The sequence below is a fragment of the Rattus norvegicus genome, chromosome 3 (assembly GCF_036323735.1).
Source record: "Rattus norvegicus strain BN/NHsdMcwi chromosome 3, GRCr8, whole genome shotgun sequence".
NCBI lineage: Eukaryota > Metazoa > Chordata > Mammalia > Rodentia > Muridae > Rattus > Rattus norvegicus.
Window position 1 is genome coordinate 173,680,078 of NC_086021.1, and position 116,519 is coordinate 173,796,596.

General features: G+C 47.8%; 7 protein-coding genes and 3 pseudogenes across 20 annotated transcripts; 3 read left to right on the forward strand and 7 right to left on the reverse strand.

The window, feature by feature from the left end:
• Positions 1-11,703: 11,703 nt before the first annotated feature.
• Positions 11,704-12,059, reverse strand: Bola2-ps4 (bolA family member 2, pseudogene 4; annotated as a pseudogene).
• Positions 12,060-26,013: 13,954 nt separating this feature from the next.
• Positions 26,014-54,978, forward strand: Wfdc2 (WAP four-disulfide core domain 2). Of its 12 annotated transcripts, none has more exons than XR_001837032.3 (9): positions 26,056-26,512; positions 27,006-27,149; positions 27,718-27,855; positions 29,429-29,575; positions 43,747-43,784; positions 47,492-47,915; positions 48,093-48,199; positions 52,381-52,516; positions 52,934-54,978. XR_001837032.3 is itself a non-coding variant. In NM_173109.2 (5 exons), the coding sequence occupies exons 1-4, from the start codon at positions 26,434-26,436 to the stop codon at positions 29,572-29,574; spliced, it is 507 nt and encodes a 168-aa protein (NP_775132.1). In that variant the 5' UTR covers positions 26,398-26,433; the 3' UTR covers position 29,575; positions 31,910-32,076. The 12 variants fall into 12 exon arrangements, 3 of the variants coding, with proteins under 3 accessions (XP_038960329.1, NP_775132.1, XP_063139248.1); XR_005501792.2 differs by having other exon boundaries at positions 47,855-47,915; positions 48,039-48,199; XR_005501791.2 differs by having other exon boundaries at positions 47,855-47,915.
• Spint3 (serine peptidase inhibitor, Kunitz type, 3) lies at positions 33,237-35,985 on the reverse strand. Its single transcript, NM_001399567.1, has 2 exons — positions 35,770-35,985; positions 33,237-33,571 (listed from the first exon to the last, which is right to left on the reverse strand). The coding sequence occupies exons 1-2, from the start codon at positions 35,843-35,845 to the stop codon at positions 33,384-33,386; spliced, it is 264 nt and encodes an 87-aa protein (NP_001386496.1). The 5' UTR covers positions 35,846-35,985; the 3' UTR covers positions 33,237-33,383.
• Positions 44,604-48,412, reverse strand: Wfdc6a (WAP four-disulfide core domain 6A). The gene is made up of 4 exons (NM_001246283.2): positions 48,292-48,412; positions 47,001-47,132; positions 45,377-45,544; positions 44,604-44,931 (listed from the first exon to the last, which is right to left on the reverse strand). Exons 1-4 carry the CDS (start codon positions 48,410-48,412, stop codon positions 44,912-44,914), a joined length of 441 nt encoding a protein of 146 aa, NP_001233212.2. The 3' UTR covers positions 44,604-44,911.
• Eppin (epididymal peptidase inhibitor) lies at positions 51,662-58,574 on the reverse strand. The gene is made up of 4 exons (NM_001109457.1): positions 58,425-58,574; positions 56,676-56,807; positions 52,920-53,087; positions 51,662-51,942 (listed from the first exon to the last, which is right to left on the reverse strand). Exons 1-4 carry the CDS (start codon positions 58,513-58,515, stop codon positions 51,929-51,931), a joined length of 405 nt encoding a protein of 134 aa, NP_001102927.1. The 5' UTR covers positions 58,516-58,574; the 3' UTR covers positions 51,662-51,928.
• A 4,192-nt stretch (positions 58,575-62,766) lies between these two features.
• On the reverse strand, positions 62,767-79,111 carry Wfdc8 (WAP four-disulfide core domain 8). Of its 2 annotated transcripts, NM_001305428.2 has the most exons (9): positions 78,867-79,111; positions 78,585-78,747; positions 74,627-74,942; positions 74,421-74,529; positions 71,815-71,955; positions 69,360-69,527; positions 66,459-66,599; positions 65,593-65,735; positions 62,767-64,148 (listed from the first exon to the last, which is right to left on the reverse strand). In NM_001305428.2, the coding sequence occupies exons 3-8, from the start codon at positions 74,729-74,731 to the stop codon at positions 65,596-65,598; spliced, it is 804 nt and encodes a 267-aa protein (NP_001292357.2). In that variant the 5' UTR covers positions 74,732-74,942; positions 78,585-78,747; positions 78,867-79,111; the 3' UTR covers positions 62,767-64,148; positions 65,593-65,595. The 2 variants fall into 2 exon arrangements, with proteins under 2 accessions (NP_001292357.2, NP_001400645.1); NM_001413716.1 differs by lacking the exon at positions 65,593-65,735.
• On the forward strand, positions 78,240-86,720 carry Wfdc6b (WAP four-disulfide core domain 6B). 2 transcript variants are annotated; one of them, XM_063284322.1, is made up of 4 exons: positions 78,240-78,492; positions 79,551-79,682; positions 85,149-85,319; positions 86,240-86,720. In XM_063284322.1, the coding sequence occupies exons 1-4, from the start codon at positions 78,372-78,374 to the stop codon at positions 86,392-86,394; spliced, it is 579 nt and encodes a 192-aa protein (XP_063140392.1). In that variant the 5' UTR covers positions 78,240-78,371; the 3' UTR covers positions 86,395-86,720. The 2 variants fall into 2 exon arrangements, with proteins under 2 accessions (XP_063140392.1, NP_001399945.1); NM_001413016.1 differs by lacking the exon at positions 86,240-86,720 and adding an exon at positions 85,875-86,202 and having other exon boundaries at positions 78,313-78,492.
• Positions 86,721-87,348: 628 nt separating this feature from the next.
• Positions 87,349-88,064, reverse strand: Cmpk1-ps1 (cytidine/uridine monophosphate kinase 1, pseudogene 1; annotated as a pseudogene).
• Positions 88,065-95,109: 7,045 nt separating this feature from the next.
• On the forward strand, positions 95,110-95,226 carry LOC120102050 (small nucleolar RNA SNORA17; annotated as a pseudogene).
• Positions 95,227-106,170: 10,944 nt separating this feature from the next.
• Wfdc16 (WAP four-disulfide core domain 16) lies at positions 106,171-109,341 on the reverse strand. The gene is made up of 3 exons (NM_001253678.2): positions 109,185-109,341; positions 106,676-106,825; positions 106,171-106,289 (listed from the first exon to the last, which is right to left on the reverse strand). Exons 1-3 carry the CDS (start codon positions 109,312-109,314, stop codon positions 106,234-106,236), a joined length of 336 nt encoding a protein of 111 aa, NP_001240607.1. The 5' UTR covers positions 109,315-109,341; the 3' UTR covers positions 106,171-106,233.
• Between the last annotated feature and the right edge of the window lie 7,178 nt (positions 109,342-116,519).

The following is a 116,519-nucleotide window of genomic DNA, read 5'->3' on the forward strand; positions in this document are numbered from 1 at the left end:
TTTTATTCAAATAGCTTTAAATTTTCTTGGAGTTCTGTGCACACTTTGAATTTATAGTAGAAAGTTCTGTATGATATGACATAAGAGCACTTGAGAGGTGAAGGCAGGGGGATCAGAGGTTCGAGTTCATCTACATAACAAATTCTGGGCCAGCCTGGGCTACATAAGATCGCACCTTAACACCAAGCCAAACATGAGAGGGAAACAATAGGAAAATTAATGAATAAAAATTAAAAAGAGAAAAAGAAAAAAGACAGACTGACAGAATACAAAGGTTAGCTCTAAGAAAGAGTGATTCTCTCTGTTCTTACTTTCCTATCCTCCAAACAAGTATTACCTGGGCCCAGCTCTAGGATGTGTGGGATAAAGACTTAGTTTTCTCTTTCTCCTGTGTGCATATGTGTCTGTCTGTCTGTGTGTGTGTCTGTACAGGTTTGTGCAGGCATGCTCACCTGTGAGTGCTCCAAGAAGACTAGAAGAGAACATGGATTGTTTGGTTACGACACTCTCTGTCTATTCCCATGAGACAAGGTCGCTCACTGAACCTGGAGTCATTCTGGTGGCCAGGAATCCTGGGGATGCTCCAGTCTCTGATCCACTCCTCTAGTGCAGAGCTTATGGGAATGCACAGTGTACCTGGCTTGCATTTATTTATTTGCTTATCTATCTATCTATCTATCTATCTATCTATCTATCTATCTATCTATTATATAATAGTAATAAGCCAGTAACTTAGCCATTCATAGTCAATATCAAGTAAATGTAGTATATAAAATTGCACGTGGTATACTTTTTCGATTACTGTTATTTTGTGTGTATGGTATTTTGCCTGCTTATATTTCTATATACCATGTGCATGCCTGATTCCTGAGTGGGTCAGAAGAAGGCATTGGATCCCCTGTAACTGGAGTTACAGATGGTTGTAAGCTAATATGTGGGTGCTAGGGATTGAACCCAAGTCTTCTGGAAGAGCAGCCAGTACTCTTAACTGTTGAGCCATCTCTCCAGCCCAGCCACGTAACTTTGGCTGGCTTGGAACCAGAGTCCTTTTCACTGCAGCAAGGGCTATTACCCACAAAGCTGTCTCTCCAGCCCTGCCTCCTACTTTCCGAATCCTGTCTATAGCTCTGGACTGGTGGTCATCCGATCAATGGTCAGTGTTTGACCTGAGCCTCCTCTTCCTCCACTTGTCCCTCACCTGCTAAGACGGTGGCATATGGCCTCCGTCAGCACTTAGCATCTTCTGGAGCTATGGCTCCTCCCTCTGAGGAAGATGCTTATTACCTAGTGCAGTAGCTAGAAGCACAGGTTGAGCAGAAGCAGCAGAGTAGTCCTTGGCCTTGTAGGAAGCTGTGAGATTCCAGGAAGCTGCTTTCTCTCGACCACCTTGGCTTTGTGGTCACATGAGTTCTGTGTAAGCCCTGCCACAGGGGAACTAGCTGATTAAAACCGTCTCTTTTTTCATTCTGATCCCATCTTGCCTGACAATTAACTTTTACTGGCAAGTGCTGAGTCAGCACGGGCTCCTTCTACCCGACCCCTATGCCACAGAAGGAAAACGAGCTATCAGCGTGTTCCAGTAACTTCTTAAAGTCACACAGAGAGAAGATCGGGGGCGGGATTCCTAGGAGGGCTTGCTTATCCATTTTGGGAGTTTGAGCAAGAGCAACTTAAGGTCTTAGCTATCTAGTTATATGGCCTAGAGATCTTTGCGCTGGAATGGGAGTGGCCTCATGGGCAGGATTTCTTAGGGCACACAAGGCAGAGACTCGGCATCCAGGATCTGGGAGCGTCCGTTCCTTATGCCTCTGAACTCATAGGCATATCTGGGAAGCCTTGGCTGAAGTGTTCATTTGGTTTAAAGATATCCTGGGTGAGCTGGGTGTCTAGAAAGAGAAGAAACCAGCTTTGGAGGAATTCACCATTTAGGTCAAGAATCCCCACAGGCAAAGCTGGAAGGAGCCTGAGTTCACTGTGAAAAATACTAACCAGAAAGGAAGCAAGGCATGCTCACGGAGAGTCAGGAGCGGCAGAGAGGGAGAAAAGGCCCCAAATAGGTCAGGTTTTAGAAATGTCAGAGAAGCCAGAAGAATAAGAGCATTGCATTGAATATTATTCAGGGATAAACATCCATGTGGTTAAACTGTGAAGGAAAGCAGTATCCTAGTAAGCCATAAACATGGTTATTGGCTCTCAGGGGAGGGAAAGGAAAGGTGTGAGAGGCAAAGGAGGCTCTGAGATCCTCCCGGCAAGCAACAGTACAATCTACGGCCGGTGGGGCTTCACAAGGCTGGCTGTGCTGTTAGTCTCTGTATTCTCAATGTATCTCATTAATGGTATTGTACTGTCTGCTACTTCATTAAAAAACGGTAACAATGTAGCCTGGGGCTGGTTCCTTCCTTCTGGTTTGTTTGCATAAGTGAGACTGCCTCTCTCCAGCCCTGAAGCTTCTACTGGGTAAATATTGGCACAGTCTTTCTCCTCCTCCCTCCCCTCCTCCCTCCCCTCCCCCTTCCTCCTTCTCCTCTTTCTCGTCTTCTTTTGTTGGGAGCCATGTTGTATCTCCTGGGATAGGTGCTTAAATGTTCTGGGAAGGACCTCTCATGTGGCAAGAACCAGTAGGAACTATATCCAGAATGACTTTGTCGACCCTAAGGAGATGAAACCATGATTTCTGTTTGTTTAAAAGGTTAACAGTGTCAACTAACCTGGACGCCTGGAAGCTCCCAGAGACTAAGCCACCAACCAAAGAAGGGTCTGAGGCCCCCAACACATAAGTAGCAGAGGGCTGCCTTGTCTGTGCACCTAATCCTGGAGAGATTTGATGCCCCAGGGAAGGGAGATGCCTGGGGTGATGGTGGGGGAAGCACCCTCTCAGAGGCAAAGGGGAGGGGGTGAAGAACTCTGGGAGGGGGCAACTCGGGGGGGTGATATTTGGGGATATAAATAAATAAAATAATTACTAAAAAATGATCAAGGGGTTGGGGATTTAGCTCAGTGGTAGAGCGCTTGCCTAGCAAGCGCAAGGCCCTGGGTTCAGTCCCCAGCTCCGAAAAAAAGAAAAAAGAAAAAGAAAAAAAAAAAAAGATCAAGTAAAGACATGATTGATCAAGACCTTTACAAAAGATTCCTTAGTGGATGGTCTCAAAAAATTGATAGGAGCATATGAGGGAAAAGGAGGGAAGCTTGGAAACACCAGCTGCTTCTTCTGAGACCCTAAGCATGCCAATATGTTATAGTAAGGGGAAGTTCAAATCTACAAGGAGAAAATAGGGCCTAAAGGTCAACAGTGAAGAGTCCATTCTCAGAACAAGTTAGTTCATTCTTACAATAAGTTAGTAAGTAAAATGTATTATGCTCTTAAAAGTACAAGTTGAAAAGATTCATCCTTGCCTTAGATAAGGGGTTACCTAAAAGAAAGAAATGGCATGTTGATAGAAAATGTAAGTTATAAATTTCTGCTCTTTATGGGAAACTGTATAGAGCAGGACCATACTATAAAACTAAGACAGACAATAGCATGGAGACAACTTAAAACATACTGTGAGCACATTGACTCAGATGGTGATAAAATGCCAAGGTTATATTCCTGCTAAAAGTTTATGCATGGATTTGAATTGCCTTTTACTTTGACTGCACATCTGCTGCTGGCCCACGTATGCCTCAAACTGGCTGTGCCTGACTAGATGTACTCTCTGGCTTGCAGTACAACATTTAAGTCATTTGGGTTGCAGTATCCAGGTGTGTTAGATATGACATCATCATTTGGATTGTAATTCTAGACTGCTTAGATATGGGTAAAGGTTAATCACTGGCCGCAAAGAAATAAGGGAACTTAGAGCGAATTTTAATAAGTATGTGTGGATTTTCTTGGATAATGATTAAAGGGAAACTTGAGAAGACGCATGTCTGAATGCTCTGAAATTCTGTATAAATAAAGACGGCTGGAGATATTCCTGACCACTTGCTTGAACCTCAACAGGTGGTCAGAGTCCTTCTTTTTGCTGCTCTGTCCTGAGTCACTGAACTCAGGGATATGGACTCTAGCATCTTCCTCCTCCTCCTCCTCTTCCTCCTCCTCCTTCTTCTTTGTCCTCCTCTTCCTCCTCCTCTACCTCCCCTCCCCCTCTCCTCCCCTTCCTTCTTCCTTTTCTTCCCCCCTCCCTCTCCTTTTTCTTCCAAGCTAGGTGGAGAATATTTTCCCTCCCTCCATGTCTCTCAGTATCTCTTCATGTTCCCCAGTTCAGATGCTATTTCCTCTGTGTGTTCACTCCATTCCCAGGGCAGGTGGAATAGTCTCATTCATTCTCCATCGCTCTCCTGCCCTCAGATTCCCAAAAGACCCTTCAAACCAACCTCTTCCATCAAGTCTCAGGTGCAAGGCTTATTTATGTCTTAATTGTGGCTCTGTCCCTAACACCCGGTCCTTGGTAAGATTCATGTCTGCCCAGCGACTCAAAAACCCACTTCGCTCTCCGGAACCCTGGAGGTAGGCATGCTGGTTTCCCCCTTCTTAAGATTTCAGGCTTCAGAACCTTGAGGCTTCTTTATTAGCCCTAGGTGTTCACCCGCTCTCTAATAGCTGTAGCCCCTAGCTGAGCCTTGGCCCTACGCGCGGGAGGAGGAATGGTTTTCAGAACCAACCAAAAGGTCACTTGTTCTTCAGCATCTCAAATTTAGCCACCCAGTCCAGTATGATTGGCACATGCTAGTAATCCCAGCACTCAGCACACTGAGGCAGGAGGATCACTAGAATAAGTCCAACTTGGGGCTATAAAATGAGACTGTGGGGGGAGGGGTCTCAAAAAGCAAATAAGGACAACTAAAAAGAGCAAACAAACAATTGCATGTAGCGCATGTCCCTAGCATCCAGTTCCGTCATTCCTTTCTCTATCCCATGACCACTGCCTCAGCAGCTCCTGTCCCATCAGTACAGCAGCCCCTCCGAGCTCCTCTGATTCTACCTTAGGTGTGCATTGGAACCAAGCCCCTTCATCACCCACCTTCCCCACCCACCCACTCACCCCTGATCCACCCTCCCTCTCCCTCCCCCACCCAGTAACACCCCTCCCCCCAGCCCTGGCCCCCTCTCTCCTTCCAGGCTCTTTTCTGCTTCATCTCGAAGTGTCAGAAAGCCCTCTGAGCTCCAAGTGTTTCCAGTTCTCCGATCGGCTAGGATAAGTCCCAGCTCAGCTCTCCCTGAAAGCCCTGCCTGACTCTCTGATGAGTGCTTCAGTTCAGTGCCTTTGGTCCCTTCCCCTGCAAGGAGCACAGAACTTCATTTACTCCGTGTTTGTCTCCACACAAGGTGGCAAACTCCAGCACACAGAGGGCACACACACCAGCGTGGGTCAGGCAAATGCCAGCAGGAGTCCCTAGGCTTGGGAGCCACAGCAAAAGGTGAACTCACTACCTCAAGCCCTGTTCTTAGAGAGCAGCGCTCAGGCCATCAGAGAAACCAGCCATCTATAATAATTGCTGGTCCTGTGATGAGTGAGGCTGCTTGGCAAGCCATTTGGCAAGAGACAGAGACTGAGACAAGCACTCACGTTACCTGTTGGAGCAAGACTGGACCTGAGGGCTTCATGTCTCCTTCAATTCATCCAAAAGACTTGAGGACTGTTGCCAGGAGAGGAAGCCAGGAGTTGGGCCAACCCTGGAGCTTCCAGAGAATCTGCGGAAATGATTTGAGCTGAGAACTCACAGCAGTGGTTTTCTATTACGACTTGAATGGTAGTTCCCCATCCCTGGCTTTCATCTTGAACTTCAGGAGCTCAGAATGAGAGCTGATCCAGAGAGAAGATGTTTATGGGGGTAGTCAGGTGAAAGTGTAGTTCCAGAGTGAGCTCTAGTCCAATGTGAATGGAGCCCTTATGCACTGGCTGGTTTTGTGTGTCAACTTGACACAAGCTGAAGTTGTCACAGAGAAAGGAGCCTCAGTGGAGGAAATGCCTCCGTGAGATCCAGCTGTTAGGCATTTTCTCAATTAGTGATCAAGGGTAGGAGGGCCCATTGTGAGTGGTGCCTGGGCTGGTGGTCTTGGGTTCTATAAGAGAGCAAGCTGAGCAAGCCAGGGAAAGCAAGTCAGTAGCATCCCTCCATGGCCTCTGCATCAGCTCCTGCTTCCTGACCTGCTTGAGTTCCAGTCCTGACTCCCTTTGGTGATGAATAGCAATGTAGAAGTATAAGCGAATGAATAAACCCTTTCCTCCCCAACTTGCTTCTTGGTCATGATGTTTTGTGCAGGAATAGAAACCCTGACTAAGACACTGCATCCAGAGAGGGCAGCGGTGAGGATGCAGCCAGAGATGGGGGCTGGGGAGTGCTGATGGACCTACACATCCAGAGATATCAATGTTTGTCAGCAAACGTCCAGGAAATAGGTGGTGGGAGGAAAAGACAAGAAACAAACTTTTCCTCACAGGCCTCTGAAGTAACCATCCCTGCCAGTATCTTGGTCTTGAACCTCCAACCAGGAAAAGTGAAGGAGAGGAAGTTTCTGTTGTTTAAATGACCCTGTTTATGGGAGTTTGTTTCCACAGCCTTGGGGAACTGCTAACTCCCTCTCTCTGACTTGGGAAAACATTGACCCAGGCTGATCATAGATTAAATCAATAAAGGGTCTAATTGTCTTGTGTACGAAGCAGCCTGGCGTGTGTGGTCCACGTTTGGTGTTTTTCTTACTAGGACTGGGTGATTTCTAGCTCACACAGATTCTGTGTTCATGCTCGTCACCTACGGTTGGTCACACGACAGCTGGTCTCCACACATTCTGCCTCTGTATTCAATAGAATGGAGGTGTTTTAAAACTTCCTTTCTGTGAATTTTCCCATCTTTATTTGCAGGTGGCATCCTCAGTAGGACATATGGCCTGTGTGCCGTGGACACCTCAGCTTCAGGAGAGGCTGGATGATCCCCAACTTTTCTGCAGGGTACTTGTTGCTGCTGCCCAAAATGAGGTTTTGTTTTGTGGGGTGTGTGTGTGTGTGTGTGTGTGTGTGTGTGTGTGTGTGTGTGTGAATGTCTTAGTTTACACTGAGAGTGCGGAGTTTATAAAGAGAGAACGTTGCCTTGGCTCACATTCTGGATCATAGAAAACCTGAGATCAGACAGCTGCGTGAGGGTGTTCAGCTCATGGTAGGAAATGGAAGGGAGCAAGTCCAGGGAAAGGGGCGACCACAGCAAACATCCTGGCTTCACATAGCCCAAATTAGCCCAGTCCTGCACGAGGAATGCTCCCCCTAGGAGAACAGCACTGGTTGTCTTAGTGACTCCCTGTTGCAGGACGTCTGATCACACCACGAACCCCAAGACTGTGTTATTTACTGAAAAGAAAAGGCTGTTCTTCTGGTTGTGATGTAGCTCAACCTCAGCACACACCTTTAATCCCTCTGACTGGAATACAGACATGCCCTTAGTACACACCTCTAATCCCAAACAACAGAGGTGAAGTTAGTTTGTAGAAGGGAGCATGTTTGAAAGTGATGTCTGATTGAGTGGCAAAGTGATGAATCAGAGAAAGACTTGACGGAACGGAATGGGCCCAACTGAGAGAGGAAAGGGAAGCTACTTAAGAGGATAGTCAGAAAGAAGAGGCAGGCCGTTTTACTGGAACAGTCATACAGGAGACAAGTTGCAGAATGAGAGCAATTGAGGCACAGGTAAAGATAGATCGAGCCAGAGAATGAGAAGGAGCCAGTAGATTAGAACAGATCGCCAAGTTAGAAAGAGGCCAAGCAGAGCAATTTGGTCAGGAACTAAGAGAAGCCAGACTGCATCCGTCAGCTTGGAGAAGAGTTTGAGCCGGAATGGATGAGTTGACCAGCCAGCCGAAGATTAGAAAGGTCTAGGAAGGGGCGACTTTCAGCAGCAAGGAGGACGTTACTTTTACAACTTAGTCATCTTAAGAAGTAGTTATTCCCGTTACTGCATGTGTGTGGTTTGCGCCACAGTGTGTGGGAGGCAGGGCAGTCTTGTGAAGTTGGTCCTCTCCTGCCTTTACATGGGTTCTGAGGATGAAGCTCAGGTCTCTACTTTTGTGGAGCAAGCTCCTTTCCCAGCCGAGCCATCTCGCTGGCCCAATCTCATGTCTGTTACAGCTCGAATTCTTCTCATTGCTAATGCATTGTGACTGAAGTTTTCTGGACTTTGGAGGGAAAAATTCAAGTCATAGCATCGAGGAATATGATGTTAAGAAGAGTGCCGGTTTGGTAGATGCCCTGGGCTATTTATTACATTCAGCTGCCGTGGAGACAAACCCAGAAATCAACACACACACACACACACACACACACACACACACACACACACACAAATATGGCCTTGGTGGGGTATGAGTGAACTAGCCTCTTAGGGCTAGGCCTGAGGTACCTGAATTGCAGGCAGATGACAGCTTGGAGGAAGTTGGATAAAAAGGAACAGGGAAGATACAAACCATTTGATTTGTAAATTGTAAATTTAAAAATTATGTTTATTATTTATGTGTGTGTGTGTGTGTGTGTGTGTGTGTGTGTGTGTGTGTGTGTGTGTGTGTTTAGTCATGCCCCCTCAGGTAGAGATCAGAGGACAACTTTTGGGTGTTAGTACTCCCCTTTACTGAGGGGGGGAACTCAGGCTGTGAGACTTGATGGTGGCAAATCCCTCTTCACCTGAAGACCCGTCTCACCAGCCCCTACAGGGCCTTTTGACAAAAGCTACCAATCAAGTGTCAGGCACCATCTGACTGCTTGGCAAAACGAAGCAAAACAAACCTCAGTATTTACTGACTTTATGAAGAAGACGAAACAGAGGCCCAGAGAGCTAAAACAACAGGCCAAGGGTCATAGAGCTGACCTGAAGACCCTGAGACCCAAACTTCAGTCTCCTACCTATTTTCATGGGCTGTCATCCCAAAGCCAGCATCACACAGCACTTTGTTTATCCTGCTAATGAGTGGGTGAGCATTTGGGGAAGGCACAAGTGGGTATGGCTTATCTCCTCTGCCTGGGAGACTCTGACAGCTCTGAGGGTTCCCAGGGCTCCAGGCTTCGTGGCTAGGCCTGGAATCATTTAGCATCTTCTGCATGCATCTGCCTGGCACCAAAGCTGGGGTGACTGGAAGCCTGGGGCTGTCTTTAGACTAATTCCATGTAGCCGCAGATTCCAGGAGCTGGTGCTCTGGTGGAAAGAGTGGAAACCGCCCTTTATGAGCTTTTCTGAGATACTTCAGTCACTTATGGGTCACTTACACTAAGCTGTTCGTTGAAGCAGTCACAAACCTCCTTGAGCCAAGCAAAGAAGAAACATTATTTCCTCTTCTGTCTCCCTCCCTCCCTTCTTCCCTCCCTTCCTCCTTCTGTCCCTCCCTCTCTCTTTTCCTTCCTCCCTTCTTTTCTACCCTTTGTGCCTCTCCCCTCCCTCCCTTTGTCCCTCTCTCCTTTCTTTCCGCCCTCTGTCCTCCCTCCCTCTCTTTCCCTCCTTCCCTCTCTTTCTTTCTCTGGCAGTGTCTCAAATATTCCTGGTTGGCCTCCAACTCTCTCAGTAACTAAGGACGACCTTGAAGTTCATGTCCTCCTACCAAGCCTGCAGGTGAGGGTTACCACACCTGGTTCCTGTGGTACTGGGGTTGAAACCCAAGGCCTCCTGCATGCTAAGCAAGCAGTCTGCAAGCCGCACCCCCTGTAGTCCTCAGCCCTCATTTCTGAAATCCCTGTGTTTGCATTTAAAAACTCCCACCTTACTCTTGGGAATGGGAGATCTGTCCTGTCCCCAGCATGCTTCCTTTTATGAGGGCTGTGGCTTTTTCTCAGTTATGCATGTCCCTAGCCTCTCCGTCACAGCAGAGGCCAGCAGGATAAGTTGGCACACTGGTAATACACACATAAGTAACCCGTGTAACTCCACCTCAGGGTGGCGGTCCAAGTCAGATCTGTCTTCTAGATGTAACAGAATCACTAGTACCAAATGCTTCCTGTTCCTGTGACAATAGAAGGGGTCATTAGCACCAATCCTTGGCTGAGACAAATCCACCTCCCCCCCAAAAAAAACCCACAAAACAAAACACAAAAAACAAAACAAGACAAAAAAAAAAAAACCCTACAATTCTTCTTCTGTTTCTACAGCTTCTCTCTTGCAATTCATTCTTTAGAGCAACCATACAATTTTCAAAAGTTACAAACTGGATAATTTTGTAACCTACTTCCCTATTAAAACTACCCATTGCATATAAAAGGTGTCCTATATGGTTCAATACAGCCCCCAGGGCCCTATACACCTCTCTCTCTCTCTCTCTCTCTCTCTCTCTCTCTCTCTCTCTCTCTTTCTTGATTTCAACGCCATAGTCCCAGCCATGCTAGTTTTCTGACTGCCTCTGCACTCAGGACCCGTTCTGCCTTGGAGGTGTTTGGACTCGTTTTAACCTTTTTTCTATAACTCACAGCCCCTCCCTAGATGTCTGTGTGATTACTCGGAGCTCAGATCAAATGTCACCCTCTCAGAGATCCTTTCCCGGATTTCTCACCCTCAACTTAACACTTGCATGACTCAGATTGGTTTTCTTTTTTGGCATTCATCGGCGATGCCGGCTCTCGATGTGATTTATTTGCTGATCTCTACAGGCGTGTGGTCCACAGGGGCCTTACGTGGTTCATCTCTATGGTATTTAGGGCTGTACGATGAGCCACCCCAGAGCATGGCGATAAACGACAGCTTCTTAAAAGGATGTCCAACTGAATTAGCCTCTTCTGACTCTTTAGGTCCTATCTTCCAGGGTTGACTATTTCTGTTGAGGGTTATGTAGCGTCTAAGGCTGCAGGTCATATTTGGCACAGCCTCTGGCTTTCCTGAGGCTCAGAATTAAAGCCTTGGTTATTACCTTTGCTATCCCTGCCTCAGAAGCAGATTTCACCATGGAAGTCTCATTGTTCCTACCACTCACCCACCAGTTTCCCAATTCTCAGGACGCTATGGGCTGGATTTAGTTAGATAAGAGACATTCTTTCAGAGAGTTTATTCATTTACTTTGCTCAATTTACTTCAATTTCATTGAGTTACTTAACATGTGTATGATGTACATGTATGTGTATTAATGTTTAATGTGTGAACGAGTCTCTGTGTATGTGCAGGCGCATGTGTATTTGGAGCAGGGGGGCGGGGGGGATGTGTTCATTTCCAGTGTCTGCCTTGATTGCTGTCCACCTTGAATATCGAAGCAAGGTCTCTTGCTTGAGCCCAGAGCTTGCCAATTTGGCTAGTTTAGCTGGCCAGCTTGCCCTGGGGCCCTCTGTCTCCATCTCTAGAGACTAGAGATAGGCTGCCACATAGGCCAAGCCTTCACAGGGATGTAGAGAATCAGAACTCTGGTCCTCACGGCCTCTACCCACTGAGCCATCATCCCATCCCGTCAAATGACTTTAAATATGTTTTATTTCTACAAGTTACCTTCTTTTTTTTTTTTTTTTTAAAGAACAGAACTTCCATCTATTTTTTGGTTCTTTTTTCCGGAGCTGGGGGCCAAACCCAGGGCCTTGTGCTTCCTAGGCAAGCGCTCTACCACTGAGCTAAATCCCCAGCCCCGAACTTCCATCTATTTAAGTTGGGACCTAGAGGGTTCAGGAAAGAAATTCATCCAAATTTGCCAAAACAATGGCTGGAGGAGAGTCAGGGAAAAGCCACTTCCTTGACTCAGCCTCAGAGTCTTCAAACAGCACACTGAAACCAGCTGGGCCAGGTTTAAAATTTAATGCTTGTTCAGGCCTGGGTCCCTCATTCCTGCCGCTGTTGGGTCCACTGCTCTGGGGTCAGAGTTTTCTGCTCAAAGGCATGGATGTGCGGGAGCTCTTCGGCTAAGCACTCGTTCACCAGCCGGTGTCTCTGGAGCAGTGGCTTTCCCTCGAACTTAGCCAACACCACCAGGACTCAGAAGCTGGTCGCGCAACGGTTCAGAGTCGTGTCCTCCACCTCCACATGCTCTGCCTCCAGGTCCTGCCGCAGCTTCTCGCGGAGGTTGTCCGCGCTGAGTTCCATGACCACAGCCCGCGGGGCCACAGCCCAGCGTGAACAGAACCTCCTCTCTGGTCCCGCCACCTCGCCTTCCGCCCTCACTGCTACAAGTTACCTTCTTAAAACCAATGTCTCTGTCCCCAAACCCAAATAAATCAGCGACAATAAAGGAGACGCTCGGGATGGCATGGGTCCCAGTTGTCTTAAGTCCTGGTGGATGACAAGCAGCTGCCAGTAGAGAAAACAGATGGCAGAGCCAAGGCAATCGCTGAACCCGCCTCCCACTTCCATTCATAAACCGCCCTCATGAGACTCAGACCTGGAGCCATGCCACCCTTACAGCCATCAGTAGCGTATCCGCGCCTCCCGGTAACTGTTGACATGAGCACAGCTTTGCTCTTTCTTCTTCTGGCTTCTCTCCTTCCAATTTGGTCTGATAGATTTCCTGTCAGGCTGGCTGTATTTCCCAAGGACTCCTTTGGTGAAGTTATCTGCGAGCAATGGTTTTCATGATTTCCCTGCGCGTGGGGAGGCATGAGCTCAGCACTCCATCAGCATGGCTCTGTACTTCTACCCTTGGAGCTTTGACTAGAGAGAGTTCCACCAACAAGCCACTCCCCTGCGGTAGGCCCTGCCCAGCTGATTATCCCCATTTCCAGGTTCTCCATGCTGCTGGTCTCTTGCTTCTCTTGTGGTTTTTCAAGACAGGGTTTCTCTGTGTAGCCCTGGTTGTCCCGGAACTTGCTCCATAGACCAGGCTGGCCTCAAATTTTGCCTGCCTCTGCTTCCCAAGTGCTGGCATCAAAGCTGTGCTATATCATGCCTGGTCGGTTTCTTGCTTCTTTAAATAAGAGGACATAGATGCTGATGAGATGGTGACTCTAACGTGTGGTCACATCAGAGAACTAGGTATCGCTAATTGCCAGCCACCAAGTCTCGAATACTTAATGAATTAGATTTTGGGTATTTTTTTCCAATGTCAAGGCTCACACATGTGGTCTTGAATAAGCTAGGTAAGTGATCTACTGATGAACTATACCTCCAGACCTACTGCTCTATTCTCTGAGTCGAAACAGTTGGAAGATCCATCAGGATTCAAGTGAATGGAGAAGTCACTTTCACTGATCAATCAAACAAGCAAACACTTTCTCTTTAAAAAGTTTTTAAAGTTACCTAGGAAGCGCAAGGCCCTGGGTTCGGTCCCCAGCTCCGAAAAAAAAGAACCAAAAAAAAAGTTTTTTAAGTTATTCGCGTGTGTGTGTGTGTGTGTGTGTGTGTGTGTGTGTGTGTGTGTACACGCCATCAAGATGCATGTGGCAGTCAGAGGGCAACTTGCAAGAGTTTCACCACGTGAGTCCCAGGAATCGAACTCAGGTCTTCATGGTTCACAGCAAGCACCTTTACCCACTGAGTCATCTCAGTGGCCCCAGTTGTACTGATAAAGGGTGAATAGCTTGGTCATACTGTGGAAGAACTATGGGATGGGAGACATTGTTACCATAGTCTTTAGAAAACAGTCTTGCACTTTGCAGTTTCAACATCCTTTCTTGTATCAGAGGTGTTCCGGATACAACAAATATTTGCTTAATGAGTGAATTAAATGGGGAGGGAAAACTCACCCAGAAGAAAATACTTAGCACATAGGTTTGAAGCATGTTTACTTTGTTTTTTCTTCCTATTTTCTATAGAAACCTTTTCATAACGTATTTGCTGTTATTAATCTTTGGTATACGATGAAGCTTTAGCTAAATGAAGGGTGTCAGTGGTGAAAATTTTACCCAATGAACAAATAATAAATATTTGCAATCTTTGGCAAAAAGCAATTATAGTCTCTCAATTCTGATCTTCAGGGTTAGAGAGTAAAAAAAAAAAATGGAAAGAACTTCACAGTTGCATATAACATACACTCTGTATCTAGGGATGATCTGACTGTAACTATGTAACAGCCTCTGGGGCCCTTGGCAAAAGAAGACTCTGGTGTCAGCTGTATTAAGGGACTTCCATAGGACCTGAGCCTCTGGGGGGAGGTCTCTGCCTCACAGAGTGAAGGCTGTGACTAGGACTAAAGCTAGGGTGACACAAGCCATTAGACTGATGACTGGAGAGGTACCTCAGGGATTAAAAGCACTGGCTGTTCTTCTAGAGGGCCTGGTTTGATTCCTACCCTTCGCCTCTAAAGCTAATAGCTCACAACTACCATTAACTCTAGTCCCAGGGGATCTGACATTCTTCGCTGGCCTCTTTAGGCACCCCCGACATGCACTCATTGCACAGACATACATTCGGGTAAAACACTCATACACATCTAACGTTTAAACACATTTAAAGTACAAATGAAATCACACTAACGAGGCCAATGTTTTCCTTATGGCAACAGGGGGTCAGCAAAGTTTATAGACAGGGAATTCACACGGCGAAACCTGTTCAAGGATGGCTTCTTGCTTTGGACTTGGAACCAGTACAAGAAGGCTGTTTTCTGATGGATAACAGACCTAGGTTTTATCCTAAGTGTCACCATCTGGGTCCTGGGAAATGGATGTAACCTCTCTGTTTCTCTGAATCTCACAGAGAAATCAAGAATAATCACCTGGAAGAATTGACCTAAAGGTTAAGAGACGTGATCTGTACTGCGCGGTAGCCAGGGCAGGAACTAGGTACACTGAGAGTTATTTTTAGAATCAGTTATTCCATTCATCCATTCAACAAATATTGCTCAAGTGGTTATGACCAGAATGCACCTGACAAGGGTTTAAGGCAGTGCCAGAGAACCCAAAGCATTCCTGGTGACCTACAAGGGAGAGGTGACTCACAGTGAGTCTGTAAACACTCAGTGTGGCCACTGGTGGGGATCGCCATGGAGGGCTGGAAAGCTGAGTGGGGAGAGCGGGTGCTGTTTTCCATGCAGCCATCTGCCAAGGCTTCTAGAGGAAACCTTACTGGCTGAGCCCAGAACGTAGGGAAGATGTAAGCTAGTGGCTTTCTGGTGAGAAGGAACTGCAGGCAGAGGAAGTGACAGGCGCAGAGATCCTGAGGGAGGAAAGCCTGCAGGGGTGAGAACAGTGTGGAGGGCATGGGGAGAAAGCTGGGAAACCCAGGCTCAGGAGGAGACAGGAATCAAGTGAGGCAGAGTCTGGAAGCTCACTTTAGCATTTTGGACTTTATAGTACAGGCGATGGGCAGCCACTGGGAAGTTTAAGCAGCAAAGCGACATAACATGGTAAGAGCCCCCAGCTGCCCTGTGGAGAGTGGACCTTCAGGATGGAGGGCACTGTAGCATCTTATGGGAGGCCATGTCTCAATATTTCCAGTTACTAAGTCCAACTCCATGCTCTTTGCTGTCTCCTGTCCTGTCCTGTCCTGTCTTGTCCTGTCCTCTTCCTCTCCTCCCCATCCCTCCCCTCTCCTCTCCTGCCCTGCCCTGTCCTCTCCAGTCCTGTCTTCTTCCCCCCTCCCTTTCCTTTCCTTTCCTTTCCTTTCCTTTCCTTTCCTTTCCTTTCCTCTCCTCTCCTCTCCTCTCCTCTCCTCTCCTCTCCTCTCCTCTCCTCTCCTCTCCTCCCCTCCATGCTGTTTGCTGTCTCCTATCCTGTCCTGTCCTGTCCTCTTGCTCTCCTCTCCTCCCCTTCCCTTTCCTCTCCTGCTCTCTCCTGTCCTCTCCAGTCCTGTCTTCTTCCCCCCTCCCTCTCCTCTCCTCTCCTCTCCTCTCCTCTCCTCTCCTCTCCTCTCCTCTCCCCTCCTCTCCTCTCCTCCCCTCCATGCTGTTTGCTGTCTCCTATCCTGTCCTGTCCTGTCCTCTTGCTCTCCTCTCCTCCCCTTCCCTTTCCTCTCCTGCTCTGTCCTGTCCTCTCAAGTCCTGTCTTCTTCCCTCCCCTCCCCTCTCCTCCCCTTTGACCATTCCATTTCCTTTCTTTGAGACAGGGTCTCCTGTACCTTCACCTCCCCAGGATGGCCTCTCTAGGCAGCCGAGGATGATCTTGAATTCCTAATCTTCCAGTTTCTACCTCCCACAAGCTGAGATGACAGGCGTGTAACCCCGTGACTGATTTTTGCAGTGCTGGGGATGGACAGAGGACTGACTGTGTGCTAGACAAGCACTGAACCAATTGAGCTACCTCTCCAGCCCCACGCTCCCCCTCCCCCTCTCTCCACCCCCAGCTCAGAACTTAGGGTATGGCTGTCAACAAAACAAGGAAACCCGTGGTTTCCTAGACCTTATGTTGCATACTGATATACAGTCAGATAAACAAGCATGCACGGCCCTTGTGTCTCCTCCCCTGGTAAGAGCAGCCGAGGGTGAGAACCATGGGTGTATAGACATTAGAGCAGGGGAAGCTGTAATTTTAAATCGAACCATCAAAAAGCGTTTCATTGAAGATACTGAACAAGTGTTGACAGCTTCTGAGGTGGGGGGAGGGGCTGAAGCGTTGGGCAGAAGGGAACCGAGAAGTCCAGAGCACTGAGGCAGGAGTGAGCTGGCAGGCTTCAGGAAGATCAGTTCATCCAGCCCTGCTAGATGGTGCTGGAAGGAGAAGAGGCAGGAGGTGAGACTGGAAGCTGGTGGGAGGGGCCTTCTGGTAGCTGCTGGGCCTGGGAGCTGAGGAGCGCTGGTCTGGAGTGCATTTGAAAGAGTTCCTCTGGCTGTGTACAGAGAGAGGGCAGCATAGATGGAAGGTGGGCACCTTAGATACTTTCTTGTTGCTGTGATAAAATATGCTCACAAAAGCAGCTTATGCTTTGGGTTTACAGTGCCAGAGGGATAGAGGTAACGCCTCCGTTAAGAGAAACTTGTCCAAAGAACTGCTCCTGAGGTCCGTGTGGCAGTTCGCTGCTTCTGTGGCCTCACCTCAGGCTGGTTGGAGAGCCTGTCGGTTTCCTCAGGAGTGAACTACAGCTGTCTGGTGTCTGTCTGCTGAAAGGACTGGACTGAGGCTGCTGGTTCGTGTGTGGTGTCTGCCTGCCCTAGAGGACTGGGCTGCAGCCGCTGGCTCACATGCTCTGGGACTGCACTGCTGCTCCCCAAGGAGAGGGAGCTCACCCCCAAAGAGCTACTGCTGAACAGGTCCACTCCCCCCACATCCTATTAACTTTTCTCTTCCACTGCCTCTGCTGGGTGGTGGGCTAGAGGCGAGGTTGAACCCTTATCCAAAGAAGGTTGCAAAAAAAATTCTGCCTATATTTCTTTTTTAAAGATCTATTTTTTTATTTTATTTTATTTTTTTTTTTTGAAGCTGGGGACCGAACCCAGGGCCTTGCGCTTGCTAGGCAAGCGCTCTACCACTGAGCTAAATCCCCAACCCTATTTCTTAATGCCTTTATATTAAGGGCAGAATGCTTGTTTCTGACCACTCTCTACCACCTTCCCGAGATGGGAGGGATGATCCGTCTACCATCTAAACTGCAAGATGAATGCAAATGAGCCCACTATGCATGTGCAGATCACCGTGCCTAGTGCAGTCCCAAGAGCTAAAAGCAAGCTACCCCATACCCTATCTGTCAGACTATAGGAGATTCACTCGTATAATCTGAATTAGAACTGCCCTGTCCCCAGACCCTGTTCTCTGTGCCCAAGCATGGGCCCTAGAAAGGCTTGTTCAACTGGCGTTCCTTCTTCCTTCACCATTTCTCTCTTGAGTTCTGCAGAAGAACCTGAGCTGATGGGGTAACAGCTGAGGATGCCCACCAGGCCTTTGGCCTGAGTACCTGGGAGACAAGATAGGCAGGTTAAAGTGGTGAGAACCAAGAGCGTGGCTTAGGGACCTGGGAGATGGCTCAGTGGTTATAGCACCTGCCCTGCCAATGTAAGCATCAGACTTTGGATTCCCCAGAAGCTGTGTATATGCCAGGTGGGCAGGGTTATCTGCCTGTAACCCCAGCCTACAAGGGTGGACATGAGAGATCCTCAGAGCAAGCTGGCTAGTAGGACTAGCTGTATTTGTGATCCAATAGAGAGACCCACTTCATTGAATCAGGTAAAAGAGAAACTAAAGATCACACACACACACACACACACACACACACACACACACACACAGAGAGAGAGAGAGAGAGAGAGAGAGAGAGAGAGCACATACCTATATAAAAATGAAAAAAGACATAAAGACATTTTGGATGTGTATCTGGGATGCACAGAGGGCATGCAATGGCATGGCATTGAGAGGGATACAGGGGCAGGTTGTCATCTAAACTTTGGGTTGGCTCAAAAGGGCCTGGGTGGCACAGGAGGTAACAGGAACAAGAAGAGTGTCATGGAAGGGGTTTAGAAGGAAGAGTGGGTTTGGTGAGGTGGACAAGGAGGAAAAGGGAGACTGGACAGTGTTAGAGAGATCTCGGCTGCCTCAACTGGAGGTGTTGGTCTGAGGCTGCTCCTCAGCTTTCTGGAACTGAGACAAGACACCCGAGAGAGACAATGTAGAACAGGAGTACTGAGGCTCATGGTTTCAGGGACTGTGGTGGGAAGGTGAGGGAAATCAAAGCTGCTCACCCCAGTCAGCCAGGAAGCAAAGAGAGGGGCAGGGTGTTCAGGAACAAGATATACCCTTCTGGTGCATGTCCCTTGTGACATCTTCCTCCTGGAGGCCTGCTTGTTTCATCCAGTAAACCATCCATTGATAACACCATGATCCTGTCACCTCTCCATTAATGTCACCTACAGGAGGTCAAGCTTTCAATACATGAGGCTTTGAGCAATAGACAGCAACTTGTGGAGAGAGAGAGAGACCAAGAGTGAGTTCCACAGTCTATGAGAAGGGATGGGGATGTTAAGCTGTAGAGATCATGGAGTTCACCATGCTGTGCCTCACAGGTATGGTCACAAGCAACTCTTTAAAGATGACTCCGGGGGCTTGAGAGATGGTGCAGTGGTTGAGAGCACTGCCTGCTCTTCCAGAGGACCCAGGTTTGATTCGCAGCAACCACACGGCGACTCACAGCCATCCATAACGCCGATCACAGGGGATCTGGTGCTGTCTTCGGGCCTCCTTGGGCACCAGGCACACATGTAGTAGACAGACCCATATGCAGGTAAAGCAAACAAGCAAAAAGGGGCCACCAGGGAGGGTGTTATAGTTTTATTTACATGTGAGGTAACAGAGCCCGAGACCATAAGACGATTCCTGGATGTCACCAATGACAAATAGTAGCAGAGTAATCTCCCTGTCCCCAGGCAATGGTGAAGGCCACCGAGCCAAAGGGAATCTTCAAGATGGACATAAGGACAAAGACCCACTGCCACTTATTGGGTCTGTATTTTCTGCCAAACTCCAAAAGTCTGAAGAGTTTGGTCCCCATTCGAGAGTCAAGAGAGGCAGAGTTGGTTGGGTGAATAACTTTTCCAGGGAGACATAGGCAATGGTGGTGGAGCTGGTGTCTATGGTGGTCAATACTGAGGGCTAGCTTGAGAGTCTGTCAGATCACCATGGGAACAAACCTCTTGGTGAGTGTGAGGGAGTTTCTAGACTGGGTCAGTTCAAGTAGGAAGATTCATCCTAAATGTGGGTGGGAGCCATTTCATGGGCTGAGGTCCTGGATTGAGGATGAAGGAGAAAGCAAGTTGAACGGCATTGGCCACCTCACTCTGCTTCCAGACGTGGAGGCTGAGTATCCAGAGGCTCCACCACCATGCCTTCCCTCCCATGATGGGCTGTAACCCCAAACCTTGAGCCCAATCAACCCTCCCTTCCTTAAATTGCTTTGGTTGGGTATTCTGTCAGAGCAATAGGAGAAGTAAACCGATACAGGATTCAACCTCAAGACCGTGATTCAGACCCTGTCCTGTGAAGAAAAGGCTTTCTTTTTTTGTTGTTGTTGTTTTTTTCTTTTTGTTTTATTTGTTTTGTTGTTGCCTTTCTGAGACAGAGTCTTGATGTATAGTCCTGGCTATCCCGAAACTTCTTAGACCAGGCTGGTCTTAAGCTCACAGAGATCTGCCTGTCTCTGCCTCCCCAAGTGATGCTTAAAAGGAGATCCAGTCAGAGAGGTCAAGAGACTTCAGAACAGATGTGTTGTTTTGTGTGGTTATTCGCACTGAAACTATGGGGGGAAATTGACTTTTTTTTTAAAAAGATTTATTATTTATTATATGTAAGTACACTGTTGCTGTCTTCAGACACACCAGAAGAGGGCATCAGATCCCATTACAGATGGTTGTGAGCCACCATGTGGTTGCTGGGATTTGAACTCAGGACCTCAGGAAGAACAGTCAGAGAGAGCTCCTAACCACTGAGCCATCTCTCCAGCCCCGAAAAAGGATTTGTCCTGAGCATTATTGTAATTAGTGTATTTATGCCTCGAGGGCACTGTCAGTGAGCCCAAAAGGAGGGAGACTGAGAAAAAGCCGGCAGATGTAGAAACAAATTAGGGGCTTGGTGTCTACCCTGGTACAGGGTGTCAGGTGTCATTGGTTGCTAGGCAATGTAAAGCAAGCCCAGCCATCATGGGCAGAGAGGGTGGGAAATTAAAGCAGAAAATGTCTGAAAGCAGCGTGGGGAGTGCAGTCCACATGGGCTATAAGGTCGTTTGGAACAGGACTGTAGAAAGAATGTCTTAGGTATTGTACAGATGCGTCACCTGTCAGTTAAGAAGCCTCTGGCCGGGGATTGGGGATTTAGCTCAGTGGTAGAGCGCTTGCCTAGCAAGCGCTTCGGTCCCCAGCTCCGGAAAAAAAGAAAAAAAGTAAAAAAAAAAAAAAAAAAAAAGCCTCTGGCTGGGTGGGAGAGGTGGCTCAGAGGTTAAGAGCACTGACTGCTCTTCCAGAGGTCCTGAGTTCAATTCCCAGCAACCACATGGTGACTCACAACCATCTGTAATGAAATCTGATGCCCTCTTCTGGTGTGCCTGAAGACAGCGACAGTGTACTCATACACATAATAAATAAATCTTTTTTTTCTTAAAAAAAAAAAAAAGCCTATAGCTTAGGCTTAGACAGAAAATAGAAGGTGGGACGTCCAGGAGGAGAAAGAATCCTGGGATACAGGTAGGTGCAGGGAGATCGGCTCCGGGAAGATGTGAAGAGACATCCTGAGCACAGGTAACCAGCCACATGGCAGAATGTAGGTTAAAATAAGTGGGTTCATCTTAAGTTATGGTTCTAGTCAGAGAAGAGCGTAGCTGGTGGCCAGGATATTCTTAAATATATTTTGAGCCTGAGTCTCATTTGTGGGAGTGTGGGGCCGGGAGGCAGAACCCGGCATAAGTTCAACACAGGAACCACGCACTTTTCAAACAGCCACAGAGGACTGAGAACACGGGTCACCTCCCTTTGCCTGGTGGCATACAGGCTCCGTGAGTAGTCTAGCCCAGGAGCTCCTCAGAATATGCACCAAGACATGGCCGGACCCTTACCTTTCAGTCAGAGTTGACTGAGTTTGCACACTGTTTACTCTGTCTTTTGGGTGACGTGGTCCTTGTCATCATCCGAACTCTCTAAATTTCCCTACGAAGGAACCTCTGCACCTTTGCTCTTCTTGCCCAGTCAGCCATCCTCCTCTCCCATTTTCCTTAAACAGCATCTCAGAGGTCTCTGAACCCACATTTCCTGATCCACAATTCCCAAGACCCCAGGAAAATCTTATTCTTGCAAAGGCTGAGTTGGGCGTCAACCAGGAAAGTTATGAAAACGGTGTAAACATGTAGCAGGTCCTTCTCCCTTCCTGATAAAACCCAGGGATAGGTTCCACTGTTGGCAACTAAAATATTACTGGCTTGTCTTGGTTCACAGAACGGAAGGAAAGGTTAAAAGGCTTGTAAGCCTTGTAAGGGTGGTGATGCAGGAAGAACGGAGGCCTTCCCAGGACACTGTGAAGGAGCTGGAGGCTCTGGCTGTCCTTTGGTCAAGACTAATATCCCCAGGACAGCATCTGATTGGTTACTCTTTGCCAGGAAGAGAAGGACACTCTGAAGGACACTCCCGCCAGCTATTCTGCTCTAGGAAGAACATTCACTACCCAATCCAGATGCATCAAATCAGGGTGCTAAATCAGGGTGCTTCATCAGAAAGGGATAGATGCAAGGTAGGTAACAAAACAAAATGACTAGTATGTTCAGAAAGAGAGATTCTCACGAAATGAAAGGAAGTTTAGTAGGGTCCATCAGTTCAGGAGGAGAGGCCCCACTGTGTGGTCCAGACATCCTGGCTGCTCTTGGAGCTTCTCAAACCCTCAGGCGAACTTGTTCATAGTATTTTAGAGTGCGCATGACTGCAGGTGACTCACAACTCTCTCGTAAATCTTTCCCTCTCTCATGCCCTTTCTATTTCCTTCTCTTATAAATATTCCTCCACACTCATAGAATCGTGTTCAGAGTTTGGACTATTTTGTGTGTGTATGTGTGTGTGTGTGTGTGTGTGTGTGTGTGTACGTGTGTGCACGTGTCATGGCTAGAGGTCAGAGGACAACTTTGTGGAGCTGCTTTTCTCTCCATCCTGTGCTCTCTGGGGCTGACAACTCAGGTTGTCAGTAGGGCAAGCAATTTCAAGTTTGTTTAACCCTCTGAGCCACCTCAGAAACCCAGTACATTAACTCTTATTTTCTAATTTTTATTTATTTATTTATGAAACAGGTAGCCCTGGCTTGCCTGGAACTATGTAGATCGGGCTGACTTCAAACTCGACAGAGATCTGCCTGCCTCTTCTTCTTAAATTCTGGCATTAAAGGTATGCCCCACAATAACATGCAATTAAAAAAAACTCGAGTATGTGTGGGATGGGGTGGGTGGGTTTAATATTGAAGTAACAGAAGCCACAGGAACAGAAGGTACTGGCAAGTGTCTTTTGATTGATGGGCTGGGTTCCCGCCAGCAAGTCACACTGCCTTACCAAACCACAGGTTTTTTTTTTTTTTTTTTTCATCTGCAGGATGAGAATGATGTTTCTGAACCCATTGGGTTGCTAAGTAACTGCAAGCCACTTTGCAGTGAACTCCAGGACATGTCTACCCCACAGAGCACGGATTTAAATGCACTTGGACAGGTGGTTACTAGGAAACAATGGGGCAGTAGAGCACACAGGACAAGGAATGATGGTTTCTCTCAAAAAGAGAGAGCTCTACGTCACGGCGTCCCAAATGTGGCTGCTTCAAACTCGCGGTGTAGTCAAGGATGAGTCTGAATGTCGGATGCTCCGGCCTCCAGGTGTGTACCACCATCCCCACTTTATGCAGCTCCGGAGACGGAACTCAGAGTTTCCTATATGATTGGCAAGCGGTCTAGCAACCGAGCTATAACCCTAGTTCACCATAAGCTACATCCCAACAAGCCGTCCAGGTGACTGAGAGCTGTGCTCTGGCTGATGATGCTTTATGAGTCTGAGGACTTGCTGCCCGACCCTGTACTACTTCTGAGAGAATTGAGAAGGTTATTTTCTTTATGTGAAATCCTCCATTTTTAAACATTGGCAACTAGTTCAAAATTTAGAAATGAACTGTGTGGGCTAATAATATACCGGCTCCAGCTGGATCTGCCACCGCCCCCCTGTTTTCTGCTCTGCTCTTGAATTCTCTGCAATGATGCTCACTTCGTGGAGGACACTGTAGATCCTGAAGGTGAAGCACTGCTCTGAGCCACTCGCCAGAAGCCACTCACTCCTTGCTTGCACGCGGGTGACCCTGCTCTTCTTGTGTATGCAGAAGAGAAACTGTATGCCCGCCTAGCTCAGAATCTGGCACTAAAATAAACCTGACCTTAAGAACTTTCATTCCCATCTTCTACCTGCCTTCCCCCTCCCCCTCCCCCCTCACACTAATCCACATTCCAGTAAGAGAGTGCCAACCAGCAAGGGAGCCCATGAGAGTCTGGGAGGGGTTGGACCTGGTGATATCCCGACCAAGGAAGCTGGCTAAGTTCTGGAAGGAAGTCGTGTGCAGCCTCACGCAGGAATAAATGTTCGGTAGCCATTTGGTCCACAGGCTAAACCTGTTGTTCACCAAAGCGTCTGTCCTCTGTGTGCCCTGGGTTTCAGTAGCCTGCCCAGGACTGTGACCCCACCTAGCTCTTACCCTTCTTGCTGTTGACTTTCTCTGAGCTCAGAGTAAATAGCCCCAGCCCCTCCCAACAATGGCATGTCTCCAATCCCCAGGCTGGGCCTGCAAAACTGGAGGAGACTTTTCAGCCACTTTACCAATGTCCTTCTTGGGCTCAGCCATTGGATGCATTCATATGAGCAAAGCCTACCCATCTGACATGGAGACAGAAGCTGCTTGCAGGTACTTCATCGCTTTGGCATCTGCATGGCCAAGTCCCCTGTATGAAGCAGAGTGTCGCCCCCCCCCCCCATATCCTGATGTTTCCTCCTGGCAATATTCATTTTACTTTTTCTACTAATTTTTAAAAGAAATAATACAACTGAATAATACAACTGTGTCACATTCTTTCCCTTCCCCAACTTCTTGAAGGTCTATGCCATCTTCCTACCCACCCAACTTTATGTTCTTTCTCTCCCACTTCCCAATCCCTTGCCCAAAAAAACAAAAAAGAAAAAGTGAAAATGAAAATCAAATCGACAAAAAAACAAAACAAAACAAAAACAAAACCCAGGAAGAGATACACCAATGCAAAACAAAAAAGGACACAAAAAAAAAGAGTTCATTTTGTGTTGGCCCGCTGCCCCCTGGCATGGGACCTGCCCCAGAGTGTGGTTGATATAGAGACACAGCATTGCAGAACACTGATTTTCCCTCTCTCAGCAGGCATCAGTTGCAAATAGCTTCTTGGTTAGGGGTGGGACATGATGCTTGCTTCCTTTCTCGGTACAGGAATTTTGTCTGGTTTGAACTGCTATGAGTCTTACAGTCTCTGTGAGTTTATATGTGTATCGTATGATACTCATGTTATATCTGGGAGATTCTGTCCACTTGGAGTCATCTGCCACCTCTGGCAGTGGAAGAAGTGGGACCTAGTCCCTGTCATTCCAGGACCAGTGCTGGACAGCCCCCCCCCCCTTTGATTATGGTAACCGGATCCAGTGGTTCACATCATGGTTGGTGCAAAGCTAAAATAAACCTAGCCAAAAAAGATATAAAAGATAGGAGTGCGGGGCTGGGGATTTAGCTCAGTGGTAGAGCGCTTGCCTAGCAAGCACAAGGCCCTGGGTTCGATCCCCAGCTCTGAAAAAAAGAAAAAAAAAGATAGGAGTGCATCACTTCTTAGCTTCAGAGTCCAGGAGAGCAGGACAGCAAACTCCACAAGGATACTCCTAGCAACAAAGGAGGGCTAGGAAGGGTGAGGAATTATTGTGGAAGTCTACACAAATTCAAATGGGGAGGCTCTTAGAGAAAAGTCTGTTCCTGCACATGCCCAGTGTGGTGGTTTGAATATGCTTGGCCCAGGGACTGGCACTATTTGAAGGTGTGGCCTTGCTGGAGTAGGTGTGTCACTGTGGGTCTGGGCTTTAAGACTCCCATCCTAGCTGCCTGGAAGCCAGTCTTCTCCTAGCAGCCTTCAGATGAAGATGTAGAACTCTCAGCTCCTCCTGCACCATGCCTGCCTGGATGCTGCCATGCTCCCACCTTGATGATAATGGACTGAACCTCTGAACCTGTAAGCCAGCCCCAATTAAATGTCCTTCTGAGAGTTGCTTTGGTCATGGTGTCTGTTCACAGCAGCAAAACCCTAACTGAGACACCCAGTTGGCACTGCTAAGTTTTACTTGATAATACAGGGAAAATAAAGTATAATAATGCCTGCTTTGCATAGTCAGATCCTAGAGGAAGAGATGTAGATTCAAAATCTTGTCTGAACAGGAACCCCGGAATTTAGGTTGGGGACCAGCCTCTGAGTCCAGCCTGCCTTTCATATATAGGTGACTGAAATCACTCTCTAGTCCTAGTACTGGGCTACCCCATCCTGCCCTGATGGACTGAGGTGGGACAAGGATAAAGATATGCCTGAGAGGGCTGGAAATTGCACGGGGTTGCTCCTTCCTGGACAAGCTCCTTGTCAGATGGGTTCTTTTGTTAACAGTGTTATTTCTGTAACCTCCACTACACCAGCCTCTACTAATCCCTGACCAGGGCTCTGCATGCTGAGCTGTCCATCCCAGCCCAAGTCTTGGCCACTTAATCCACAGCATCTTGCCTCCCTGCAGCCTTGCCATTTCCGCCTTAATCCTGGACTCTAGTCATTCCCGGGAGGACAACGGACTCATTTAAAAATGAGCCCAGGGACCCTGTATCTGGGCCTTCCACTCCAGCTGCCCTGCCTTGCCCTCAGGCCCTAGAAAGGTAGGAAGAGAGGGAGGGGTGGACAAGTGTCCGGCTGCAGCTGGCTTGGAAGCTGTCTCGGTTCCTGGTTCCCACCTGAGCCAAGAGTGACACCTGATCCCGGGGGATTGTGAAATGGCTTGAGGTGGCAGGGCGCCCGCACTGCCCGCTGTGCTTCCTACCCGCCTCCTGCACCCCTCACTCGGCCCCGCCCCCCGGCGCGAGTGGTTAAATCCCCCCCATTCAGGCTGCAGGTTACACCTGCACCATGCCTGCTTGTCGCCTCTGCTTGCTGGCCACAGGCCTCCTACTCGGGCTGCTGCTGTTCACCCCCCTCTCAGCCACAGGTGAGTGCAGCCAGGAGTTCAGTCTCAGAAGTGGGGGTTCTGGGACAAAAGTGGGAGGCCAGCGAAAATTTAAATTTTGGATCTCTGGGGCCTACGGCTAGTGATCCTTGAAGCTTAGGGTCTGGGGTCCAGTGTACTGGAGGTGGCGAGACCAATGAAGGCTTAAAAAGTTGGAGGGGCGGAGGCGCTCTCAGCGCTGAAAGCAGAGACCGGATGAAGAGGAGCGGGAAGCTCCTTGGATGGCTGAAGTTTCCAGGCAGAAGCTCAAGTCCCCAGAGGACTGGGGACTCTGAAGCCAAGCATTAGGGATCTCTCTAGTGTCCGAGACCCCTGGCCCAGAGATGGGGCCCTCTGGGGTGTTATGGGGGCCCTTGGGCCCGATAATCTAAAATCCTTGGGGTTGAAATTTGGGTATCTTGGAGAGGGGAGTGAGTATGCCGGTGGGACTGGGTCCCGTTCTCCCTGAAAATTCTCTGCTGCCACCCATTCCAAGGCACCAGAGCAGAGAAACCCGGTGTGTGCCCCCAGCTCGAACCAATTACTGACTGTGTGAAGGCGTGCATCTTGGACAACGACTGCCAGGACAACTACAAGTGCTGCCAGGCCGGCTGCGGCTCTGTCTGCTCCAAGCCTAATGGTAGCCCCACCGCAACCTAGCGGGGACAGGGCGGGGCTGCGAGAGGCGGGAGTGCCCGGGTTTGACGAAGATGGGTATCCCAGACCCAGGGACCCCCGAGAAGCGGTGGAAACCTGATCCACATGTGCCCTCCTTTGTCTGCCCTGGGGTAGATGCGAAGGACAAAGGCGTCACAGAGGCGCGGCCCAGGAGGAGGAGGTCCCCCTCGTTCCTGGCTGGACTCGATTCTCTGGTGCATGACGGGCTTCCGGGCATGCACAGTGAGACTTTGTTCCGGGACCTGCGAGCAGTGGCTTCCTAGGCTGGAATCCAGAGGGCAAACCCTGGGTGGCATCAGGGCTAAGGACTTCTTGCTTATGGGAGTCCCTCTCGCAGGGTCTTCCACGGCCTGGCAAGATTTGTTCCCGAGGGAGGGAAAATGTTTGCCACATCCTAAGTCCGTGGAAGTGAGCCTCCAAAAGAAACGTTCTTGCACAAAGTTACACTGCCATCCTGTGGCTGGTAGAGGTTCCCTTTCTTCCTTTGACACTGGATTTCCGTCTTGGATCTTTATTTCTACCCACTTCAGGGCTGAGCGAAGGAAAACTCTCCAGGACCGCGACGGGTACAACGACTCTATCAGCCGGCCTTGCCCGCACATCTCCTCTATCGAGAGGTCAAGTGTCCACGAAGCCACCCGTTGTGACCAAAGAAGGAGGTAACGGAGGTATGGCACCTAAATTTCTGATTTCCAGGATGGAAAAGCTGGGGTTAGGTGGTGGGGGTGGGGGCAAGCCGGGAACAATAACCAACGTTTGTCATTTCTGCTCTTTTTCTGGGCTACAGCCCGCTCCCCTCATTCTACCGTTACTATTTTCCCCAAAGAGCCAGGAGAGGCTGGGAGCATGTATAGTTAGGAGCCCTAAGGCGCATGAACAGGAAGATGGGAGGGGTAGGCGAGGCTTGCCCATGGAGGGCAGATTTTGGCTGTGCGGTGCTATGCATGGGCCTGGAAAAGAAGGGACCAGGAACGATGGATGTGTGCCAGCTGGCATCGAGCTGTCAGGTAGATAAAGATATTGTTTCCTTGTGTCAGATGGACAGACCAGACGGTCTCCTGAGCCAGGGAGGAGCCTGGAGGCTTGAATCCTCTCAAGTGTGAGAGCCTGAATCATTTGCTCTTCGAAACTCTGCCTGTTCGTCTGTAAAGTGGGCATGCTAACGCCCATCTGTAGATGTGGGGGTTAAGTGCAAAGGTACTCAAAAGAGCGGGCGTTCTGTACAAGATGGCTTGCTTCGGTACTACCTCCTCTCCTGGTTATTCTCATTTTGTCTCAGGGTAGCCACCAAGAGCACCTTGGCTAGCCAAGCCAGGACACTGGCAACTGGTCCTTTACCTGCCTACCCACTTCACTGTCTGCATCTTTCCTTTCACCAGGCCTGGTTCCTGCCTGTTCTATTGAATGCAACATTGTGTGTGTGGTTGGTGCATGGGGTGAGGTGTGTGTATGGTGTGTGGTGTATGGTGGTGGTTTATATATATACATGGGTGATGTATAGCATATGTATGGAGGGCCATGGCTTTGAGTGAGTGTAACTGGCAGTGAACCTATGGGAACAATTGTGGGGAATGTGTGTCGCCTCTCACATGTATGCTTCACTTTACAGCTTATACAGTAGCATAGAGCCTGGTGGCAAATGCATACACCCTGGAGCCAGATCTCCTTCGGTTCAAATCCTGCCTCAGTCCTCCATGGCCTTAGGCAAAACACTTATCCCTCTACTGCCTCAGTTTCCAAGCCTGCAGCAGTAAGGAAATGTTAGCAGAACCATTCGCTTCTTTTAAGATTCTTGTGCAAACTGGATAAACTCGTGCCTGAACAATGCCTGGTTCACTGCAGGAACTAATTAGGTGGCAGTGCTTACAGTTACTGTTACCAAGTAGTTTGATCTTTCTGGGTGGTGTATGTGGGGGACAGTTGCTTATGTAACAACCCCACAGTGTGGTGACGGGGATTCATTCCATGTGACATCTAAAGACTGGTGCTCTGGGAGATTTGGGCTCTAGGCCACAAGGCTAGAAAATGGCAGGGCTTGGGACTCAAACTGGGTTCTGTGATTTCAAGTTATCTTGGAGCAGGCATTGAGGTTTGCAGAGAATCTCCCCAGGACCCCTGAGAGCAGCTCACGTTCCCGTGATGAACTCAGAGAGGCAGCTCTACGGCTGATGACCCAGGGCTCCGCTCAACCAGGCTTTGCTGATCCCCTCAGCTTCCCTCCCCTTTCCCTTGTCTACCTAGAAAAGCAGGGCACCTGCCCCAGCGTGGACTTCCCCAAGCTTGGCCTCTGTGAGGACCAGTGCCAGATGGACAGCCAGTGTTCTGGCAACATGAAATGCTGCCGAAATGGCTGTGGGAAGATGGGCTGCACCACACCCAAATTCTGAGGTAGGTGGGGGCGGGAGAGAAGGTTCAGAAACGTCTGGTATGAGGGTCCTTACAGAGACTGGAAAACACCGTGATAATAGATCTGTTTACACACGTTCATCCACTTAGCACTATGTACCTACAGTGTATGGATAATGTGTGAGGACCAATGACGCGGACAAGCGAGGCTGGCTGGTAGGTTTCCCTGTCTAGTGGTAAGGGAAGAAAGGAACAAGCTGATTCTGAAGCGTGTCACAGGAAGGTAGCAGATGTCATGGGACAGGAGAACAGGAGTGACGTGTACCCCGGGGGAGGGGTGGAAAGGGGCATCACTGTAACTTTTACGTGGGACAGTGGGTGAAGGCTCACCAAGAAGGCGTGAAGTGAGAGGAGGAACGTGAGCACGCTCAGGAGAGGAGACAGCGATAGGAAGGCAAGAACACCACTGGGGCCTTTAAGAAAGCACACGAAGACTGAATAGACGTGTGAAGGGAAGTCAAAAGGTATCTGGGGGACTGACACAGGTCATCTTAGGGCCCTAGAGGTCATTGTCTTGACTCAGAGGCGTGTCCTCAGAAAGACACTCGCCCCAACATCTCCAAAGGACTCTCCCACAGTATGCTGCCAGGCAACTAGACTGTAGAGGTCAGGAGGAGATTCACAGACTTGCCAGTGAGTGGACAGATGAGAGAACTCTGCCCAAGATGGAGACAGAGAGAACAGTGGCCAGTTCGCCATTTCATGAAGAACAGTGGGATTTGCTGATGAGTATCTGAATTCTCTTTTTGTTTAACAGGAACTTCAGTAGGATTTGGAAGGCAGTAGCTGTGTCCTAGGAGAGGGGACAATGGGCTGGTCGGGTTGAGGAGATGGTCTCCTTTTGCATGCTTAGTGAGAGACAGAAGGGTTGATCTCCATTTATTCCAAAGGCCGGCTTTTGTGGGCAAATGTTATCAAGGTTGCTAACGTTGCTAGCATTTATTAGTTGCGTCTGAAATGGGCGAAGTATTTAATCTGAGCCAGCCAGGACTAAATTCAGTACCTTTAGTGCATCAGGCACTGAAAAGAGAAATTTGTAGAGTTACTCTTCCCTTGTGTGTGATTAAAACTAAAATACTATTAAGCTGGGGCTGGAGAGGCGATGTGGGTGTTTAAGAACACTTACTGCTCTTGCAGAGGACAGAGGTTTGGTTTTCAGTACCCATCTGGTGGCTGACAGCCATCTATAACTCCAGTTGAGGGGGCTCAGATGCCCCCTTCTGGCTTCCACGGGCACTGCACACAAATGAGGTGCACACAGATGTGCACAGGAAAAACGCACACTCGCTTACAATAAACACTTAATACGGCATTGTGCCACACAATGAGTGTTAAAAAGGGAGAAACTGAGACAGATACTTGGTTGTCCCATTAGGTGATCCGGCAGTGTGGCGGTCTGAGATTCTAGGACAGAAAGGGGACCGCTCCCCTGAGATTGCAGTGCAGTGATCGATGACATGGTCTGTGTCACCCATCAGTGCCCACTACTGTGGGAAACGGATGAGAAAATGTTGCTCAGGCTTGAGGGAGGGAGTGAGGATGGAGTAGGAATAGCCAGAGAAAGCCTTGGGGTGTGTGTGTGTGTGTGTGTGTGTGTGTGTGTGTGTGTGTGGTCCTGACCTAGGACGAGGCAATGATTGGTGGTTTGGTGAGATTCGGGGTGGGGATGCTATCTGACGCTGAGGGAGCAGGATGAGCAAGAAGTTGGATAAGCCTTTGGTTGCAGACCCAGCTTGCTGGGCTCCCTTAGTGCACATAGAGAAAACGGAAACCCAAAGAGGGGGAGTGCGGCCCAAGGCTTGCTGTTTCAAAGTATGCTTTTCAGTGGGTAGGAGAGTGCTACAGTCTTCCTAGGACCCTGAACTCTGCTTCAATGCCATGGTGGGCATTGCAAAAAGGATGACCACAGTTCAGACTTCAGCTCTGACCCCTATCTGGCCTCTTCGTCTCCTTGTCCACAATTATGTGCTTTTAGGATGGGGATAAATATTTGGTCAACTTAACTCAACTTGATCTAAGGAGTGAAGGCATAGTGAGGCTTTTTTGGTGATAGAAGGAAGAGTCTTAGGGAAATAAATGTTTACGGGTCTCTAGAGAGGCCATAACAGTCATGTGGGACCATGGTAGGTCCTGGAACAGGTTTGGTCAGAAGCACAAGAGGCAAGCCTGGAACTTGCTGGTAAATACAGGCAGAGCCCCCAAGAAGGTAGTGTTTTGCTGTGTGTGCAAGTGTGATGGGATAGGTGGGAGCTGGGTAACAGTTAGGTCTGCTATGACAGATGGTATTGATGACAGTGCCATGGTCTCTCCCTTCAGCTTCAGCCACCAGCAGCCTGAGGAATGGAGAGAGGTTGCTTCTGCTGGACCATGCATTCTGGTGTCGTTCCTGTGGCCTCCTCTCTCTCTGGCCTTTGCATTTCGTCCTGGTCCCACAAAAGCATCTCCTTTTTCTAACCAATAAAGCGATCACTTTCAGCAATGGAGAAGCTATAACACCTGCTCTCCTCACTTTCTTCTGTTTCTCTTGACTTGGGCTAGGTGGGTGGGACAGTACCGGACAACTGGGTCATCGAGGTACAACATCCAGGGAGGGATTAGTTCTGAAGCTGAGCTGTAAACAATAATTCAGGTGTGTCGCTGCCATGTTAGCATTTCTCCAGTGGGAGATAACACGGCCTCAGAGAGGTGTTGGAATGCTTCTGAAATCACTCAGACCCACTGCTCTGTATGTTGCATGTCTATGTGCCAGCCATAGTGCTGGGAGACACACTCATGAGGTTTCCTGACTACTCGGAGCTCTCAGAGTAAGTAATTCATAGCAATCCAGGGGTCTGGTGAGAAGGCTGTCAGCTCAGTGCCCACTGTACAAGCAAGAGGACATGAGTTTGATCCCCAACCAGCACACGTGTATGAAACAACTAAGTGCAGCCTGGAGCTGGTGCAGGAGACAGGTTAATGCCCACATCTTCTTGGCCAGCCAGGCTAGCCAGACAGCAAGTACCAGCAAGGTTCAGAAAGAGACAACTTGCAGGAATTGGCTCTCTCTCTCTCTTTTCATTATGTGGATGTTCAGGGATCATGGTCAGGTGGTCAGGATTGGTGGCAAGCAGCGTTACCCACTGAGCCATCTTGCTGGCCTTACTCTGTGGTTTAGAAAGAAGTCCTTGCCTATTTCTCTGTCTATGCATCCCTGAAATAATGATGGGCCAGCTCCACATCGTCGTCCTCTCCCTTCAGAGGGTAATAAACACTGCTCAAGGCAAACTAAAGGACCCTGGAACCACAGGTTCTTCAGTTCTCTTCCCGTGGGACAGAAAGACGTGGTCTGACTTTAGTAATAGGTAAAAAAAAATTTCCCTATTTTTAAAATTAAAAGTGGTCTTAAAATAATTAGTTTTTTCCCCCCATGTCCACTCCCTCTTTCTTCCTGTTTCTGTTTACGGTGGAGCCTGACACAAGCATCTCTCACATTGAGGGTCATATTTTTTTAACTTCGGTGTAGACTTCCAGCTCACCCCCTCCCTTTGAAATTTTTCTCCTCAGGTAGGTGAAATGAGTAATTCATTCTAAGACCTCGTGAGTGGCACTTCTAAATTTTCCCAATGTACTTCAGTATGCACACTCTGTAAGGAAGGGCTTTTTAAACAGGATAACAACATTTATTTGATTCCGGTAGACATAATCTTAGGGAAACGTATTTAGAGAAATGCACTTTTTATTCACAAGCAAAAGCCTTCAGGGGGTCCCTTAGGGAGCTTGACTCGGTGGAGGGCTGGGATGGCTTGACAAGTCAGGTGCTTGCGCAGACTGTCTGGCACTGGTTTCTGCTCAGAAAGTTGTTCTCGTTGCCTCTGCAGCCTCCATAGTGGAACCAGTCACACTTCTTAGTTTTGGTGTCATAGTACCATCTCACAAAGATGGCGCGACATTCGCCTTTTTCCATGGGAAGTGTGCACATAGACGGTAAGGACTTCCTGGCTACTTGAAGAGGAAGAGTGGTTAAGGAGACCAAATCCATCGCCGTCCCCTCGCTACTCTCTCCTCTACTGGAGGTTTCCATGGCAACAAGGTGCAAGGCTGAAGTCACCCGTGACAGCCATACCTTCCCACCCAGCCTGGTCCATCTCCACAGAAGCCAAGGTTTGTGCTTCTGTAAGTAGCGAAACTCTGTTGCCTAGGATTCGACTCAGGTGGATTCACATCTGGCTCTGCTACCCACTACCGAACGAGACTGTGGAGTGGTCCCTTCACTTCTTGAAGTCTCCAGTTGGTTGTCTGTGACACAAGGAACTGAGGGCTATATCTCCTTTGGCCCCTCAGGTTTGATTTTCCACAGTCGGACCCTAAAGGCTTCTGCCTCCCACCGCACGGTCTGTTCCAGAATGGACAGACTGCAAAGAAAGGGTGAGCCTAGGTTCTGAGAGCAGGGTTTCAGGTCTGATTCAGTCATTTGCTAGCTGTCTAACCTTGAACAAAGGGCCTATCTCTTCTGTGTTGCGTTTTCCTCACTGTAAAATGGAGTCTAATATTCACACCTTCGGGCTAATTGAGAGTTTAAAGACAACTCAGGAAGGCTGGGTGTGCTGGAACACACTTCTAATCCCAGCATTCAGGAGAGGCAGAGGCAGGAGGATCTCTGGGTTAGGGGCCAGCCTGGTCTACATAGAGAGTGCCAGGTCAGGCAAAGCTACGCAGTGAGACCCCTCTCAACAAAACACCACCACCACTGCAACAAACAGGGAACAAAAACAAAACAAACAAACAAAAACAACAACCAAGAAGTCAAAAGTCAGTGGATGACTGTGAACTACCAGTAAGATCCTTTCCTTTTCAAGTAATGAGGCCCAGCAACGAAAACCTTGCCTACCAACCGGCAGCCCTAACCCCAACACAGGCCAGCCTCTGCGTCCTCAGCAAACTCTCAACAAAGAATTTGTCTTCGCAATTACTATTTGCCATTCTCTCTCTCTCTCTCTCTCTCTCTCTCTCTCTCTCTCTCTCTCTCTCTCTCTCTCTTTCTCTCTCTCTTTCTCTCTCTCTCTCTCTCTCTCTCTCTCTCTCTCTCTCTGTGTGTGTGTGTGTGTGCGCGCGCGCGCGCGTGTGTGTGTAGGGGGGAGACTGGCATGTTCCCAAGACATCTCGGTCACAGTAGCATCCTCTTTAACCCCAGGAGACTCCACAGGAGGAGTCCCACCAGTCTTGGTTTTCCTCTTCATGGACTCTATTAACACCAAGAGGAAATCACTTAATCATTTACTTTTGTATGTAATAGAGATGACCTTCTCCCAGTGTGTGTGTGTGTGTGTGTGTGTGTGTGTGTGTGTGTGTGTGTGTGTTTTAAATGTGGCTAAAGTCTTTCATGAGGAACCATTGAGAACTGTTAGACTAACACATGTATACACATCAGATTTGACCAATAAAGCCGACACAACCATTACTCTCAGTCTTTTAGAGGAAGAAACTGACATTCTGGGAGACCAAACAACACGCCAGAGGTGCACACACACACACACACACACACACACACACACACACACACACACACACACACGATGGGGTCAACCTCTGAACTCTGATGCTACTGACTTGGGAGCCTGGGGCTTGTGCATGCAGTGCTACCCACCGAGTTATTTCCCAGCTCTGACTGTCTGTAAAGGGAATTGTACTGTTCACGACCACACCACACTCATTTCCCCACAGCCACCTTTTAAGCTGCAGCAAGCAGAGCCGTGGCCCAGGAAGGAGCCTGGGTCTGTAGAGAGGTCCACTGAGCTAATTCTCTCTATATCCAATGTGAGCTTACATATCTCCACATAGTCTTAACTTTATCCATCACAAATCCAAACTTTAAAGCCTGCTTCCCTACAAAGCCTTTTCTTTTTCCTTCAGTCTTTCACAGTCTACTATGCTATCACAGATGCTATCTGCCTGTCTTCCCCCTCCCCCCTCTACCCCCACCCCCCGCCACCATTAGAGTTTAAACACTGTAAAGGCAGAGGCTTTGCCTGGTGACTGTCACTGAGCTCCTAGAAAGGTGCCTGGCACCCAGCAGATACCTGACCTCGTCTGTCGATGACTTGAACTGGCTCCCTCTCGTGCTAGATCAGAGCCAGACTCTGACTGCAGGGTCTCTACTGGATTCCTGCTCTACACTGAGACCTCCATTCCATACCCACCTTGTCTTGGTTCTGAGCAAAGCTCTTGGCAGAAGGTAAGGATCAGGAAAAAGGAGAAGGAGGCCTGGAGCTGCATGGTGTCTGCCGGCGGTGGCCCAGCCTGGGACTGTCTTATTTAGAGAGAAAGGAGACTAAGAGGAGGGGCTGACCCTGAATCCTGCTCACTCGCCCCTAACTGCTGCTGCACACTGGGCTGGCTGCTCCTGGAACAGAGAGTCCCCGGCAAAGCACAGTCCTGTCCCTCCCAGACATATCTAATCTGGCCTTCAAAGCCAACACACCACCATTTCAGTATAGAAGCCCTTTGAATAGGAACGGGACAGCAGTTACTACAGGCTGTGTGCCTTCCTGCTTCCAGGCGCCACACAAAACACACTTCACACACTGTTTGAAGTTTACACAGGAACCCCGGAAGATTTGGATATGGTGTGAGTGTGTCAACAAGGGGTCCACACCTTGGAAACTTGATCCCCAAGGCGGCACTGTAGAGAGACGGTCGAACCTTCGGCAGATAGAACTTAGGGCAAGGTACTCTGGAGATGCTGTTCTTGAAAGAGACTAAGGTTCTCATGAGACCCCAGTTAGTTCCCCTGAGAGTGAGTTGGTATGAAAAGAGGAAGCCATGGGGCTGAAGGGGTGGCTCAGCAGTTAAGAGCATAGACGGTTTGGGGTTCTGTCGTGAAGTTTTTATTTTTATGTGCATGAGTGTTTTTCCTGCATGCATGCCTGCAGCACATGCCTGCCTGGTTAACTCATGGAAGTCAGGCTGGATCCCCTAGGACTGGAGTTACAGATGGTGCCATGTGGGTGCTGGGAATTGAACCTAGATCCTCTGGAAGAGCAGCTAGTGCTTTTGACCACTGATTCATCTCTCCAGCCCCCATGAGCGGATGCTGTTCTTGCGGAAGACCTGACTTGGGTTCTTAGCACCCAAGTTGGGTGGTTGATTGGGTGGGGTGGGGTTCTCATTGAAAGTCAGGCTGATGAGCCACCTCCTCTTGGACTTTCACCTTCCAATATTTTTTTGAACTAAGTAAACCTCTTTTTAAAATAAGGCATCGCGCTTGCCTAGGAAGCGCAAGGCCCTGGGTTCGGTTCCCAGCTCCGAAAAAAAGAACCAAAAAAAAAAAAAAAAAAAAGAACTAAAATAAGGCATCCAAGTCTTAGGCATTTTGTTATAGCAACAGAAAATATACAGAAGCACTCCATTTTTGTAACGAAGCAAGAAGATTAAACTACTGTGACCACAGTCATGTGGAGAGCAAGTCTCGGAGCCACGGCTGTGTCCCTGTTCTGTTCACTCTACTGATTCATGCCAGTCATTGACTACAGAGACCATCTCAAGTCTCTTACACTGGGCTGACTCCTGTCAGGAGCTGTCTACACACCTGGGTGCTCCCAGGGAATTATGGGAACAACACGCACTTGGTCTAAAAGTTAGAAACTGTTGGAGAAGGGGCAAATTCAGTGTATTCAAGCAGAAATAACAAAAGCTCAGTATAAAAACGAGCTGTGGTTTATGCTTGCAATCCTGGTACTTGGTACCAGGATCACAAGTTCAAGGTCACCCTCTGCTAAGTTGTAGGTTAAAGGTCAGCCTGGGCAATATAAAACCCTGTTTGTTTTGGTTTTCTTTTTCTTTCTTTCTTTTTGTTTTTTAAAGAAAAAGATTCCAAACCCAACAGTGTATCCTTTTGTTAAAAAAAAGTTTATTGTTTTTAATTTTGTGTGTATGCGTGTGTTGGGGGACATGTACACATGAATGTGGGTGTCTGGGGAGGCATCGGTTCTCCTGGAGTTACATGTGGTTGTGAGACTCTAACGTGAAGGCTAGAAACTGAACTCAGGTCCTGTGTAAACGCTGTGCGTGCTCTGAACTGCCAGTCCTCCTCCAGCTCCTAAACTTTAGGGAAAATGTCTTTTTGGGTCTTTGCTCATTTTTCCTCTCCTTTCCTCCACTATTTTTTTTTTTTTTTGGTTCTTTTTTTCGGAGCTGGGGACCGAACCCAGGGCCTTGAGCTTCCTAGATAAGCGCTCTACCACTGAGCCCCCCTCCACTATTTTTTATTCCCTTTATTTTGTGGCATGGACAATTAAATCCAGGTCTCCTGCAGTTTGCCGCCTGAATTATATTCTCAGCCGCATCTTTTGTGAATCTCTTTACTTCATTTATTTTTGTGTTATTGAAATTCAGGAGTTCTAAATATATCATACTAATAGATATTATTGATATAAGTTATTGTCTTTATTCATATTTTGGGTAGGGTATAAGCCAGGCTGGCCTGGAACTCCAAGTTCTGCCTACCTCTGCCTCCTGAGTCCGTGGTCAAAGGTCTGTGCCACTATGTCTGGCTATCGTTTTATTATTTATTTATTTTATTTATTATTTTATTATTTGTCATATATTAATATTTTAATACACAATTATATTAAACTTATTTTAATGTTTAAGGTTAGTTTAAATAATAAATATTTTATTACTTTTTTTAATTTATTTATTTTTAGGCAGGGTATTACTATCTGGCCTTGGCTGGCCTGGAACTTGCTCTGTAGACCATGCTGGCCTCAATCTCACAGAGTTCTCTCTGCCTCCCAACTGCTGGGATTAAAAGTCTATGCCACTATACCTAGTTATTTATTTATTTACTCTGAATACTTTGAAACCCATTAGAATTTTTTAAAATGTTGTTCTGGGAGAGGGGATGGATGGAGACAGGTATATATATATATATATATATATATATATATAGAGAGAGAGAGAGAGAGAGAGAGAGATTTTTAAATATTTTTTTCTTCTTTTCGGAGCTGGGGACCGAACCCAGGGCCTTGCATTTGCTAGGCAAGCGCTCTACCACTGAGCTAAATCCCCAACCCCAATTTTTTAATATTTTTAAGGTGATCTTAACCACGGAGCCATCTCTCCAGCTCCTGTTGTCTTTTTTGAATTCAACATTATTATTTGACAACCTTTTCCTCTTTAATCAATTTGATTATATATTCTAATAATTTTGATAACCTCTTGTTTCCGATGAAAATGAAAACATTATTTCTTCCAAAATATTCCTGTGTAAACGCTCTGCGTGCTCTTAACTGCCAGTGAGCTTGCCATTAAAATTACGTAGTGATTTCTCCATCTACACATTTTTATCCATCGCTAGCCCATCCCTCCATCCATTTATTATTTTATTTATAATTTAATTATTAATTAATTTATAATTAATTTCAACAGTATCTTTCTATATAGTTTTGGCTGTTGTGGAACTTGATCTGAGATGCACCTGTCTCTGCCTCCTGAGGGCTGAGATTAAGGGTTTGGGCTACCACACCCATCCTAGATTAAAGAATGCATTCATTTTGATTAGGAGGTTGAGAGAAGTAGGTGACTCTCCCTAGACATGAATCAAGTAGATCTGAGGGTAGCACACTTCTGACGTCTTCATACCCTTGTATCACAACACTGATTGTGTGTTCATTTTACCTGATAAAGTAACACACTCATGTAGATAATAAAGAAGAAATCAGGGCTGGAGAGATGGCTCAGCGGTTAAGAGCGCTGTCTGCTCTTCCAGAGGTCCTGAGTTCAATTCCCAGCAACCACATGGTGGCTCACAACCACTTATAATCAGGTCTGGTGCCCTCTTCTGGCCTGCAGGAATACACGCAGGCAGAAAGCTGTATGATGTATACATAATAAATAAATAAATTTATAAAAAAAAAAAAAGAAGAAATCAGAGGCAAAAGGAAGAGATATTGTGCATTTGGAAAAAAAACAGTGAATTGTGTACAATGAACCCTAAGCTAGTTAGCATTTAACAGGAAAAGCAGATATGAAGGGTGGGTCTTCAGAGCAAAAAAATAATATAAAAAGTCAGGGATCAGTCAAAGAATAAGTGTTGTGAATTAAAGGGGATCTGCTCTGCATTTGATAAAACTTACTGAGAGCATGTCAGAGTAGGGTGTGGTGGCATGTATCAATAACCACAGCACTCAGTGATTGAGTTGGGGGGGTGGTGTCAAAGAGTTTGAGGCCAGCCTAGGCTACACAGAGGATTTTAGAACAGTTTGAGCTAGGTAGTGAGATTCTTATGAAAAATTTCAAAATATAACACTATTTGAGATTGGAGAGTGTGACTGATCACCTTATTTCCTTCTAGCTGCAAGGGAGGTGGGGAGAGTGAATGTACTGAGTACTTATTTCTTTCTAGCTGCAAGGGAGGCTGGGAGAGTGAATGTGCTGAGTACTTAGCTACTTTCTTTCATCAAGAAGCCCACCTTCTCTGTGGTTTTGGGAATGGGACTCTGTATGTTAAATGTCCCTACACAAGCTCTTTCTGGCATCTTTCAAACCTGGTTCCCTGTGTTTTTTCTTAGATACCATCTCTAAGTAAGCATACCTTTCCACCTAGTAATCCAAAAATCACTAGTATTCCCAGAGGTCTGAGTCCAGACAGGACACATTTTAGAAGACAGAGTCCAGGTATACATGTCCCACAGTCTATTCCTCCATGAGAGTCAGCTCCAGTAGTATTTAATGACCCCCATGCTTCCAAACCTAGAAGTAAGAAAAGCTCAACTTCCCCTTCTTCCTCCCACCCTCCAACACTCATGCAACTATAAACACCGTGTTTAAAATACCTTTTGCATGTCTGTGTTCTTTGCTTATTTTCTATGTGTGTATGGTATGTGTGTGTCACACATACTTGAGTGTTCTTAAGTTAAGTATTCTTGCATACAGTCCATGGCACACATGTAGAAGTGAGAGAATAACCTTGGGTTTTGGTCCTGACCTCCGACCTTGTTTGGGACAGGGTTTCAATCTAGCTGGCCTACAAATTTCCAGGAATTCTCCCATTTCCACTTCCCATCTCTCCCAAGGAGTACTATGATTCCAGGTATGTATTAATATTTTCTACTTTATGTGGATTCTAGGGATTCGAACTGAGCTATCTTTTATCTCTCCAGCCCTGTTGTTTCTGTGTTCTTTACTGGATCCTGACAAACATAGACTAAAAGTCTGGCTTTTTCAGACCTAACACAAATGGTGGTTTTTGACTCTAAGCAAGACTCCTCCAGTAGAGAATTCTTCAACTCCAGGAAAGAGACTTTCATACTGAATATTAAAAGCAAAACAACAGATAGTTCTAAAGTCACCTGCATTTCCAAGGGTTCAGGATTTGGCAATACCTGACCACTCTTCAGTCCGGGGTTTTAGCTCGTTTTGCTATGACATGCTGCTGTGTGGTTTTGGACAAGGCCATTCTTTATTAGAAGTTTGCATTTATACACACGCAGAAGCAAAGGAAGAGTGGTGAAGTTAGCCCAGATGCTCTGTTTCCAAATTACCCAGCTCCCCCATGCATTTCTGATTGTGGAGGTAGATCCGAGGGGAACATCAGGAGAGAAAGGTAAGTGGTCCTGCACCTTGGAACCAAGGACTGTCCACCTAGGGTGTCTACTGGGATCTAACGAGGGAATAATGAAGAGATGAAGGCCATTCAGTTCCACTGAGGTCCTGAGGTTCTCTGTGCACTGCCCTGAAAGCTCCAAGTTCATTCCTGAGCAGAGCTCGTGAGCAGATGTTATCAGCACCCAGCACACATCAGGCACTTCTAAGGCTCCCCTTGCTGCAGGGGCAGGAGCAGTTTGTTCCAGTCACTCATGTATGGCAAACCTGACCGAGGCTAAAGGGTGTAAAGATTCTGAGTGGTAGGTGTTTATCGGATCTGGCAGCATTCCTCCAATGCCTTGTTTTCTCTGAAGTAGAAATACTATTGACATCACTAGCCAATCGCCTTCCTATTATGAATGGGAAACAGGCCCTGAGAAGGAGATCCCTCCACACTCTTCTGTCCCAGCTAGGGTGTATACCGTGCTGACCTGGGTGTTGCTAGGGGGCAAGGATGAGGTTTAAATTTGGGGCTTCTGAATCTCATGCATGTGCCCTCTCAACACAATACCAACCCATCATAGCTTCTGGATTGTAAGGACACACAGAGCTGAGATAGGCTTCCTGGGAGAGTCAACCACGCACTGCTGAGAACAAAGAAACAAACACAGACGACACACCAGGGCTACACAGCCAGTAATGTTTCCCGGGCTGTGGCCACCACACACCCTGCATCACCATGACCCAGCCTTCTCCTCCCATCCTCGTCAGTGATTGAATAGTTCCTCCAATTTCTTCTGTAATAGGTCAGACATCAAAGACTATCTTTTTAAAAACAAGATGTGAGTGTTTTTCTTGTATGTCTGTGCACCATATATATGCAGTGTCCAAGAAGGCCAGAAGAAGGCGTTGATCTACGGAACAGAGTTACAGATGTTATAACTCACTATATGGGTGCTGGGAATTGAACTCGGATTCTCTGGAAGAGTGTGAGATCGTGTGTGCGTGAATGAGTGTGTGCATGGATGTGAGTGTGTGAGGGTAACTGTGTCTGTATGTAAATGTATGTGTGAGAGTGTGTTCGTATAAGTGTGTACGTGTGTATGAATAGTGTGTGAGAGTGTGTGTGCATGAATGAGTGTATACATGGGTGTGAGTGCATGTGAGTGTGTTTATATGAGTGTATGTGTGAGAGAGACTGTGTGTTTGAGAAAGGAAAGAGAGGGGAGAGAGGGGAGGGGGAGGGGGAGAAGGAGAGGGAGAGGGAGGGAGGGAGTTTGTTTATTCATGTCTGCCACAGTGCATTTGTGGATCAAAGGGCAGCATTCTGAATTAGTTCTCTCTTCTACCTCGCTGAAGCAAAGGTCTCACCATTTCTGCTGTGTCGTGTTCTTTAGCCCAGCTGACCCATAAGCTTCTGAGTGATCCTCCTGTGTCCCCTCCCATCTCACCACAGGGGTGCTTGCAATACAGATGTGTGCTGCCACACCCGGCACCTTATGGGTCCTGTGGATCGAACTGCACTCGTCATTCATTCTGTGGCAAATGCTTGGCTTCCAGCCATCCGGCTAGCCCTGTGTCCGTTATTTTAAAAGCATGCCCCATTTTCTAACACTCGCACCAAACATCCTTTCCTTGGAAACTATTTGGGCTTTAGCTGTAAATGTTTTTGTTGTTTAAACAGGTGTATTAAAACACTGTTTACATGAAAACGGCACAAATGCAAGATGCATTTGCAATGTACCCGTACTGTCACCTCCTGAGTAGTCGACACGCCCTTCACTTTGCACTCTTTGCTTTTGGCGAGGACCCGTGAGATTTATCCTCTTAGCAAATTTCAAGGATAAAAACAAATTTCAAGGATAAACGATAGTTATACTATTGTATATTAGAGCTCCAGAATTTATGTGTAATAAAACTTTGCAACTGTTCACCAGCGTCCCTCTGGAAATTTTTCTGCTCTGTTGCACTTGTGTCAGTTCTGCTCCAGATTCTACTCGGAGTGAAAGTGTGCAAAATTTGTCTTTCCGTGTCTGACTCGTTTCAGCAAGTGTTTCTTCCTTCTTTGTCAAGGCTGAGGAACACCCCAACCATCCACCGCCACTGCCTAGTTTGTCTGTCGATGGACGTTTAGGTTAGTTATATACCCTGACCCTGCAGTGGTCTTGGATCATCACCAAGCTCTCTTTCCAGGAATCCGTTTAGCTCATTCCTAGGATGTTAATCCTTTCAAGGTGTCCTTTGTACACCTTGTGAGATAGGAGACCAGCCTTTTTCTTTTACTCCTAGATATTTATTGATTTTCTTTGTACAAACTACTGAAGAGTGGAACTTCTCTCTTTTGTGTGTCCTTTGGCACTCGGTCATGAATCAGCTGTCCGAGAGGGCGTGTTCTCACGGCCAGAGAGGGCGTGGTTTTAGCAGTCGGAGAGGGCGTGGTTATAGCGGTCCGCTCTCTGTCTTAGTCCTTTAGTCAGTATCTGATTCATGTTAACAATGCTAAAAACGATGCTATTTTTGCTGACTATGCTTTGGAATACAAGTTAAAGTCAAGAGATGTGATTCTGACACATTCCTTCTTTTTTTTCTAGATGTGGCTTTGGAGATTCGGAGTCTTTAATGGATCTGTGTGAGTTTTAGGAAGCTTTTCCTTTTTTCAGTTAAAGTGTTTTTATGGTGTGGAATGTAGAGGTGGTTGAAAGTAGTGTGGACACTTTGGCCATGAATTCTTTTTTTTTTTTTTTTCTTTTTTTGGGAGCTGGGGACCGAACCCAGGGCCTTGCGCTTGCTAGGCAAGTGCTCTACCGGTGAGCTAAGTCCCCAACCCCGAATTCTTTTTATTTATGAACCTAGGATATTTTTCATCTAGATGGTTTTTGTTTTATGAATTTCCTTAATCAATACTTCATGACTTTTGGTACATACATATTTTACCTTTTGGATAATTTGAAGAACTTCGTTTTTTTTTTCTGTTACTTATGGAAATATGATTGTTTTCTAGATTTCCATTTTGTGTGTAACTTTATTAGTATGTGAATAACGACAGACTTTTAGATATTTAATTTTTAACCGTAAACTTTAATGAATATACTATTTCTGACTCTGTGTGTATGTGTAATCCTTATAGCTTGCCTCTATATAACATGCAAATATGTATACAGAGGGATATGAACATATGTGAACATCTGCATACAGGTATGAAGTGGCAATCAGAAGACACGGTTGCATTGAGCCCAGCACTCACGCTTTTTCTGGTTTCCCTGTTTGCCAGAGGATGTGGAAAGGATCCCATCCCCCTTCCACTGGCTGAACGATCTGTTTCCTAGGGTGACTGGAGCCGAGCGTTATCCTTGAAATACACAGGACAATGGACAGTTGTGTACATAGAGAACTGTGAGCTGATATGAACACCTGCAGACAGCAGATGAGATATTCAGACTCTGAGACATCAGGACTCACAGGATCCTTTACTAGGAGGAAGTAGAGTCTACACAGGAATAAATTTGAACCCTGAAAGTTGAGGTGATAGGGTCCCAGACGGAGAGGGGGTCAAAGGTCGAAGATCATGATGTCTGAGGAGCAGCTGGGTTTGTGGGAAGGGAATAAGCAGATTCTGGGGTTCTGGTTTGGGAACAGCCAAAGTCTCAGTGGCTAAGACTTGGCCGCTGGCAGCCAATCCAGAGCATGTGCTGGGCTCACGGGAAGAAAGCCTCAGATTAGGAGCCAAGACCTGGAGTTTCTTCCAGCTCATCCTTGTCATATCCAGGAAGACATTTCTGCAAGACACAAGGACAAGGATGGACACGCTCGGCTCCAGTCACCCTAGGAAACAGATCGTTCAGCCAGTGGAAGGGGGATGGGTTCCTTTCCACATCCTCTGGCAAACAGGGAAACCAGAAAAAGTGTGAGTGCTGGGCTCAATGCAACCATGTCTTCTGATTGCCACTTCATACCTGTTGTTTCAGTGAGGTGACCACAACAGGCCTCATGTCCTCCTCTGGATTGGGCTGGGCTGGGCGCCCCCTACTCCTGTTAACTTCACACTCTCATGACTCACCTCAGACTTCCAGGTCCTCTCTGCCGACTGCTTCCCTGCTATTCTCTCCACCTCAGGTCCTTCCGTTCCCACTCCCAGGACTGCCCAGGTCTTGGAAAGGACCAATGCTCAAATCTCTGTTTGGAATTGGTGAACATGGCTGCTGGGGGATCTTTAGCACTTACGTTTCTTTTTGCAGACAACTGTGCAGATACCTTCAGATTGGAAGTTGTTGGGGTTCCCTTGGCAACCACCATAGATGAATTGGGTACAGAGGCCAGTATCTTCATTATACCACCAGCGTGGGAGGTAGGCCAGGCAGGGGCCAGCATCCTGTGGCAGACTGCATATGTCTGTGGGGAAATCATAGGAGACAGATACTTGGAAGCCTGTGTCCCGAGGGGACAACCCCGCCCCCTTCTGTCCATTGCTCTTTTTGTCTAGCTCAGAGCTGTGCTCCCACTTCAGTGAGAACTGTGACCAGTCACTGGAATCTCTTTGGTCTCAGTTTTCTCATCTGCAGGATGGTAACACAACTTGCCACCTTGCTTGTTGGGACACGAGGCCTGGAGAGGTGAGGTGGCTCTCCTGATGTCACATAGCTGGCGAGGGAGTTAAATGTAGGTGACCCAGTAGGTGTGCTAGTACGCACTTAGAATACCAGATAGCAGGAGGCTGAGGCAGGAGAATGTCAAAGTTGAGATCAGCCTCGTCTCCCAGTGATTCCCTCATTCAACAACCAGAACCCAAGCAGACCAGAGCCAGGGGTTGGATCACGGGGAGCATCAAGGCCCTCCCAGCTCCCTCCTCCATCCAGCCTCACCTACTCCACTTGGCAGCATTTCCAGGCCTGATCATGGCCCCATATCCCAGGGCCTTCCCATGAGCACTTGTGGGTGTCTGTCAAGCTACTGCTTTGGTATCTGCGTGCAAACCACCCTCAGTTCCCAAGGCCTGTGTGCCTCTCCCAGGAGAAGCTTTCCTGCCCACAGTGAGTGGGCGGCGCCTTTCAGGGCGATATGAGCACCCCAAATACTTGTTGACTGGTAAAATTGGGTGGATAATTTTGATGGTCTTTTGTAGGACTCAAGGATGTGACAGAGAGAACAAAGTACAGGAGGCCAGAGGTTATCAGAGAGGACAGAGGCCTGGACAAACAAACCAGGAGACACCACACACCTGCCCCATGCTACACCCACACCTGCCCCATGCTACACCCACACCTGCCCCATGCTACACCCACACCTGCCCCATGCTACACCTATACCTGCCCCATGTTACACCCACACCTGCCCCATGTTACACACACACCTGCCCCGTGATACACCCACACCTGCCCCATGTTACACACACACCTGCCCCATGTTACACCCACACCTGCCCCATGCTACACCCACACCTGCCCCATGCTACACCCACACCTGCCCCATGTTACATCCCCACCCGCCTCAGGGTATCCTACAGCCAGACACACTAATCGTGTTTGATGAGTCTTTCATAGCTTCTTGGCATCTCAGAGCAGCACCACAGATCAGCTCAATGGATCAAATGACCCAGCACCTCCATCCATGTTAAGATGGGAAAATGAGGTTCAGAGAGGAAACACCACCAGTCCCACCGTTTGCTGAACGAGAGGAAAACCCTTACAGCACAGATAAAACGAGTCTCTGTTCAGCACCTACAAGATTTGCATCAAGTAGACAATGCCAGGAACATACTTGAGAAACACTAGATTTGTCGCTCAGGAGAGGAGCGGGACAATGTGAGAGCAGGAGGGCGGGTGGAGCTGTCACAGGACCAGAGAGGTACCTTCCCGGAGGTCCATGCACTTCTTCCCACAGCTGAAGAAGCAGCATCTCTTCTTGTCCGGACACTGTCGGTGCCTCGTACACTCATTTCTTTCTTCAACCTCACACTTCACTCTTACTCTCGGACATGATCCTATAGGGGGAGGAGGAAGAGGAGGAAGAGGAGGAGATGTGGTCCTGTGAGGTGTTGAAGGGGATACTGTTCTTCCTTCCCAGTCCCAGGGCACCGCTGCAGAGTTCAGAAAGCCTGTTTGTCCCTCACCTGTCACTAGGAGAAGGCAATCCTCAGCAGTTCAGGGTTTCACAACACTGGCCACATCTCCAACCGTAATGACTCTGGCATCTAATTTCTAGTAACTTCTCTATCCCTCTCTCCACAACCTGTAAGATTCTCCGGAGGGACCCGCCCCTTTCGGATCGTTCTGAGCGTTTCGTTTTGTCCTTGGTTGGTCCTTGTAGCTCTCAGTGTTTGCCTACATTGTTGTCTTGTAGGCTAATGTGACAAAATCTGAAAGGCCTTGGTCAGTGATTCATGCTGAGGAAGTACTTCCAGGAAACAGTGAGTCATACTGAGAAAGTGCTTCCGGGGCACAGCGATTCATACTGAGGAAGTACTTCCGGGGCACAGTGATTCATACTGAGAAGGTGCTTCCGGGGCTTTTGGCCGCTCTCCTCACTCCTCAGTACACAATTATGAGTGGGCCTGGTCAGTGTTGCCCGCACAGAACAGAGGCCCCAGAGCATGGGGAGGCTCCATGGACTCATGCAGAGTCACACAACTCCTGAAGAGTGGACCCAGAATTTGCACCTGTCACGTGACCTCCTAAGCACCCACTTTCTGCTGCTGCCTTCTAGTGCTCAGAATCTCCATGCTCCATCACCCTGAGGGACTCCTGCTCTTTAGCACACAGGGAAGGTAGGTCTCTGTGACACAGGAAAGCTTTGGGGAGCTGCAGTGGGCAGGTTTTGGAGCGGATGGGGTGGTGCTAGGAATCGCTGGTCCTTCAGTGGAAATCCCTTTGGCTGTTTAATCCTCAAGGCCCATTTAATGTGCACTAGTCCCAGCACCTCCATGAAGAATTCTTTATAACAGGGGAGCCAACCACCGCAGACCGAGGACCTGTGTTCAGCCAGGCCATCTTTCCAGGATATGGAGAAACCCTGACTCCAAACATCACCCCACCCAGGCTCCCGGGCAAGGTGAGGGAGACACTGTCACCTGCAGTGTGCGTTTGTTCTCTAACCCCATCACGTTTCCTCTCTCCATGCTAAGACCTGGACCCAGTACTTACTGAAAAATAACCCCTCTGTCAGCTCAGGTTTCTGGATGCTCCACAGGAAGATGAGGGGGACCAGGAATGGCAGAAGCCCCCAGTGTCTCATTTTGGGAAGCTGTAACCTGTTGGCAGGCATTGAACCAGGAGGGGCTGGTCTGCGGCTCTGGCCTCTGCTCTGTGTCCCAACAGTCCAGGAAGCAGCTCTGGACTTGAGCCAGCTACGTTCCCTCCCCAGAGGCCATCAGTGGACGAGCTGTACCCATGGTGCAAACTGTGGGGGAAAGGGATCTGCCATGCTGGTCTGAGCCTCTGCAAGCGATGGTTCTTGGGCTGTGGCTTACTAGGGAGAGGGGCAGAATTGCTTGGGGTCTTCTAGAATCTCATAGCAAAGCTGTATGAATTCCAGAACCTTCCTTTTCCCAGGGGCAAATTAGAGATCAGAAATTTTCTAGGTTTCTTTTCTGCTGCTGAGACTAAACAGTAACTAAAAGCAACTTGGGGAGGAAAGGGTTTCTTTCAATTTACAGTTCCAGCCCATCAGGGAAGGAAGGCAAGGTAGGACGTGGACGTGGGGTCTAAGGCAGAGAGACCTTGGAAGAATGCTTCTTACTGCTTCCTTCCTCTGGCTTGCTCAGTTACTTTCCTTATACAACCCAGGACCCCCAGCTTCGTCGTGGTGCCACTGCTCACTGTAGGCTAGGACTCCCACCATCAGTTAGCAACCCAGAAAATTCCCCATAGGCATATCCGCAGGCCAATCGGGAGGCAACTCTTGAACTGAGGTTACCTCTTCCCAGTTGTGTCCAGTTGACAACCAAGATCCCCACCGGCTGTCCTCTAGTCCCCTCTTTGGAGTTTCATGCCAAATTCTCATCTTGCTTCTCTGTTTCTGTTCTTCAACCCTCCTCTCTCCTTCCTCCTTTTGGTGCACCTTTCCTTCCTTCCATCCTCACCCCTTCTCCTCATCTCCCCTCGTTTTTTTCTTGAGACAGGGTCTCCTCTCTCCCAGGCTGGTCTCAGACTTGCATCCACACCCACCTGCACTGTACCCGGATCACAGGTCTGCATCGCCTCACCTAGTGTACGTGGGGCTGCGAGTGGAATCAGGGCTTCACACACGCTGGGCAACAAATGGACCGATTGAGCTGTGTACACACCGTCCCGGCCACTGATTCTTCTCAACTCTAATTATCTGTGGGCTAATTATCTGTGGATTTGAACCTGTGCCTCCCCTTTCTCCTTTTCAATGTCTCTGTCTCGGTCTCTTTCTCCTTCAACTCCCTGTGGATGTTCCCTCTCTTGTCTTTGGCCCAGACTTCATCTAAGTCACCCCCGAGGGTAGAGACTGTTAGGTGGGCATGAACCCACGATTCCCAGTGAGCATCAGGCCAGGAGATGGCACCTCTAAGGCAGGAGAGAGAGGGAAGCCCAGAGCCTCTGTTCCAAGTGCAGGTTAGCAGGGGCCATGAGAAGCCATGGCTCAGTGAGCTGCAGGAGGGACTGAAAGTGTCTCTCTGATTGCTCTGGAATATTCCCTCAGCTTAAATCCTGAAGCGTTAGTGAGGGAGCGAGTGCAGTGTGGACACAATGTGAGCCATGCAAGGGTAAACTGAGGCAAGGACTGCTGGCTGCAGCCACGTGTATACACTTGATTCACCCAGGATTTCATCTGCCATTGCAAGAGACAGTCCCATGGTGTCCACTTTGACACACAGTACTAGAATTCCACCAGGATAACATTGGTCATTTTCAGGTCTTCTTTTCTTGGTGCATTCCTAAGCTTGTGCATCATTGCCAGTTGTGGTGGCACACATCATCACTCAGGAGGCAGAGGCACACAGATCTCTGGTATTTTAAGGCTAGCCTGGTCTACGAAGTGAATCTAGGACAGGGCTTTGTTACACGGAGATGCCCTGTTTCAACAAAACAAAAAACAACAAACCAACCCAGACTGTGTGTCCTTTCTACTGGTTTGGAAGTGTTTTTCTTTCCAGCTGCAAACCCTGTCTCAGGAGCAGGAACTCTCTGGCCTCCACACACTCCAACCCCTGAGACTGTTTCCTAGCTTGTAGATTTTCCTGATGTGATGTCTTTTTCTCTTTACTGGTGTTGAGTTCAGTCCTGGGCCTCACTTACATGCTCTACCTCTGAGCTACATCTCTAGCCCCACCCCACCCCCACTTTTTTTTTTTAAGAATTGACATGGGGTTTCACTAACTTGCCCAGGCAGGCCTTTAACCAGTAATCCTCTGCTTCCTGAGTGTGATTGCAGGCCTTAACCAACACACCCAACATTCTATTTCATGCAAATGGAATTATACAGTACAGTGTGTGTGTGTGTGTGTGTGTGTGTGTGTGTGTGTGTGTGTTGTGCGTGTTGAGGTTTCCATGGCCCACATGTGGAAGTCAGAGGACCATCTCTGAATCCCTGATATGGGATCTCCTCTTCTACCTTGTTTGAGGCAGGGTCTTTTTGGCCTACCTCCATTCGCACACCAACTCTGCTGTACCCCCAGGCTAGCAGGGGCACAAGCTTCTGGGGATTCTTCTGGTTCTTTTCAAGGTAGGAGCATCATAATTACAGGTGTGAGCTACCCTGCCCGACCTTACATAGGTTCTGGGGATTTGAACTCAGGTCCTCATGCACGCCTGTGTGGCAAGCCCTTTATTCCCTTAGCCATCTTCCCAGCTGCTGGTGTATGTCCATCCACAGCAGAGCACCACGTGGCCCGAGGTTTTAGTGGCTGAATAGCATCCTGCCACATGCTAGAGTTTCACTCTCTGTTTATTGGTCCCTCGGAACCTACCCAGCTTGAATGCGAAACATTCTGGGCCATTTGAGGTAGATTTAATATCTCAGGCATCCAGGACGGGGGTTGGGAGGGAGATAGGAAATGCTTTCCTGTCACTGGAAATAGATTAAGAAAATTCAGAGGCGTGTTTTATTGGTATATGTTAAAATTCCCCAGCAGTAACTAACTCAGAAACCACTGCAATTAAAAAGAAAAAAGATTTTTTTTTTTAAAAAAAGGGGGTCATGAAACACATTCTTGCTGTTGCAAGTGAAACTGGGTGGAAGTCAAGTTCGCTGAGCTGTGGCAGCAACAGTCCTTCTACACTTTACCCACCACCCCTACCCTTACCAGCAAATCACTTACCTGGGGGATTTCTGGAGTAAGCCACTTGAACCCCCTTCCTTCCTCCCAGAGTCAGTCTCTGGGACATATAACCATGACATTGCTCACAGGCCTCAGACGGAGGAGAAAAAATTTCCCTGGGCTTCTAGGTTTCAAGGATGTTCCGTACCCACGTCCTTGATTGACGTCACCAGGGGCTCCACTCTCCCAGGACTGAGGACGTGCAAACTACTCAAGTCTCACAGACACAGGGCGAAGTCAAATACTTTACTGAACCAAGCTGAGAGCTACATGGAAACAAACTGGGAGCTTTTGACGGAGGAGCTGAGCAGGGTAGCTAAGGGTAGGAGTTAGGAATAGGAACTGGCCGAGTGGGCGGGGAGGCATCCTAGAATCCAGTAACTGGGAAGACCCAAGGCCTTGGAGTGCTCAGACGCCAGCCTGGAGCATCCAGCAGGTCCATAGAGCTTGGAGCAGAAGCCAAATCCTGATGATTTTCCCAGCGGGTCCCCCGTTCAGGTGGAATTGCCTGTTGTGAACAGAGAGATAAGAGATAGCCACACATCTTGGGCCCGGCTTATTTCTGGAACCTGAAGTTATATTTCCACATCTTACCGTGGATGGGGATTCAAAGTGGGGTTTGCCGACGGGAGCAGAAAGAGTTAATTGTGAGCAAAGTGCAGCTGTCTCGGCATAAAAACGTAGTGGAACTTGCCACTGTATATGCTCACTCCAAAGAACAGTCGAACAAAGTCAGTTCGCTCGCTCAAAGAGAAATGGATAGAATTGGCCTGGAGGCCAAAGTAAGGAAGGAGTTGTTATGCTTGGGGTGGTTCCTTGGTAGGAGTGTGCATGTAGGGCTGGACACTCTTTGACCGGTTTGCAGATGGTCTCGGGGACCCTTCTACATCCCCCTTCATCCCTCCTAAATCCGTCCTTGTTTGTTACCCGCCCCCATATCTTCCAGCTTCACTTTCTAGGAGGTCCTGTCTCCCCTCCTGATCAAATGGAGTCCTGTCAGGTCTGAGAAAGACACAGCTGCCTTGGGACAGGCCAACCCACACCAATGCTTCCCCCGAACAGTGCTTGCCCAGACAGCTTTGGTAAAGATGTTAGATGCGGTTGACAGGGATGAAGGGTCATGTGGGGGGTGGGGCGTGTGCGGGGGTGGGGGAGGCATGTACGGGTTGGGGGACGATTGTGCGGGGGCGAGGCATGTGCAGGGTGGAGCGTGTGCGGAGGTGGAGGCAGGAGGAGGTGTGTGCGGGGTGGGGAGTGTGCAGGGTGGGGTGGGGCGTGTGCAGGGTGGGGTGGGGGAGGCGTGAGAGGGGACAGCGTGTGCGGGGGGGGGGGGCGGGGAGGAGGCATATGCGGAGTGAGGTGTAGGGGGTACGGGGGAGGTGGGGCGGGGGCGGGGCGTGTGCAGGGTGGGGCGTGTGAGGAGTGAAGCGTGTGCGGGGTGGGGCGTTGCGGGATGGGGGCGGGAGGCGTGGATCCAAGACTCACTTTTTTTTTCACAGGCATTCTGGCATATACTTTGGGACTGGAAGTTGTTATTGTTTCCCTGGCAACCACCATAGATGAAGAGTTGGCACGTGCCGTTTTTCTTATTATACCACCAACGAGGGAAGTAAGCCATGCAGTAGCCAGAGTCTTTTGGTAGGCTGCAAATATCTGCGGAGGAACCCCAGAGTTGAGAGCTCAAGAGTGCACAACCCGAAACAAAATAATGAGAGCCACCTTCCCCTTCTCCTTCCCCTTGGAGCAAACTCTTTCTCCCCCTCCCGCTCCAGTGGTTCAACACCTGAAACATTTCGTGTACTTGTGGAAGATGCTACGGAGGATATCCGCGTCCCTGGAGGTAGGCATCCTTGTGGATGGTTATGGTCTGAACATGAAATGTCCCCTCACAGGCTTACATTCCGAAGACTTGTCACCAGCTGGGGGTGACATTTTTGGAGGCTGTGGGACCTGTTAGGAGGCGGAGCCTGGGGTTGGGGATTTAGCTCAGCGGTAGAGTGCTTACCTAGCTAGCGCAAGGCCCTGGGTTCGGTCCCCAGCTCCGGGTCCCCAGCTCCGAGAAAAAAAAAAAAAAAAGGAGGCGGAGCCTGGCTGGAGGAAGGATGTCAATGGGAGAGGACTCTTTAAGGTTATAGCATAACTCTGGTTCCTGGACTGAAGCGGTTTTAGGAGTTCCCATCACATGTCTGACACCATGAACTCCGCCATGCTGTTTTCATGGTGGGATACAGAGGCTTCTTAAAACCGCAGGCCATAAGAAACCTTTAGTATGCATGTTGTTTCTCTTGAGTATCTAACACACAGGGGACACTCGCTTTTAGGTTTTAGGGTACTAAGAATGGACTGGGGGCCTCAGGCCTGCTAGGCAAGCACTCTGTTATTGAGCTGTATCTTCAGTCTGTAAATGCAGTCAGTTAAGGTGGTTGCATGTGGGAGCCTCTAATCCAATACGGCTGATGCTCTGACAAAGGAGTAAATGTGTATCTATCTCCCTGAGATACCCACACAGGGAAGATGCCGTGTGGACTTGAAGGCAGAGATCAGAACAATGTATCTACAAGCCAAGGAATGCCAAAGATTGCCAGCAATCTACCCAGTATTAATACAGAGCTGTATAATAAAGTTCTCACTCATGAGCCAGAGAGATGGCTCAACAGATAAAGACACTGTGTAACCCCGATGACCTGAGTTCAATTCCCAGAGACCACGTAAAGGTGGAAGAAGAGAACTGGAGTCTTCAGAGTTGTCCTCTAACCTCCCTCTCCTTCCCTCCCTCCCTGCCCCTCCCCCCACACACACTGGGCCTCACTGGCACCCTAACCTCATCCTTTTAGCCTACAAAGCTGTCAGACAACACATTGCTGTCCCTCTATTGGAGTGACACTCACAAACCCACACAGTCTCCAGCTAGCCAAGCTCCATGACCGTCAGTCTCCACAGTGTCAGTGGCTTCCCCCTCCTCACACTCATCTCTCCACCAGGCTCTTGGAGCCTGAGTTTCACACCCAGGTTATTGAGGCAGCCTCCAGTTCTTCCTTCTGCCTTCATCCCTAGCACCTCCCACCAAATCAGTCATTGATCCACCAGGGAGGAGGACATAATGGATCTGAAAATGAGGCAGTTGTGTCGTTCCATACATAAGACCTCGGCGTCATCACAAGCTCCTTCCCTGTCTGGCTCCTATGCCTGGCCCTGGCCTCTTTTGCCATGAGATCTCTTTAAGCCCCACACTGTAGCGATTTTCAGTTCAGCACAGCAGGCTCCCCGGCACCTCCAGACCTCTGCGCATCCACACGCACCATCGAGTGCTAGCAGGATGTTTATTCTTCCTTCAAAAGCTTTCTCAAAAATCAGTTCCTCTGGGGCTGGACAGATGGCTCAGTGGTTAAGAGCACCGACTGCTCTTCCAGAAGTCCTGAGTTCAAATCCCACACAGTAGCTCACAACCATCTGTAATGAGGTCTGATGCCCTCTTCTGGTGTGTCTGAAGACAGCTACAGTGTACTCATATATAATAAATAAATAAATACATCTTTAAAAAAAATCAGTTCCTCTGTGACGTCTCTTTTAACTGTGTTCCGTATCCCACGCGGGTCTGAGTCGGGCCTGCATCTCCCCACCTTGCTTATGAAGCGTATGCGTTCATTTAGTATTTCTTTAAAAAATAAATGCCCCCAGCCTTGTCCCTGGGATTGTGAATCTCCAGCCTGCAGGGGTTGTGTCTGGTTTCATTTTGGGGTTCTGATGCCTAGCAAAGGACAGAGCTTCATGGGGTGTTAAAGGTAGACTAAGAGGTGCTCCAAGGGCCTTTAGGATCACGGGAAGAAGTAGAGACACATAGGAAAAAATTATTAATCCAGTTAAGATTTTTAAAAGATGCTAAAGACTGGACCAGATACTCAGACTTTGGAAGTCTGGTATCAGACCCCTGGCACGTCACCTGCTTATCACTCTGCTGCACTGTCACGTCCCATGCTTTCTCCCACCTCCCTTCTCCCGGAAGTCCTCCAACATAAATCCAGTCCCCCCAATCATCGTCACGCTCCGGAGGATCACACATGTTGGTCACGTCACCATCTCACTAAATAGCAAACACCATGATTTCTCTTTGCCTTTGAGCCCATGGTTCTTAGCATTAAGATGAGAGTCCTCATTCTAGCCCAGCAGACCAGCACTGTTTGGTCCTAACCCATCAAGGGCCTTTTCCGATGACTAGCGTCCATGCTCACTCTGTGTCTTCCTGAAATCCCCGCTGAGGTCTTTTTGAGTCATTCCCTTGCCGGGTGAGCCTTTCTATCTCCCTTTTACTCCCTTTGATCCTGAACTCAGCTCTAAGTTTAGTTGCCGAGAGGCCTTTCTCAGTGGCCCTGACCACAGAGACCACGTCAGGTGATGTTATAGGCACTGTGGTTTGTCTCTACTTAAAGCGTGTCCCCCTCAAGGCTCAGGATTTGGAATCTTGGTCCACAAGGCTGTCATGCCTTCAAGAGGTGAGATCTGTTGGGAGATCCCTAGATCACCTGGAACATATCCTCCGCCAGGATTGTAGGACCCCAGCCCCTCTTGGCTTCTGCTGATCATGTGACCTCTTCCTCCCATCTGCCCATCATCTCCTGTGTGGTCCACGCTGGCGTCTGTTCATCACGCTTAGTCCCAGGCTCAAAACTCATCTATAGAAACCTTTTTTTCTTCATAATTAACCCGTCTCATATATTTTATTAGAGCAAAATGAACTTTAAAAAAAAAGTGGGTATCAGAAACGCTCAGCAGATATTTCTAAATGAATGGAGAGTCTCAGACAGCCTCTTGGGAACTCAGAAGAGCAGGAATATAGTTGTGATTGCAGCTCTGGTTTGGAATGTTAGGGCAGGTTTCCTAGTACAGAGTTGAGCTCCTACAGGCAGAGAGGCTTAGCCATCAGAAGCTTGGAGAGATAAATCACCTTGCTTGTCACCGATAATGCAAGCAGATCTCTACAATGGCCACTCGGGGGACTCAGAAAATCGTGACAATGAAAAACAGTCAAGAAACAGTCTGACTCAATCCCACCCATGCGCCCAACATTTATTCGGGGAAACTGAGGCTCATAATTACCTGCACTGCCACAACCTCATCAGGAGCGGTCACAGATCTAAACCGCAGGACCCCAAATGCAGCAGTCTTACCCAGAGTCCGCCCCTCAGTAGAGCAGAAGAGGAGCCGTGGTAGAGGCGTGTGGTGTTCCGAAGCCCTTCGTATTACCTTGTTGGGGGTTTAGACATTTCTTTCCGCAGCTGAAGATACAGCACTTCTCTCTCTTCTGGCAGTCCCTGTCCCTGGTACAAAGGTCCCTCTCTCTGTGTTCACACTCCTCTCTGAATCTGGGGCATCTCCCTAGGGAAGAAACAGTCTTTCAGCCTCAGGGCCTTCAGTTTGGGGAGTCGGGGAAGCTTATGTTCAAGTTTGCTCACCCTGAAGGGACCCTTTTCTTTGCTCCTGTTTCCAACACTACCCACCTCTAACCTCTTCAACATCCTGCCCCCTCCACCCTCTTCTCTCCATCCCTGGTCTCCCCCCAAGTTGCTGGAGCAGAACTTTTCAACACTGGTGACATGGAGGCTAGACAGTCACCTGTTGGCCATGGGAACTGCCCTGTGCTTTGTGGAACCTTTAGCAGTCACTTTGGCGTCATGTACTAGACATCCGAGCACTCCACCCATCTCCTAACAACCCGAACTGTCTCTAGATGCCTGCAGGGAATGCTTCCTTGGGAGCAGACCCTCCCCCTACAGCCACTGGTTTCCTCTGCTCTAGCAATTCAGTTTTGCTGTGTCCCTGTTTTCCTCTAGAGGGCGACATAGCACAGTGATTCCTCCCCCCACCTGCAGCCTGGTTTTGGAATTCTAACTACTGGGATATATGTGTTGGGGGAGGAGAAACACAATCCTAAATACATTGTATGGAATTTTCAACGGATTAATAAAAATATTATCTTAGAAAATTCTTTAGTGGGTTGAATGCTGGTAGCCATGTAATCGTGGGCAAATTCTTTAAATTCTATGTCCACTACTTTCAAAGAGGGAAGTTTATGGACAAAGAGGACTAAGGGATGCTGAGAGCAGGAGAATAGGGAAGAGCCCCCTAATTTAATTACTTATCCAATACCAGATGGTCAGCCCTGAAATCAAATACACGCAGAAAATAATAAACAGACACAGCAAATTGTATTTATTTATTTAGGCGCGCGCGCGCACACACACACACACACACACACACACACAGATATACATATAACAACAATTAAAGAAAAATTCATAATTTTGAGACAGTGGGAGCAGGTACATGAAAGGAATTGGAGGGAGGGAAAGAAAGGGGAAATTATACTTTAATGTTTAAAATTTCAAAAATTTAAAGGAATAAAATCGGGGTGTGGATAGGACTCACTCTCGTAGAGCTCTTACGAGGATTACATGAGATAGGGAACGCAAACAAACGTTAGCTAATGTCTGCAGAGCAGTTGCCACGAGGGAAGATTTACTCTGTCCCGTTTCTTCACCACAAAGCTATAGGGCCTAAATTCGTTTAAAACAAAGAAATCAGGTTTCAGAGAGGCTGCACGGAATTTAAGTGTTTTGCTCAAGATCATCTGGCTACCAACCCTGTATAACCCACCAACTCTGGCCCCAGAGCCTCCCAACAAAGGAGTCTGTCTGCTGCTTTCGAGAGGTGAAGGCTTTTCCCATTAATGCTGGAACCATAACCCTTCTCCACCTCCCCAAGGAAGACACCTCTTCAAAGGGACTTTGAAGGTGTTTCCCCAGACCCGTGTCCCTGTGTTAACACAGAGGACATTGTAACACAAAGAGACCTTATAAGTGTCTCTCTCCTCTCCCAAGCTACATCCAGGGAGAAGCTGCAGAAAGGTGACCCACACCTGAGGAGTTGTTCCTCGTCTCTTCCTTCCAGTAAACCTCCCTTTCATCCAGACAACACCAGAAAAATCATACTTACTGGGAAACAGAAAGTCAGTTAGACTAGGTCCCTGGACCTTTGTAAGCAGGCCAAATAGCACGAGGATGCTCACAAATCTGGAAAACTTCATCCTGGCGAGGGGCTGGCCTGGATGGTCGTTCTAGAATGTGGAAACGTCTGCTGCCTTCACCCAACTGATTCTCTCAATAGTCTGTACCTTGGCTGTAAGAGCTGGAGAAAAGCCAGTCACCTACTTCTTTTTGCTGGGAACACCGAGTTCTCGAGATTGGAAGTGGAGCTAATGACATTCACAGCCCACATCTATGGAGAAAGCCCACATCTTACTTTCTGCTTGGACTATGTAGAGCTAACCTTCTGGTCAACCAGGGTAGTGCGCAAAGTGTAGGACAAATGCAGCCCTCTTGGGTCTTCATCTGGATAACTCAGTTAATGTGGAATGCCCTCTTAACCATTAATTTACCACTTTTAAAACATTCACTCCAATAAGCACACTCTATTGTCTTGCTATGTCTTCACATCAGTATCTAATGTTTATTCTCATGGTAGATCCAAGGTCTCTGTGTTCCCTTCTCCCTCTCCTACGATCTCTTCCCACCATTTTCCCTGGTTTATAATCTTTCAAGGGCATTCATTTTTTTTTGACCAAGGCCAGAGAGTAAAGATGTTGCCAATGAGACATGGGACTGGGGCGAAACCAGTCTGATAATAGACTCTTTATTTAATTTTTTTAAAAAAGATTTATCTATTTATTATATATGAGCACACTAGCTGTTTTCAGACACACCAAGAGAGGGCATCAGATCCCATTACAGATGGTTGTGAGCCACCATGTGGTTGCTGGGATTTGACTCAGGACCTCTGGAAGAGCAGTCAGTGCTCTTAACTGCTGAGCCATCTCTCCAGCTCCAATAATAGACTCTTTAGATAGCATTTGTCACAGTGTTGTTGAATGTTACAGACCACAGTATGCCTCTACCACATGACACAGTGTTGCCTGAGGAGACACTGAAATAAAGACCTGAGTCTGAGAGACAGCAGCGGTCAAGGTCAACAACACCACAGAGCTGCTGGATTCCAAGTGTGCTGTCAGAAGAAGGGTAGACATGTGAGGCGTCCCCTCCTAGCTGTGACTCCATAGTACCAGCTGCTCAACCAGGCTAGAAGGCAGAGAGACTCTATGCAAAGGGAAAATGTTATCAACAAGATTTCTACTTTCTTTGGCTGTGCTGGTACCATATTGTGCAGGCCATTGTCCGTAACTTGTTTTACATGACAGATAAGCACACAGCCTCATCATTAAGTGATAACATGACCAGGAAATTGGGGATCAGAGGCAGAACCCCCACGGAAATCCCATATCGGCAGAACTGCAATGTCACTTAAGGATGATTTCACAAAAATGCTAAAGAATCCATTTATTTTCGGCGCTGGGGATCAAGCCCAGGTCTGCACTCCCCCACTGACCTAAGTATCAGGTCTCAGAAACAGAATTCCCACTAAACAACCAAGATGTCTTAAGAAAGTCTGATCTTCTTGTACTTCTGCATTCTCTCCAAGGCAGCTCAAAAGTGGAAACCTGATGTTTCTAGTCTGGGAGGCCCTGAGGTATTTTCTCTTGTAACAGGGATTACGTGACCCAGACCAGAGAGAATCCTGACAAGTGTCATCCAGCCATTAAGTGTGAGAGACAGGATTCCAGGGCCCTGAGTCTGTAAATCTCCACCTCAGGGCACTAGGGAGTCTTCTGGCTGGCGATATGGACCTAATTTATTGTAGACTTGAAGGTAAGGGTTGTAACCCTAATCCGAAGGGAACAAAAGTAAACACATGCCAGTAGAGACGGACTGAAGAATTGAAGTCAGTACACTCTCTGGTGTCCCTAGGGCTCCCAGATAAATCTGCCTTCTTCCTTAAACTCTCTCGTGAAAAGAAATGTTAACATGTCCTGGTTATTCTACCACATTCTATCTGACCTGTCTGATTTGCATATCAATACACACCACATGTCATTTTCCAAGCAGCTGACATGAAATGTATGTCTTTGAGGTCTAGGGTGTATCTTGGGTTTGGGCTCCTTCTAACACTTAATTCATGGAGCAAGCTGCTTAGGATACACTCGGTCCTTGCCTTTCTTTTCTTCTTTCTTTCTTTAATTGAAGGTCATGGCTTTCACATACCTTTAATCTAGGACAGATCTGCTCAGAATGAGTGATTTAGGCAGAACCAGTGCACACTGACCTGTAGCTGGCAACCCAGGCTTCTCCATCAGACCAGGGTCTTTTATGTGGATGGCTCCCAGAATTGTTCCGAGTGCATCTAACTGAATTGCTAACTTGGACATCTGTTCTCCTAGATAAGCTCTGAGAGCCATCAAACAGGTCACTGTCTAGCAACTGGTCCTTAAAACAGGATGAAACTCTCTGAGTATCTCTCTGTTTGAGCAAGACAGGTAGGGCAACTGGTAGGTATATAAGCAGACACACGGGTGTGTGGTGGCCAGTAGAGTGATGGACGGGAGGACATTGGGTGAGCGGAAAGAGGGGAGGGACGTGGGGGTATTTGGAAGCATGATTATGGATGAATGAAAGGCTAGGTGAAGTAGATTGAATGGAACATGAGGGGGATCAGATTTTTTTGTTGCTGTAGCAAGATATCTGAAATACCCCAGAGAAGGGAAATTTGGCTTGGAGAGACTTGTCAGCGTAGGCAGTCCTTGCTACCAGGCCTGATGACTAGAAGTTAATCCCCAGGATCCAGAGGGCAGAAAGAAGAAACTGAGTCTTGAATGTGGTCCTCTGGCCTCATTGATTTGCGTCTGTCTGGAGGCAGACTACCATGGGGACATGTTGTTAGTTAGCATAACAGTTAGCAGTGGGATAGGTAGGACTATAGATGGAAGTTATTTGGTTGTAAGGTTGGTCAGAGGGTTGAGTATGTGTAGATGTAGAAATGACAAAATATCTGAGGTGGTGTAGGAGAGAGGGGAAGTAAATAATAGGTGGATGGATCTGGTAGTTTGAATAGGATTAGCCCCCATAGATGCATGTCTTTGAATGTTTGGCCCATAGGAAGTAGCACTATTAGGAGGTGTGGCCTTGTTGGAGTAGGTGTGGCCTTGTTGGAGTAGGTGTGGCCTTGTTGGAGTAGGTGTGGCCTTGTTGGAGTAGGTGTGGCCTTGTTGGAGTAGGTGTGGCCTTGTTGGAGTAGGTGTGGCCTTGTTGGAGTAGGTGTGGCCTTGTTGGAGTAGTTGAGGCCTTGTTGGAGTAGGTGAGGCCTTGTTGGAGTAAGCATGTCACTGTGGAGGTGGGCTTTGAGGTCCTATGCTCAAACTAGACCTACTGTGGCAGCTCTTAGCCTGCTTCTTGCAGATCCAAATATAGAATGCTCAGCTCTTCCTCCAGCACCATGTCTTCCTGCCATGATGATAATTACCTAAACCTCTGAAACTATAAGCCAGCCTTCATTAAATGTTTTCCTTTATAAGAGTGGCAGCGGCCATAGTGTGTCCTCCCAGACATAGAAACCCTAACTAAGACAATGGGTTAAAGGCTAGACGTAAAGTAGACATATGGGTAGGTAAGAGAAGGTGAGGACGAATGTAAAGCAAGTGGATATATGGACAGGATAGGGGAGCAAATGGTTGAAAGGTGGTGAATAAGTGGAAGGAAAGGTGAGCAGAGACTGGGGACCTGAGAGGACACTGTGAGATTGGGATCAGAGAGGATGCTATGAGATTGGCTGAGTGAGTAAGAGGCTCGAATAATTAGTGGGCGGGCAGGTGGTTGGAAGCATGACCACATGAGTCAAAACATTAACCAAAATTAAGGATGTGAAATTATATATTGTAATTCATATTACACAAAGTTAATATGACAGAAACCATCTAGGAAAGGCTATGGCAAGTGAGTTTTCTGGAGATGTCCCACCATTTTGCATGGGTGCGACGGATGAGCTCTGGAGGCAAAGTCCCCAGAGACTTCATCTCAGGATTGCTTCTCGCTGCTGACACACCTTTCCTGCCACTGTTACATAGCTTATGATTCTTAGGCATTAGCACACCCTACTGGGAAAATTTCCTGCAGGTCAACATGAAGATGAAGATGTACTGTCATGTAGCAATGCTGTGTAGACAAATTGATGATTTCATAATCCCTGATAATGATTTTATAGAACTCTTAAATTGATACAAGTAACTTCAACCACCCTGTAAGACAAAAGCTGTGAATGGAGCTCTGTAAACTTTCATACATCACAGGCTAGTTGCATTAGGAAAAGAAAGTAAGTTTAGAACAAATTTACAATCAAGGAGAACATTTCTTCTAGCTTAGGAATGAGGCTACTATTTGGTGACTAAAGGTCATAAACTGGGAATGGACAATTTATTGTAGGTGCAAGGACAAAAAAAATAAAAAGATTATAGACCAGTTACAAGACTTCAAAATAATAAGTCTCTTGTCTCTTGACAAAACTGTGCAAGCTTGTGACATGAAAACAATTGCTTTAAACTTATAATGAACTGATGGAGCTAGAAAGTAAATGAGGGATGTTCAGTCAGGTACTAGTCTTCATGGAAACAATTCTGCTCTAATTCCCTAAACCTTATCAACATGAACTCTTGCCTTACACTTACTATGAACTTAAGGAATATGTAAAAGTGCTTCAGAAACCATGTGATAGATTATCCTGAGAAGGGATAAAGACCAAGAACAACAATCAATTGTGGTGTAGCCCTTTTCTGCTTCATCCAGTCTCTCTCTCTCTCTCCCTCCCTCCCCCTCCCTTTCCCTCTCCCTCTCCCCATCTCTCTCCCTCTCCATTTCTATCCCTTCTTTTCATTCTGGCTCATGAAGAGTTAAGGAACTCTGAGGGCCTAGCCTAGCCATCGAGAGGCCCTTGAGTCAAAGAGTAAAGAGCCCAAGTAATTAAGTGTCTTTTCTTAATCCCCTTAACCCCCTGTTACTATCAGCAGGAATTAATTTCGAGAGGCCATCAGCTTTTGGCTTGAGAACACCAAGAGATAATTAAACAGTCAAACATCATCACGTTTTGACCCCTGCAGATGCCACACCTTGCTGCCTCCCTCAGTTTACCTGGATGCATTTGGAAATATACAGAAAAATGGATCAATCGTAGAAAAGCATTCAAGGCTTAAATACATAGAGGAATGGGCAGGAAACGTTCACACAGTGTTAGATGAAGAACTAGGTGGCAGAAAGCCAGACCTAGTGGCAAGGGGGTGTGGACATATGTGTCAGGTCCATGTGTCTGATAGTGGTGTGTGGCAGAATCCATGATGAAACTGCAGGGGCTCTGGGTGCCCGAAGTGTTGGGCTCTACCGTGCAAAGTAAGGAGAGTTAGAACTTGGGACGATGAAGGGCTTCACTCCATGTTCTGGTGCAGGACCTGCAGCTGTTAGGACAGGCAGGCATCTGTGCAAGAGGCATGGATGTGTGTCAGGCACTGCCATGCACTTCTGGCCCACTCTGTGGTGGCCTATGAGTTAAAAAGCCCAGGGACTCTCTAGACAGGCACACCACACACCGCAGGGACAAAGCCAAAGATTCCGAGGCTGCAGTGGAGGGAGCATCAAGTGAAGTGGCAGCTAGACAGTTGTGTCACCAAGCATGTGGGTGACTTCTGCGTGTACCTCATTCCAAGGGTGATTGGAAAGATGAAAGGGTCTCTCTTGTCTATCAGGGAAATAATTCCTCCTGGTTGCTGTCCAAGCTGAAAGCAGGAATCTGCATAAAAAGAGGGATAGAAACTTAAGTCTTTTAAGTAAAGCCTTTCCCTCCCCTCCCTCTCCTCTCTCTCCCTTCTTCACCTCCCTCCCTCCCCCTGTCATTTTTGTTTGCTTTGTGATTTGGGACAAGCTCTCATTATGTATCTCCAGCTGGCCTGGATCTTGCCATATAGACCAGGCTGGCCCGGAACTCATAGAGCTGTATGGGCCTCTTGAGTGCTGAGATTAAGTTGCAAGTCAAGCACACCACAAGAAAACCTACAACCTCCACAAACCTGAACTCACAGGGGCTCACGGAGACAGCTGACAACCAGGGGGCCTGCACAGGGCGGACCTAGATCCTCTACATATATTTCATAATTGTGTAGCTTGGTGTTTTTGCAGGGACTCCTAACAGAGGGAGGAGGGAGCAGGGGCTGTTTCTGACACCTTAGATTGCTTTTGGGACTCTGTTCCTCCTACTAGGTTGCCTTGCCGGTCCTTAATATGAAGGGAGGTGCCTAGTCATATTGCGACTTGGTATGCCATGTTCGATTGATATTTCTGGGAGGTCTGCCCTTTTTGAAGGGAAAGGGAGAAGGAGTAGATGGGGAGGGGTCAAGTAAGGGGGAGAGACTAAAAAAACTGTGGTTGGGATATAATAAACTAATAAAAGGAAGAAAGGAAGGAAAGGGAAGAGGAAAGAATGGGGATGGGGAAGGAAAGGGAAAGAATGGGGATAGGGGAAGGGAAGGGAAGATGAGGAGAAGGGGAAGGGAAGGGAAGGGAAAGAATGGGGATAGGGGAAGGGAAGATGAGGAGAAGGAGAAGGGGAGGGGAAGGGGAGGGGAAAGGAAGGGGAAAGGGAAAGAAGGGGAGGGGAGGGGAAAAGAAGGGAAGGGGAGGAGAGGGGAAGGGAAAAGGAGGAGAAGGGGAAAGGGAAGGGAAAGGGGAAGGGGAAAGGGAAGGGAAAGAGGAAGGAGGAGGGGAAGGAGAAGGGGAAGAGGAAGGGGAGGAAAAGGGGGAGGGGGAGGAGAAGGGGAAAGGGAAGGGGAAAGGGAAGGGGAAAGGGAAGGGGAAAGGGAAGGGGAAAGGGAAGGGGAAAGGGAAGGGAAGGGAAGCAGGTAGGCTGAATGAGCTGCAGAAAGCAAGGCAGTAAGCAGCAATCCTCCTGCCTCAGTCTTCTGAGTGGCAGGATATGTGTGCTATCAAGCCCAGCTGAGAGGTTCCTGAATCTTTTTCCAGTCATCAGGATGTGGTCTATAGTGCATGTGTGTGTGTGTGTGTGTGTGTGTGTGTGTGTGTGTGTGTGTAGAACACAGCAGGCCTAGCAGTTTTGTCATAACCGGCTAGATGGTAACGGCATTTGTGACTGACTGTAGTTGGGTACAAAGCAGAAGTGACAGCTTTATTTTGTGTTACCCACAATGCATCATTGTGACAACGGTGCTTCTCCCACTCACTGTTCAGTGCCTGGGTTCCAAGCACTTCAGTCCACAGCGCGTGCAGCACTTCTCGTCCAGGGGACAGTCACTGTCCCATAGGCACTTGGGCTTATCGATCTTAGAGCACACCATGGGCTTCCGAGGGCAGAAACCTGTTTTGACTTTGTGAAGTAAAATCAGACAGTTAACTTCGAAATCCTTGGAAATAATATGACACAAATTTGGAAACCCTGATAATGTTTTATTTATTTTTAATTTCTTTGTGTGTGTGTGTGTGTGTGTGTGTGTGTGTGTGTGTGTGTGTGTGTGTGTGTACAGGGCACCATCAATTTGTGGTTACTAAATAATGAAGACAGAGAACAAACAAGGGTTTTTGATGTTTTTTGCTTTTTGCTTTTCCCAAAAAGGATTTCTCTGGTTTCCTGGCTGTCCTGAAGCTCACTCTGTCGACCAGGCTGGCCTTGAACTCACAGATCTGCCTGTCTCTTCCTCCTGAGTGCTGGGATTAAAGGTGTGCATCACCACCATCCAGGTAAGTTTTTTTTTTTTTTTTTAGGGTGGGGTGTTGGGTAGGGGAGAAACAGAGAATGATTGCACTCATGAGAGGCTTTGAAGAACCCCACAAGTGTCCAGAGGTCAACATAAGAGTTCCGGTTGGACATTTTAAAAAGTCTTCTGAGAAATCTTAAAGATTAGGGGAAGGGGCATCTGAGATCACCTCAAACCAGGTACTGTATTCAGGAGGCTGAGGCTAGACCAGGCTAGACCACCTAGTGAGTTCTGTGATGCTGCCTTAACCCATTCCACGGGGTACTGAAGCCACCACAAGATGGCACCCATGGCATTCGCCCATAGCCTCCGAGAGGTTTGTCCACAGTCCTTACCTAGCCAGGCTCTGGCACAGATGAAGCCACACCTGGATTCGCAGCACTTCTCCTTCTCTGGGCAATCCATGTCGTTCTTACAGGAGGCTGGGCACTCCATTCGCATTTGGAAAGGGAACAGTGGGCATTGTCCTTTCTTCACTGGAACAAGAGCAGAGGTGAGCTTTACAGCATCCCACCACTGCCCTTCAGAAAGCTCTTCTCCTCAGGGGTGAGTTTCTATACCTCGGATCAGCTCACCCTGACCATCTCCAGTAGGCCAAGGAGAAACAAAAACATAGGGCATGAAAATGGTCTTAAAGTCAGAAGCCCACCACATTAAAACTCTATTCCTGGGGGCTGGAGAGATGGCTCAGTGGTTAAGAGCTGCTCTTCCAGAGGTCTTGAGTTCAATTCCTAGCAACCGCATGGTGGCTTATAACCATTTATAATGAAATCTGGTGCCCTCTTCTGGGTTGCAGGCACACATGCAGGGAGAATTGTGAGGACAGCTCCTCAGACAGATGTGAGGAGCTGTCCTCACAGAGAATGCTGTATACATCAACGTCATCATCATCATCACCACCACCCTCACCACCACCATCACCATCACCATCACCACCACCACCACCACCATCATAATTTTAAAAGAGTCCCAGTTCTGTCTCTCAATAAACTCAGTTTTTCTATGAAATAAAGCCACCTGTCATTTCCAGGTTTGTGGTATACAGACAGTCACTTAGGCTTTGGTAGATGTGTGAGTTCCTGCCGACTATGGATGTAAGGGCATCCTCTCTGCAGACATTGTATGACAGTTTCCCTTTGAGGAATAATGGGGAGAAAACGCCATGTATACCTACCTCTCTGGGACCCTATAGTTCATTCGTGTTCTCTCTCCCTCTCTTTCCTTCCTTTCTTTTTCTTAGGTCAGATTCAGACATGAAAGGTTTTTTTCCCCTAATCTAATTTATTCCTGTTTCTGTTTCTGTTTTATTGTTTTGAGATAAAGTCTAATGTAGCCCTTGCTGGCCCTCCAACCTGCTGTGTAGCCAACACTAGCCTTGAACTCTTAACCCTTCTGCCTCTACCTCCTAAGGGCTGCGATTATAGAACAGCATACGTCCCTCACTTTTTTGACTTACAAAGTTATTTACAGCTACTTTCTTCCGTGATTCTTTGGAGCCCTCCTGAAAGGGAAGCACATGGCCCTAGCTTTTTTATTTATTTATTTATTATTATGACTATACTGTAGATGTCTTCAGACACACCAGAAGAGGACATCGGATCCCATGACAGATGGTTGTGAGCCACCATGTGGTTGCTGGGATTTGAACTCAGGACCTCTGGAAGAGCAGTTGGTGCTCTAACCACTGAGCCATCCCTCCGGCCCCGCCCTAGCTTTTCAAAGCCGGGTTATGAAGTTGTCTTTGCTGTTCAGACTCAGCAAGGCGGAGAAATTAAACCTTCGGCTCCACCCTCTACCAGCTGTTCATTCCCACGCAACTAAAAGGATTGTCCTAACTCTGCTTCCTCATCCTCGAAGTGTTAGTGACAGAGCCAGCCAGGTCTGGTGGCTCACACCTGTAAATCAGCATTTGGATGGCTGAGACAGGAGGATTGCTGCACGTTTCTGACTGGCCCGGGCTACAGAACGAGACCAAACAAATAAAACCAGAAAGGTTTGACGACAGAATACTTCTCAACCTGCCTCACGAAGCTTAAGGTGGAAATAGCGTGCCAAGAAGTCAACCGCGGTTCTCCCAGGGCTGAAGCATGCATTTTGAAGATCCACAGTCACTTGTCACTAATGAGCCACATTGTGAAGAGCCAGCATGCCATGGCCTTTATATCTTTTGACTGCACAGGCTCCTGCCAACAACCTAGTGAGCTGCTTGCCCTTCCAGAGTCAAAACTGGAGGGATTTGCAGCAGACAGAGGGGAGTAAGATGTCAGTCCGGGTTGTTTGATGCACAGATAGCACACCGCTCCCAGCAGCAGCGAGCAGCACTGATCATCGCGTTGAAGAACGAGTCTATAGGCTTCACCTCCACCAGTCTCCACCTCTATGGGGTTCTAGAACTGACCTATCTGGGCCTCCTTCAAAGGTGTTTCCTCAGGATGATGCTCAACGGGTTGATGTGATGAGAAGCATCTTCCTCTGAAGAGTTAGAACGGGGCCTCAGATTCCACAGGCCCGATGTTTATGAATGCGTTATGTGTATTGTCTCATTTTGGGCGGTTTGTGGGAGACCAAGAATAGAGAAGTCATGCACAGCTGGGGTATGAAATCGAGGCCTGGAAGGCCCTCGAATAAGGGCCATGGAGAATCGTAGCATTCAGGAGAGCACGATGGAAAGCCATCCTTGGGAAGAGAAAGTACGAGGCTGGTACCCAGTTGCTCAGGAGAGAGGAGGGGCCAGAACCCTGAGATTACTCAGCATTACTTGGGAGACAGGGGGAGCCTGGGAAGTAAGTTCAAGGAGTTTAGGTGTTTGCCCAGAGACAGCAGAAGACTAGGAGGGAGAGCTTGAAGAGGGAGACTGCTTGGAGAGTCACCTCCTCTTACCATTCTCTGACCTCAAGCCTTCCTTGTGTAGAGGGGGCAGCCCACAGGAACTCTTCCTGGCTTCCAGAGGCCTCCCATCTGCTAACTTTCCCTCATCTCCGGGCTTGACAATGTCTACGTTAGCTTGGTTTCCAGTCACAGCAACTCCGTTAGGTAAACACTGTTAACATCCCCATTTTATAGCCCAGCCAAAAGTCACGAATGCAGGTAGCTACCCAAAGGCACCTCATGCAGCAGCCATAGAGCAAGGGTTTGGACCCAAGGCATCTTGGTCTCAAAGCCTGAGACTATAACTCTACCATTACTCTGTGTGTCGTTAAGCGAGGCCCTCTGACTGCTAGGGAGGTAGGTCTTACCAAAAAACATGCAAGCATTCCGACAGTCCGCTTTGCTGAGGAAGTTGTTAGAGTTCCCACCGCATCCACTGTACGTAAAGGCTCTGCACTTATGCTTCTGGGAGTCAAAATACCAGTGCGTCAAGGTGTCTTTGCAGTTTCCTGCATCCGAGGGTAACAGGCAGGGTTCTGAGGTGAGGAAGCACAGCGGAGTGTAAACCGGAGGTCAAGTTCCTAGCCACGAGCCTGCGTCTTAACTCACGGTGTTCCTGCTCCACTCACAGAAAAAAAGCCAGTGGGAAAGAGTCATAGGTGGGCCACGGAGATGCCTCAGCCAATAAAAGCCAACCCTAATGGATCTCTGGGGCCACACGGTGGAAGAAAGAAACCAACTCCTGCGTGTTGTCTGTTGACTTCCGCAAACACGCCATGGCAGCCTCCCCAGCAAGATAAAAATAAACACATGTGGAGGGTTTTTTTTTTTTTGGTGTTTGTTTTTTATCTTTTAAATTCTGACCCCCTGTATTTTATGTGTATTGAGTGGTCTGATTTCATGGGGTTTGTGCACCCTGTGTGTGCAGTACCGTCTGAGGCCAGAAGAGGGAGACAGAGCTCCTGGAACTAAACGCAGGTCTCTTGCAAGAGCAAGAAGGGCTTTCGACTGCTTGAGCCATCTCTCCAGGCCCCCATTTTTTTAAAAAGGTTTTTCAGCACCTACCTGGTGGCACACAACTGTGTATAACTCCAGGTCCAGGGGACTTGATACTCTCTTCTGACCCTGACAGGCAGTAGTCGTACACGGTGTTTATACTTACACGCAGGAACGCCAACCACACAGATAAAATACAAATACATCTTTAAAGAGGCGTAGGCTCTAGTGCTAGCTCTACATCGGAGCTGGATGCCACGCAGCTCTCCTGAACATTCCTTTTTCATGGGAGACGCTTTACAAACAGCACACAGAAACACTTGGGCGCAAATCTTTCTTCCACGTTGCCTTGAGCTCTGAGAGGGCAAGATGCGCTCAGGAGCTGTAACCCCGAGTGCCTAGCAAAGAGCCTGGGATACCGGGAGAATGAGCACAGTCCCCGAGGTCTAAAATTGAATATGACATGGCGAGGTCACATTGCTTCCTTACTCAGCACACACACACACACACACACACACACACACACACACACACACACACCTCTCCTAGGACAACCCTCACTGACTGTTGTTACTCTAAGATCATGATAAAGAGAAACAAAAGCAAGATAACAGAGACTCACAGAATGCTCCAGACTTCCAACTTCCAGCTAAAGCGAATAGCTAACACTCCTCCACTAATTACAGCTTTCTCCTCATCCTCTACGCCCTCGTTAGAGATAAGAGCTACCTCAATAGATAGATGTTCAGACACAAATGAATCCATTTTTGGACAATATCCAATTTAAGGCTTAACCCTTACTTGTCTAGTCCTCTCTGAGTTACCCAACCCAAACCTGAATCCTGTAATAGGCTCAAACAGATTCTTACTGACCTAGACGCCTCGTGGTTGTCTGTGATGTGCATTCTCTGTGACAGTCATGAGCGATAAACGAAAGTGTATTTATGTTAGTCTTGGGCCCAAAGAAAGCACAAATCCATCTCACGTGGCTCTGAGTTAACAGGGAGCTTGGCCTCTGAGCGCACTTACAGCAGACAGCAGGTTCACAGGTCTGTCCATCCAACCAAGCCTCTGCTTCCGTGGCTCTCTTCATGGTCCCCGTGTGATAGGAACCGTCACTTCATTCTCTCCCCACCCCCCCATCTCTCTCTCTCTCTCTCTCTCTCTCTCTCTCTCTCTCTCTCTCTCTCTCTCTCGTGTGTGTGTGTGTGTGTGTTTAAACAAAGTCTCTATGTAGACCAGGCTGACCTAGAAATCAAAGATCCACCTGTCTTTGCCTCTTAAGTGCTAGGGTTAAAGACCTTATGTGCCTTTATGCCTGGCCCCTATCTTAATATATTAATTAGGTGTGAAATTAAGAAAGAAATTAGTGAATTCTCTATTAAATGTTTGGTCCTTGACATTCAGAATGCTGACTATTTGGGAATTCCAGGAAACCCTTTTAAAGGCCAAAGAGTACAAAATGATTCAAGCATCTGGTTTGAGGTCTGCTTCATTTCTCAAACGACAATTTGAATGAAGTTTGATTTTGCAAATAACAGCCTTACGCATAGTGAACATCAAGTAGGCACTAGATATCTATGAAGGATCGAATGTCGTAAAGAAGAAATTTAGTGTCAATATCAACTACTTCGTGTCCACTCCACCTTGGTGTCCACTCTGCCTGGACTTGGACTTAAAGGCAGAGGGTTGAATTACAGAATGAGAAGGGTATAAACTCTGGCCTTTTGGTCTGGTCTTCTAAGAGGCTTGTTCAACTAGTTCTGGACATGGTAAGAAGTGGGCAGCCTTAAAGCGTCCCTGGGCCTCCCCGCTGGATGCCAGTACCTTCATAAGGGTCCATGCACAGTCTCCCGCAGGCAAAGTGACAACACTTGAAATGCGCCTCACAGTTGAAGTCTGTTTTGCACGAGCTCAAAATCCCGTTTCTGCAGTCCAGCCGCTTCCTAGGACACTCTCCCACTTTTTCTGCAAAGAAAGAAACAGCCAAGCTCACATCCTCAAGCATTTCAGCCCCTTTCCTCCAAGGCAGAGGCGAGCTGTGACGAGCTCAGCTTTTTCATCGACCTCCGACGCTCAGGTCCTCCCTTGCCTATGCCTAGCAGCCACAGCTGTCGCTCTGCGTGCTTCATGTGCTCAGATAACCAAAGGGAAGCCATCTTGGGTTCCAAAGCGCGTGACTAGGCACAGACATGGCCGTGTGTCTTAAACAGAAGAGCTATTTCTGTGTAAGCTGATGACTCTAGTGCCCAATTCCTCTGCCTCCTGCACCACAGTCAGCAGAGGACACAAGAGGAGGAGGAGAGGCAGTGGAGGAGCCAGGAGTCCCGACTTTGGTCCCTGACATCTTGTGTGAGCTCAGGACCAGTCTGGGTTCCGTTACAGGGCTTTCTGAGTTAGTGACTGTAGGAGGGAAAGACATGGTGTGTGTGGGGCAGAGGAAGGAAGTGCAGTCAGACCGATCTGGTCTTGACAGCCCAGCTCCAACATTAGCTGGACAAATAATATTTGAACACCATATTTTATTGTCAGAGTCACAGGTTTGCCAGCTGAAAGATGAGAGTGGCGGTCCCTACCTCAGAGTCTGCAGAGCCTGCTTGTTGAAATTTCTTGGGATGGTGCCCACGGTACATGCCCTACAGTGCTGGGCCCTGGGCAGCATATAAGGTCGCATCCTCACTTTGAAGGCCATGGCATGAGTTCTAGGCTTCATGGTTTGTGGTAGCCAGAATTCTAAAGCCGTTCCTCAGTACTGCTGTCATTGAACCAACTGGGGCACTGCTAAGAGGGACCTCATAGGCACAGCCCAAGCCCTATCAACAGGATCTCTTAAAAGCAGGATTTCGTGGTTGGTAGAGAAGTTAGAGAGATTCAAACTGTGGGAAGGCTCCGACAGGTTACCTCAGCAGCTTTGACCATGGCGGATGGCTTCTAGAAGCTGGCTTCACTATAGAAACAAAAGCCCCAGACCTACAGTTATAAGAGAACCATTACACTACAAGTGACCTGAGAAGAGGACCCAGATGAGAACAGCAGCCCCGGCTGGCACTTTGCTCTTAGCCTGGTACGAATCTGAGAGGAAAATGTAGATGACCCACACCAGATTTCTGACCTCCTGATAGAGGTTCCATATCAGCAAACAGCTAATACAGTCTTCCTTGGCTCTGAACTGAGCACGCATGATCAGGGTTTAATCTCAGAGTGCAGATCTTCTTGGGTTTTGGAACTACGCAACTTTAGAAGGAGAAGGTCCACGCGTCAGTGCCAGTTCCCTGGCTTTGTAAGTTCAGAGATCAGCTAGGATAACATGGCGTGGATTAGGTGGAGTCTGGGCCTTACAAGGCTCACTTCAGGAGCCCAGTCCCGAGTTATCAGGTACGGAGCGAGGATGGCCTTGCTCCCACCTGGACCTCATCGTCTGTGAATCGTTCAGAAACCATGGACTATGAATCTCCATTATGTAAGGGCTAGGTGAGTCTGAGTTTCAGAGATATCCTAGGCAAATAGTGTAGAATCACCTCACGGTGATCAACACACGGGAGCTTCCAAATTATAAAGTCCAGGCCCCCATCTCTCTAGTGTTGACTCCAGCCTCCCTCCTGCTTCCCAGGGGCACTTCAGCCTCAGTGTAGGCTTGTTATTGTGTGTTCTGCCCACCTCGTTACCCTGTCATTTGAGGCCTCTGTCCTCCATGGAAGACTCTTCTTAGCCATTTACCTTTTGTTTATGCACCAGGGACTCTTCCTGATCTCAGGTGTCTCCAGAGCTTCCCGAATTCCTTCTGGCTTAACACATCCTTTCCCACGATTCTGACTAGTTCAGACGTCTCTCCCCCAAGCCCACCCTCTCTTCCGAGCTGAAGACCTTTGTGTACAGTTACCTGAGGAAAAGTCATCCAAGAGGCTCTCGAGAGCGCTTGTTTCAATGTGTTTAAGACAGAACCAGAGTCTTCCAGGCCTAAAGAGCATGTTGTCCCCCCCTCTCTGTTCCCCATCCTGATCTTCGACACAGCAACAACCCCATCATAGAAAGCACTGAAGAAAGGGTTTTCTCTGCTCCCCACAGCCCAGATATCAATCCAACCAGGGTTTGGGTCAATTCTGTTTCTTTAATCCCCCCCCATTCTTCTCTCTCTCTCTCTCTCTCTCTCATGCCTGGCTTCCTGCCATTGCTTGCTTTTTCTTCTTTCAGTCTCACACCCAATGAGTAGTTAAGTCAAAAAAAAAAAAAAAGAAAAAGAAAAAGAAAAAGAAAAGAAAAGACACATATTGAGGAAACCTAAGGAAATAATTTGGGTAAACAGGTGAAGGAAGCCACCAACTGGTAAACAGAGGTAGCTCTCTGCGACCCTGAATCCAGCAATGCCAAACAATCCTAGCCCTTGGTCCCCAAGAGCACTGCCCAGGAAGAATGGCTTAGCAGGGTGGACGCACGTTTGATCTTGGCGGTATATGACGCTGAGGTCTGATCCAAGGAGAGGAAGAGAAACAGCACGAGAGCTCCACTCCGCCAGGAGCTGGCTGGGCCAGAGAGGGACAGTGCCTGTGTGAGCAGAGGACAGGACATGAGTTAGGCTCATCTGGAGGGGAGGAGCAGTCTATGCAGACATGTCTTAGGGAGGGTCCCCAGCCCCACTTACGTCATGGATGAGAAAACAGAGCTCGAAGCAAGAAGGGATCTGTCTGAGGCGGCAAGTTAAGGCGGGTCTGAGACGGTCACCCCAGGACTCTCCGTGGCACCCCATACTTGGTCATGGTGCTGCGTCTGGTCCTCCTTGGTCACTTCCCCACTGTGTCACTCCTGGGTAAGAAGTCACACTTGAATCATCACAGGGCTCCATTTGGAACAGTTCCAAGGTGACTTTCCTGGGCTTCTGTCTGAAGCAACTTCAGACACAATTCAGCAAGGCCTTTGCTCTGCTCCACTGACGACAGGAATGGAGATTGCCTGGAGACCTGGGCAGACATTAAAGGATTTTGGTGTCTTAGAATCACGAAGGCACACATGCATATATACAGAGACACACAGACACATAGATACACACACACACACACACACACACACACACACACACAAACAAACACGACCTATTGACCTGCTATTTCTTATTTCTTCTGGCTCCATAGAACTCTGAGATCTTATGATTCATCGAGACAACCTGATAGACAGTAGACAGACTGTTCCCTTTCAAGTGCTGGTTTGTTCATGCCACACATATGTTTTTAGTGTGTGTGTGTGTGTCTGTGTGTCTGTGTGTGAGCATATCACAGTTCACACGTGGAGACCAGAGGACAACTCTTGGGAGTCTGTCTCTTGTTCCACTGTGGATAGTAGGGATAGAACTCAGGAAGGAGCCCTTACCTGCTGAGGCAGGGCCTCCGCATAGGTTTTTATTTCAAGATGAGACGACCCTGTGATGTCTGTAGCTTCCTCTAGGCAAACACATTTCAGAAGCAGTGAGAAGGAGGGAGAGGGAAAAGAGGATGTCTTCATGCATCAAATACTGGGATGAATCCTACTGGACTTTCAGAGCCCAAGGAGCTAGGACCATGCCTTGGAGCGTCTCTCTTGGAGCTCTTGAAGCAACTGTATGACAATTTGTAGAAGCTGCCACCCCCTTCTCCACCTTCAAAAGAACCCCGATGTCCTCCAGCTAACAAAGACAGCAGCACCTGGACTTTTTCCAAAATAGGAATGCTAACCCCAAATCAATAATTGTGATTTTGGCCTTCTCTTGCTTACTTACACCCTATAGCGTAAGTTGGATCCTCAGTTTTCCTCTTCCAGAGAATGGGAAAACATAGCTAGCGTAGCAGCCTTGTTATGGGAATGTGAATGTCATGGCAAGAAAATCTGGTCTGTTATTATAGAATCAAGACAGCATGGCACAAAGCTTATGTTTGGCGTTGGACTGTTTTCCTGGGCTCACCCCTGTTACCGGCTGTGTGGTCTCAGCTCAGTTACTTTTAGCTTTACCTAAACCTCCAGGAGAATTGATCAGTTGTCTGATTAGGCATGCCCCAATACACACTTGCCAGGGAGCAAATGGCAGCAGTCAGTGTCAACTGTGCTCCCTTCTTCCTTAGCTCAAGTCCCCCAGTCAGACTGCGAGGCTCCTCAGAAGGCTGAGGCCAGACACTTAAGCTAGTGTCATGGTTTAAAATTTAACTTGTGGGGCTGGGGATTTAGCTCAGTGGTAGAGCGCTTACCTAGGAAGGGCAAGGCCCTGGGTTCGGTCCCCAGCTCCGAAAAAAAAGAACCAAAAAAAAAATTTTTTTTAACTTGTTAATCTCTATTGATCCAGTCTTGAGAATGAATTGTTCAGATTAGCATCTAGCCAGCCATTAAAAAGGAGAGTTCCCAGGGTAAGCATAATGGGAAAACGCAGATCTAGCTAGAGTCCTCCAAAACATAGTAGAGGGTTTATAATTGCAGTTTTAACCCGTGTCCATCTCTTGGACCATGGTTATATGGTACTATGGCACATACATTATTATGCATACAAGGAATGTGCATATATTACAATTATTTACTGCTTACTCAACAAGTCCTTCTGTGTGGTGTTTGGGGGGTGGGGGCAGCTTTACCACAGAGTGAGGCTATTTTAAGTGGAAAGCGTTTATTTGTCAAGATGCCTTAAGACTGGATTGGAGAGGTAACTCAGCAGATAAGAGAGCACAGTGCTTGCTGGAGAGATGGCTCAGCAGTTAAGAGCACAGACTGCTCTTCCAGAGGCCCCGAGTTCAATTCCCAGCAACCACATGGTGGCTCACAACCATCTGTAATTGGATCTGATGCCCTCTTCTGATGTGTCTGAAGAGAGCAACAGTGTATTCACATAAATAAAACTAAATAAATCTTTAAAAAATAAAAAATAAAAAAAAGAAAAGAAAGAGAGGGCTAGGAATGTAGCTCAGAGGTAGAGCATTTGTGTGAGGCCCCGGACTGAAGACCCAGCACAGGCAAAGAAAGGGGCAGCAGGGAATTCTACAGGGTGGGAAGCAGTCTCAGGGGCTGGAGTGGGTTGGAGGAGACTAGAAAGTGATTGCTCATGAAACAGGGTTTACAGCTGGGGAGATACATAACATTTCAGAAACAGCAGATATGACTCAGGACCTTGTGAATGTGCTACAAAACTGAAACTGTTGCCCTGAAAATGGTCGATGTTATCTGGAGGAAATCCAGCAGTCCCTCAAAGTGGATGCCCGCCCGTGCAGTTGTCTCTTGCAGGTGCAGATGGGTGAATCAAGTGTACATGGCTGCAGCCAGCAGTCCTTGCCTCAGTTTACCCTTGCATGGCTCACATTGTGTCCACACTGCACTTGCTCACTCACTAATGCTTCAGGATTTAAGCTGAGGGAATATTCCAGAGCAATCAGAGAGACACTTTCAGTCCCTCCTGCAGCTCACTGAGCCATGGCTTCTCGTGGCCCCTGCTAACCTGCACTTGGAACAGAGGCTCTGGGCTTCCCTCTCTCTCCTGCCTTAGAGGTGCCATCTCCTGGCCTGATGCTCACTGGGAATCGTGGGTTCATGCCCACCTAACAGTCTCTACCCTCGGGGGTGACTTAGATGAAGTCTGGGCCAAAGACAAGAGAGGGAACATCCACAGGGAGTTGAAGGAGAGAGAGACCGAGACAGAGACATTGAAAAGGAGAAAGGGGAGGCACGGGTTCAAATCCACAGATAATTAGCCCACAGATAATTAGAGACGAGAAGAATCAGTGGCCGGGACGGTGTGTACACAGCTCAATCGGTCCATTGCTTGCCCAGCGTGTGTGAAGCCCTGATTCCACCCCCAGCCCCACATACAGTGGGTGAGGCGATGCAGACCTGTGATCCGGGTACAGTGCAGGTGGGTGTGGATGGATCAGTAACTTCTACTGCATAGCAAGTCTGAGACCAGCCTGGGAGAGATGAGACCCTGTCTCAAGAAAAAACGAGGGGTGGAGAGCAGAAAGGAAAGAGGAAGAGGGAAGGAAGAAAGAAGAAAAGGGAGAAAAGAATGGAGGGGAAAGAAGGTCTGGAGGGGGAAAAAAAAGAGGAGAGGAATCACAAAGAAAAAGGAGCAAGGTATTTCCAAACCCCCATTTGCCCCGGGGAAGAGGAAGGTTCTGGAATTCATACAGCTTTGCTATGAGATTCTAGAAGACCCCAAGCAATTCTGCCCCTCTCCCTAGTAAGCCACAGCCCAAGAACCATTGCTTGCAGAGGCTCAGACCAGCATGGCAGATCCCTTTCCCCCACAGTTTGCACCATGGGTACAGCTCGTCCACTGATGGCCTCTGGGGAGGGAACGTAGCTGGCTCAAGTCCAGAGCTGCTTCCTGGACTGTTGGGACACAGAGCAGAGGCCAGAGCCGCAGACCAGCCCCTCCTGGTTCAATGCCTGCCAACAGGTTACAGCTTCCCAAAATGAGACACTGGGGGCTTCTGCCATTCCTGGTCCCCCTCATCTTCCTGTGGAGCATCCAGAAACCTCAGCTGACAGAGGGGTTATTTTTCAGTAAGTACTGGGTCCAGGTCTTAGCATGGAGAGAGGAAACGTGATGGGGTTAGAGAACAAACGCACACTGCAGGTGACAGTGTCTCCCTCACCTTGCCCGGGAGCCTGGGTGGGGTGATGTTTGGAGTCAGGGTTTCTCCATATCCTGGAAAGATGGCCTGGCTGAACACAGGTCCTCGGTCTGCGGTGGTTGGCTCCCCACTGTTATAAAGAATTCTTCATGGAGGTGCTGGGACTAGTGCACATTAAATGGACCTTGAGGATTAAACAGCCAAAGGGATTTCCACTGAAGGACCAGCGATTCCTAGCACCACCCCATCCGCTCCAAAACCTGCCCACTGCAGCTCCCCAAAGCTTTCCTGTGTCACAGAGACCTTCCCTGTGTGCTAAAGAGCAGGAGTCCCTCCGGGTGATGGAGCATGGAGATTCTGAGCACTAGAAGGCAGCAGCAGAAAGTGGGTGCTTAGGAGGTCACGTGACAGGTGCAAATTCTGGGTCCACTCTTCAGGAGTTGTGTGACTCTGCATGAGTCCATGGAGCCTCCCCATGCTCTGGGTCCTCTGTTCTGTGCGGGCAACACTGACCAGGCCCACCCATAATTGTGTACTGAGGAGTGAGGGGAATGGCCAAGTGCCCCGGAAGCACTTCCTCAGTATGAATCACTGCTCATTTTAATCCAGACACCTTGACCAAGGTTTTTCAAACGTTGTCACATTAACCTTCAAAGCGACAATCTCAGCAAACATTGAGAGACACATGGGGCCAACCAAGGACAAAACCAAATGCTCAGAACGATCCCAAAGGGGTGGGTCCCTCCAGGGAATCTTACAGGTTGTAGAGAGAGGGATAGAGAAGTTACTAGAAATTAGATGCCAGAGTCACTACAGTTGGAGATGTGGCCAGTGTTGTGAAACCCTGAGCTGCTGAGGATTGCCTTCTCCTAGTGACAGGTGAGGGACAAATAGGCTTTCTGAACTCTGCAGGGGTGCCCTGGGACTGGGAAGGAAGAACAGTATCTCCTTCAACACCTCACAGGACCACATATTCTCCTCCTATAGAAACATGTCCAAAGTATAAAATAAAGTGTGACTTTGAAGAAAGAAGCCAGTGTTCACGACACAAACAGTGCCCAGAAAAGCAAAGGTGCTGCATGTTCGCCTGTGGGAAGAAATGCTTGGACCTCAACGAAGGTACCTGTCTCGGCCCCTGCTCCTGCCCTCCTGCTCTGGCACTGGCAAGCCTTCTGGGTCACCGAGGTTTCGTGTGTGACCCAGAGTCTCATGGTATCTGAGTGATGGCATCACTGGGTGGGGAGAGTGTCCTTGGTAATTTTTCTTCCATTCAAATATCTGAAGCGAACAATATCACTTTTTCTTTTAAAAATGATCGTTTTCTGTGTATAAATGTTTACCTGCATGAACACCGTATACACCACGTCCATACAGTTCCTATGGAGGAGAGAAGAGGGCATCATATGTTCTAAAATTGGTAATACAAATGGTTGTGAGCGGCCATGTGGATGCTAGGAACTGAACCCAGGTCCTCTGGAAGGACAGGAAGTGCTCTTAAAAGTAAGACATTGATCCAGCCCTGGATTTTCCATTTTGGACTCAGTTTTCTCTTTCACAAGATGAAGAGAGGTACTGGATCATTTGATCCCTTGGCTGCTCTGTGGTACTGTACTGAGATGCCCAGTAGCTATGAAAGACTCATCCAACACCTGTTGATGTCCGGCTGTATGATATCATGAGGCAGATGTGTGTGTAACATAAGGCAGTTGAGTGTGTAACATGTGGCAGGTATATGTATAACATAGGGCGGGTGTGGGTGTAACATGGGGCAGGTCTGTGTGTAACATGAGGCAGGTGTGTGTAACATGGGGCAGGTGTCTGTGTATCATGGGGCAGGTGTGTATGTAACATGGGGCAGGTGTGTATGTAACATGGGGCAGGTGTGTGTAACATGGGGCAGGTGTGGGTGTGACATGGGGCAGGTGTGGGTGTAGCATGGGGCAGGTGTGGGTGTAACATGGGGCAGGTGTGTGTGTGACATGGGGCAGGTGTGGGTGTATCATGGGGCAGGTGTGGGTGTAACATGGGGCAGGTGTGGGTGTAAAATGGGGCAGGTGTGGGTGTAACATGGGGCAGGTGTGGGTGTAACATGAGGCAGGTGTGGGTGTAACACGGGGCAGGTGTGGGTGTATCACGGGGCAGGTGTGTGTGTAACACGGGGAAGGTGTGGGTGTAACATGGGGCAGGCGTGGGTGTATCATGGGGCAGGTGTGTGTGTAGCATGAGGCAGGTGTGTGTGTAGCATGAGGCAGGTGTGGGTGTAGCATGGGGCAGGTGTGGGTGTAGCATGGGGCAGGTGTGGGTGTAACATGGGGCAGGTGTGGGTGTATCGTGGGGCAGGTGTGTGTGCAGCATGAGGCAGGTGTGGCTGTAACATGGGGCAGGTGTTTGTGTAACATGACGCAGGTGTGGGTGTGACATGGGGCAGGTGTGTGTGTAACATGATGCAGGTGTGTGTGTGACATGGGGCAGGTGTGTGTGTAACATGGGGCAGGTGTGGGTGTAACATGGGGCAGGTGTGTGTGTAACATGGGGCAGGTGTGTGTGTGACATGGGGCAGGTGTGGGTGTAGCATGGGGCAGGTGTTTGTGTAACATGGGGCAGGTGTGTGTAACATGGGGCAGGTGTGTGTGTATCATGGGGCAGGTGTGTGTATAACATGCGGCAGGTGTGTGTGTAACATGGGGCAGGTGTGGGTGTAACATGGGGCAGGTGTGTGTAACATGGGGCAGGTGTGAGTGTAACACGGGGCAGGTGTGTGTGTAGCATGAGGCAGGTGTGGGTGTAACATGGGGCAGGTGTGTGTGTATCATGGGGCAGGTGTTTGTGTAACATGACGCAGGTGTGGGTGTAACATGGGGCAGGTGTGTGTGTAACATGGGGCAGGTGTGTGTGTAACATGACGCAGGTGTGTGTGTATCATGGGGCAGGTGTGTGTGTAACATGGGGCAGGTGTGTGTGTAACATGGGGCAGGTGTGTGTAACATGGGGCAGGTGTGTGTGTATCATGGGGCAGGTGTGTGTGTAACATGGGGCAGGTGTGTGTGTAACATGGGGCAGGTGTGGGTGTAACATGGGGCAGGTGTGTGTGTGACATGGGGCAGGTGTGTGTGTGACATGGGGCAGGTGTATGTGTGACATGGGGCAGGTGTGGGTGTATCATGGGGCAGGTGTGTGTAACATGGGGCAGGTGTGAGTGTAACACGGGGCAGGTGTGTGTGTAACATGGGGCAGGTGTGTGTGTAACATGAGGCAGGTGTGGGTGTAACATGGGGCAGGTGTGTGTGTATCATGGGGCAGGTGTGTGTGTGTAGCATGAGGCAGGTGTGGGTGTATCATGGGGCAGGTGTGTGTGTAACACGGGGCAGGTGTGTGTAACATGGTGCAGGTGTGTGTGTGACATGGGGCAGGTGTGGGTGTAGCATGGGGCAGGTGTGGGTGTAACATGGGGCAGATGTGTGTGTATCATGGGGCAGGTGTGTGTGTAACACGGGGCAGGTGTGTGTGTAACACGGGGCAGGTGTGTGTAACACGGGGCAGGTGTGTGTAACACGGGGCAGGTGTGTGTAACATGGGGCAGATGTGTGTGTAACATGGGGCAGGTGTGTGTGTAACATGGGGCAGGTGTGTGTGTAACATGGGGCAGGTGTGTGTGTAACACGGGGCAGGTGTGGGTGTAACATGGGGCAGGTGTGGGTGTAACACGGGACAGGTGTGGGTGTAACATGGGGCAGGTGTGTGGTGTCTCCTGGTTTGTTTGTCCAGGCCTCTGTCCTCTCTGATAACCTCTGGCCTCCTGTACTTTGTTCTCTCTGTCACATCCTTGAGTCCTACAAAAGACCATCAAAATTATTCAGCCAGTTTTACCAGTCAACAAGTATTTGGGTGCTCATATCGCCCTGAGGGGCTCTGCCCACTCAGTATGGGCAGGAAAGCTTCTCCTGGGAGAGGCACACAGGCCTTGGGAACTGAGGGTGGTTTGCACGCAGATACCAAAGCAGTAGCTTGACAGACACCCACAAGTGCTAATGGGAAGGCCCTGGGATATGGGGCCATGATCAGGCCTGGAAATGCTGCCAAGTGGAGTAGGTGAGGCTGGATGGAGGAGGGAGCTGGGAGGGCCTTGATGCTCCCCGTGATCCAACCCCTGGCTCTGGTCTGCTTGGATTCTGGTTGTTGAATGAGGGAATCACTGGGAGACGAGGCTGATCTCAACTTTGACATTCTCCTGCCTCAGCCTCATGCTGTCTGGGATTCTAAGTGTGCACTAGCACACCTGCTGGGTCACGTACGTTTAACTCCCTCGCCAGCTATGTGACATCAGGAGAGCCGCTTCACCTCTCCAGGCCTCGTCTTCCCTAATTGCATAATGAGAACTGTACGAGATGTAGGAATGCCACAGCCCACGGCCAGCACTTTAATAGATAAACTTGTAGGTTTGTCCTAGGGTTTAATAGTGTGTAAATCAGTTGTCCATTAAATGCTTTAGTTTGGGATCTCTCTCTTTTTTCCTAAGAATGTTCCTGAACCATCCATTCTTGGCAAATGAAAGGCTCAGAACTGCTGTGCCAGGGTAAGGCTTCATGTTCTGAAGCCATCAGAAAATAGGAACAAGCCCAGGATAAATCTGCATCCCAGACATTAAAAAGCACACAGGAAAATCATGGGGTAAAGAGTGGAGCTAGGGGACTGGGGATTTAGCTCAGTGGTAGAGCGCTTGCCTAGGAAGCGCAAGGCCCTGGGTTCGGTCCCCAGCTCCGAGAAAAAGAACCAAAAAAAAAAAAAAAAAAAGAAAGAGTGGAGCTAGGCGGTGTCAGAAAGACATTGACACCTGTGAGTGCTTTGATATTGGAAGAACTTCCATATAGCTCAGGGCAGCCTTGAAATTACTGCCATCCCCCTGCCTCAGCCTCCCAAGTGCTGGGATATCATGCAGACGCACATGTAGATGGGTAGCCATGCAGGTGATTGAGTTAAATGTAGGTGACCCATAGCTGACGACAGAAAGGGTTTTGAAGGATAAATAGCAGTGTGCCTTGTTAGCAAGAGCAGCTCCAGCATTGAGCAGGTGTGAAGGCCATGGAGACAGGAGGCCATGGAGACAGGAGGCCACGGAGACAGGAGGCCATGGAGACAGGAGGAAATGGTGACAGGAGGACATGGAGACAGGAGGACATGGAGACAGGAGGTCATGGAGACAGGAGGACATGGTGACAGGAGGACATGGTGACAGGAGGACATGGAGACAGGAGGACATGGTGACAGGAGGTCATGGAGACAGGAGGTCATGGAGACAGGAGGCAATAGTGACAGGGGGACATGGAGACAGGAGGACATGGAGACAGGAGGGCATGGTGACAGGAGGGCATGGTGACAGGAGGACATGGAGACAGGAGGACATGGAGACAGGAGGTCATGGAGACAGGAGGCAATAGTGACAGGGGGACATGGAGACAGGAGGACATGGAGACAGGAGGGCATGGTGACAGGAGGTCATGGTGACAGGACATGGAGACAGGAGGACATGGAGACAGGAGGACATGGAGACAGGAGGCCATGGTGACAGGAGGCAATAGTGACAGGGGGACATGGAGACAGGAGGACATGGTGACAGGAGGACATGGTGACAGGAGGACATGGAGACAGGAGGCCATCGTGATAGGGGGACATGGAGACAGGAGGCCATGGAGACAGGAGGACATGGTGACAGGAGGACATGGTGACAGGAGGACATGGAGACAGGAGGCCATGGAGACAGGAGGTCATGGAGACAGGGGGTCATGGAGACAGGAGGCAATAGTGACAGGGGGACATGGAGACAGGAGGTCATGGAGACAGGAGGGCATGGTGACAGGAGGGCATGGTGACAGGAGGACATGGAGACAGGAGGACATGGAGACAGGAGGTCATGGAGACAGGAGGCAATAGTGACAGGGGGACATGGAGACAGGAGGACATGGAGACAGGAGGGCATGGTGACAGGAGGTCATGGTGACAGGACATGGAGACAGGAGGACATGGAGACAGGAGGACATGGAGACAGGAGGGCATGGTGACAGGAGGCCATGGTGACAGGAGGCCATGGTGACTTTCAGGCACGAGCTGGAAAGGATGAGTGTTAGGAGCATCAAACGAGAGAAGCTGTTGAGAGGGAGGATGTGGAATTTGGGGTTTGGGACAACTTTGTCATGAGTTAGTGGATCAGTTACTCTGGAACCTGACATCCACTAGACTGGAGAGGTTTGAATTGAGGGGGACACCATTCCTGGCAAAAGGAAAGACAGAAGGAACATTTGTGAGGCAAAATCATCAACCTGTCATCGCTTCGATGCTGAGAAGCAATGAGAGAGCTGCGTGCAGTGGCTGCATCTGCTCCTGCACAACAAGCAAGGTGGCACGTTGTGTTACCATCCTGCAGACGAGAAAACTGAGGCCAAAGAGGTTCCAGTGACTGGTCACAGTTCTCACTGAACTGGGAGCACAGCTCTGAGCTAGACAAAAAGAGCAATGGACAGAAGAAGGGGGTGGAGTTGTCCCCTAGGGACACAGGCTTCCAAGTATCTGTCTCCTATGATTTCCCCACAGACATATGCAGTCTGCCCCAGGATGCTGGCCCCTGCTTGGCCTACCTCCCACGCTGGTGGTATAACAAAAAGACTAACCTCTGTACCCAATTCATCTATGGTGGTTGCCAAGGGAACACCAACAACTTCCTATCTAAAGATATCTGTACATCCATTTGCACAAGGAAACACAGTAAGTGCCATAGGTCCCCAACCTTCATTATTACTAAGCCTAGTCAGCCATCTGAGCATTGGTCCTTTCCAAGACCGGGGCAGTACCGGAGGTGAAAACAGAAGGACCTGGAATAGAGGGAATGCAGGGAGGCAGTAGGCAGAGGGAACCTACAAGTCTGAGGTGAGTCACGGGAGCGCAAAGTTAATAGGAGTAGGGAGCGCCCTGCCCAGACTAATCCAGAGGAGGACACGAGGCCTGCCATGGTCACCTCACTGAAGCAACAGGTATAAAGTGGCAATCAGAAGGCATGGTCACCCTGAACCCAGCACCCAAGCAGGGGACAGAAGAAGGGGGCAGGGTTGTCCCTAGGGAGACAGACATCCAAGTGACTGTCTCCTATAATTTCCCCACAGAGGTATGCAGTCTGAGGGATAGGAACCCTCACACCTCCTCTGGTTTCCCTGTTTGCCAGAGGATGTGGAAGGGATCCCATCCCCCTTCCATTAGCTGAACGATCTGTTTCCTAGGGTGAATAAAGCCGAGCGTGTCCATCCTTGTCCTTGTGTCTTGCAGAAATGTCTTCCTGGATATGACAAGGATGAGCTGGAAGAAACTCCAGGTCTTGGCTCCTAATCTGAGGCTTTCTTCCCGTGAGCCCAGCACATGCTCTGGATTGGCTGCCAGCGGCCAAGTCTTAGCCACTGAGACTTTGGCTGTTCCCAAACCAGAACCCCAGAATCTGCTTATTCCCTTCCCACAAACCCAGCTGCTCCTCAGACATCATGATCTTCGACCTTTGACCCACTCTCCGTCTGGGACCCTATCACCTCAACTTTCAGGGTTCAAATTTATTCCTGTGTAGACTCTACTTCCTCCTAGTAAAGGATCCCGTGAGTCCTGATGTCTCAGAGTCTGAATAACTCATCTGCTGTCTGCAGGTGTTCATATCAGCTCCCAGCCCTCCGCATGCAAAATCACAGTTGTGCGCCAGGATAACAGTGTCTATTGTAAGCTGCTAAAGAACCGAGCAAAGGAAGAACCAGCATCCCTAAACCTGAGAGGCTCATTTGAAAAATATTTAGCACTGTGTTAGAAAGTATTTCAAATAAGAACACAATTCACAATCAACTTTTTTTTTTCTGGGCTTTTGAACTTTATTGAAAAATGCAAGCAGGAAGGGAATCAAACATTTATAACATATGTTGATTATTTACCTGACCAAAGTGCAATGATTTCTTTTAAAATCCTTTAAAATAAGTAACCATGGAAAACATAAGCCAGGAAATAAAATACAGATGGGAATTTTAACCATTAGATTGCTCTGTCTAATTTATTCTAACTCTCTGTTTAGTCTAAGAAACAAACAAATGAAACACTCTTGACCTATTATTAAAACAAGAACCGAATCAAATTAGCATAATCTAGTGTCTGTGTGTCAAGGGTCTACTTCTAGGAACTACGCTAACATCAGTTGAATGATGACTGGCCCTGAGTCACAGAGCACAGGATCACAAGCCACTCTGTGTGACCCTTGCCCCACAGATTGTGTCAGAAGAAAGCTGACAATCTTGCCCAGACTCTGAAGCCACTGTCCCCTGACTCAAACCTTGGCAACAAAGACTATGTCACACAACTTTGCACGAGCTGTAATCAATCAATCTCTAAGTTTCAACTTTCAACAGGAAATGGTCAGTCACTGCCAGGAATCCATTTTATGAGTTTGTTTACTAAACACCGGGAACAAGAACCAGCTACACATAAAGTTCCTTTAAATTTGGTCCACAAGTTTACTTAGCAGGTTGGAAATTTTAAATCCGCAGCAAGGGGAAGTGGAAATCCCAAGTCCCAACACATTGCAATTACAATACTAAAAATATTGGCTCCCAGAAGGCACAGACAGAAGAGGGAGAGATAGTCTTTTAACACAAACAAGAATTAGTGGATGCCCTTCTTTATTTTGTGAGCACCATAACTCCTAAGATGATTACTGCGCACTATGACCACTAATTTAAAAAAACCTAATTTGTCTTACAATATATTTCTGGATGTTAACTAAGATGTAATTTTGAAAGATTAAAACTACCTTGAAAGGGGGCTGCGATAGCAGCTGTCAAGGCAATGTTCGAGCATGATTTCAAAGATGTCTTCAGGGTTAGTTAGCCTTCTTTGTCAAAAATCTTCACGACTTCACCAAAACCTTCATTGACAGACTCATCAGCACCTATTTTCTTGACTTTCCTCAATTCTTATAAGTCAATAGTTGGTTTTGTTGATTCAAGAAACGTCTGAATTCTCTTTTCCAAACTCTCTCTGTTGTCATCACTCCTACCCTTTTTCCCCTTTCAAGACATCGTTCAATACAGATCTCATTATTACAGTAAAAAAAAACAGAACAAAACATACATCTGCTTTCCCATCCATGGCCTTGTTCCAACCCTGAAGGTCGTCTGGATTTCTTGGAAATCCATCCCTCAAGAATTTATTCTTCTGAGCATTGGCAGCCATTGTTGGGTCCATTTTCCTCTTTAATAAGCCGATGGTCATCTCAACTGGTACAATCTTTCCTTCTTTAATGTGCTCTTCAATAAAAAGTTCACCATCCTGTCAATCTGCATTCTTCCTTTCATCAGGAAGAAGCTATCCTATAGAAAGGTGTTTTTAGCCATATTTCTCGGCAATGCACATGCATTGGGTCCCCTTGCCTACACCGGGCCCACCCAAAACAAACGGGGCCAGCTGCTTCATGAGGTGGAGAGGGCAGAGCCACAGTCATGGATTCAGCAGTGGGAAGATCAGGACCAGGACTTAGAGCAGCCGGTCAGCATACAGCAGCAGCGTGAGCGGGACCCACAATCAACTTTTTAAAAGATTGTGTGTGTGCGTGTGTGTGTGTGTGTGTGTGTGTGTGTGTGTGTGTGTGTTTGCGGGAGCGTGTGAACGGAGTCAGAGTGATTATAAGTGGTTTGAAGTGGGTGCTGGAAACTACACGGGTCCTCCACAAAAGCAGTACACGCTCGGAGCCACTGAGCCAGCTCTGCAGTGTATTTATTCTATTATTACTTGTGGAAAACTCCTAACTAGGTGTGATGGTTTGTATATGCTCGGCCCAGGGAGGTATGGCTGTTGGAGTGGGCGTGTCACTGTGGGCGTGGGCTTTAAGACCCTTATTCTAGCTGCCTGGAAGCCAGTCTTCTCCTAGCAGCCTTCAGATGAAGATGTAGAGCTCTCAGCTCCTCCTGCACCAGGCCTGCCTGGATGCTGCCATGCTCCTGCCTTGATGATAATGGACTGAACCTCTGAACCTACAAACCAGCCCCAATTAAATGTTGTCCTTTATAAGAGTTGCCCTGGTCATGGTGACTGTTCACAGCAGTAAAACCCTAACTAAAACATTAGGCCTTCATAAAAACAGACTTATGGGGTGTTTGCAAGATAGTTCCTCAGGGTGCTATGGGGTCCACTTAAATCCAACATAACTCACACACCAGGTCAATACAGATGACAAAAATTCATTGTAATCAAGATGCTACCGATTGATCAGGACCGCAGAACAGACTCAGGAGCTGAACTGCAACACGCCAGGATATCCCAGAATATTTAAGCTCACAAATCTTAAACATATGTGTCAAGTTATTGCTACATTTCCACCAATCTGGATAGTGTTGTTCCCTAGTCCTGGGAACATGAACTTGTTTGACTCTGCCAGCAAGAAGTTGTCCTTGAGATGGCTGGACTCAGACAACTGTCTCCTTACAAGTTGTCCTTGAGACAGCTGTTTACAACAGAAGCTGTTCAGCTGTAGGGAAATCCCCAGCTCCCCTAGAGCCTGGGACCTTGAACTTAGGTTCCCTGTAAGATTAAATTGAGTCTGAAGAGAAAATGTCAGCATTTAGAACAAGGTCATTTTGCTTGTTCCCAACAAGGCCAGAAGATAAAGGTGTTTGTGGAGCAAACCTGACAGCCTGAGTTCCATCCCTGTAACACCGATAAATGTGGGAGAGAGAAGTGATGTCAGTGTTATCTGACCTCCACTCGTACACTCTTGCCACACCACACACACACACACACACACACAGCTTCACGTATGCCATATACATATAATACTAATACTCAGTGGTAGATCCTTGCATTTTTGAGGGACTGGCTTCTATCCCCAGCGATACACACATACATGAGGCATGGCAGGGAGAGATTTATTTCCATTTTGATTTATTGTATTTCTTCACTTTGTGGGAGCATGGACCATGGATTTGTGAGAATCAGAGATTTATGCTCAGGAACTGTCTTTCCCTAAGTCAGTGTGGTGATTTGAATAAAAATGGCCCCCATAGGCCCAGAGGAAGTGGCACTATTAGGAGGTGTGGCCTTGTTGGACCGTGTATGGACTTGTTGGAGGAAGTGATTCTCTGCCCCACCACCACCCTTTCCCCGCTTTGGGGATTTAGATGCTCAAGCTAGGTCCAGGAAGTGTCACTGTCTCTTCCTGCCCCCTACAGATCCAGATGTAGAACTCTCAACTGTCTCTCCAGCACCGCGTGTGCCTGCACACCACCGTGTTTCCCCCCGCCATAATAATGAACTAAACCTCTGAACTGTAAGCCAGCCCCAGTGAAACTTTTTTTCCTTTATAAGACCTGCCGTAGTCATGGTGACTCTTCACAGCAAAGAATCCCTAACTAAAACAGTCAGTGTTAGGATTAAGAGGTGGAAGGGGGGCTGGGGATTTAGCTCAGTGGTAGAGTGCTTACCTAGGAAGCGCAAGGCCCTGGGTTCGGTCCCCAGCTCCGAAAAAAAGAACCAAAAAAAAAAAAAAAAAAAAAAGAGGTGGAAGGTACTTTGGAGGGTTGGGACCAGACCAAGGTGAGCTGCTAAGAGGTCGCACCTGGCAACAGATCTAACGCAAGGGGGAGTGCTGAGAGTTTTGCTTTCTTTAGAAGCCCTCTTAGGTGAATATGTTTTTGTTTTACTCTTAGGTGTGTGATCTGAGGCCACTTCAGTTTGTCTACGGCCATTAGCTATGAGGTCTGGAAGGGGCATGATTTTGCCAGCTGCAGACAGTTTAATTCTGGGGACTCTGGAAAGGGAATAAATGCCAGAGCCTAGAGACAGACAGGGTGTTTTGCAGGAGGAAGGGGGGAGGAAGAGGAGGGAGGCTGCTGATGCTCCTGTGGTTTGTAAAGGATTCATGAGCAAAGAGAAGTTGGAGATAGTCTGTTGACAAAGACTGGACTTGTCCCCAGTAACTCCATGCCCCTAATTATCAGGAAGTCGTCTAAAGAGTCCCATGCCCCCTTTCCCCTCTAACCTTCTCTCCTACCTAGTGTTGGGGGATTGGGAGGGATTTGGGTGAAATAAGTGTTGGAAGGCGGTACAGGTGTGAGAACCAAATAGCTTTTTAAAAACGCCAACAAAAAGGTTTACTGGCAGGGAGAGGGAGCGAAAGGCCATCTGAGAGTGCAGATATGAGAGAGAGAGCCAGAGACACAGGGAGACATAGACAGAAAGAGAGGAGGGAAAGGGGGAGAAGGGGGGAGGGAAGGGAGGGAGACAGGGGGAGGGAGGGGAGGGAGACAGGGGGGAGGGAGGGAGGGAGAGAGGGAAGGAGGGAGAACAGGAAACAGAGAATGAACAGAACCCTGTGGTGTGGCTGGGACCTTTTCAAGGTTTGGAAACTAGTGATGATAATAGACGCTGGGTTGCAGAGTCCCTGAGGCCAGGCTGGGAGAGAACCCGACTCATGACATTCCTCCCTTTGTTTCTAAAAGGTGGGGAAATAGAAAAGGCAATGGTAAGGCAGGAACTAGGCTGCCATGCTCTTTAGACTGCTTCCTGCTGTCTGGGGGTCTTGACATCTTTGGGCCAGAAAGCTAGGATGCTGGTCAAGTCCCGGGAGAGCTGAATGTTTCACTAACTGTCCAGACTGTGGGGTCACCTGGGGCTAGGACGGTACAGGCCTATTTGAAGCAGTCTGTGAGGCTGGGCCAGCTAGGGTAGCTTCCCTGAAGCTGCCCAGGATGCAGATTTTTGGGGGAACACCCGAGTCCGGAAGGATGCTGAAACAGATTACGAGTGGTGTATGGGGCAGAGATAAAGTTAAGTTTAGGGGGATTACTTTTTCTTAGGTGTACATTTGAAAATTTTAGGCCCATGGTACTGGCAGTTGGGGGAGGGAATTCTAAAATCAAGGAAAGGGGGAGAGATCCCCCGCCCCCAGGAACAGGCAGCAGGTAGGAAAACTTAGGCTGCTGATGAACAGAAGGACTTACTTATCCAGAGTCCGTTTTATCCCTGAGAGGTGGACTCAAGTTGATTCTCTGACGCTTTCAAGAACTTCTTAAGTTTAGACACCTTAGCAGTACCGCTGTTTGTGATCTGTATTAAAATCCACGCTGTAGAAAAGGCAGTAGACTCACAGCTTTGTGTCATAGTAGAAGCTTGGGGGCCCAAAATGATTATGGGTTAAAACCATGAGCACTCTTCCCTCTGTCCAGAAGATTGGCTGTGTATAGATTGGACAGATATTTTTGGCACAGTGAGAAACACCTTTAAGTTTATACTTAGAAAACAACCAAAGGAAATTTAAAATCTTGAGCTTATGACTATGACAATAGTAGTCAGTACTTACCAGAGGTAGATTAATAATAGCTTGTCAGAATTCCTTTGATTAAAACTCTGAGCACTTGCAGTCTTGCAATACCATACCTAGGGAAAGAAATCTGAAGCAGTTTTTTTTTATTGGTTATTTTATTTATTTACATGTCAAATGTTATCCCCCTTTCCAATTTCCCTTCCACAAACTCCCTATCCCCTACCCCCTGCCTCTATGAGGGTGCTCCTCCACCCCATCCCCACTCCTGCCTCAGCAGCCTAGTGTTCCCCCATCCTGGGTCATCGGGCCTCCACAGGACCAAGGGGCTCCCCTCCCAGTGATGCCAGATGAGGCCATCCTCTGCTACATATTCAGCTGAAGCCATGGGTACCCCCTGTGTACTCTTTAGTCCCTGGGAGCTTTGGGGAGTCTGGTTGGTTGATATTGTTGCTCTTCCTATGGGGATGCAAATCCCTCAGCTCCTACAGTCCTTGCCCGAACTTCTCCACTGGGGTCCCTGCACCCTGATGTTTGACTGTGTGTATCCACATCTGTATTGGTCAGGCTCTGGCAGAGCCTCTCAGGAGACAGCTATACCAGGCTCCTGTCAGTAAGCGCTTCTTGGCATCAGCAACAGTGTCTAGGTTTGGTGTCTGCAGATGGGATGGATTCCTAGATGGAGAAGTCTCTGGATGGCCTTTCCTTCAGTCTCTGCTCCACTCTTTGTCCCTCCATTTCCTTTTGACAGGAGGAATTCTGGATTAATATTTTTGAGGTAGGTGTGTAGCCCCATCCCTCAATTGGGAACAGTGCCTATCCTATCCACCAGATATGCTCTCTACAGGTTCTGTTTCCCCTTTGTTAGTTATTTTGGCTAAAGTCCTCCCTGTTGGGTCCTGGGAATCTCTTGGATCCCTGACATCTGGAACTTTCTAATGGCTACCCTCAGGTCCCCCTCCCCCACTGCATACCTACTTTCAAACCCTCTGGACTTCTCCTCCATCTCCTCCCCCTTCCCCTCCCCTTCCTCTCTCCCTCCCAGATCCCACTCTCCCTCTACTTCCCAGAGATTATTCTCTTCCCCCTACTGAGAAGGACTGTAGCATCCACACTTCGGTGTGATATTCTTTCTTCTTGGGCTTCAAATAGTCTGTGAGTTGTATCATGGGTGTTCTGAGCTTCTTTTTAGCTACTGTCCATTTATCGGTGAGTGCATACCAGGAGTGTTCTTTTGTGACTGGGTTACCTCACTCAGGACGATATTTTCAAGTTCCATCTATTTGCCTGAAAATTTCACGAAATCATTGTTTTTAATAGCTGAGTAATATTCTGTTGTGTAGATGTACCACATTCTCTGTATCCATTCCTCTGTTGAGGGATATCTGGGTTCTTTCCAGCTTCTGGCTATTATAAATAAGGCTGCTATGAACACAGTGGAGCATGTGTCCTTATTATATGTTGAAGCATCTTTTGGGTATATGCCCAGGAGTGGTATAGCTGGGTCCTCAGGTAGAACAATTTCCAATTTTCTGAGGAACCTCCAGACTGATTTCCAGAGTGTTTGTACCAGCTTGCAATCCCACCAGCAATGGAGGAGTGTTCCTCTTTCTCCACATCCTCGCCAGCATTTGCTGACACCTGAGTTTTTGATCTTAGCCATTCTGACTGGTGTGAGGTAGAATCTCAGGGTTGTTTTGATTTGCATTTCTCTGATCATTAAGAATATTGAACATTTCTTTAAGTGCTTCTCAGCCATTTGAAATTCCTCAGCTGAGAATGTTTTGTTTAGCTCTGTACCCCATTTTTTAATAGGGTTATTTGGCTCTCTGAAGTCTAACTTCTTGAGTTCTTTGTATATTTTGGATATTAGTCTTCTGTCAGATGTAGGATTGGTAAAGATCTTTTCCCAATCTGTGTTGCCGTTTTGTCCTAACCACAGTGTCCTTTGCTTTACAGAAGCTTCTCAATTTTGTGAGGTCCCATTTGTCAATTCTTGATCTTAGAGCATAAGCCATTGGTGTTCTGTTCAGGACATTTTCTGAGGAACCTCCAGACTGATTTCCAGAATGGTTGTACCAGTTTGCAATCCCACCAACAATGGAGGAGTGTTCCTCTTTCTCCACATCCTCGCCAGCATCTGCTGTCACCTGAGTTTTTGATCTTAGCCATTCTCACTGGTGTGAGGTGAAATCTCAGGGTTGTTTTGATTTGCATTTCCCTGATGACTAAGGATGTTGTACATTTCTTTAGGTGCTTTTTGGCCATTCAATTATCCTCAGTTGAGAATGTTTTGTTTAGCTCTGTACCCCATTTTTAATAGGGTTCTTTGGCTCTCTGGAGTCTAACTTCTTGAGTTCTTTGTATATTTTGGATATTAGCCCTCTATCAGATGTAGGGTTGGTAAAGATCTTTTCCCAATCTGTTGGTTGCTGTTTTGTCCTAATGACAGTGTCCTTTGCCTTTACAGAAGTTTTGCAGTTTTATGAGGTCCCATTTGTCGATTCTTAATCTTAGAGCATAAGCCATTGGTGTTTTGTTCAGGAAATTTTCCCCAGTGCCCATTTGTTCAAGACTCTTGCCCACTTTTTCTTCTATTAGTTTTCGTGTATCTGGTTTGATGTGGGGGTCCTTGATTTACTTGGACTTAAGCTTTGTACAGGGTGATAAGAATGGATCAATTTGCATTCTTCTACATGCTGACCTCCAGTTGAACCAGCACCATTTGTTGAAAATGCTATCTTTCTTCCATTTGGTGGTTTTAGCTCCTTTGTCAAAGATCAAGTGACCATAGGTGTGTGGGTTCATTTCTGGGTCTTCAATTCTGTTCCACTGGTCTATCTGTCTGTCTCTGTACCAATACCATACAGTTTTTGTCACTATTGCTCTGTAACACTGCTTGAAGTCAGGGATGGTGATTCCCCCAGAAGTCCTTTTATTGTTGAGTATAGTTTTAGCCATCCTGGGTTTTTTGTTATTCCAAATGAATTTGCAAATTGCTCTTTCTATCTCTATAAAGAATTGAGTAGGAATTTAGATGGGGATTGCATTGAATCTGTACATTGCTTTTGGCAAGGTGGCCATCTTTACTATATTAATCCTACCAATCCGTGAGCATGGAGGATCTTTCCATCTTCTGAGATCTTCTTCAATTTCTTTCTTCAGAGACTTGAAGTTCTTGTCATACAGATCTTTGACCACATCTTTAAAAACCAAAACCAACCTGCCCCTAGAGGCCATGCAGGTGTGCCTGCTGTGTCACACGTGTGTCGGTAGGTGGCAGAGAGGAGAGAGACTATGTCCACGCTCAGCGTTCTGAATGATTAGTAGCCTAACCTTCCCTGGGTGATCACCTGTCCGGACAGGCTCCCATGGCATAACTCTGCCTGGAGCCACGTGGACTGGCAAGAGAAAGTCCAAGACTAGAAGAATGTCACCCGGGCTCTCAGCCTGAGGCAGGAGTGAGCCTGAGACAGATGACCCCTACATGGGACCATTTGGTGGCCTGGGCAAGGAGCCAGCCCAAGATGACTACCAGCCTAGTGCCATGGGTCCAGACAGGGAGCTAGGCTGAGATGGCCATCAGTCAAACCCTGCACATGCCTGAGGGGATAGACCATGCCAGGGATGACCCCTGCCTGCTACCATAATGCTACAGTACTCCCGAGACCACTCCTGAAATGACCCCAGATGGTCAGAGACCCCGGCTACCACAAAGAGGAGGAAATTATTGGTAGAGAAATGACGGGAAAGAGAAACAGAAGAATGTGGGAACAATGAAGAGAGGCAGAACTGGAGACTGGAGGGTAGTGAGGAACAGCCTGACGTGAGTAGTCGTTGATGCCACCTGGGACCATGGTGGGGTCCTGGCCTGTGCTGCCACCTGGGGCCTCGTCTGGGTCTGTGGCTCTGCAGCAGCAGGGACTGTTACTACCGAAGGCCAGACCTACCTCCCTGCTCTGGTCTGCTGCCCAGGGTCATGTCGGTATCTGAGGGTTGTTCAGAACTGTCCCTACGCCTCACCTGGGTATCATAGGAGAACTGGCCCGAGGACACAAAAGCAGGAGAACTGACCTCACTCCTCACCATCTGCAGTACTTAGGAGAGAGTGGCTACGCATACCTAGCACAGTAGAGTTGTGGGAGTTGCGGGTAAGCTGGCCAGAGGGCATGAATGTCGGACAGCTGGCCCTGCCACTTGTCTCCCATGGGATGACATGGGTGAGGGAGAGATACCTTTCTCTCCCTCTCACCCCTTGCTACCTGTGGCAGGTGGGAGACCAGACCTCGGTTCATGAGAGCAGTAAAATTGGCCCTGTCCCTCACCAGCTGCAGCACTCGGGAGGAAGATGTCTCCCCTCTCGCCTCTGCCTCTTGCCTCTCGCCATCTACAGGCAGGAGAGCTGCCCCTGCACTCATCAGAGTGGGAGAGCTGGCCCTGCACTCATCAGAGTGGGAGAGCTGGCCCTGCACTCATCAGAGTGGGAGAGCTGGCCCTGCACTCATCAGAGTGGGAGAGCTGGCCCTGCGCTCATCAGAGTGGGAGAGCCGGCCCTGCGCCCACCCACCCCGGCACTCAGAGAGCAGGCTCTGTACCTCACACAGTAGAGCCAGGCCTGGATGTGAGGATTATGGGTGAACGTGTTCCAGGGTGTGAGAACGGGAGCAGGAAGTTAGCTTGTGAGCCACCCAGCTCAGATACCCCTCAGGCCCAGAGCCAGGGCTTTGAATCGGACCACCCCAACATCTATCCCATTGATGAACTGCTGGAGTGAGTGCAGAACCAGTCCCACAGATCCAAAACTACAGGGTCTCCACGACACAGAACAAGAGGTATCTGGGAGGATCCCAGTGAGGATCCAGAAGTTGGAGACCTTGTACCAGTCCAAGAACTCATTATAGTGAACATTTGCAAGCAATGAAGGGTGGACAAAAGGGTTTACACTACAACTTCCACAACAAGAGTTTTTTTCTCTGTTGGTGGGGAGGTTGCAAAGGGGGAGGGAGGGTATAAGAGGAGGGGAAGATGAGGGGGATTGGGGTACATGATATGAAACTCACAAAGAACCAATAAAAAGTAAAACAAACAATTTAGTTATTAGTCAATTTATTAATTTCATAGCATGCTCCATGTCAATGATACTGTCTTCTAATGATGGGTGCTGTACTGGTGGGTGACAATTGATTTGAAGAATGTTTCCATTCTTAACAGTTAGATGCTGCTGCTGCTGTTGTGACTTAGTTAGTGCTGTTAGTTTCTCCTCACTGAGTGCTACGGGGATCAGGGAATCCAGAGCGTGTGGTGCCTGACAAGAAGACTCCCAACTAACACAGGAAGAGAAACGAAAACTAACATGTGTCCAGAGTACAACCCAAAAACACAAGACATGTGGAAAACACCAAGGCAGCATGGCCACTCCAAAAGATCAAAACTCCTTAGCTACTGGATTAAAGATAATTGAAACAGGCTGGAGAGATGGCTCAGTGGTTAAGAGCACTGGCTGCTCTCCCAGAGATCCTGAGTTCAAATCCCAGCAGCCACATGATGGCTCACAACCACCTGTAATGGGATCCGATGCCCTCTTCTGGTGTGTCTGAAGACAGGGACAGTGTACACAAAACAAATGAATAAAGTTTTAAAAGAGTTATTGAAACAGGAGAAAGGAGAGAGTCTGGAGCTGCAGAGATGGTTAAGTGGGTAAGAGCACTTGCCAACCAAGTGGGAGGACCTGAGTTCGGGTCCCCAGAACCCAAGTGACAAGCTTGTAGTCCAGTTTGCTGTGACATGCCTATTACCTGAGTTCTGAAACAGAGTGGAGACAGGAGGATTGCTGGAGCTTGCTGGCTGCCAGCCTCGCTGAAAGCAGATGTGGTGAGAGATGTTGTCTCAAGAAAGTAAGACAGAGAACAATAGGGGGCACATGACAACGTCCCCTCTGTGCAGACACATAGATGCATGTAACCATACACACACACACACACACACACACACACACACACACACACACACACGTGCACATACATGCATATACCTCACATATTCATATAATGCCTATGCAAACACATACACAAAGTTTATTAGTTAAAAATGTCCCGGGCATGGCTGAAGAGAGAGGTCAGAAGCTAAAAGCTCTTGCTGCTCTTGCAGGAGACCTGGGCTCACATTTCAGCACCCACAGGGCAACTCAAAGCAGTAATTCTACTTCCGTGGGAACTAATGCCCTCTCCTAACCTCCCAGTGCACCAGGCACACACCATGGGCACTGCTTACATTCCAGCACTCACACACACAAGATAAAGGAATCTTAATTAACAACAACAACGTTCTCAGAAAGGACACAACAGAGCAAATGAATTCAGTCCAGGACCTGGAGAGGGAGACCAGTGTCGTACAAGGACAAAGCCAGCAACGTGGACAAGAAAGGCAGCACCGTGAATGAGCCACGTGGAAGATCCACCCACCGTGGAAAGTGGGATTCCTGAAAAAAAAGAAATAGAAATGTTGGAAATTGGGTTGGGGATTTAGCTCAGTGGTAGAGCGCTTGCCTAGCAAGCGCAAGGCCCTGGGTTCGGTCCCCAGCTCCGAAAAAAAGAAAAGAAAAAAAAAAAGAAATGTTGGAAATTGAACTTTCAATAAAATAGATTTTAAGACACAGTGGAAAACATCTCCAATAGAGCTGATCAAGCAGAAGAAAGGTTATCAAGAATGGGGGGCAAAGGGCTGGAGAGATGGCTCAGTGGTTAAGAACACTGGCTAGTCTTCCAGAGGACCCAGGTTTGGTTCCCAGAACCCACATGGTGGCTGACACACCTGCTTCTGGTCTCTGCTGTGGGAACAGAACACACATGTGGTATGCATGGACACGCATGCAGGTAAAACACCTATGGACATACTTTTTTTTAGTTAAAAATTTAAAAACCAGTAGATGAGACTCAACAAATACTACATTCGAATCTTGACAAAGAGCCAATGATTCCCTTGAATCCATCAGGCGTTCTCAACACGGGCCACAGAGGCCTTGGTGTGTGTCTGCAAGGACACACAATATGGCATACACTCACGTAGACACACATATACACACACACACATGAATGAAAAATAAATCTTTTTAGAAGTCCACCATAGCAATATTTACCTATTAATTGACATTTACGGTTATTAATGACATATGAGGATTCATTTCAATAACCTTAAGGGGTTTTTTGTAAGAATCTTTCTGAATTATTCGAAGATTCTGTGCTTGTAAATTCACCTGCTCACTAAACATTACTTGTCAGCCCGGTTCCAGTGCTTTGGCCGTCATTTAAGGATGCGTGCCCAGTGGCAAACAAATCTTCCAGCACTTGGGCTACATCTGCCCATGTTTCACTGGCTGAAGCCAGGGCTACATGTTCCTTCCACAAATTCCAGAAGTCAAAGGGCAACATGCAGTCCTCTTGTGGAACGAGTAATTGTGACGAACAGCGTGATGTGCTCTTATTACTCCCCTTTAACTTCAACAATGTTATGTATCACACATCAACATGCGGGTGCGCTTGTGCACGAGAAAACACCCAGTTCTATCCTGATGGAGAGTGTTCTATCCTGGGACATTCTCCTACAGATGCCAGTTCATCCGATCTATAGATGCTCAGTTCATCTGATCTATAGACGCCCAGTTCATCTGATCTACAGATGCCAGTTCATATGATCTATAGACACCCAGTTCATATGATCTATAGATGTCCAGTTCATCTGATCTATAGACACCCATTTCATCTGATCTATAGACACCCAGTTCATCTGATCTATAGACACCCAGTTCATCTGATCTATAGACACCCAGTTCATCTGATCTATAGATGTCCAGTTCATCTGATCTATAGACACCCATTTCATCTGATCTATAGACACCCAGTTCATCTGATCTATAGATGTCCAGTTCATCTGATCTATAGATGTCCAGTTCATCTGATCTATAGACGCCCAGTTCATCTGATCTATAGACACCCAGTTCATCTGATCTATAGATGTCCAGTTCATCTGATCTATAGATGTCCAGTTCATCTGATCTATAGACGCCCAGTTCATCTGATCTATAGACACCCATTTCATCTGATCTATAGATGTCCAGTTCATCTGGTCTATAGACGCTCAGTTCATCTGATCTATAGACACCCAGTTCATCTGATCTATAGACGCCCAGTTCATATGATCTATAGACGCTCAGTTCATCTGATCTATAGACACCCAGTTCATCTGATCTATAGATGCCCAGTTCATCTGATCTATAGATGTCCAGTTCATCTGATCTATAGACAACCAGTTCATCTGATCTATAGATGTCCAGTTCATCTGATCTATAGATGCCTAGTTCATCTGATCAAAGATGCCAGTTCATCTGATTAGGGCTCCATGGCCACATCAGGTCATCCCTAGAAATCAGTGCCCTTTAGCTCATGATACCCAGCTCTGGGAAAGCCTTGAGCGTTGTGATTCCTCATGGCAGCTGTATGTTCTCAGTCTTCTTGGGCTCTGAGGCTTCACATCTGCCTGGGCATCCTTTGGACAACACTGAGGTTGCACTGTATTGACTGGGTCTTGCTCTCCCACATACACCCCGATGGACACCCTCCTTTCAGCTACCACATTCTATGCCAGGCCTCCTCTGATGTGAAGAACTTAACGATCCAGAGCCTAGCTCCTTCACCAGGCTGCGTTCCTGTCTGGACACCCTCCTCACACGACTCAGGTGCTCATCCTGTGCAATCTGGCTCCCCCTGCCCTCCACCTCATGTGGGAACTTTTCTCAGACTCCTCGGGGCAACTTTCCCTCCGTACTGCCTCCTGCCCCTGCACTGGGCATCCTCTGCAGCTAACTTTCTGCTCTGGGTGCCAACAGCCCTCCTACACAGATGCTCTCCAACCTGTTCCAGCTCTGACGCCCACACTGGGCCCCTCGAGCCCATCTCCTCGGGACAGATACCTATCTCGATCTGCCCCATCTAATGGCTTTAGGGTTGACTAGTTCTGTTTCTGGGGGGAGAGAACAGGCAGAAAGTCTTTTTCTGAGAACATGTGTAAAAAAATTAATGCTGAGATAGTCATTAAAGATTAATGTTCTACCTGGCAAATGTATGAGTGCCCACTCAGTAAGTGTCACTTAGGTCAAAGGACAGTACGTTCTACGCCCGAAGCCTTTGGTCTCCTTCCAAATCTCATCTTCTCATCCTCTCAGAGGCTCGTCTGTCATTAACAGCCTCGTTCCTTTCTTCATATTTTCAATAATATATTTCCTCATATATCGGGGCTTTGATAGATTCTCACTACTGAGCTCTGAACGTCCTGGACCCGAGGTGTAGATAACACTGGTCTTGAACTCACAGAGAGCTGCCTGCCTTTGTCTCCCAAGTATTGGGGTTAGAGGTGTGGGCCACCATGTTTGGCCAAACATATCTTTTTATTATCATCTTCTTCCGTTCTGTGTAAAACAGAGTTATTTCTAAAGGGCTCTTCTCTCTGTCTCTCTCTGTCCTTCTGTCTCTGTCTGTCTGTCTCTCTGTCTCTATCTCTCTCTGTGATTTAATTTTTATTCCTGTTCTAGTGTATAGATAACCACAATATCTCTATTCTGCCCTCTAGGATGCTTACAGTTCTCTTTGCACATGCACGTGCTTGCTGGCATGCAAGTGCGCATGCACCTTTGAATGTGTGGGTGAACATGGGTGAGAGGGCACGTGCTTGTGGAGGCCTGAGGCTGACACTAGTCTCCAACCACTCCCCACCTTACATGTTGAACAGGGTCTCTCAGTCGAACCCAGAGCTCACCAATTCATCCAGTCTAGCCATCCATCATGTTCTACCGACCCATCCTCCCTGCCTCCCAAACCTGGGATCGCAAGCAGGACACCACGCCCCACCCAGCATTGGCATGAGTGGTGAGGATCCAAACGCCACTCCTCACCCCTGCCGTACGGAGGCTTCACCATGGAACCAACTCCCAGTCCTGGGTTGCTTACATCTCTCAACATACAAAATGCTGTGAGCAAGCAAGCATGTGTGTGTTTGCTGGAGTACAGCCGAGTCTGGCCTGGCTTCTGTATCTTCAGCTTCTGGATGTCAAACTACTTCCCAAAGCATTTACCTGAGTTTGCTGGCCGCTCCTGACAGTGGGGGGGGGGGGGGGTTTCGATTGCTCCACTTCTGTGGCATCTGTCGTGTCATCAAGTCTTTTCGTGTTTACCGTGCACATACGAGTCTAGACGTAGCCCAGGGTGGTGGTGCACACCTTTAGTTCCAGCCATTGGAACTAAAGCACAGGCAGGCAGACCTCTGTAAGTTCAAGGCAAGCCTAGTCTACATAGCAAGTTCTAAGCCAGGCAGGCCAACATAGAGAAACCTTGTCTCAATAAATAGTATAAAAGTATATGATTATGGATGAAATCTGAACTTTTAACACGAATGAGGCAAAGTCCCTTCTTTTATCTCTATTACCCATACAGAGATCTCTCATACTTTCCTATTCGACATTTTCTTGCCTCCTCTGAATGGCCTCACGTTTCCTTGCCAACTTCTGGAACTAGTCTTTTGGCAGTTGTGAGCATTAAAAAAATTTCCCGCAATCAAGAAGAATCTCCCAAGATTTTTATTAGTTTATTAGCTTTATATGTCTGGCATCTTTCAATTTTGGGGGGTTTTGTTTGGGTGTTGTTGTTGTTGTTGTTTGAGACAGGGTTTCTCCGTGTAGCCCTGACTGTTCTGGAACTCTCTCTATAGACCAGGCTAGCCTCAAACTCAGAGGCCCTCCGGCCCCTGCCTCCCAAGTGTTGGGATTAAAGGCGTGTGCCACCACACCCAGCAGTGTTTCAACTGTTTTATTTCTTTTTGGTGTTGGTAATCAAACCTAGGAACAAGCATATCGTGAGAGCACTATGCCTCAGAGACACCTCCCCACTAACCCAGCACCGATAATTTTTTTTTTAAACCTTTTACCTTCCCTACCCCAGACAGGAATCTTCTTTTGACTCTATTTCTTCAATAGTTTCAGTTTTTAATTATTGTTTTAGTGGGGTTGTGTGTGGCCGAGCTCCCAATGTTAGCTGTCATATAGGCAGTGTGTATTCTAACTCTCAAATGCTTCCTCCAGAGTGCCCTAAGCCAGCTGAATACATACTTTGAAGAAACCTTTAGAGATGTTCTGCTGGCATCGGGTTCCCACTGCTTGGGTCCATTAACTAAGTTGCCTTTTTTAACACAGTGATACATTCTATTTCTAAGTATTCTACTTGGTACTTTTTCAAATACTTTATCCTTTCCTGTTCTCTCCCTCCCCGCTATGGTATTAATGCTCTCTTTGAACTGATCTATATTCTTTTCATTCTGATGATATTGGTTTTCACTGTTTTGTTAAAATGCTTTCATAACTGGCAAAGTTTTTAGATATGAATACTGTATGTAATGTGATGTTTTGATGTGTGTGTATGTATTGTGAGATAATTAAATCAAACTAAGTAAGCATGTCCAACACTATTCAGTTATCTGTTTTTATTTATTTGTGTGCCGGGGGTTGGGAGGAGTGGGTATCCATGCATGTGCCTGTCTGAAGACAACTTTATGAGGTTTTTCTCTCCCGCCTTTCTGTGGGCTCAGGATATTGGCTGCAGGTGGCCAGGTTTATGCAGCTGACACCTTTGCCAGCCGAGCTAATTTACTGGTTCTCCTGTCACCATGTAAATGAGAACTTTAGTGTCTAGTATCAAAAAATTTCAAGTGCTTTTTTTTTTTTGGTGGCCATTTGAATTTCCTCCAACTTTCATGTCCATAAATAACAAATATATAAAAAAGACCAGTGCTTAGATTTTAATAAGTGTTTTATATATTTCATTTTACTATTAGTTTAATCACACCAGGGCCAGTTTGATGTTAATCTGTTAGCACTGGTTGAGACATTTTTCAAATGTCCATCCATATGCTGGTTTATTTATTTATTTACTTACTATGTTTTAGTTACTAGAGAACTATGTTTAAATTATCTGCCGATCAGTCCTGCTCTAATGTCAAACTCTATGTCTAATGTCTCAACCTTTCTAACCCTTGCAACCCTTTAATACAGTTCCTCATGCTATACTGACCCCCAACCATAAAGTCATTTCATTGCTACTTCATAAATGTAAGCTTGCTAGTTGTGGATGGTAATGTAAACATCTATGCTTTCTGATAGTTAATCGACCCCCGTGAAAAAGTTATTCCACTCGCAAAGGGCCAGGACCCATAAGTTGACCATGGCTTTAGACCGCTCCAACCAGCAAAGCTAAAATTAGACACCCTGGGGGCTCCCAACCCACACCTTTGAATACTAATCTCTAAAGTGAGTTAAGCAAGACAGAGCCATCAGCTCTGAACGTTCCCCAGTGCACTGGAGGGGGGATGAGTGGACTGTCCACCAGCGTTTCCCTAATTGACGTTTTTTTTTTTTTTGTTTTTTTTTTTTTTTGTTTTTTTTTAATTTCTCAACAGAAAACAACCCGTGACTTTCTCCTAAAGCAATCGCTTCAAGCAAGCCCAAGACAACTTCAAGGATCTGGCCCACAGTGCCTACGTCAGGATTCTTTGTGCTCCGTGCTCCCCACCCCTGCCCCACCCCAACCCAATTCCTCACTCAATCTTTTCTTATCCCTAAACCAATTCTCTAATGTTATCTCTGCCCTGTGATGACAGACGTCTTTCAGGAAACGCAAATGCTGCACGGTGAGGGGTTTAGCATAGGGTCAGCACGTCCAGTCATCGCCAGCTTGCTAAGTGGTCTCATAGGCTCATCCCCCAGTTTGTGCCTGTTTATGCCCTTCTACTACTTTAAAAAAAAAAACTATTTATTTGTCGTTACTTTATGTATACAAGCACTTTGCCAGGATGTAGATATAGGGAGACCAGAATGGCTGTTGGATCCCTTGAAACAGGAGTTAAAGATGGTTGTGAGCCACCGTGCGGGTGCTGGGAACTGAACCTGGGTCCTCTACAAGAACAGTGAGCGAGCGCTCTCAACTGCTAAGGAATCTCTCCAGCCCCTCCTTCGCTATTCTTAACAAAATACTTGAGCTGTCCAGATTCATGAGTACAATAGGAGAAGCCAAGAGTGAGGGGCTGGCGAGTGAAGATGTAGCCCACAGGCTTGTACTCAGTTCATCCGTCCGCCTTTCTGCATCTGAGGTTGGGTCAGGGGCGGGAGGCACTGCCTGTGATTCAATGTGTCTTGCTCCTCATCCATGCCCTTCCCCAACCCCACTCTATGTTTATGAGTTTCACTGGGCCGTATGTCTATTCTGTGTCAGCCTCTGAGGTAAAAGGAACCATTCTTCTTCCAGGAGACCACCCTAATGCTGCAGCCCACAGAACATCTCTTCTCCATGGGTCAAGGCCCTGAGCCCTTGGTCCCTTCTCCCTACACCCTTTTCTTACTTCTACCTGTTTGAATCATTCCCCTTCCTTGGTCTATATACTAAAAGTGACTCCTAGTGACCCCTGCACTCATTTGAGGTGAATCCAAACACAATTTTCATGTAGTGCGTTCTTGGCAACCCTCTGGGTATTGTTTATTCTTTCTGTAGCACTTTCTCGTATTCGAAAGACCCTAACAAACCCCCCAAAACAGTTGACTGAATCATGGTGACAAACAGGTCATGTTTAAGAGAAGAGCTGTTTTAGAGCAAGCAATGCCATCTTTCAGTTCTGAATCATCGGTGTAGCCATATTTGCGCAAGATTTCACTCCCATGGACTAATTAAAAACAGAAGTAGCTTGCGGGGACCTACCAGAATCAAGTAGGGGTACACGCAGGTATGGAGAATTCAGAATAACAGCATCTTCACTGGCCAAAAGGAACACTTCCCCACCCCCACATAAGCAACTGTCTCTTTATTATGTAACGTCAATAAACAGAGATAAATATGTCTAGGAGTCTGTGTGAAGGAGACTAGACTGCCAAAGGGTGGGAAGGTAGGGAATATCTAGACCAGGAGGTAGGGGCTGGGGACTAGGGGGACCGGTAGAGTCAGAGAAAGTAGTTGGGGCAGCCAAGGTCCCCCGTAACTATAGACAAAGGGGGGGCTCGGCGAACAACTTTTTTTTTCTTTTTGGTTCTTTTTTTCGGAGCTGGGGACCGAACCCAGGGCCTTGCGCTTCCTAGGTAAGCGCTCTACCACTGAGCTAAATCCCCAGCCCCCGGCGAACAACTTATGGGGAAGGAAGTAAGCAGGGAAGACATTGTCCGGGCATCCTCACCCCTACCCGCACCCACATCTGATCCAAGAGGACGGTCCGACAGCAGGTTGGTCTTCCAACACTTTCCATGTGGCTTGAAACGACGATGATTTACGGTACAACCGCAGGCACCAGGTTGCTGATTTTACGGTTTGACTTTGCGCCCTCTAGAAGAAGAAGGGACAGGGCAATAGTAGTCACACTGTGTAGAGAAACAGACTTCTCTCAGGGTGACCATAGTTGATCCCCTAACTCCTGGGTCAGGAATGGGTTTTGTGGCTTAAGAGATGCCCACCCACATAGGCTTCTCCTACAGGTTGATAACCCACTGAGCATACACCACGGATGCCAGATTTTCTGGGACTTGGCAAAACCAGATAAGCCTGCAAGTGCAGTCGGGGTTCCTGAAACCAGGATGGAGAAACAGGGGTTCTCAGATTGGATTGGATGTAGGACTGGGACGCACAGTGCCATGCTGTCTCTCTTCCCACAGTGTGGATTTTCAATGTCTTTGTAACCTGGATGAAGAAGGGAAGCGCTCTTCAGAACCTACCTGCCTCTTCCGGGCTCATGCAGACATTGCCACAGAAGGCGTGGCAGCAGCGAAACTCGTCATCACAGTCCAGGTGCGCCCTGCAGGAGCTTTTGCATTGGGTGCTGGTCGGCCTCGCCTGGCAGGGCTGCAGTTTGGGCCTTGTTAAAACTGATAAGGAACACATAAGCAATGATCCCCCTAACCAAGGGCATGTCTCACGATTGCCAGCAGCACCGGCGCTCGGGGACCCCTTCAACAACCTTTCTGCTTCCTCTCCCTGTCCTATAGCCTAGCCTGGTTCTTCTGGTGGACGAAAGGCCCATTCCCTGGTGCTTCTTACTCCCAGAAGACACTGTAATGTTATCCGGGTGGACTTTAAACTCACAAACTTGAATCTAATTCTCAGAGCAAAGAGTCCCTCATTTTCACTTTCTTTTACAGGATGGGAGAAACTGGGGCCCAGGGCAGGGAAAGCACCTGCCTCCTGGCCATTGACTTCTCGGGTCTTTCTATGATTACACACTCTGGATACTAACCCCTTGTCAGAGGCATCGCTTGCAGAGGTTTCCTCCCAACCATTAGGCTGTCTCTTTTCTCTATCAGGCTATGCCGAAGCTTTATCATTTGAGGCTCTCTGCTGATTCTTTCCTTTTTGTCCGGAACTAGTGGGGTCCTCTTCAGAAAGTTGTTACCTAAGCCTGCAGCCTCAGGTGTCTTCCCCACAGTTTCCTCTAGAGCCGTGGTTCTCAACTTTCCTAACGCTGCGACCCTTTAATACAGTTCCTCATGTTGTGGTGCCCCCTCCCCCAACTGTAAAATTGTTATCGCTCCTTCATAACTAATTTTGCTACTGCTATGAACCTTAATATGTATATCCGATAGGCAAAATGTCTGCTGTGTGGTCCCGGTGAAAGGGTAATTTGACTCTTCAAAGGGGTCGAGACCCACCGGTTGAGAACCACTGCCCTAGGCATTTCAAAGCACCCTGCATTCCAATAAATATCCCGAAGATGAATAATCTATTGAACAGAAGTAAGAATGCCTAATAAATGCGTGGGAAAAAATGCTATTCATCCCCAGCCAAAACGGTAAGGCAGGGGAAGGGGTCTTTAAAGTGGGTTAGTGGAAAGGGAGATGGGCTCAGGCACTGTGGGAATCAGAAGGGAGACTCTGCAAAACCAACAGAACGACTACAACACCCCACCATATTATCCTTGGGAATATCTCCCAGGAATCAGAACACCATACAATAGGTACCTCATACCCACGTTCATAGCAGCAACATTCACAAGGCAACATATAGAATTAGCCTAGGCTGCCCATCAATGAATAAACAAACTTTATATATACATATATAATAATATATTGTTAATATATAATTTATTATTAATAATATACAACATATATATATATATATATTTCATTCCTAGGAAGAGTGAAATGAATGGAGCAGACATCATGTTAAGCAACAGAAGTCTGACTCAGAAAGACCAGTGGCGCCTGTTTTCTCTCATATGCAGAACCTAGTTGTTTTAGAGAGTTGGAGTGTCTTCCTTGGGGGGAAGAGACCCTATGGGAGGAAGGATGGAGAGAAGCTGGAGTTGGGGACAATGTGATTAAAGTACCTCATCTACCATGTGAACACATCATGCTAAAACCTATGTTTTGTACAAATGTTAACTTTTTAATACAAAAAAAAAAAAAAATCAGTGGCTTTTCCAGAAAATCTGAGTTAAGAGTCTCAGCTCCCAACGTGTCAGCTCATAACTGTCCCTGACTCCATCGGTGGGGAATCTGACGCCCTCTTCTGGCCTCTGAGGGCACTGCACACATGTGGTGCACAAACATTCACAGAGGCTAAACACCCACGCACATTAAATAAAAAGGACAAAGGGAAGAGCCCGCCTCCCCCGTCCACTTCTCCATTTCTGACTGAACCATCTCCCCAGAATCTCATCTTTCCCTTGAAACGTTTCTTCAGTATTTACACATCTTCCTTCCACTCTAGAATTTCTTTTAAAAAAAAAAATTACTACAGGACTTCTATGAAGCTCACGTATTCGTTTTTTCTCACTGTGGCCAAGGTTCTAAAATACCCAATTCCCTTTAAATGGTGGGGGCACATAGCAAGAAATCATTAGAAACCCTTTGTCGATTCGTGGCCTGCTTCTGGAGCTCATAACTGAGAATACCAGCTCCCAGCAGCTTAAGCTAGATGCCTTCCAGGCAGCCTCGAAAGCTTCTGGAAGTGTCTCCAGATCAGCGTTCTCCTAGACAGAAATATAATGTGGCTGCCACAATTCCCCCAACAGACATAAAAATAACATCTTACGTGCAGCATCGGGAGACCCTCCAGGTTGAGACCTAAACATTTGGTTTCCTTCCAGCATCCTGGCTTTCAAAACGAGGGATGTTCTGGGGCGCCCCAGCCCACCCCTGCTTCCTCCCTGCAACGGGACTAGAGAAGGGTTAGGATTATTCATTTTCCGCCCAGTCCCCACGTGGAAGCCCCTCTCAGAATACCTACTGTAATCTGGAATTTGGATTTCAGAAAAAAATCTGTCCTTCCATCTCGCCAACACTGGCAGGCCTAACGTGCCAAGGAGTAGCAGCATCTGGAGAACAACTGGCCACTTCATGAGGCCAACCGTGGGCATCGGGCTGCAGCGCTGGCCGGAGACTCAGTGTTGCACCAGGACCTGCTGGGGGCACAGAGCATTCCTGGTGGGCAGGTGGGAACACTCATGTCTGCCTGGCCTCCCAGCGTCCTGCCTGCTTTTGCATCACTCCCCCCCCCCCGCCGTCCATACTACCATCTGGCCTGAGGTTAGCCCCTCACAGTGACCTCTCACCTTCTTTTTCTTTTTCTTTTTCTTTCTTTTTTTTTTTTTTCAGAGCTGGGGACCGAACCCAGGGCCTTGCGCTTGCTAAGCAAGTGCTCTACCACTGAGCTAAATCCCCAACCCTGTTCTCTCACCTTCTTTCCCATTGCCCAGTGGAGCCCGTCACACCTTTTCAGGTCTGTGTTTGGGAAAATTTAAAAGCAGGAAAACACGAGAAAAAAATAAAGGCTCTTAAGTTATTCATTACCTAGGGCTGAGCGCTGATGGTGATCGCTTCGAGAACCATCCAGGTTTTCTGCTCTATCAAAATGCAGATCCCCTTCACCTAGACCTAATTAATTTACACATTTTTCATTAAGTTGTCATCACAATACATTTGTCATTTAAACAAATATTTATTTTTCTATAATGTGATTTTTTTGAGCAAGTGCTATTTTTTTCTTGTGTAACACACACACACACACACACACACACACACACACACACACCCTCGCTGAATTTTCACCCAGTGAACACACCCATGTAGGCACCACAAGGTTCCATGTCTAGCCTCGAGGACTGGGAAAATCAAATAAAATCAAGGTCAAGTCCATATTTATGTAAACTCTCAACTGAATAGAATGGGAGTTTGCTGAAGAAAGGGCTTAGCCAGTGTCAGGTAAAAGGACGAAGGGGCATGGACATGATGGACCCCGTGATGGAGCCTGTAATAGAGGCCATGGTGGAATCTACAATTCTCTATGGGGAGGATGCCAGGCCTTACCATGTAATGCCCCGTCATGTGTTTGAAAACTACTACATCAATTCTTTGAGCATTTCATACAAATTTGATTATATTCACCCCAACTTCTCCACTTAACTACTCCCAAGACCATCCCCCTTCCAGCACATCCCCCTAATTTCCTGCCCTCTTTCCCGCCCCCCATAACCCCTCAACTCCAACTTGAGCTGCTCACGTCTCCTGGATGTGTGCCCCATCCACTGGAACACAGTTGACCTACCAGGGACCACACCCTGAGAGAAACCATCCACAGCTCCTCCAGGAGGGCTGGGGGCTTGTGAACTCCTTTCCACTCCATGACAGGATGTCAGTAGGCCTGCTCTCGTGCAGGTGACTGCAGCCACTGTGAGTTTGTGACTGAGGGGTCCTGGCATGTCCTGAAAACACTTGGGCCTTCCCCAACCTTTGGTGATACAGCACACTAGCAAGCCTGCCAAGAAGATGCCAGTGCGATGCTTTTGAAATTCCAGTCTCCAGAACTGCAAGCCAAAGAACCTCTATTCCTCATGGATCACCTAGCCTGGGAGAGTCAATTACACCAGGAGGAAAGAACCAAGAAAGTGACGGTCAGTAAGGATGGGATGATTGGTCACAGGACCAACTGAAGCCATGGACTAACTACCAGGATGCAATGGGATCTCGGCGTCGCTGCTGCGATAGTCCTGCCTGAGATGAAGCTCAGACCAATTGTGAGGAAAACACCAGACAAACTCTGACTAAGGAGACATGGCAAGGAAGTGTCTACATAAGCCACCTTGTACCACTAGCAAAACCGAGAGGCCCCCAGGATTACAATGTGTTTACTTTCTTCTGCTAATAGTTGAGTTGTTCTAATATGTGTGTGGGGGAAACACTAAACACTTGAGACTATGGGGTGTTGTTCTGGTAACTACCAAATGTTTCCAAAAATGTTCTCTGCATTGTTTCCCACTTTTCCTAGAGCTTGATACTGTTTCAAACTGGGAGAAAAAAATAGGAGGAACAATCAAAATACTTTGAGGACATGCTCTGAGATTGATGGGACTCAGACTTGTAAAACACTGGGTGTGGCATCCACCACATAGTTTCAAAAATTATTAAATAACATAGAAAGTCATGCTCTCCGAGGTTTATATATGTTTAGTATTTCCTGCAATGTTTCCACTCCTTTAATGCTTTTTATTTATTTATAGCTTTGAAGATTGACCTAGGACCTCTCTCAGATGTTAGGCTCAGTATCCTACTGAGGCGTATCTTCATCCCAGTTTATTTTCTCTTGAGACAGCCCTGGCTAAGTGCCCAGGCCGGCCTTGAGTATATCTGCAAAGCTCAGGGACTACAGACAAGTTCTCCGATGCGTGGCATTTCGTTTTAAAATCTTTTGAATTGGTTTGGGCAGATGGGCTAGGGCTTCTCGGCCTCAGCACAGTGAGTTCTTCAGTCAGCTAACTTTGCTGTGACGGTCAAACCATCCTCACACTGCGGACCGTCCCTCTGCACCGCTGGCTTCCACTCACTGGATATTAGCAGCACACCTCTGATGTAAAACCCCGAACTGCCTCCAAGAATTTGTCAAATGTCTTCTTAGAGGCCATAATGCCCCTGTTTAGGGCTGGGGATATGGCTCTGTACATAAAGTGCTGGCTATAGAAACATGAGGCCCTGAGACCAGGTCCCCAAAACTCAAGTAGAAAAACCAGGCACAGAGTCAGGAGGAAAGCGGAGATGGTCAGATCCCTGAAGTTCACAGCCGGTCTAGCTGAGTCACGGAGCCTCAGATTCACGGAGGGACTCTGTCTCAGAAAACAAAGGTGCACAGGGACCACGGAGAGACACCAATGTCAGCCTTTGGCCTGCACACATACACTGACACACACACACACACACACACACACACACACATGCATGCACACACACACATATACTCTCTCACACACACATATGCATACACACACACATATACTCACACACACACACATGCATACCCACACACATACACTGACATACACACATACACACACATGCATACACTGACACACACACACATGCATACACACACATACACTCACACACACACAAACACACATACACTGACACACACATGCATACATACACACATACACTAACACACATACATGCATACACACATACACACACATATGTACCCATGGATACTTTGATGAGTACATAACATGTACAAACACACACATACAGTAACAACTGCACATAGGTGAAGATGCCCACAGATGGGGCCCTGGATCTGGAATTACTGGCAGTGGTGAGCTGTCTGACATGGGTGTGGGGAACCCTACCTGGGTTCTCTAGAAGAGCAGCTAGTGCTCGTAACTGCTGAACCATCTCTCTAGCCTCCTTCTCGAGTGCTTCTAAAGCCGTATGTATGTATGTATGTATGTATGTATGTATGTATGTATGTATCCACTTATTTACTCTTGCATGAAGACTGAAGCACTGGGTGTGATTCTTTTCTGAGGAAGGTTACTTTTGATGCTATGTGTTACAGACGGCTGTAAGGAGACTGATGGAGACTGAACTCCAGTCCTCCGCAAAAGTAACAGGTGCTTTTAACCACTGAGCCACCCTATCTTTCTGCCTCTCCAAGAGAATGTGTTTATTTCCTGTACAAACTTTCAGGTTGGGGTGTGTGTGTGTGTGTGTGTGTGTGTGTGTGTGTGTGTGTGTGTGTGTGTGTGTGGATGTGTATGTTTCATTTTCTACAGTTGAAAACAACTGTGTGTTTGAGAAACACAGAAAGCAGCTGAAAGGCATTTTCACCCTAGGTGAGTGTGGAGCCAGCATGCCAGAGCTTCCAGGAGCGCTCCGAGCACCCTCTCTTCACGGTGCTCCCATGGCTCAGTATGTCATGGCTTAGCAAACTGCCAGCCCCCAGCTTCTCTCTGGAAAGGAAAAGGGACCGAGTTTTGCTTCACATGCACTATTGGAGTTTTCCCAGACCCACACATACCCTGTGGGAATGACAATCTAAAATAAAATAAGCCAGGGTATTCTGCTGTAGTCTCCAATCAATCAATAATAAATCAATATAATGAAATAAAAAGTTTACAAGGAAGTGCCATGTCCCACAGAACTATCAGGACAACTAGGGAGCCAGGACTGAAAATGAAAACCTGACCCTTATCCACACATGTCACCCTGTCCCGCATGGCTCTTGGGCATCGGAGTGGAGTGTTCCCTCAGCACACTGGTTCCTTCAGGCTTGACTGCTTCCTCCCTGGGGCGCGACACACACCTGCCGGCAGCTGCTGTTGTTCTATTACCTGACTGACTCAAACTGTGTGCACCACGCACGCTGTAAACTAAGAACAACCCAGTCACTTTTTGTGCTTTTCCGAGTCCTCAGGGGCCATACCTTGATCTTTTGACCTCTTTATTTTGAATTCCTTTTAAAATCTGCATCACACACACACACCCACCTCACCGGGGAACTCACTTGGAGGTCAGATGGCAACTTTCATAAGCCCAGTAAGTAGTTTGACTCCTTAAATCCTCTTTTGCCATAGTTTGGTTTTTGTTGCTGTGATAAAACACTTACCAAACAACTTGGAGAGGTAAGGGTTTATGAGATTTACAGGTTACAGTCCACCAAGGCAGGACCTGGAGGCAGGAACTGAAGCAGGGACCAAGGTGGATGCTGCTGACTGGCTTGCCCTTTAGGTCTTGCCCAGCCTGCTTTCTCATACAACCCAGGACCACCTGCCCCCGGATGGCCCCACCCACAGTGAGCTGGGCTCCCTGGCACAAGCGTCAATCAAGACGATCCCCAACAGTCTTGCCTATAGGCCCATCTTACGGAGGTGTTTTCTCAGCTGAGGCTCCCTCCTCACAGATGACCCTGGTTTGTTCAAGTGAATGGAAACTAACCAACACATTTCCTCCTTCTGTCTTCTTGATCTAACGTCATCATGAACTCACACATGTCTGGTTGTAGTTGCTGGGTTTCCCATGGACATAATCCCTGGGTTTTTCATGGCTGTTTCTGTTTCTATTCAGACTGTAGAGACAGAGGGAAGACAGTGGCCATGTCATAGCTGGATCAGTCTCTGTCACCTTGACCCCAAAAACCTAGGCCTTCTTCCAGGAAATCTCCTTCTCCCTTTCCCCTCTCCCTTCTTTCCTTTCTTTCATTTTTCTCTCTTGGTTTCTGTAATCCACTTGACTGGCATTGTTCGTTTTTAAATGTGCAGTTCATTGACTTTTAAAATGTTCCAAGGACTGGAGAGACGGCTCAGCATTTAAGAGCACTGACTGCTCTTCCAGAGGTCCTGAGTTCAAATCCCAGCCACCACATGGTGGCTCACAACCATCTGTAATGAGCTCGGATGCCCTCTTCTGGTGTGTCTGAAGACAGCTACAGTGTACTTATATAGAATAAATAAATCTTTAAAAAATGAAATGAAATGAAATGTTCCCAGGGCTATGCAGTCTACAGTGCTCTCTCTGGAGCATTTGCATGAGCCACAAAGCACTTGGGCTGTATTTGCTTGCATCTCCCACCCAGCGTAACCCCAGCAACCTCTACTCATTTTCCTGTCGCTGTGGTTTTGTCTGTTCTGCGTGTGTTATTAAATCTGAGGCGTTTTGCATCGGCCATCTTGCCCTTAGCACATTTCCTGAGTTCATTCAGGCAGCAGGACCTGCTGGCACTCCGCTCATGTTATGGCCGACCATTCAATACCCAGTCCGTGGATATGCGTTTCCAAGTCCATCTGTTGCTTAGTGACGGATATCTGGCTTCTGCCTTTGTAGCTACTTTAAAGAATGATGCAATAGGGGAATAAAGAGATGGCTCAGCACTGGCTACTCTGCCCAGAACTCAGGCTTTGATTCCTAGCACCCAGATGGCAGCTCACAACTGTACCCCAACCTCAGGGGATCCAATGTCCCCTTCTGGCCTCCACTGACTCCGGACATGCATGTAGTGCATAGTCATACATTCAGGTAAAGCACCCATATACATACAAATAGTTGATGATTTTAAATGCTACTATAAACATCTGTGTGCAATAGATGTTTATATAAACGTCTATTTTCACGCTTTGGAGTGCAATTCTTAGTCACACAGTAATTCCATGCCTAGCTTTATGAGATTTTTCTCAAGGCCTCTCCCTCAGTGCCTTCCAATTTTTTCCTATTTGCCAGATTCCAGTTTCCCCAGTTACCATCAATACTTACCAACACATCTGTCTATTAAATTATACCAAACCGATCTGTAGGTAGTGCCGTTGATTTGCATTTTATTTGTTTCATGTATATGAGTACACTGTCACTGTCCTCAGACACACCAGAAGAGGGCACCAGATCCCATTACAGATGGTTGTGAGCCACCATGTGGTAGCTGGGAATTGAACTCAGGACCTCTGGAAGAGCAGTCAGTGTTCTTAACCACTGAGCTATCGCTCCAACTCCCTGGTTTGCATTTTTGATGCTCATATCCTAATGGTTAATGACGTTGAACACCTCATGTTTATTATCCATGATTATTCACTGGGAGACTTTCTGTTCAACTCCTTCACTCACCTTTATGTTTAGAGAATTTCATTTGTTCAGTGCTTGGACTCACACCTAGGTTCTCACATACCCTCCTGCCGATCCACACCCCAGCTCTTCCATCTAATTTACCTTTCAAATTTTAAAATATTTTATGCATTTATTTATGTGCATGCTTGCGTGCATGTGCGGGCACATGTGAGTGTGTGTTCATGGGACAGCAGTGTATGTACCTGTGAATGCATAGAGGCTGGAAGAGGGCCTCAGTGTCTTCCTCTATCACTCTCTGCCTATTCCTTTGAGGCAGGATCTCTCTCTGAACATGGGCTAGCCCTTTCTCAGCGAGGCTTGGAGTCAGCAAGGCCCAGTCATCCCCTGTTCCTGCCTCCCTTGGAGCTGGGGTTACAGACCTGCACAGGAAGCCTGGCTTGTTGCACGAGTGCTGGAATCCAAACTCTGAGCCTGGCGATTTCAGGGCATGCACTCTGAGTGGCTGAGCCACCTGTCCGGCTGTGTTTGCTTCATTTTAACTTGAGTGATTTAGTGCCTTGAGAGTTAGAAGAGTTTATGTGTTAGATACTATGAACTTACCGGATATGAGTTGGGAAAATCCAGGCCACCATTTTGCTTTCTTCACCAAGCTCCTTGATAACAAAGGTTTTCAATTTGGAGAATTTCTAAAAAAAAATTGTTTTTTGTTTCCCTGTACTTCCAATATATTGTATCTAAGAAA

What these genes read in the sequence shown, in the direction of transcription:
- Wfdc16 (NM_001253678.2), bottom strand. Translation starts at nt 109,314, where the DNA reads ATGCCCACGGTTGGCCTCATGAAGTGGCCAGTTGTTCTCCAGATGCTG. An exon ending in AATCCAAATTCCAGATTACA is followed by an intron (nt 106,826 to 109,184) that starts GTAGGTATTCTG and finishes GTTCCTTATCAG; the next exon opens with TTTTAACAAGGCCCAAACTG. An exon ending in CATGAGCCCGGAAGAGGCAG is followed by an intron (nt 106,290 to 106,675) that starts GTAGGTTCTGAA and finishes TTCTTCTTCTAG; the next exon opens with AGGGCGCAAAGTCAAACCGT.
- Spint3 (NM_001399567.1), bottom strand. Translation starts at nt 35,845, where the DNA reads ATGCAGCTCCAGGCCTCCTTCTCCTTTTTCCTGATCCTTACCTTCTGC. An exon ending in TTGCTCAGAACCAAGACAAG is followed by an intron (nt 33,572 to 35,769) that starts GTGGGTATGGAA and finishes CTCTTCAAGTAG; the next exon opens with CCAGGAAGTCCTTACCGTCT.
- Wfdc6a (NM_001246283.2), bottom strand. Translation starts at nt 48,412, where the DNA reads ATGCCTGCCAACAGGTTACAGCTTCCCAAAATGAGACACTGGGGGCTT. An exon ending in GACAGAGGGGTTATTTTTCA is followed by an intron (nt 47,133 to 48,291) that starts GTAAGTACTGGG and finishes CTCCCCCTATAG; the next exon opens with GATCATGTCCGAGAGTAAGA. An exon ending in GTGCATGGACCTCCGGGAAG is followed by an intron (nt 45,545 to 47,000) that starts GTACCTCTCTGG and finishes ATTTCCCCACAG; the next exon opens with ACATATGCAGTCTGCCACAG.
- Wfdc6b (XM_063284322.1), top strand. Translation starts at nt 78,372, where the DNA reads ATGCCTGCCAACAGGTTACAGCTTCCCAAAATGAGACACTGGGGGCTT. An exon ending in GACAGAGGGGTTATTTTTCA is followed by an intron (nt 78,493 to 79,550) that starts GTAAGTACTGGG and finishes CTCCTCCTATAG; the next exon opens with AAACATGTCCAAAGTATAAA. An exon ending in ATGCTTGGACCTCAACGAAG is followed by an intron (nt 79,683 to 85,148) that starts GTACCTGTCTCG and finishes ATTTCCCCACAG; the next exon opens with ACATATGCAGTCTGCCCCAG.
- Eppin (NM_001109457.1), bottom strand. Translation starts at nt 58,515, where the DNA reads ATGAAGTTTTCCAGATTTGTGAGCATCCTCGTGCTATTTGGCCTGCTT. An exon ending in AACTGACTTTCTGTTTCCCA is followed by an intron (nt 56,808 to 58,424) that starts GTAAGTATGATT and finishes TTTCTTCCCTAG; the next exon opens with GGAGATGCCCCAGATTCAGA. An exon ending in ATGTCTAAACCCCCAACAAG is followed by an intron (nt 53,088 to 56,675) that starts GTAATACGAAGG and finishes GTTCCTCCGCAG; the next exon opens with ATATTTGCAGCCTACCAAAA.
- Wfdc8 (NM_001413716.1), bottom strand. Translation starts at nt 74,731, where the DNA reads ATGGGGTGCCACGGAGAGTCCTGGGGTGACCGTCTCAGACCCGCCTTA. An exon ending in GTGCATGGACCCTTATGAAG is followed by an intron (nt 69,528 to 71,814) that starts GTACTGGCATCC and finishes TCCTCACCTCAG; the next exon opens with AACCCTGCCTGTTACCCTCG. An exon ending in GAATGCTTGCATGTTTTTTG is followed by an intron (nt 66,600 to 69,359) that starts GTAAGACCTACC and finishes CTCTTGTTCCAG; the next exon opens with TGAAGAAAGGACAATGCCCA.
- Wfdc2 (NM_173109.2), top strand. Translation starts at nt 26,434, where the DNA reads ATGCCTGCTTGTCGCCTCTGCTTGCTGGCCACAGGCCTCCTACTCGGG. An exon ending in CACCCCCCTCTCAGCCACAG is followed by an intron (nt 26,513 to 27,005) that starts GTGAGTGCAGCC and finishes ACCCATTCCAAG; the next exon opens with GCACCAGAGCAGAGAAACCC. An exon ending in CAAAGAAGGAGGTAACGGAG is followed by an intron (nt 27,856 to 29,428) that starts GTATGGCACCTA and finishes TTGTCTACCTAG; the next exon opens with AAAAGCAGGGCACCTGCCCC.